The following is a 117875-nucleotide window of genomic DNA, read 5'->3' as shown; positions in this document are numbered from 1 at the left end:
ACAAACAACAAGGTGGTTTCAGAAGTGGAGGTCCAAACAATCATAATATCAAACTGATATCAGTGGAGTTTGTTTTCCATTTTCTGGCCAATCAGAAGAAGATACACCTATGAGATTTTGCTCTGTCATCCTGTTAATCACGATAAAACACCCTGTCCTTCCTCACGTGGGGTCTTTGACTAGTGAGGAGTCATTGGCCCCATTTATCAGCGACTGCTAGCCTAGCTAATAAATGGATCATGCTCTCAGATCTTTGGTGCCTCAGTCTACCTTCATTTCAGGCACGACACATGACCTTCCCTCTGCCTCAACCACACACTGTGATATTCATACAATTGATCTCATAAACATCCACACATGTTTGACCTGCATGATCCAGCAGTCTGATATTCCTCTCTTAGATTTTATCCTCCTTTCTCTCACTACTTCATTCCTCTTAAGCCTATTCTTTCTTACTGTGACCTCTATTCACTCTACCCTATCCTGGTTTCCCAGTCCATCAACCCATCTTTTGGCTTCACTGTCCTTCCTTCCCAATCTTGACTCTGTAGTTAATCAGTTCAACTTTATACAATTTGAATCCCTGACCCCCTTGTCCGATCACCATTCTTGACTTTCCAAATTCCAGCCCTTGGTTACCCAAACCATCTACCATTTCCACTCCTGCGCACATGCTGCTAAACACTGCAAGAGAAGTCACATAACAATACTAACTGTGTCCACTACAAATTAATTAAATCTATTTTCCACCAGATTCTCACTAGTGAATGGTAATACTTTTACTGTTCTCTGATCAACCTTACATCTCACTTCCTAATAGCAGTCATTTCAGACTTTCCTAAAGCCAATTATAACACCATACTTCTTGGCAAAAGACCTTCTCTTATATTTTACAGAGAACATAGAAGCCATCTTCCCAAATTTATACCTCTAACTGCCTCAACATCATTCCCGCCTTTCTACCCATATTCTCTTCTTTGCTCCAGAGTTGGGTGAAGAGATGGCCCTTCTTCTCGCTCAAGGCTAACCCCTCTACCTGCAGTCTTGATCTTCTCCATTTCCTCCAGGACCTTGCCCTTGGAGGCAAAAGAGAAGAAAGTCTGGAACAGACTCTTCACAGCCAAACTCACAGGGAAAAAGCTATCTATATCCATCACTCCCCCTTCCTCATCTTCCACTCACTTTCAGTATCTTATAATCTGTCTTCATTTGACTAAAACTGCTCTTTGAGGTTACCAGTCATGGCCTCTATGTAGCATGTGCTATTATTGTTCACCAAATTTTCCCCTGGACACTCTCTCCTCCTTGGAATTTTCATGACACTTTTCTCCTGGATCTCTTCCAGCCTGTCTGCCTCACCCCTTCTCAGATTCCTTTGCAGAATCATTATCTATGCCTACCTCCCAAGTCTGAGTGTACCTCAGGCCTCTGTTGGCCCTCTTCTCTTTTCTCTCTACACTCTTCCATTTGGTGACCTTATCAGCTCCCATAAGTTCGATTATTACCTTTATGTGGTTCTTGGCCCCAGTTTCCTCCTGGGACCCAATTTCCTCCTAAACTCATCCCTCTTCCAAACTTCCCTATCTCTATTGGGGGTGCCACTATCCTTTTAGTCATGCAGCTTCAAAACCTCAAAAGTTATTCTCTACTTTTCCCTCTTCCTCACTCCCCATATCTAATCAGTTGCCAAGTCTTACGAATTCTAGCTCCAAAACGTCTTTCACTTCTGACCCCTTCACTCCATTTACATGGCCAACAATCTTGTTCAGGACCTCATCAAATCTGGTTTCAACTACTGCAATAGCTTTCCAAGTGGTCTTCTTGATTATATTCTCTGCTCTTTCCAAACTACTCTATACAAGTGTCAAACGGATACTCCCAAAGGACATGTAACTCGTGCTTTATTTGGTGGAGCTATGAATTTGTCCAGCTATTCTGAAAAGCAACTTGGAATCATGCCCCAAAAGTTATTAAACTTGTTATTGACCCAGTGATACTAGATCTATAACCAAAAGAGATCAAAGAAAGAGAAAAAGGACCCATATATACAAAAATATTTATAGCAGCTCTTTGTTTTGGTGGCAAAGAAAGGGAAACCAAGGGGAGGTCCATTAATTGACTGAACAAATTATAGTTTGTGAATGTAAATAGAATACTATTAGGCTATAAGAAAGGATTAAGGGGACAACTGTGGAGAACTCTGGAAAGGCCTGTATGAACTGGTGCAATAACTCCTCAGCATAAATACCAAAATTACTGATTATATAATTCATTAACAATGTTATAAATCATAAAGTAAGGTCAAGTATTTAAAGTGTTTTTCACGTGACAAAAAATAACAACCAGAGTCCCCACAATCACTTTAATTTCTCCCTTCTCACTTCTGAAGCACATTCTTATCATTCAGTTCTCTTAGGATACTTAAAAATCTCTTCTCAAGAACTCTCTTCATCCTCTTTGAAAGACAAGGATTCAAACAATTCTCTCCAGAAAAGGAGCTTCATCATGAGTTCTCTGGAATTGTGGTCAGTCACTACATTTATCAAAGTTCTTAAGTCTTTCCAAGCTGTTTGTCTTTACAATGTTGTTGTTACTGTATAAATTGATTTCCTATTTCTGTTCACTAAGGCACCTAGCACAGTGCCTTAAACGTAGTAGATGTTAACAGTTCAAAACTACAAAAGTGTACCATAATGTACCATTAAATCAAAATCACACTATTAGATAATTTTGCTTACTTGTACTCAGAGAAATATGTTTTTCATAGGACTTTGGGTTTTTTTGTTGGGGGACGGGGTTAGGGGTGGGGAGTGGTACCTATCATGTTAAAACAAAACATCAGTAATTTTTTTTCTAATCAATTACTGAATTTTTGTCCTAAAGTCCCACCTAATCCATTAAAATACTAAGTAAATAAAAAATGCCTTCAGTGAAGCATATTGGGATATGAATGGAGTGGAGGTGGGGGATCGATAACAACAAAAATATTAGAGGAAGACAGGAAGGGATGGCCATATTTTTTACTTACTTAGCTAAAGTTCAACCTGCCGCACCTTATAAATCAAGAGCAATAAGTGACTTTTAATAAGAAGTGATCCTTGTTTTAATGTACTTGAGCATCAAAAAGGGGAATAATGACCTTTTTCAGTAAAGGGAAATATTTTGGTTTGCAAACTTACAGTAGGGAATCAGACTTTCTCCCTAGCACCTAAAATATTCCCACGGGCAAGACTTCGAAATTATAATCGCCAGGATGCCATCAGAGACTGGAGAGAGAGGTTCAGTAAATAGTTCACTGGATGAAGAATCTGGATAAATGAATTCTAGACCCCCTGCCCCTGAGCTGGCTGGGCGATTTAGGGTCAGTCATCTTGACTTTTCCAAGCCTGTTTCCTCACTAGCAAATTTGTGATGATAACGAGATGCTTTAAAAAGCATAAAGTACAGTGCAGAGTTAGTGGATGAACTCCATATGTAGAGATCATCATTTTTATAGCTAAGCAAGCTAAATCCCAGAAGCGTTCATTGATTTCTCCAATGTCACCCAGGCAATAAGAAACTGAACCAGGAATTAAAGATAAGTCTTACAACCCATTATTTTGGTTGTTAAGTTCTGTCTTATGAATCTTTCTTGTTCTCCATTACATTTTGTATGTAGGTTGGCTCAAAGTAAGAGATGCCTCATCACATATATATAATAAAGGCAGAAACAAAGGATTTGACAAGGAGAGTGTTATCCTCCCTGCCATTTACACGGGAAACCAAAAACTCTTGGTGAGTAGAGGAAAACCAAAGGACCTCAGACCCCATTGCTCCTCTTTGATAGATACCCCTGAAATTTGGGGACACAGAACCTCTATAAAGAATTAAACAGGAGTCAAAAGGCCTTTCTAACCCTAAATCAGATGATGACTTTGGACAGAGATATTGCTACTGGTGAAAAGAAGGGAGATATCTAAAGATGGACTAAAGGTCTGGTGCTGGGCTCTACACATCCGGATAGCTGTTTGGGGTTCCAAAAAAAGCTCTGTGCCTGGAGGCTACAATTCTTATTCTAGAGAGAAAAGTTACTTACAACCAAGACTTTGGTAACTCGCAGATTCTTCTTTTTTCCTAATGGAGAGTGGCGGCAGTTAAGAATCTCTGTAGTACATCCCATGTTGAAAGATCTGAAACTCGAGCTTCTAGTTGTTTTTTAAGTCGTGTCTAACTTTTTGTGACCTCATTTGGGGTTTTCTTAGCAAAGATAGTGGAGTGGTTTGTCATTTCCTTCTCTAGCTCACCTGACGTTGAGGAAACCAAAGCAAATAAGGTGAAGTGACTTACCCAGACTCACACAGCTAGTAAATGTCAAAAGTCAGATTTGAACTCAGGAAGATGAGTCTTGCTGATATCAGGCTGGGTGCTCTATCTACTGAACCACCTAGCTGCTCTCCAAGCCTCTAGCCAGGGGTGGGGAACCTGCAGCCTTAAAGCCACATGTGGCTCTCTAGGTCCTCAACTGCAGCCCTTTGACTGAATTCAAACTTCACACAGTAAATCCTTTTATTAAGGCGATTGAATCCAAATGGATTCAGTCAAAGGACCACACAATCTAAAGGCTACACATGGCCTCAAGGCCACAGGTTCCCCTCCCCTGACCTAGACATTCTGACCTGTAATGAGGTTAACTACAGGGAAACACTTCTGAACTGACCTGATTGATCTTGGGCGACACCAAAGTTATCCCAACGTTAAAACATTCTCCCCCACAAATCACTTAACAGCCTGTCTTTTACTTAACTTCCCAAATAAGGGAAGTGGTTGAGCAGCCTCCCTGAGAAGCTTTTGCTATCTTCCTTGCCTATGTGTGTGTGTGTGTGTGTGTGTGTGTGTGTGTGTGTGTGTGTGTCCCTGTTCTGATGAGTTGCTAGCCACTTGGCAACCGCCCATCAGCTGATACTAATTAGACTTTTTATCTTCCAGCCCTGCCTTCTGATTTATTGTCATTCAGTCATGTCTGACTCTGTAATCCTGTACAAGGTTTTCTTGGCAAAGATACTAGTGTGGTTTGCCATTTCCTTCTCCAGTAGATTAAGGCAAACAGAGCTTAAGTGACTTACCCAAGGTTACACAAGCAGTAGTAGTAAAGCCAAGAACGACGTCAGCTCTTAAGAGTCTTAATTCTACGTTCCATCCACTACGCCACTCTGCCATATATTATGACTTCTGGGCTGCTCGTTTGAGTTGAACAAAGTGGTATCTAAGTAGGAAGATTTTTGAGAGGTAGAAAGAAACTGAGTAGTCCTCCCTAGCTTCTCCTCCCACTGGGATGTGACTAAGAGAGACAGCAGGTAGGGGAGAGGTAGAGGTGGCTCTGGCAGTTTGTTATTGCTGTTTAGTTGTTTTTCAGTAGTGTCCGGCTCAACATCATACCATTTGGGGGGTTTTCTTGGCACAGATACTGGAGTGGTTTGCCATTTCCTTCTCCAGCTCACTTGACGGATGAGGAAACTGAGGCAAACAGGGTTAAGGGACTTGCCCAGAGTCACACAGCTAGTAAGTGTCTGAAGTCAGATTTGAACTCAGGGAGATGAGTCTTCCTGACTCCAGGCCCAGTGCTCTGTGCACTGAGCCAACTAGCTGACCTAGCTGGCAGTGCAGTGCAAAACAAAACACTCCAGAGGTGGCCCTATCAACTGGAGCTTTAAAAAACACCATAGGGCAGAGCCAAAATGGCAGAGTAGAGGAAGAGACTCACCTGAGCTCTCCACCAAACCCTTCCAAAGAGCTGTAAAAAATTACTCTGAACAAATTCTAGAGCAGCACAATCCACAAAAAGACAGAGTGAAACAAATTCCCAGCCCAAGACAACCTGAAAGGACAACAGAAAAGGTCTGCTGCACTAGGCTGACAGAGGATCCAGGGCAGGCCACGCCAGCAGAGACCCAGCCCCAGCGAACCCAGAGCAGGCCTCAGGGCACTGAATCACTGACAGCTATGGCAGTTTCCAGACTTCTCAACCCACAAATGGCAAAGACAATTTAGAAGGTCGGTAGGAAAGGACTGTCAGACCTGGGTGAGAAAGGAACACAGTCTGGCTCCCTGGCCCTGACCCCAACATAGCCCTGACCCCAGAAAACAAGGAGCAGGCCTTGGGGGTGACTGAATCAGCAGTGACAGCAGCAGCAGCTGCTTCCAGAGGTCTCAGCCCAGAGATGGGAAGGGAATGGAACTGGTCAAAAAGAGATTCAAAAAGAGATTACAGGAGTCTCTTTGCGGACACTGAGGAAAGACTCTGTTGCTTTGCCCATATTTCGATCTGGGTCGCAGTCCTGGGTGGTGGTCCTAGGATGAAGAGGAGCTCTGGTATAACACAGCTTGTGGCCACAGTGGAGGAGGGACATTCCTCATAGTTCCAGAGCAGAGAGGAATGCTTGTGGTCACTCAGACCAGAGCACAGGCCAGGAGAAGATTAAACGCCTCTTCTTTGGTCATACCACCTTGGCAGAACTGAAAACTTACAGGTCTCTAGAAATATCTCTGAAAACAGCTGCACAAAACCCCTGACTCTTGGAACAATGCACCATCCACACTGGAAGCAGAGGCCTACCTAAACAAGGAGTTAAAAAGTCAAGTAACAGGTTGGGAAAATGAGCAAACAACAGAAAAAACCTCAGACTATAAAAACTTACTCTGGTGACAAAGAAGATCAAAACATACACTCAGAAGAAGACAAGTCAAGGCTCCTATATCCAAAGTCTCCAAGAAAAATATGAGTTGGTCTCAGGCCATGGAAGTACTTAAAAAGGATTTTGAAAATCAAGTAACAGAAGTAGAGGAAAAATTGGGAAAAGAAATGAGAGTGATGCAAGAAAATCAGGGAAAAAATGAGTCAACAGCTTGCTAAAGGAGACCCCCAAAAATGCTGATGAAAATAACACCTTAAAAAATAGACTAACCCAAATGGCAAAAGAGCTCCAAAAAGCCAATGAGGAGAAGAGTGCCTTTTAGAGCAAAATTAGCCAAATGGAGAAGGAGGTCCAAAAGATCACTGAAGAAAATAATGCCTTAAAAATTAGAATGGAGCAAAAGGAAGCTAATGAATTTATGAGAAATTAAGAAATTATACAACAAAACCAAAAGAATGAAAAAATAGAAGACAATGTGAAATATCTCATTAGAACAACCACAAACCTGGAAAATAGATCCAGGAGAGATTTTAAAATTATCAGACTACCTGAAAGCCATGATCAAAAAAAGAGCCTAAACATCATCTTTCAAGAAATTATCAAGGAAAACTGTCTTGATATTCTAGAACTAGAGGGTAAAACAGAAATAGAAAGAATCCACACTAATCACCTCCTGAAAGAGATTCCCAAAAGGAAAACTCCTAGGAATACTGTAGCCAAATTCCAGAGTTCCCAGGTCAAGGAGAAAATATTGCAAGCAGCCAGAAAGAAATAATTCAAGTATTGTAGAAACACAATCAAGATAATACAAGATCTAGCAACTTCTACATTAAGGGATCAGAGGGCTTAGAATATGATATTCTAGAGGTCAAAGGAGCTAGGATTAAAACCAAGAATCACTTCCTGGAGGGAACATGGACATTCAATGACATAGAGGACTTTCAAGCATTCTTGTTGAAAAGACCAGAGCTGAACAGAAAATCTGACTCTCAAATACAAGAATCAAGAGAAGCATGAAAAGGTAAACAGGAATGAGAAATCATAAGGGACTTATTAAAGTTGAACTGTTTACATTTCTACATGGAAAGATGATATTTGTAACTCATGAGACCTTTCTCAGTATTACGGTGGTCGTACAGAATACATACACACACACATACACACACACACACACATACATACATACGTGTATATATAGACAGAGAGCACAGGGTGAGTTGTTCCTTCATTTTTGAAGAGAACCATGACATCAAGGAAATGATGACATGACTTGCAATTGACTTTGATTTAAGAGAGGGAGGGCTGGGTAAGGTAGCCAGCCTCACTTTCTTCTCCAGAGCTAGCTGGGTCCAGTGGCCAGATAGTCATCAGCATGACTGGAGAGGCCCAGGATGCCATGGGAGACTCTGGCCCTTTTAGGTGAAAGCCTTTTCAGGTTCTCACTTTGAATGAGGTAATGCCCATTCAGTGAATAGGCCTCTTAAAGAAGTGAGTCAATGATGGCCCCTTTAATTAAAAAAAATCACACTGGAAGGGGAAGACCCTCAGGGTTGCTGATCAAAAGAGAAACAGTTACTATTGTCATTCACTCAGAGCCAGGAGGGCCCAAAAGATAGCCATTAAGTGGTGCTTGGGTAGAGACCTATTGTGGTCCAATCTATGAGCTCCAGAGTGAGATAGGTTTAAGGTTTGGTCTTTGAGGTGAGAGAGAGAGAGAGAGAGAGAGAGATAGAGAGAGAGAGAAAGGGTGAGCTGAATATGAAGGGATGATATCTAAAAAATAAAATTAAGGGGTGAGAGAGGAATGTACTGGGAGAAGGAGAAAGGGAGAAGTAGAATGGAGTAAATTATCTCACATAAATAAGGCAAGAAAAAGCTTTTACAGTGGAGGGGAAGAGGGGGGAGGAGAGAAGGAATGAGTGAACCTTACTCTCATCGGAATTGGCTTAAGGAGGAATAACATACACACTCAATTGGATATGGAAATCTATCTTACCCTACAGGAAAGCAGGGAGGACGAGGAGGGGGGGGGGTGATAGAACGTCAGGCAGATTGGGGGAGGGGGTAATCAGAGGCAAACACTTTTGAGGAGGAACAAGGTCAAAGGAGAGAACAGAATAAACTGGGGGGGGTGGGATAGGATGGAGAGAAATATAGTCTTTCACAACATGACTATTATGGATGTGTTTTGTGTGACTCCACATGTATAATCTATATCAAATTGCTTGCCTTCTCAATTGGAATGGGTGGGGAAGTGTTTCAACAATCCAGCTAGCAGCTGCTGTGGGGGTGAAAAACCAACACAAGTCCAACAACAAGAACGCTGCCAGCAGAGGTTCTTTTGATCTGCTTTACTAAGGAAAGCAACCTTAAGGGGTTAACAAGCTTACTTTAATCCAGCATACAAATATCACTCACTTAGTTCAGGAGAAAGAGCCAGCACCCTGAACTTCAGAGCAAATAGAAACAAATTACAGACCAAATACAATTCATAGTTACCAAGAAAACCAAGTCCGGACATCTGGGCAAGCGGGAGGGCTCTTAACTCCAGTTGCCCGGAGTCTCCACATCAGCATGCCACCAAGAGTGAGAGCCCCGAGAAAACAGCTCTGTCTTCTCTTCTTATACGTTTTAGACGTCATCAAACGTCATCTGAATGACCAGAACTTAGGCTGCTATGATTGGCTCTGAAGTTAGCACCTCCCCTTAGGACCCTGGAAACTTCACGCCCACATAGGCTTAGCACCTAGTAATTAGGGGTTTGGGGCAAACTTAGGAGCAAAGATCTAATCAGGCCTCCCTTAGTTAGACCCACCTTGGGCCCCACCTTAGTTACCAATCCACACCCACATAGGTTTAGCAGCTAATAGAGGTTTGGTCCTGGGGCTTAGCACCTAGTAAGACTCAATGAAATACACTGAATTAATCAAAGGAAACAAAAGCCAAACTCTTCAAGGATCCCCAATACAGGAGGGAGGAAGGGAGAGAATTTGGAGCTCAAAGTTTTAAAAACAAATGTTAAAAATTATTTTTACATGTAACTGGGAAATAAGATACACAGGCAATGGGATATAGAAATCTATCTTACCCTACAGGAAAACAGAAGGGGAAGGGGATAAAAGAAGGGGGCGGTGATAGAAGGGAAGGCAGATTGGGGGAAGTGATAATCAGAAGCAAAACACTTGGAGAAGGACAGGGTGAAAAGAGAGAGAGAATAGAGTAAACAGGGGTAGGGGGATTAGGATGGAGGGAAATACAGTTAGCAATATGAAAAAAAATTTGAAGTAAGTTTTTCTGATAACATATAGAGAACTGTGTCAAATTTATAAAAATAAGAGCCATTCCTCAATTGATAAATGATCAAAAGATAAAATCAGTTTTCAGATGAAGTAATTAAAGCCATCTATAGCCATATGAAAAAGTATTCTAACTCACTATTGATTGGAGAAATGCAAGTTAAAACAATTCTGAAGTACTACCTCATACCTTTTAGATTAGATAATAGGGCAGAAAAGGTAAATGACAAATGTTGGAGGGGATGTGCAAAATATGAGACATTAATGTACTGTTATTGGAGTTGTGCATTGATTAAACCATTTTACAGAGCAATTTGGAACTATGCCCAAAGGGCTATAAAACCATGCAAATCCTTTGACATAGCAATACCACTACTAGGTCTGTAGCCTAAAAGAGATTTAAAAAAACAAAAAGGAAAAGGACCTATATGTACAGAATATGTGGATATATAGCAGCTCTTTTCTGGGGATAAAGAATTAGAAATTGAGGGAATGTACATCAATTGGGGAATGGCTGAACAAACCATCATATATGATTATAATGGAATACTATTGTACTATAAGAAATGATGAGCTGGATGCTCTCAGAGAAACCTAGAAAAACTTACATGGGCTGATGCAAAGCAAAATGTACTGGGTACTAAGTAACAGCAATATTGTAAGATGATCAGCTATGAATGACTTTGCTATTCTCAGCAATACAACGATTCATGACAACTCTGAAAAACTTAGGATAAAAAATGCTATCTGTCTCCAGAGAAAGAACTGACAGTGTCTGAATACAGACTGAAGCAATTTTGGGTTATTGTGTTTTTCATTTTATTTTTCTAGCATTTTTTGTCTGTTTTCTTTCACAACATGACTATTATGGATGTGTTTTGCATCACTATACATATAAAACCTTTATGGAATTGTTTGCTTTCTCAATGGGGGAGGTGAGGGGCAGGACGGGAGAGAATTTGGAACTCAAAGTTTTAAAAACGAATGTTAAAAATGGATTTTACATGTAACTGCGGAAAAATTAAATAACAGATATAAAGTGGTTGGGGAAAAAAACACCACAGACTTCTAGGCAGCCCATAAACCTTGAACTACCTATCACCAAGACATAGAAGAGGTAGGCGAGATTATCCCTCCTCTTTTTCACATATTCTCCAGAAGTCCCTTCAAGTCTGGTTTGCCCTCATGAGGTTGCCCTAAAACATTCATTTTAACCACTTCTCATTTAAAAGCCCCAAGCTGTAGCCTGGACCTTTCCCAACGGTTGGCTTCAAGGAGAAACCACATTGTATGGTCTCCTGCAGGAATTATTGGCTGGACTGAGGAGTGGACATATAATGTGGTTTGTCCCTGAAGCCAACCCTTGGGAAAGGTCCAGCCTATGGACTGGGACTTTTAAATGAAAGTAAATCACTCCTAAATCCTTAGCTTAAAAGTATCTTTAGGAATATGCATCCCCATTCTGATCAACACAATGATCCAAAACAATTCCAAAGGACTCATGATGAAAAATGCTATTCATCTGCATAACTTTCTCACTTTTTATTGTTGCTCTTTTTAATTTTTGCAACATGGCTAATATGGAAATATGATTTGCATGATTTCATATGTATCATTTTACTTGCCTTCTCAGTGGGTAAGGGAGGGACTGACAAGAGAGGGTAATTTGGAACTCAAAATTTAAAAAAAAAAAAAGACAAAATTTAATTAATTATTTTTTTAAAAAGAAGATGATCCAGCCCCTGGAGTGGAAGCTGTTGTCGTTTTGTTGTAGTACAGCCTTCTTTCTCAAAGAGGACCAATGACATCATGAGGGTGATGTCTTGATTCGGTGTGAATTGGATTTAAGTGAGGCGAGCTATGCAAAGTCTTCAGCCTAACTCTCTCCTCCAGAGTCAAGACAAAAGACAAGACAACTGGCAGTGGCGCCAGGATGCAGTGGGAGACCTTGGCCTTCCTAAGTTAAGGTCTTTCCCAAGCCTCCGTTTGTCTGAGGCAATGCCCATTCAGTGACTAAGGGCTAGGTAATAATTGAGACAAAAGACAGCTTAATTCACCAGCTCAAAAATATCAGACTGAGAGGGGAAAACCTCCAACTTTCTGGCCAGAACAGAAAACAATGGCTATTCACACTCATTCTAAGCCATAAAAACCTAAAGAATGGGCCACAGAGACTTGGACCAGGAACTTTTACTAGCCATTCAATAAAAGGTAGAGTGATTTGGGTTTAAAGGAATAGTCAAATAGATCCATTTGAAACACAATGGGCTTTTTTAAATCTTGTTTTTCAAGAGCTTTGTTGTCGTTGTGTGGTTTCAGTCATGTCCTACTTTCCATGATCCCATATGAATCTTCCCAACTCCAGGCCCAGCGCTCTGTGCACTATGGCACCACCTAGCGCCCCCAGAGCTATATTTCAAGAAATCGTAAATGAAAACTACACAGGACAAAAAGTAAATTGTCCCAACTTTTTGAAAAAAAAAATTCTTTTAATTAAAATAAAATAAATAAATAAATGATGAGGTCAAAACGGAGAAATAAGTCCCAGGGGCATTCCAGACATAAATTCCCCAGGTCCTCAGCTTTTTCTGAAGTAAAACACCTGGAAGTAGTTACTCATTTTCTCTTAGGTTCTCACAGTCTGATAGTGGGATCACAGGCTTTAAAGCTGGAAGTGGAGTTAAGGGTGATCTAGTCCTACCCCTTCTTTTTATGATTGAGGAAATAGAGGCCCGAAGGGATTAAGACATTGGCCTAAAATCATGTAGGTAGGTAGTGGCAAGACTGGTCTTTTGATCCCAAATCCAGTGTTCTTTCCACCACCGCAGGACAATACTCTTGTGGTTTATAATTTCATTGGCTGTTCAATTAGGAAGCTCCCGGTCCTCATTCGACTGCTTAACCAATAGAATATGAACTTTGGTCTTGACAGCAACAAGTGTCAAACCATGGATCAAAACATTTCACATATAGTAGCCTTAAGAGCTTAAAAAAGCTAAAAACAAAGCTCTATATGAAGCAAAGGGCAGCTAGGTGGCACAGTGAATAGAGTGCCAGGCCTGGAGTCAGGAAGACTCATACCTGGGGCAAGTCACTTACCCCTGTTTGCCTCAGTTTCCTCATCTGTAAAGTGAGCTGGAGAAGGAAATGGCAAACCATTCCAGTATCTTTGCCAAGGAAACCTCAAATGCGATCACAAAGAGCTGGACATGACTGAACAACAATAATACAAAACAAATGTCAGAAAAACTGAATGTTTTCAAAACACTCAGGGAATTGCCAGTGAAAAGACGTGGGCAGATGATCACCAGTTTTTTTAAAAGGTCTGAGTGGCCTCTCTGAGCCCTCTCATCTAAAGTCAGCAGCTATACTTCCTAAAGATATTACTCTTCTCTTCTTGAATCCAGTATGTCTAACGCCCCCTATCCCAGATCATAAGATCAGAGATAGAGAACTATAAAGATATAGAGCTATAAAGCTGAAAGGCCTCTGGAGGTCTAATCCAATCCATTTGTTTTACAGATGGAAAAACTGAGTCTCAAAGACTCACCTAAGATTCTCACAAAATCATAAGCATCAGAGGCAGGCTTCTAAACCCAATTAGTTGTTTGTTTTTTTTTTACTCCAGGGCCAATGTTCTGTCTACTACACCATGCTACCGAGAAGAGCATGAGTCTTAAAAGGAAATGGGTTCAAATGTGAACTCAAGCGCTCACTCAGGTTCCTCCCCTTTAGAAAGGAAATAATATTTACACTCTACCTCAGAGAGATGTTTATCAGAAAGAGACTTGTAATACCTCCAAGTATACAGAGAAACAGAAGCAATCTTTATTAATCTCATGAAGCAGCCAAGTGTCTTACTTCAAACCACTTCCCTTAATAATGAGAAATCAGCAATTTCATCAGCTCCTTCTGCTCTTGACAGACCCAACAATCCCAGAATCTCAGAGACCTCTTCTCTGCTGACTCCCGAATGATCCAATTCCTAATAGATGGCAAATGGAAAATTTGGCCATGGAGAAATGTGGCTGGTAAAATCTTATAATTCTTAAGGATTACCCAGCTTCTGTGTCCGAATGACCCTCCAGCAACTCAACAAAAGATATAAATAGTAATGATTTGACCCAAGGAATCAATTGAATAATTTAGGATTTAGATGAAGCACTAACCTCAAGCAGTGTCCCTTCGGTGACTACAGATGAGGAACTACCTTCTTTACTTACACTCTGTCCTCTAGCACAAGTCAAATCCAAGAAAGGCCTTTTGGGCTTTAACTTGTCCACTTTTAAGCAAAATACAAATTTCCCCTGGGAAAAATCCTCTGGAGCTTTCTGGGAAAACAGCATTTTGCTTTTAGAAGTCCACTCCCAACCTACCACAGTGATTATCGATTTAAAGTAGAAGGTGGAGCACATTATTGTAACCCTAAACAATTATCTCATTTTAAGTTTCATTTTCTAATCTTACAGGAATCTGAATTCTGAAATAAACAATCATTTTAAATAACTAATATTTTCAGTATGCATTCTTGAAGCCAGTTGTTACAGAAAGCTCCTGTAAGTGGATTTGGGGGAATTTCTGATACTGCCCACCCCCCAACAAACAGAAACTCTGCAGCATCCTTGTTTTTTCCAAATGACCAAGTAGAAAATGAGAAGAAAAATATAGTCAGAGTATAGATGACCCTGGAAATAGCTTAATAAATGTTAATAAGTATGATAATTAAATCTTTATGGAGAGTCAAGAGAATAATGAAGATTAAAGAAATACGTAATACGAGGTTTAAGGTGAGAGAGGTGAAGAACCCCAAAAGCACATGCAGAGAGACAGAGAGATGGTCTTGAACCTATGCTTAAGCATAATAAAACCTAGGTTTTAACCTCCTGAATTTCTGCATTGTGTTAGAGTTTTTCAGCAGCAGTTACCTATCACATGAACTCGGAGGAAAATCTTTTCCCTGTAACAATGGCAAGTTATTTTACATCCTCTCGGAACCTCAGTTTCGTCATATGTAAAATAGGAGTATTAGTGATACCTGTACTTCCTCCCCCCCAGAGCTCTTGTGAGGAAAGTACATGAAATTTTATCGGTGCTGCATATATTTTCACATGAACTTGTTGCCTCTTTCCTAGAAGAGTGCCTAGTATAGAGAAGACATTTAATAAATACTTACTGATTGAATACACAACTTAAAAGAGAATTATTATTTTAAGTGAAGTTTCAACATAATGCAGGCCACAGGACATCCATATTTTAAAAGAATTTTGTGAAACACAAATGAGAAACTGTGCTACAAGTCACATTTCTTTTACTCATGTCTGAATTCATTTCTTGGGAAAATCTTTGTTTAACTTTCTGTGTGCCTAGCACTACCATGATACACTCACATTATCTTACCTCAATAGAACCATCTCTACAAAACAGCTATAACTCTATTTATCTCATTTCTCTATCCTACTCCTCGTACCTTATACTTGATGTTCACAAATCCACCTTCATCCCTCTTTCAGTAGATTATTTATCCTCCTATAGACATCAAAGCCATATATCACAAGTTCCTTCATCGTTCATCCATCTTACCTCAAAACTTCCCTATATCTTCACCCAACATCTCCATCTTCTCTCTGGCCTCCAACTTAGAGAAGGTGATCCTCTTCTTTGCCAACCTCTCCTCTTCAGCCCTTGACCCTATCCTCTCCTTTCTCCTCCAAGATCTTGCTCTAGCAATCAATCGATAAGTATTTATTAAGCTTCTACATGCCAGGCACTGATGATCACTCCCACTCGTCTTCAGTCTCTACCTCTCTACTGCTTCCTTTTGTCTACAAACATACTTAGGTCTCCTCTATTCTCCTCAAAAACCCCTCAAAATCCCTTCCCTTGTCCCTCATATTCTTTAAATTATCATCCTATCTCTGTTCCTCTATTTATTGCTAAAAACAATAATCTATGCCTATCTCCTCTTCTTTACCACCTTGATCCCAGCAATCTGACTTCTGTTAATCTCACTCACCCATGATCTCTTGCCTGTCAAATATAATGGCATCTTTCCAGTCCTCATCTCCCTTAGCCTTTCTGAAGCACTGGACATTGTCGGCTACCCTTCCTTCTTGATACTTTCTGTACCTTGTCCTCTCCTGGCTCTCCTTCTGACTCTCTGACCAGTCATCAGTCTCCAATGGTACCTCTTCCTTTCCCCACCTGTTAAGTGTGGGCATCCCTCAAGTCTCTGTCTTTGGCTCTTCTCTCCACTCTCTAGGCAATCTCATCTACTTCTCTGGCAATAATTATCACATCTATTCAAATAACTTTCAATTATGTATCTCTGGTCCCCGCTTCCCACTGAGCTCCAATCTTGCATTTCCAACCACCTGACATACAACGTCCTGTCAACACCTCAAACTTAACATCTCCAAGGCCCAACTCATCAATTTTTTCCTAAATCCTTTTATATTAACTTCCCCATTTCTGTTGATGTTGATCCCAGTCATAGAAGCTCAAAATGTCGGTCATTCCTGATATTTCCCTTTCCATTCACCTTCCGCATCCAATCCGTAGTCACCTTGTCTGCTCTACTTACAAAATTTCACTCTCATCCACTCCTTTCCATTCCTACTGCCATTATCCCTAATTCAAAACTTCAGCATCTCTCACCTGCCCCTTCAAACTAGCCACCATTCCTCCAACACTCCCTTTTCTAATCCATCCTTTACAATACTGCCCAGGTGGTGTTCCCCAAGTCTTACCTTATCATTTACCTGCTCAAGAACCAACAGCAGCTCTCCATTAACTACAAACAAAATGCAAGGTTAGCCTGGCATTCTAAGGCCTCCCTCTGCAGTCTACCTGCAACCTACCTTTCCAGCCTTATTTTATGGTATTCTCCTTCATTAATTCTATACTCTAGACAAACTGGATAATTCTCCATTGCATGATCTCATCCTGCCTTCTCCTGTCTCCTTACCTTGGCAGAAGCCCTTTCCATGCTAAGAATGGGAATATCTTCCCACGTCTCCCATTGTGGCATATTGATATTCCGTCTTGAACGTCCAGCCCAAGTACCTTCTCAGTCATGATACTGTCACTGTTCTCCTCACTTCCACCAGGAAATGATTCCTTCCTCCTTGAATTTCTCAAGTTACTTTGTCCTCTTCTATGTACTAGTTGTTGTGTTCAGTTATTTCAGTCATGTCTGACTCTTCATAACTCCATTTGGGATTTTCTTAGCAAAGATACTGGAGTGGCTTGCCATTTTCTTCTTTAGCTCATTTTTACAGGTGAGGAAACTGAGGAAAACAGGGTTAAGTGACTGGCTCAAGGTCACAGAGTTACTGTCTGAGGCCACATTTGAACTCAGGTCTTCCTGACTCCAGGCCTGGTACTCTATCTACTGTTCCACCTGGCTACCAACGCCTACGTACTTAGTAATTTTCTAAGGTATATCTATTTGCATAATTGTCTTATTCTGCCCCCCTCCATACACACCAGTACAATGTAAGCTCTTTGTGGACAGAGGGCTATGTCATTTTCCATATTTGCATCCTTGGCACCTAACAAAGTTCTTTGTACATAATAGGCATTTAATTGGGCAGCTAAATGGTTCAATGGATAGTGTACCAGGCCTGGAGTCAGGCAGACTCCTCTCCCTGAGTTCAAATCAGGCCTCAGATGCTTACTAGCTGTGTGACGTTAGGCTTAACTTAACCCTATTTGCCTCAGTTTCCTCATCTGTAAAATGAGCTGGAGAAGAAAATGGCAAACCACTCCAGTATCTTTGCCAAGAAAACCCCAAATGGGGTCATGAAGAGTTGGACACAACTGAAACAACAGAACAAAGGCATTTAATTAATGTTTCCTATTTATTAACATTTCCACTGCAAAAGGAATTGAAGATGAAAATGGACCCCACCTCTCTGGAATCAATTAGAAAATGGAAAAAAGATGCTAAATCCTGTAAGAGAAGGGAGATATACGATATATGAATGAATCAGCAAATGGCAAAAAAAATTCTAAATCTCATAAGAGAAGGGAGATATGACATATGAATGAATCAGCAAATGGAAAAAAAGATTCTAAATCCTGTAAGCCTGGTTTTTAAAAGTCCCTGCATGTTGATAAGTATGATTGGCAGCAATACTTATCAACAAATCTTTGGATTTGCCAAAACAACATCAGGGCTTTACAATGCTATGGTGGGGTTCATTTATAATATATCAAAGATATTATATATATATATATATATATATAAAACATTAAAATTCAAACTATATTTTATTTCTAACATTTTACACATTAAATACATTATTTATAATATATAAAATTTGTAATAATTTATATACCAAAGACATTACTGTAAAAGGGAGTATGCAGTTGGTGGGGATGCCCACACTGTTTTATTACAATAGTTTGAGGATTTAGATGAATTGTTCTGATGGGATTGCCAAGGATAGAAGTGAAGGGAGGTAAATGAAATTGAAAGTCCCAGCTGTGAAATCTTTCCCTAGACTCAGTGCTGCTCCCTGTCCTTCTCCCTGACTGCAGATACAAAAAGCACACAGTCAGAGGCAGTATGAGACAGTGAAAAGCAGTGGCCTAGGGACCTGGCTTCCAGTCCTAATTCTGTCATTAACCTGTGTAATCCATGGGCTGAGGCCAAGGTTGCTGGTACAAGCAGCACACAATACTCCCAAGTACCCAGATTAAATTGTAATTAGAAAGGAGCAGTTGAATCCTGAGGGACAAAGGGAGGTGGCATTCCAGTAGAATGCTTAAAGGGGACATGTACTTACATTTGCAAGCATATTTTGTGATCGGCCCTGGAATCCTGTTATTCTCCAGCACTTCTGATCCAGTAGTTGGAAAAAAGAAAGACTTTGGGTGAATAGCGACAAGACATGGCTGTAATCATCATGGCGGTCAGTTGTTATCTTCCCATTGGCACTGTTGCTGCTTCGTGTACACTAACCTTCTGGGAAGGCACCCAATGGAACAACTGTTTCTCCCATTTCCCTTGAGATTGCCTTGTATGGATATGGTAGATATGCTACATTGGTGTGCTACATCGGAATCAGAGTCAACTATGCTACAAGAGTATCTGTGATTCATTTGTAGTTCACATCCAGTAGATGGCTGCTCATCTGATAGGGGTTTTCCACAAGCATTATGAAAACTATTCGGTCTCATCCAGTGACTACAAAGAAGCTAGTCCAATACACTCAAAGACTTAAAGGGTGGCTTCCCAAATTGGATGAAAGCTAAGGTCATATCATGACAAAATTGGCTCACCCATGTTGGCCACAATAAGACCTCAGTTGAATCACTTTCTGTTAGAAATGTAGTATTGTGGTGGGGTAAGATTAAGGCAATGTTTGTTTTAAGGGCACAGGAATTCATAAATGGGTCTACAATAGGCAGTAAGTCTGCATATGAGGATGGGGGAAGAGAAGTGAGTTGTGATGTGACTAGGAAAGAGAATATGTAGAACTCTGTGTCCAAAATTCCTCCCATGAAGAACATATACCAGCATGGAAAGCAAAGATGCATACTAAATCTGAATCAAGCCTTATCTGAATCAGGCATCTGAGCTTTTTATAAGCTGTTTAGGGAAGTCAGTGGATACTAGACTGGGTCTTGGAGAGGAACAAGGGAAACTAGAACACGGCATCTGTGGGACCACCCAGGATGCCTTCACGACGCCCTTGCCTGAGCCAACACAGTAAACATGCCCATCTTTTGGCAGCAAGGAAAGCATGCTTGCATTGCTTAGGCAGGTTGAACGAGAATTTGAGAACAAAACATCAAATAAAAGCACCAGTGGGTTTTGTTAGAGGGAAAATAATAGGAGCTACTCTTGATCAGTCAGTCCCTCTGATGGAGGGAAGAAGTCAATTGTTAAATTACTAGCATTTTAAGACAAGTTTCTACAGGTTTGGCACTCTTGACTTACCATCTGGCCTGATGGCTTTGGCAAGTCAGAAACTTCCAACTAAAGGCTCAGAAATGAAAGCTGATTGAGAATGTGGAAGGAATTTTCATTCAGGGTAGTAAGATTCTTCAAAAGTCAAGATAAAAGCAGGAAAAGAGTCATTGCCATGATCCATCTATGAGTCAAAGGCCTCCAAGACAGGCAGGCCTGAATAATGACTGATTCTGAATAAAAAAAGGAATTAATTTTATGATGTAAAATCTCAACTGGGCCTCACTTCTGCTAAAAAAAAAATCCTTCTATATAATTCTTATTTCCTATTCTATTCCATACAGTAATTATTCTAAATCTTTTTCTCTCTTCCAAAGATCCTAATAACTCTCCAACATTTATAACAGATGACCGCGGTTCTTATTTTACTGACCAAATTAAGGTCATCCAAAAGGAACTCCCTCAGTTCTACTCCTCAACTCCTCAAAGCTCAGCATTGCCCATTCTTTCCACATTCCCTTTAGCCTAAAGGAAAAAGAATCTCTATGTTCCTTGCTAAGGCAAGGTCCCAATATCACTCCCTCTCTCTTACATATCTTCAGCCTTTTGATCTCCACTAGCTTTTCCATCTGCCTGTAAACATCTTAATGTCATCTAATCTTAAAATATAAAAAAAATTTTAATCCTTCACTTCACCATTCTATCCCATTTCATCTTTCAACTAACCATCACTGACAAATTTCTTGAAAAAGTTACCATATCTGATGCCTCTACTTTCCTACCACTCACTCATTCCTTAATCACTGGCAACTCAGCTTCTGTCTTTGCCCCACCACTAAAACTGCTCTCTCAAAGGTCACCAATGACCTCCCAATCACCAAGACCAGTAGCCTTTTTCAGTTACCATCCTCCTTGATCTCTTTATAACATTTCACACTGGCAACCATTCTCTCTCTCTGAATACCCTCTCCTCCCTTACCTTCTGGCTGTTGTTTTTTTCCCATTCATAAAACTTTTATTCTCTTTACATCAACTTAAAGCAAATGTTCTAACAATTATGCTTAGATTGTTCATGAGAATTCCATAAGACATTAAACAAGGCTAACCATCATCTCAAATTATGTCTGCGTTAACCATCTTTACATCATATCATCTTAGGCAAATATCTAAAAAAAAAAATCACAAAAATAAAAATTTAAATACATTTGTTTGTTTTGTTGATGTGATTGACATACAGTGGTTTCATGAATATCAAGTAATTCATTTTTACTATAACTTTCCATATATATTTTCTTAGATCATCTAAATCCCAGGGGTAGGGAACCTGCAGCCTTAAGTCCATATGTGGCCCTCTAGGTCCTCAAGTGCAGCTCTTTGACTGAATCCAAACTTCACAGAACAAATCCCCTTAATAAAAGGATTTGTTCTGTAAAATCTGGGCTCAGTCAAAAGGCCACACCCAAGGACATAGAAGGCCACATATGGCTGCAGGTTACCCACCCCACCCTAAGCCACTTAAATACAAAGAAAATTAGTGTATCAAAAATAATTAAAATGGCTAGCGATGGTGGCACATGCCTGTAATCCCTGCTACCAGAGAAGCTGAGGCTGGTGGATCACTTGAACTCAGGACTTGTGAGCTGCAGTGGACTAAGTCAATTGGATGTCCGCATTCAGTCTAGCACTAATGCAGTGAGTCCCCACAAGTGGGAGCCACTAAGGAGGGAGTAACCAGCCCAGGTCAGAAGTGGAACAAGTCAAAGTTCCTGTATGACTGTGATGGAGCCCAGTAATGGCCACTATGTTTCCAGTCTGAGTGAGATAGGGAGACCCAATCTCAGCAGCAACAAAAACAAAAGCCACAATGAAAACAAACAGCAGATATCTATACAAATAACGGAATGTAAACCATTTCTGTCCTGCTTCAGAGTAAATTGACTGGGTCAACGCTTTGTCTTAAGAAACACTTTGATAACTGTAACCATACAGGTATACATCCTGAGATGCACACGGTGTGGCATGTAACACCAATATGGGACATCTGTTTCTAATACAGCCATGAATGTTTCAACCCTAAAGAACCCCAAATAACAACACTTACGGCTACAACCGATTATCCCCTTCCCCACCACAACAGGTCACTATGTAGACAGTTTTCTTTGCTTAGATAAGGAAGCTGTTTTAATACTGGCCTTGTGAAATCACAATAGACCAAAATTACTGTGCCAAACCTGTAGAATATTTATAAAAATTCCATATCCTCGTGTTGGCCACCTCAGATGAAAACAGAAAACTCCCACAAATGTTAACTGAATCTAAAACCACATAGGAAATACAGAAATCCAAATAGAAGTAAACATAAAACTGCCCTGAATCATAAAAATTATCCGTAGGGTAACGCGGAGGACAAATGGTCTATAGTGTCCATTTCTGAACCAGGAAGGAAAAAGTTCGAAAGGCTGGTTTCATCTCCTTGTGTCTCCACAACGTCAAGGTGTGTCTCAGTGTGCATTATTAGCATGCTACCTTTGTATCATTCTTTCCTTAACGTATCCAGTTTAGCAACGGTTTTGTCAACAGCTGTCTAAGGGAGTAAGCGTTTTCTTGAAAGGTCAGGATTTCGTAACAGAGCAGAGAAGTTTGGAGGCAAACACAATCTTATAAAATGTGTTGGTCTTCTCTTTGTTCTTTAAAATGCTTCTTGAAATATTTGTTATCGTAAATCCACTATTCCCTTATTGTCATCACCAGAAATACTCTTAAGTCAACTAAGGGCAGTAGTCTCCTTTCATTTTCAAATGGAAAATGGAGCTTTACGCCTGTGAAGCATCAGGGATCCAGAACGCTTCCAACAGAGACAGGACATTACTGCAGATACCTGGTAGCAGTTTTCTCTCCGTAGTCTCAGGCCATCTGCTGTCTCTTTCTCAGCACCTCAGTGCTTGAAATCAGCTACCAAGATGATCCCAGGGTACTTACTACACTTTTTTTTGGTAAATAACAGGAGAGAAAATTCCTCTTCTCTTTGGATAATCCAGCTCCTTGCTCAGTTAAAGCCTTCATGAAGCCGCCGTGTCATCACATCCCTCAGACTGCTCAGCCAATTTGCATTTCTGCACCAGCTCATTTTTATCCATGGCTAAGTATCCTGTGCTCAGAATTAAGGATGGTAGTATATAAACAGGCAGCATAGAGGTGGCATATATTTCAGTGGTTTTTGGGTGGTCCTCCTGATGCATTATATGATCCCACTTGTCTTCCTCCCTCTCTGCTCTTCACTAACTCTTTTCCCCATACCACCCCTCTTAAGGTGGGTATTTCCCAGGATTCTTTCCTCATCCCTCTTCTTTTCTATCTAAAATTTCTCCTTTGACAACCTCATTAACTCTCACAACTTTAATTATCACCTCTATCAGAGTCCCTGACCCACATTTCCAGTTGTCTATAGGACAGTTCTACCTACATTTTCCACATACATCTCCACTGAATATATCCAAAACCCATTTTGCCCCCCCCAAAAATCTGCTTATTTATTCTTCTGATTTCATTCAATATTCATAAACCTTTATGTGTGAAATTTTGATGTCATATTTTACTGTCCCTTCTTCTTCATCTCACTTAGCCAATTAACTAAAAGTTCCTATGGGGTCTACTTTTACGGCATCTCTCCTAAGAGGCAGCTTGGTGTAGGGGGAAGAGTACCAAAAGAGAATTAGAATTATGGCTGAAGATTTTGAGTAGCAAAGACACTGTTGCTGTGGAGGGCTCTGGAGTTCAAAATGGATACGGAATAGGATGAGTGAGTCTTTGTATGAGAATGGGGGAAAAGGACGGATTTGAGACTTGTTCAAGAAAAGAATGTCAGAGCGTAGACCCTGGCACTCTTGAGTAGCATATATGTTCATGTATGTAGCACGTTCGGCAAAGATGATCACCGCATTTGTATCAAGCCTTATCTGAATCAGGCATCTGAGCCCTTCCCAACTTGTCTGGAGAAGACACAGACAGCAGAGTCACTGTTTGGGTTCAGATCTCAGCTTACTAGCTATGTGACAAAGGAAAACACTTTGCAATCTTTAAAGTGATACATGAACGTGAGTTCTTATAATTTTCCCCTCCTGTATGTTTCTAGTGCAACCAACATAGTAAAGCCCTTTCATTACAAATGTCCTCTCTCCAGAACAAGACAGACTGGTCCCTGAAGGCAGGGGTGGTCTTGCAATAATAGTGTAATAGGGCTTCCTGCCTCTGCTCTCTTCTCCCTCCAAACGATTCTTCACATTACTACAAGCCTGACATCCCTTATCAGAGATCTTGTCATGTCACTCCAATGCTCAAGCTCTCTATTAACTACTGAATGAAGTTTGTACTTCTTTTGCCTATCATTCTAATCCAGCCACAGATTGGTTCCAACCCAGTAACAATAAGCCTTAAAAGGAGTTGAATGTGACTGAAAAAATTGATCAGCAACAACATCCTCAATTTCTCCTAATGTCGGGAAGGTTCCAGTAAACACTCTATTTGCCTGTCATCTTTTGTTCCTGCTGTTCCTAATACATGACTAATCTTCCAAGAAACCCATGAAACAAAGAAATGAAATTTAATAAACAAAATATTATACTTGGGTTTAAAAATCAACTCTGTATGATACAGTAGAAAAAGCTCCTAGAACCAGCAATTCTACCAGCAGACATATATTCCCAAGGTTAAAGTCAGAAAAGAAACAATACATACCAAAATACTGATCACAGCACTTTTTGTGGTAGTAAGTGACAGGAAACAAAATGAGTGTCCATCCATTGGGGAGTGGCTGAATAAACTGTGGTATATGAATATAATGTAATATTATTGTGCTGTAAGAAACGCCAAATATGAGAATTTCAGAGAAATGTGTAAAGATATGTATCAACTGATATAAAATAAAGTACACAAAACCAGATGAATAAAATTCATAATAACTATAATAATGAAAAGAACAATACTAAAAGGAAGCTAAACTCTGAGTTACTGTTATGTCCATTCTCAGTCCCAGAGAACAGATAATAGAATGTCTCCATCCTCTTGGACCAATGAGGATGGTACAGTTAGATAACGGTCCATGTGAAAAAGATCTGAACTCATAATGAAGAATGCTAGAGAGCTGATGGACTCAAGTGTAGATTGAAGCATAATTTTTTTAGACATGGTCAATGTGGGAATTTGTTTTCCTTGACTACAAATGTTTTGGGTTTTGTACTTTCTCAATGAGGGGGAAGGAAGAGAGAATGGAGACTTGGAAGTTATAAAAATTGAATTAAGAAAAAAAAACTTTTAAAAGACCCAAAGGTTTTAGTGTATTGCAAGCTCCAATAGTGTGACATGAGATACAAAAAAGGCTAATGCAGTCAATCTTAGGTTATTTTAATAGGAGCACAATATCCAAAAGGAAGGAGGTGAAAGTCATAGAATCCCAAGATAACAAATTCATAGCTGAAAGGGACCCTAGAGATCATCTAGTCAATACTTCCCTACTCATCACACACAGTTGTCAAAGTGATATTCCAAAAGTTCAGATCTGATTTTGCTCTGCTCTATTCCTCTGCTCAAAAAGCTTCAGTGGCTCCCTATGGCCTCTAGGATAAACTACAAAATCCTCTATTTGAAATTTAATGCTCTTGTATCGGTAATTAAGGTGGGACTTTTTTACTGTTTTCTCTTTTGGAGCACTTAGGTAATCAAGTGCCTTTGATGAGTCTGGCCTTTGTTTCTTTGATTAAATTGGGAGTGTTTGATGACCTGCTTACATCAAGGAAAAGCCTAATTCACATAGGTTTGAGTCACATGGTTGTGATGCCTGAAGAAGCATCACATGGTTTCAAGTCACATGGTTGTGGCACCCTTTTACCCTGAATGGGGTATATAAACTCAGAGGTTAGCTTTTTGCTTGGGGCTCTCACTCACTGGAAGAATGTCATGTGACTTGACTAGACAAGACTCTGCACAGCCTGGCTTGAAAACCCAGATGCTGGTGCTTCCCTGGTAACTATGCATTGCTATGGATATACTGGTCTGTGTTATTTGTTCTGTTTATATAATATATGTTTGTAATTTCTGTTTGTATTTGCTCTGAAGTTCAGGGTGCTGACTTTTCCCCCTGAACTAAGTGAATGATATATGTATGTTTAATTAAAGTGAGATTGTTAACCCTTTAAGGTTGCTTTCCTTAGAAAAGCAGATCAAAGGACCTGTGCTGGCAGCTTTCCTGTGTGCTCTTGCAGTTGGTCTTTCACCCCCATAGCAGCTCCTAACAACAGCTCTCTAAAATCTAGCTCAAATTTATCTTTCCATACTAATCATCCTCCCTTCCTCCCCCCGCCACCCCCACTACATACTTACTTTACATTATAGACAAAGTCATCCACTGGATATTTCCTAGTACACATGAGTTATTAAGCATCCATTATATGCTGGGTAGGCAGCTGGGTGGTACAGTGGATAGAGCGCTGGGCCTGGAGTCAGAAAGACTCATCTTCCTGAGTTCAAATCTGACCTCAGATACTTACTAGCTGTGGGACCCTGGGCAAGTCACTTAACAACCTTGTTTGCCTCAGTTTCCTCATCTGTAAAATAAGGTACAGAAGGAGATGGCAAACCACTCCAATATCTTTGCCAAGACCCTCAATGGGTTCACAAAGAGTTGGACACTGCTCAAAATGTGCTATGCACTATGCTAGGCACTTGAGGATCCAAATGCAAAAGGAAGACACTCCTTATCTTCAAAAAGCTTACATTTTGCATAAGGGAGGTGGTGCCAAGACAGACAACAAGTTCAAAGATCTTCAAGATATATAAACAACAACAAAAAATTTGAAGGCATGGGACAGTAACAACCAGGGGGATCAGCAAAGACTCCTTCAAGAAGATGGTACTTAAAGAGTGAAATTCTGAAGCCACAAAGTGAAACAATTCCAATGGGACACCGGGGAGGGTGGGGAATGGGGATGAACGGGAATTGTCTGAAAAAGCAGATGTTGGTGGTCGAGGAACTCACTAACATAGATTTTAAGAAGATATGGATGAAGGGCAGACAACAGGATGAATACACAAGTGTGGCACAATCCCATAAGAATGGCATCAGGACGAGCACAACATATTTGAAGTTGCATGTTGAATATATTATATGAGTGTGTGTGTGTGTGTGTGTGTGTGTGTGTGTGTGTGTGTGCATACTCAAAAGGGAAAGCAAGATGCATGTAACAGGGATCCATAGTTTCATGTATAATCCTTTCTATTTACATATATATGGAAATGCTCATTTTACTTGTTGAGTGTTAAATTCATAATAAAAAAAATTTAATAGTGTTATTTCTAAAGATCAGAGTGAGTTAAGTCTAGTGGCCAACAAAAAGTGTTTTGTTTGTGTTTTTCATCTAAATGGGGAGAAAAAAGAGAACCAAAGAAAAGATCAGACTGTGGCTTAGGTAAATGGGACAAGGAGAATTTATGAAAGAGAAGAAGCAGAGCGTCTCCATTCTTTTTCTGTCTGTTTTCTCTGCCAGGGAGAATGACCTTTGCATGAGGAAGAACAGAGCAAAATGGGTTAAACATGAGTCAATATCCACAATAAGTAAGGCTAAATAAGACAGAACCTTCTCGCCACTGATGAATTCAAGTCACCTTACCCCAGTGAACTAACATCTTTGTCAGATACAGACAGAATTGGTGGGAGTGACTGCGGAGCCATTGTCAGTGATATTTGAGAAATCATGGAAAACGAAAGCAGCATCTGCCATGGGCCTCAAGAAGGTCAAATGTCTTGACTTTTAAAAAAGGAAAAGGAATTTAGTCTTCCATGTATAGGTCAGGAGGGAGCCTGACTTTTATTCCCAGCAACATTCTAGGACCATTTATTAAAGAAATACCTAGAAACAGGCAGCGATGATCACAAAAAGCCAGTATGACTTCATTAAGAACGAAGCATGCGAAATTCATTTGCTTTTTGATTTAATTGGTGATTAAACTGGTAGATCATGGGAGTGCTATAGTTATCATTTATGTAAATTTTAGCAAAGCATTTAGTAATATGTATTATTTATTCTTGAGGTAAAGATGAAGAGTTGTGGGCTAGAAATTGTAACAATGCTATGTGATAGATTCAGAAAAGGCCAAAGAAATGTCTCAAAAAGTAGTCATTGCTAATCTCCTTATATATCTATGTTTGAACTAAACTACATGTGCCCCACAAAGCTTTTATACTGTAGTAGAAAATGGTGGGTTGAGGGTGGCAATGCTTGAACCTCACTCTCATCAGAACTGGTTCCAAGAGAGAAAATTTGTGTGTGTGTGTATCTATATATATACATGTGTATATATATGTACATATATATGTATACACACACACTCAGTTATGTATAGAAATTTAACTTACCCAATAGGGAAATAAGAGGGGAAGGGGATAAGAAAAATGTAGAGGAAGAGGGTGATAAAAAGGGAAGACAGATTAAGGGAGGTGGTAGTTAGAAGCAAAATAGACTTTTGAGAAAGCATAAAAAGAGAGAAAGAAGAAGAAAATGAGGTAGAGGGAAATATACAGTTAGTAATCATAACTGTAAATGTGAATGGGTTGAGTTCATCCATAAAACTAAAGCAGATAGCAGAATGGATCAGAAACCAGAATCCAACAATATATTGTTTACAAGAGACACACTTGAAACAGAAAGACACACACAGAATTAAAATAAAGGACTAGAGCATTATCCAATATGCTCCAGCTAAATTTTTAAAAAGGCAGAGGTAGCAATCACGATCTTGGACAAAGAAAAAACAAAAATATACCTAATTAAAAGGGGTAATAAGGGAAAGTACATTTTGCTAAAAGGTACCATAGACAATGAAGTAACATCAAAAAATTTATAGCAAGTTTCTCTGATAAAGGCCTCATTTCTCAAATATATACTAAGTATAGAACTGAGACAAATTTATAAAAATAAAAGCCATTCCCTAATTGATAAATGGTCAAAGGATATAAATAGGCAGTTTGCAGAAGAATAAATCAAAGCTATCTATAGTCATATGAAAAAATGTTCTAAATCACTATTGACTAGAAAAATGCAAATTAAAACAATTCTGAGGTACCACCTCACCCCTATCAGAAATGACCAATGCTGGAGCGGATAAGGGGAAAATAGGTACACTGATGAACTGTTGGTGGAATAGTGAATTGGTCCAATCATTCTGGACTCCAAAGGGCTATAAAACTATGCATACCCCTTGACCCAGTATTACCACTATTAGGTCTGTATCCCAAAGAGATCAAAGAGAAAGGAAAAAGACCTATAAGTACAAAAATTATTTGCAAACCACAAAGTGCTATATAAGTGAAATGAGAAGAACCAGATCAGTGTGCACAGTAACAGCGATGGTGTAATGATATGAAAGACTTGGCTATTCTGATCAATACAATGATCCAAGACAATTCCAAAGGATTCATGGTTCATGTTATCTACTTCCAGATAGGGAATTAATGAAATCTTAATGCAAATTAAATTATAATTTTCCCATTTTCTTCATTTTTCTTGCTTTTTAAAAATGATGGCTATTGTAGAAATATGTTTTGCATGACTTCATATGTATAATTGATATCATATTGTTTGCCTTCTCAGTGTCCTGTCATGTAACTCCAAGACATTGTTAAAGGACTTTTTGTGCACTGCTTATTCCTAGAATTTCTATCTTTGTCCCAGAGATTTGTACTTAACTTGTTAACTTCCTTTCTGGGGTGCTTCATTTAGCAACTCCAACAAAGGCACTCAAAGTTACACTCTGGTGCATCCTTTCAAATCAGAATCACTCCTGGAAGGGAAGATATGGAAACTTGAACAAAGAAAAGCCTCCCCCTCAGTAAAGCAAATGGATTAAAAGAAAGTAGTAAAATAGAAACAAATCATATTAGATTATCGCACATATCTATATATCTGAACCTCATTAAACAATGTTTAGCTATGTATAGTACACCAACATCTCTTCCTGAAATAATGAAACCTATCGAAGTCCTCCTTCCATTCCAGAGTACATTCCAGAGTGTGGATACCACAGGGAGCTGCAAAGATTCTGAACAAAAGCAAAAAGTAAAATAATTTTTCAGTATCCCAACTACCCAGGAAGGTTAATAGATAGCCTTCAAAAGGACAAAACTCATGAGTAGAAAAGTATTTATTTTATATTTTTACCAAGCCAAGACTGTTCTGAATTCACAGTGAATTTTGTATCAAGATTTCATGGATGGTGGGGTGGAGCCAAGATGGCAGCTGGAAAACAGGGACTTGCTTAAACTCTCCCCCAGGTCCCTCCAAAGACCTGTAAAAAATGGATCTGAACAAATTGTAGAGCTGCAGAACCCACAAAATAACAGAGGGAAGCAGGGCTCCAGCCCAGGAAAGCCTGGATGGTCGCTGGGAAGGGTCTATCACATGGAGCTGGGAGCTAAGTGGAGCACAGCCCAGCACAGGCCACACCAGGACCAACAAGACCGGGATCTGGGCAGAACAGGCCGTAGGGCCCTGAATCATTGAGCTGTGGCAGTTACCAGACTTCTCAACCCACAAACACCAAAGACAACAGAGAAGGTTAGTGGGAAAAACTGCTGGAATAGAATGAAAGGAGCTCACGGTCAGCCCCAGGCCCAAGGGTGTGGAACTGGTGCAGCTCTGGGGCTGCTTCCAGAGCTCCAGCTGCAGTTGCTTCTAGCCCCAGGACTACCTGGTGGGAGGAATTAAGTGGTGGATCAGAGGGGGAATGCAGAGACTGCTTGGATCTGAGTTGCAATCTGGGTTGGCAGTTCTTGGGGAGGAGAAGTGCTGGTGTAGCGGAGCTTGCTGTGTAGAAGTAGCTCTGAAAACAGCAGCACAGCCCCTCAAGCTTGTGACAAAGTATTCTCTACTCTACAAGCAGTCATACCTTTCCAAAAAGCTCAAGGATCAAGTAGTTGGCTGGGAACATGAAGAGGCAGTGAAAATGGACCCAGATTCAGAGTCAGACTTTGGAACTTTTTTTGGTGACAAAGAAGAGCCAAACATACAGTCAGAAGAAGTCAACAAAGTCAAAGAGCCTACATCAAAAGCCTCCAAGAAAAATATGAATTGGTCTCAGGCCATGGAAGAGCTCAAAAAGGATTTGGAAAAGCAAGTTAGAGAAGTAGAGGAAAAAGTGGGAAGAGAAATGAGAGTGATGAAAGAAAATCATGAAAAACAAGTCAACGACTTGCTAAAGGAGACCCAAAAAAATACTGAAGAAAATAACACCTTAAAAAATAGACTAACACAAACAGCAAAAGAGCTCCAAAAAGCCAATGAGGAGAAGAATGCCTTGAAAGGCAGAATTAGCCAAATGGAAAAGGAGGTCCAAAAGACCACTGAAGAAAATACCACCTTAAAAATCAGACTGGAACAAGTAGAAGCTAGTGACTTTATGAGAAATCAAGATATTATAAAACAGAACCAAAGGAATGAAAAAATGGAAGACCATGTGAAATATCTCATTGGAAAAACCACTGACCTGGAAAATAGATCCAGGAGAGACAGTTTTAAAATGATTGGACTACCTGAAAGTCATGATCAAAAAAAGAGCCTAGATAACATCTTTCAAAAAATTATCAAGGAGAACTGCCCTGATATTCTAGAGCCAGAGGGTAAATAAGAAATTGAAAGAATCCACTGATCACCTCTTGAAAAAGATCCCAAAAAGAAAACTCCTAGTAATATTGTCACCAAATTCCAGAGTTTCCAGGTCAAGGAGAAAATATTGCAAGCAGCCAGAAAGAAACAATTCGAATATTGTGGAAACACAATCAGAATAACACAAGATCTAGCAGCTTCTACATTAAGGGACTGAAGGACTTGGATTATGATATTCCGGAGGTCAAAGGAGCTAGGATTAAAACCAAGAATCACCTACCCAGCAAGACTGAGTATAATGCTCCAAGGCAAAATATGGATTTTCAATAAAATAGAGGACTTTCAAGCTTTCTCAGTGAAAAGGCCAGAGCTGAATAGAAAATTTGACTTTCAAATACAAAAATCAAGAGAAGCATGAAAAGGTAAACAAGAAAGAGAATTCATAAGGGACTTACTAAAGGTGAACTGTTTTGTTTACATTCCTACATGGAAAGATGATGTGTGTAATTCATGAGACCTTTCTCAGTATTAGGGTAGTTGAAGGGAATATACATATACATATATAGAAAGAGGAAACAGGGTGAGTTGAATATGAAGGGATGACATCTAAAAAAATAAAATAAATTTAAGGGGTGAGAAAGGAATATATTGAGAGAGGGAGAAAGGGAGAGATAGAATGGGGTAAATGATCTCACATAAAAGTGGCAAGAAAAAGCAGTTCATTGGAAGGGAAGAGGGGGCAGGTTGAGGTGAAATGAGTGAATCTTGCTCTCATCAGATTCAACTTGAGGAGGGAAATAACATGCACACTCAATTGAGTATCTTGCGCCACAGAAAAGTAAAGGGAAGGAGATAAAAAAGGCGGGGATGATAGAAGGGAGGGCAGATACTGGGAAGAAGTAATCAAAAGCAAACACTTTTGAAAAGGGACAAGGTCAAGGGAGAAATTCGAATAAAGGTTGAATAAAGGGGGACAGGATAGGAGGGAGGGAAATACAGTTGGTCTTTCACAACACGAATATTTATGGGAGTGTTTTGCATAATGATACATGTGTGGCCTATGTTGGATTGCTTGCCTTCTTAGGGAGAGTGGCAGAGAAGGGAAGAGGGGAGAGAATTTGGAACTCAAAGTTTTAAAAGCAGATGCTCAAAAATAAAGTTGGTTTTGTATGCAACTGGGAAATAAGATACACAGGCAAAGGGGCATAGAAATCTATCTTGCCCTACAAGAAAGTAAGGAGAAAAGGGATGTGGGGGAGGAAGAGGGGGTGATAGAAGGGAGGGCTGACTGGGGAATGGGGCAATCAGAATATATGCCATCTTGGAGTGAGGGGGAGAGTAGAAATGAGGAGAAAATTTGTAACTCAAAATCTTGTGGAAATCAATGCTGAAAACTAAAAATATCGAATAAGAAAAAATCATTCAAAAAAAGATTTCATGGATGAACTACACATCTCCACTCAACGTACAAATACAGGCCCTAATGTGCATATTGGGAAAATGATTACATTGATGTGATCAAGCCAATTCCTTATCTGTTAAGATATAAATGACTTTTAGTATATTTTTGTAGTTTAATAAAACCTCAACTTGGAAGTGGAGGAAAAATAATTTGGGTAAAACTTTGAGTTAGTGCAGAGGGTAAGTGAAGGTTTACCAGCAGGCCCATTTCACTTCAGCCTCTTCTTCAAATACATTCAGATTTTTGTGTTCTTAGAAAGTCCAGAATGCAGAGTACAATCCTTACTGGTCAGCCCATGATCCTGCAGGCCCTCAGAGTCACACTGCAAAACAGTGATTCTCAGTGTAGAATATTCAGTTTGGAAAGTGTAGGAGTTTGGACTGAGGTAGACTGAACCCAGGACTACATGAAAGTTGTTTTTGAAAGTAAATTCCTGGTATCAAAAAAAAATAATTTGCAAACCAGAAAGTGCTATATAAATGCTACTTTTGCTACTATTATTATTATTATCTATTATCTAACCACACTCTGGCAGAGTACTGTCCCTTCGTACAAAAACAATTAGAACTTAGATTTCCCACTTGAAGGATTATTTGGCTAGAATCTTTACAGCTTAATTTCAAATATGACTTGATCTGCAAGTTATCATGCTCTCTTTCCTGGACAGATTTATCAGAAATTTGTCTGGTGTAAACACTGACAATTCTCTATGGGCATCCAGTGTCTAATGCATTCCATCTGCTCTAGCAGAACACACTGAAAGCAATGATGGGGCAGCCCTGAAAGGAAAGAGTGAAATTCCCATCCTGCATAAACTGTGTTGTCATAACTTCTGCTAAGATCTCTTAGTCAACTGAGCGAGGTGCCATTTTCTATTTTGAGTCATCATGTCACTCTAGTTTCCCAACACTATGAAATGGGACAAAAGATCAACCAAGTGAACTCTCAAGCCCTCCCCAGGAAGCAATGATGCTGGCAAAACGGCAACTTCATGGCCCTCAATTTCTTCCTTGATAAAATAAGAAGGTTGCCAAGAAGACTCCTCAGTTCCCTTCAAGCTCTCAATCAATGATCCTATAAATTGGGAGTTGAGTGTTTCTGGGCTGAGAAGAATCATACACAAAAAGAGCAAGATGTTGTGTTTCAAGGGCCCTCACAACAGGTCCCTGAGGCCTCAAGTGAAGAACGAAAACAAATGCTAGTTATGTCCATAAAATATGAAGATAATCAGAGGAGGGCTCATTGGATAGATGTGGAAAGCATAGTCAAGAACCAGAATTCTGCACTCTCCCCTGAGCTCCAGTCCAAAATTACTAACTACCAATTAGACATTTAGTACTAGATATCCTGTAGGCATCTCAAATTCAACATATTTAAAAGAGAACTCATTAACTTTTCTCCAAAGCCTATTTCTCCTTGGAACTTTCCTAAGACTTTTGAGGGTACCAGTCAGGCAATCGCTCGACAAGAAGTTATTAAATCTTTACTCCAGCCAGGCACTGTTCTAAGCACTGGCAATACAAACAAAGGGAATAAACAAAAACAAAAACCCACCATCCCCAGTCTTCCAGCCTCACTGGCATCTTCATCTCCTCGCTTTTACTCACCCCACGTATCCAAGCATTGCAATCTCTACCTCCATAATCTCTCTCACATCCATGTCCTTTACTCCATTCCCACAGCAGCCACTCACGCTCAGACTCTCATTTCTTCTCATGGGACTATTGCTAGAACCTTCTTCTTGATCTCCCTGTCCCATGTTTCTCCTCACTCTCCTCCATTCTGCACACCAGTGGAGTCCAACTCCAATAGAAATGGGGGCCACTAAACCATACATGATATCTCTGCAGGCTGCGTATTGACTTAGAAAACCACATATTAACATGTGTTAATGTTAGTTAATAGAACTATATTCTATTGAATTTTTTATTTATTTTGTTGAATGGTTTCCTGATTATATTTTAATCTGCTTTGAGCTGCACTGGGGAGTATAGCCTGTAATTTTCTTAAAGTTCAAGTTCAGCCACGCCCTTTGTTGTTGCTGTTCATTTCAGTCATATACAAACTCTTCGTGACCCCATTTGGCAAAGATACTGGAGTGGTTTGCCATTTCTTTCTCCAGCTCATTTTATAGATGAGGAAACTGAGGCAAACAGGGTTAAGTAATTTGCCCAGGATTTGAACTCATAAGTATTCCTGACTCCAGGCCCAGTGTTCTAACCACTGTGTTACCTAGCCAAGCCCAGAGCTTCATTATCTGTAAGATGAACCATAAAGTCCATTTGGGATACTTAAAGCTCTTTAGAAGTTTGTCCCTCCCTAATCACCTCTCCTTCTTGAGATCTGTGGTTTTCTTTACAATTCAGCACGAGTAGCACCTTCCACAGGACTTTTCTGGTTCCTCTGGCTGCTATTGTTCTGTTACCTAGTAGGCATCCTGTGTGTGTTGCCTCCTCAGTGAGAATATAAGCTTCTTGAGAGCCCACAACACAGGCCCTACCACATAGTAAGAAGTTAATAAATCCCTGACGGTTAATCTCACTGCACACAACAACAGAGATCCAAAAGATGAAACGAATTATCTACACTTTCACAAATAGTAAGCAGAATCTCTGAGCTAAAAAGGAGCTCAAAGGCCATAGAGCGCCCCCCTACCCCCATATCTGAATAGGAATTCCCTCTTACAGCATGCCCAAGAGGTATGCTGGGCTAGTATTTGAGCCCAAATCCTCAGACTCTAAATCCAGTACTTTTTGCACTGGCCATATTGCCACCTTCCTACCCACTCCTCCCCTTCTGCCACCAGCTGCTTTCCCGCTAGGAGCTCAATTCAATTCACCAAGGATTTATTGAAGTCCAAATTTAATTCCATGGATGTTAAATACTTATGAATTGAACTGACAACAACTTGCCAAAGAAAGCTGTAAACCAGCTCCAGCCCTGGGGCCACTGTTGGAGTTTTAGGCTAATCATGATAGAAACCTGAGAGGTGGGTGTCAAAAGTATGTGATTTCCTGTTTTACAGAGGAAAAAACAGAGGTTCAGACAGCTTAACTAAGCTGGTCATAATCACTAACAAATGTCAGAGCCAGAACTCAAGCTCAGGGACCCCGGATTCATAACCATTTCTCCTTCTGCCCCACCTTGCTGTTTCACTTGGGTCCTTCCAGCACCAGCATCCAGGGACACAAGCAGGAACCTGTGTCAGTAACCTCCACCCCTCCCCATCGTGTGTGTATAGGTATAGGAATAGCTGTGTTATCTTTGTTATATGTATGCACATGTTTATATGTGTGTGTATATTACATTATATGTATGTTATATGTACGTATGCATGCATATACTATGATTGCAGGTGTATAGGTATTGGTTCAGGTTTTCATGTCTATTTTATGTATGCATGTATGTGTGTGTATGTTTATGTGTGTCATATATGTGCATTATATGTATGTGCATACGTATGGGTACAGGTTGTTAAATGTATATTCTATGGCTTTGTATCCCCGGCGCTTAGCCAAGTGCCTGCATTGCAGGCATTTAATGAATGCTTGTTGACTGACTAACGTATTCCCTCTTTTTTCTTGTTCTTCCCTTTTCTCCTATTCTTTTCCTGTTCTTATTTCTTTCCTTTTCCTATCCCTTTTCTTCCCTCTTTTCTTTCCTACCTCTCTTCCACCAACAACAACATCCCCAGGCATTGTTCAGCCTCCCTGGGTCTCTAGTTCAAGGGAATTCGTTGTCAATCTTATCTTTTTTCCCTTCCTAGTGAGTGATTTTAATTACAAAAGAGAGGTGGAATGACTTGGCAACTTTAGAGTGTTAAGAGTGTCTATAATTCAAAGGGGTGTCAATAAAGATGAATTTTTCATTTCTCCCTAGGCACCAGTTCAGAATTGAGTTTCTTGGCAATGGCAAATAAAGCACTAAAAACAGGAAAACCAGATTTCAAACTGTGCAAGAATTCTCTGCAAACAGAGGAGAGTAGTGCACTCAGGGCTTTGTAATCTGTAAGTGAGAAAATGCATTCATTTGAATTCTGGATGTCTGGTTACAAAGTATGGATCATTAGAGGGTGGCTCTCACATTAAACTTCTAAACCATTAAGGAATAGTTTTGTATAGTATGTATCCCTTTAGTCATGGGCCAGCTCCAAGAGCTCAGCCGGATGGACTATAGAAAGGAGGCAGGAAGGAGCCATCTTACTCAGACTTGACCCAACCTCTCCCATACAATGGAAAGGGCTCGGGTCCTAAAGCTAGGGGTCTTAGCTTCCAACCCTGATGCTAACACTTAATACTTATAGGACCCTTGGTGAGTCTCTTAAATTACTCAAATCCAGAAAAATCTAATCTGTAAAGTTATTCTATCAGTCAATTAGCATTTATTAAGAGTTTAATATGAGCCAGGCAATGTGCTAAATGTTTAAGACACAAAGAAAAGCCAAAAATAAGTCTCTTGCCTTTAAGGGGTTTACATTCAAATGCCTGAAATAACATGACTAGAAATTGATAGAGATAAGATACATCCAGCATGTGAAGGGAATTATGATTTTTATAACAGACAATATGATATGCATAATGAATATACCAAGAATTTAGAATTCTCAAGAATTGCCTTTTCCAGATTGTGAGTCAGAGCTCACAATACATCTTGAAACGATCAGACTTTAACAGCGCTCAAAACCATTGCCTGTGTACCTTAAGTGAAGCAAATCAAAGATAGGAGAACCTGTTCCTGGCACAGAACTCTGGTTCTGTGCCCTAGGGGAGGTGGTCACAAACCCCAAAGACTTGATTCCAGAATTGTTATATTGTGGGATTTGTGGGAAATCGCAAAACAATTGTTTGTAATCTACCTTTCCCCTTCCCTTCCCATTTGTGATTTATGTATATAATCTCTTTCTTCACTTCAGCAAGGTGGAATTCTGATCAGGACAACTCCTTATTTGCAAATCTGTTCCTCATAATGAAACTAATTAATTAAACCCTACCTGATCACTGGCACTTTGGCCGGCTATATTGTTTTTCTCCGGTTAGAGACTGGCTCAGTAAAGTGCTGTTAACAATCCCAAGTGGAAGGTAACCCTTGGGGTAGTCAGGAGACTATTGCAAAAGACCACTTGAGAGGTGATGAGGAACTGAACCAGTGCGGTGACGGCGTGAGAGGAGAAAAGTAGATTTATAGGAGACATGCCGTAAAGGTAGAATTGACAAGCATGGGAGACTGGTTGGAGATACAGGGTGGGTGAGAATGAGGTCTTGAGAATGGTAGTGCCCCGAACAGTAATGTGAATGTTCAGAAAAGGGGTGGGGTTAAGGGGAAAGATAATGAGTTCTGTTTTAGAGTTTGAAACACAGTACATCCAGTTCAAAATGTCCAATAGGCAGCTGGTGATTCGGGTCTAGGGCTGGATATGAAGATCTGAAGATTATTTCCACATAGATAACACTCGCTCAACCTATATCACAGGGTTGTTAGTGATCAGGAAAGAGCGTGGTGAACCTTAAAGCACTACGTAAATATGACCTACTGTTGTTGTCGATATTAGCAGTAGTATTTATCCAAGTCCCCTCCCTGACCAGCAATAGCTCAAAAAGTTGACTTTTGTGCTATTTAGCTTTTGTATAATAATAATATCATTTTAGTAATTCAGCTTAGTAATTCAGAAGCTATCCCTAAAAAGGCTTTCCCCATCATTGGCTGCACCAGTGGACCTGAAGCTTAGCTTGTGGACCACCACCAGTGGCATTCCTACTGGGCAGAACCACCAGCCTTGACCTCCAACATGTCCACTTTCTGCTTCCTTTACTCCTTCTGTACTCCTCCAAGTGTACCTTCTCCAAGAGTCCAGGCTGTGTAAGGATTCTTTACTTTTTCTGCATGTGTCATGAAACCCTTTGGCAGCTCGCTAAAGTGAATAATGTTTAAGTGAATTAAGTAAAATACATGGGATTACCAAAAAAACCCCAATTGTACTGAAATAAAGATATATTTTTCCCATGTAAGTTCACAGACCACTGAAATCTGTAGACCCCATAGTAAGAACTCCTCTTCTTGTGTGACTAGTAAATAAGTGGGGGAAGGAAAGTTGGTGAGCCCAATTGTGAAACTACAGAATGGATAATACCAAGGCACAGATACATAAACTATGGCTAGGCCAGTGAGCAGCTGGCTGATAGGGCCTTCATCTGAAGTCACACTTCTCAACCCAACATTGTCTCTCTATATCCTTTTCATGAATCATCAAGGTGTTGCAGTAAACATCATTAGATGATCGTCTTATATAATTTTTTCTTTTCCCCATCCCCAAATCTAGCCAAGAATCAACTAAACACCAAGTGGGGCAAGGAAGTTCTGCAGGAATTTTTATTTATATTCACAGCAGCACACTTTGCAGTAGTCAAAGAACCGGAAACAAAGAGGGTTTCCTTCGGTCGGAAAACTGCTGAAAAATTTATGGTACTATATTTTTATATAGTAAGAAATGAATGGCAAGTATGAGGAATTTAGAGAAACATGGGAAGATCTGCATGAACTGATACGGAGTAAAATAGGCAGAACCAAAAGAATACTATATACGACAACGATGTAAATAAAAAGAATATTAAAAGGAAGTTGAATTCTGAGTAATGAAAAAAACAATTACTAATGAAGGTCCTGGAAAAGAGATAATTAAATATACTTCCCATCTCACAGTGGGGCAGCTAGGTGGCACAGTAGAAGAGTGCCAGGCCTAGACTCAGAAAGACCTGAGTTCAAATCCAGCCTCAGATACCTAATAGCTGTGTGACCCTAGGGAAGTCACTTAACCCAGTTTGCCTCAATTTCCTCAAATATAAAATGAGTTGGAGAAGGAAATGGCAAACCACTCCAGTATCTTTGCCAAAAAAACCGTAAATGCAGTCACAAAGAGTTGGACATGACTCAATAATAACAACCACCACCTCCCTGACAGCTTATGATGAGTACACTGGAATTATAGACATCACCAGATAAAGTTTCTGTGTCAGATATTTTCTCTGTCACAGTGGGTATTTTATGTTGGGAGTGGAAGGAAATGATAGCTATATAAAGACCAAAGATATCAATTGGAGCATTTTTTTTAAAGAATCATAAGATTTCTCTATTTAGTTATAATAGATCATGGATTTAGAGGTAGAAAGAATATTAGCAATCACTGAGTCCAACACCCTCTTTTTTCTTTTCTTTTTGGAGGGGGGAGGGCCAGGCAATTGGGGTTAAGTGACTTGCCCAGGGTCACACAGCTAGTAAGTATGTCAAGTGTCTGAGGCCAGATTTGAATTCAGGTCCTCCTGATTCCAGGGCTGGTGCTCTATTCACTGCACCACCTAGCTGCCCCTCAACACCCCCTTTTTACAGAGGAGGAAACTGAAGTCTGGAGAAGTAAAGGAGGATCACCCACGTAATTAGTAGCTGAACAAGAATTTGAACTCAAGTCTTTTGACTCAAAATTCAGTGCATTTCATTCTACCAAATTATCTTTGATATGCTGGTATCAATAAATAAATATTGATTTTTTAAACTAGGGTTGGTAATTAACTTTTCTGCCTTTACATATTTACTATTAATTAATTATACTAATATATCCATATATTAATATTAATTATATATCAATAAAACATATTTTAATTTATTTACTAAAACAGATATCAACCTTAATCCATTCTACAAATGGCACGCGATTTGATAACGGTATACTACAAAGTCTATTTCAGACAAGTGCCAACTGTGACACCAAAATCTCCCCATTTTTTCAATAGCCACAACAAACTACAAGTCCCTATTACTGATAATCTTACTGAGACAAAACTTTTTCCTGACCCAAAGGATTGCTTAATTAGTAAGATACTTCAGCTAAAGAAAAAAACACATTGAAATTGTCAGGACATGTTACATTTCACTAGCAAGCACATGCTTGGATTATAATGTTTTGTTCTCCTTGGCCAGCAGTAGAAGAATAATTAAGTGAAATTGATGGATGAGTTATGGAGATGATAGAGGTTTTGCTATTCAAATAATAAGCATCATTTAGACCCTACAGCTGTAGATAACCCAGTGGGAAAATTTATAACAAAGGTTCATTCACCAGCTTGGGAATGCAGTCCCTGACATTTCCCAGAAATCAACAGACTTATTTGACATTGATTCATCAAACCAAAGATTATTATAACAACATAAGAGCCCCTCCATCCAAATAATATTGTACAGACTCTCATTTAAAAAGGTTTTTTTAATGAAGAGTCTTAATTTCATCTATTTCATTCCAAGATTTTCTTACCTCCCCCCTTGATTCTAGGAAACGGTTTCATACTCTTATATCCCCAGATATCCCAGCTTTATCCCCAGAACCAGTATTTTTGGGGTTCTGACCATGTATTTCATGGTTTAAATTAGTGCTCTATGACAAGAACCAGAAATTTCTGGACTCTGTGGTCTTGAATTTCCATCCCATTTCCAACAGCTCATGATTCTTAGCTAAAAGCTCTATTGCTTCATCAAATGAACAGGTGGGTGTGTTTTCTCCAGAGGACTTTGGTTCTCTGGGTTGGTGGTAGTCTTAGACTGGTAAACCCTGGTCATTACTAACCCCAAAGAACCCTTGCTATATAGGAATTAGGTGGAAGAGTGGGATTGGGGATGAGGGTAGAGAGATAGGGGAAATGGTTAGTGTGGATAGTATGGCCAGAAAAGATTAAGGTTACCCCCACCTATCCCTTAGTCTGAATCTAAGGTCTCGTTGGCAAAGATACTGCCTAAATCCAGAGTCCTGGCTAGCTATGAGGATGGAGGTCACAGGGGTTTCTCAGCTTCTGTTCACAGTTCCCAAGGGGGACAGCAGAAGACAATTTCACAGTAGAAGGCCAAGTTTTCTGAGGCTGTGTCTACTGTGTCGCCCGTTCAGATAGTGACTTGGGACTGGTGGTTGGCTAATCCTTCTCTTTAACAAATATCCAGAAATCTCTGTCGGTGACAGCCTGTGTGTCAATGGAAAAGGGCTTCACTGTTACTTCCCCAGCACTCTTTTCATCATCTTTGCCATCCCTGGAATTTGTCCCCATCTGGAATGTCCCACCATGCAGGAGAACCATGCTGTTATCTTGTCCTTCATCTGTCTCAGGGCACAGACCCAGAAGCTTGAGCCTTGGTGCAGCCACTGCTACAGAAACAGGGAGCCCCAGCACTACCTTTTTCAGAAGGTCTCCCCTGAGATGTGAAAATAGTAGCTCTTCCTCAGAGGATTCCAGTCACCACAACCCATTCCAGAAAATATCTAGCTAGCATTCTTACCTTATAGATAAGCAAACTGGGGGAGGAAAAAAAGATCAATTTAGGTATTGTAAGGAGTTAGTGCCAACCCCGGGGCTGCTTGGACCCTAGCGCTTGGCCTGTTTCCTGGGTTATACTAGACAGGCCTAGTAGGAGTTGGAACGGTAGGCACCTGGAGGAAAGACTTCCGTCCCTAGTAGCCCCCCTAACAGCACCCCTCTCCTGCTCTGATAGCCATCCTTTCTCATGCAGGCAGAGTCCATTCACCAAGGACTCACAAGCCCAGTAGGAGGAACCCAGCTGACCATTACCGAATGCTCTTGAACCAGTGCCTAACACAAACATGCTTTAATTAATGGGAACTTCTTTGATACTTTACAAGGGCATCCTACCCTGTGCTTCACATAGCTCATACAGTATTGATACCAGTTTGTATCCTGCCCGAGCCTTCCCATGCCTCTTTAGATACTGTAGAAACAGCACTCCTCTCCTGTTCCCAGCCTTCCCTGTTACTGTAGAACAGCACTCCCCTTCTGTTCCCATACTTCTACGGAAACCACCTTACCACAGCCCTAGTTTTCCCATATGCTTGTAGGCAACATAGTTTACAATAATCCAGATTCTTCCCACCAGATATCGCTACTCACATCTAATCTAGGTGCAACAATACATTACTGAAGCACATCTCTTTTCCCATGCTTTCATCCCCTTGAACACCTGCTTCTGCTTATGTAGTGCAAAAACCTATACATATGGATAATGGCTTCCAATAAATCAGAGTTATATTCATCTTGGCTCCCACCTCATCATTGCGTACTGAGATAGGGCAACTTGCTGGTCAAGACCCTAACAGATAGCACATGGCAAGTCAATAAATAATACTGGCAAAATTAATAATACCTATGATTGGTAATAGAATGTGAGTTCCTTGACAGCAAAGATTGTCTTGTCTTTTTTGTTTGTTTCTGTTTCCCAGCATTTTGCATAGTGACTTTCATGTAATTGAATTATGTATTTCAAATTCAAAAGGCTTCTTTTAAAAGACGACACCAGTCTCACCCATGTGTAATGTAATACAACATTAATTAATTAATTGTGTGCAAGGCACCATGTTGAGAATACAAGAATGAAAATCAACAAAATCCTCCTGCTCACAAGAAATTTATAGTGATCTAGGGGGGATTACAACATGGGCACAAGTAAGTATGATATGTGGCAGATGAGAGGAATAAAGCAACAGTGTTCTAGGAAAATGGGAGGAAATGGAAATCAGTCTGGATATTAGAGAAAGTTTCACTGCACCTCAGCAGACTTGAAAAGAAGAGAAAGATTTCAACATATAGAGAGAAGATCGCCAGATATGTGGCATGGGCTGCATGAATACACATTCGTAGAAGACACAAAGCCAAGATCAGCAAAGAGCCAGGAGTCCCATTTGGTTGTAATATAAAGTGAGTGAAAGTGAGTAATATTAAAATAAGGCTGACAAGGTAGATTAGAGCCAATCTGTGAATGGTCCTCAATGCCTCGCTAAGGAATTCACATTTTACACTAGAAAAGGAAATCAATGAATATTTTTCAGCAGAAGATTGATATCTTTGGACTTTTGCAATAGGAAGATGACTTTGGCAACTGTGTGAAGGATGGACTGGAGTAGACAGACATGATGTCAGGGACATCAGTTAAGAGGTTATCACAACCCTGAACTCAACAATCCTGCCTTTGAGGAGCAGATTTAAAAGGACAGTCTTAAGTGAGACAAGGCGAGCAGGCTGTGTTGCCTTTCATTCTGACCAACTTTTCTTCTGTGCTTGCCAAGAAAGCCCACTCTGTGAATCTCAGAATCTTGTAGTAGGTAGGGACCAAAACACCAGATAGGCTTAATTTTCTAAAGAAATGTAGCTGTGCTGTTTGCTCCAGCTAGATGAATAAGAATGAACAAGGAGACTTTTTCTTTTAGAATGTGCAACAATCAAAAGCCAAGAAAGCAATACACATGTTTTCTGCAAACAGAAAACAAGAGGACAGGATTTTTTTTTTCCTAGAGAGGAAAGGAAGTCAGCAACGGTGTAACTGCTGTGATTCTGTTGATTTGGTGTCTATAAAGTATCTTCATAAGCATCCTACTTCCCCATGACCAAACAAAAGAGGTAGGGCTGATCAGATGCCTTATTATACAAATAACAGGTAATCCTCCAAAGATGCTGTGAGTAGCAGATCTTTATTACATCTCATAATTACCAGATTTATGAGCCTAGTGAGTTTTATTTTGTACAGACTGTTTACATTTTGAGAATCACTAAAAAGAATTTCACTTCCAATCACAATCAGCTGCTTTAGAAAACTCACATTAATGTCTTTAACTGCTTAATACATGTTAAGAGAAGGGAACTCAATTGAAAAATATTTGCAAGGAAAGAAAACAAAATTGAAGCTCATTAGCCCCCTTTTCTGTCGCTCCCCTGTGCTAACCAATGACCTGTAGAAACCTCAAAATCCAGACTGCGGGCTGATGGAGAATGGGAGGATGAAGTGCCTTTGGAGAAGGGGTAGAGAGGAAATCTCTCAGGATGACTGTGGAGAAATGACTGATACATTCATTAACTCTTCTAAGTGTCCCACTTTGCAAGCCTGTAAATCGATTTCCAGTTATTAGCAAACTTGTCCACGGGCCACTAGAATTCGAATTTTGCCCCATCTGGACTTCCCGAACAGCAGGGAGTGGAATAAAAAGAATGCTGACCACCTCTGCGACCTTGGTAAAGTCACTCTCCCTCTCTGAGCCTCAGTTTCCTCATTTGTATCTGCCCTTAATTCATCCTAAAATACCCAAAATATTCTAAATATCCACTCCTGAAAACCTAAATTTCTAAATGCACAACACCTGGGCTCCTATGCGAAAACCAGGCAAGGAATCCCAAGGAGCCCGAGCTATCAAACCACCATCCCATCAAATCCAAACCACAGGATGATCCCACAAAACCACTTACCCCCTTGGCACCACCGGTTCTGTCATTATTTCTCTGACACTGACCCTGACCCTGACCCTCATTTAGCCTTCCCTTACATCCACTCTCACCCCGCCCCCTCCTGCGCTCTCCAGACACGCTCTCTTCTCCCCGCGGGTCCCCACCTCTCAATCGGCGCCCTGCCCGCCCCCCTTCCCCTGGAATTTGAAACCACTTTCCCAGGAATACCTCGGCCCTGCCCAGCAAGTCCGGACGCCTCCAGCCCCTCCCTGTTTTCTTTTCCAGGGAAAAGATCCTCCCTCCCGCCCAATGAAGAAAAGTTGCAGTGAAGTCTAATTCCGCGGGAAGAACTGGACTGGACGGCGCCTGGTCTGAGTATGTACTACTGGAGAAGCTGACGCCCTTGAAAGCCGGGAGGGGGTTGCAGGGTGCCGAAGTACTACTGGCCCGCAAATGCTCGGCTAGGGCTTGCGAGTTGCCCAGGGGCATCTACCACATCACCCAACCGCACTCCCCCCACCCCACCTCATCCCACGCCATCCCATCCCGTCCCCTCACCTGCCCAGCCCCACCCCACCCCATCCCAGGTCATCTCACTGGTATCTGATACTGAAAACCCTGACTTCGGGACTCACCCTCTGCGGCAACATCTGTTCTCACTCTAGCCAGAGACATCCAGCAACAGCCCCCTCCCACCCACCACCACGGGGCTGGGGAGCAAGCAAAGTATTCTGCATCTCCACAGACCGCTGGGCTTCTCACTGCTGAGAGGATGGGGCAGTAGAAGTGACAAGGGCCTAGATTTATAGGCAGAAGGAACCTCGGCTAACCAGTCAAAACCCATTTTACAGAGTAGGACTTATTTGGTTTTCAGTCGTGCCCCACTCTTCGTGACCCCATGAACCACAGGACACCAATACGATGCATGGGGTTTGATTGGCAAAGATACCTTTATCATTTCTTTCTCCAGTGGATAAAGGGAAACAGAGGTTAAGTGACTTGGCTAGGGTCACACAGCTAGTGAGTAACAGAGGTCTAATTTGAACTCAGGTCTTCCTGACTCCAGGCCCAGCACTGTCCACTGAGCCACCTAGCTGCCTGACAGAGGAGGACACTTGACATTTAAGGACCTGAGATGACAAACACTAGATCCCACAGGTAAGTAGAGAAGGTGGGATGTGAACCCTGGTTCTCTGACTCCCAATGCCTCTTCTCACCAGACCCCACTGCCTCTTTCCTCACACTTCTGAGTTCTGGGTTTAGAGAAATCACAATACACACTATGTATTGTGTAGGGAAACCTCCATATTAATTGGATCTAAGCAATTAATCTTAAATCATCTACTGTAGCAGAGGTTGACCTGCGGGCCAACTATGAGAAGCCAACTGGAAGTCAGAAGTCAGAAGATCTAAATTCTAATTCTGCCCCCTTACTTCACCTCTACCTCAGTTTCCTCCTTTGAAAAATGAATCCTTTTAAGGAAAGACATGATTATAACAATGAAAATAAAAGGAAAATGGAACATTTTTAATAAAGTTTTTTGTTTTGTTGACATTCTGAGTACATCTAAATAAATACAATGTTTATTAGTATTACTGTCCATAAAAATCATAAATTTTCAGGGCAGCTAGGTGGCACAGTGAGTAGAGCACCAGCCCTGGAGTCGAGAGGATCTGAGTTCAAATCCAGCCTCAAACACTTGAAATACTTACTAGCTGTCTGACCTTGGGCAAGTCACTGAACCCCAATTGCCCTGCCTTCCTCCCGCCAAAAAAAAGAAAAAAATCATGAATTTTCTTTGTTTCTATGGAAAATTGTTTCCATACAAATTATTACTCCATCACAAATCAGTAGGGTTGTACAGATCGAAGCTTTGTATTGGCTAGCTAGATGAGAAAACTAATAATTCACATGATTCCAAATGGGAATACCAAAGCAAAAATAAGCTTCCCCTCAAAAAAGAAAATTCATGATTTTTTTCTGTGATTTTTATGGACAATAATCATATTTTTCCCCCATCTATAATGCTGCCTTCTAATATTAGTGGGGCTCCTTTTATCTATAAAAATGATGTTAGCCCTCAGGGTACTTTAGCTTGCTGAGGAGCTAGAAGACCCCTTTAATTGGTAATTGCTACCAATAAATTGATCATGCTTGGAGCTTTGTTCCTTAGTCTCCCTTATTTTCAGTTATGACCCTTCTTTTCTGACTTTGAGGCTTGAGTCTCCAACTGTCTATCAGAAATATCAAACCGGATGTCTCAGAGGTATCTTAAATTAAAATATCCAAAACACAACTGACTATATTTATCCTCAAACTTTCTCCCTTCAAAATTTCCTACCATACTCCCAAATCCCTCACACTTACCACCTGTTTCTTCCTTGATGCCTCACTCTTACTCAACCTACTTATTTAATTTGTTTCACAGGCCTGTTGTTTCTACCTTTGCAACATCTGTCATATATGCCCTCTTCTCTCCTCTGGCACACCTGGCGCAAGCCCTCATCACCTTATTCCTGGACGATTTCAATAGTCTTTTGGTTGGTCTCCCAGCCTCAAGTCTCTCCCTGCTCTGGTCCATCTTCCACTCAGTTATCAAATTGGTCCTTCTAAAACAGAGGTCTGACCGTGTCACTCCCCTATTCAATAAACTCCAATGGCTCCCTATCACTGTTAGGGTCAAATATAAAATCCTTTGTTTGGCTTTTAAAGCCATTCACATCCTGGATGATTTCTGCCTTTCCTTCCTAACATTCCTTTTCTCAAACTTTAATCTGCTCCATATACTCTATAATCCAGCAACACTGGCCTTTTTGCTGCTTCTTGCATATGTCTCAACATTTCCTGCCTCCACACCTTTGCAACAACTGTTCCCCATACCTGGAATGCCTTCCTTCATCTCCACTTGCTAGCTTCCTCTGAGACTCAGGTCAAATCTCATCTTCTGCAAGAAGCTTTTCCTATTCCTCAATGCTAGTGCCATCCCTCTGAGATTACTTTAATTTTACCTTGTGTATATCTTGTACGTATGTAGTTGTTTGCAAGTTCTTCACATTCAACTGTGAGCAACTTGAGAGAAGTGACTGCTTTTGCTTACTAATCTTCAACCTCACCAAATCCTCCAATTACTCCACCCTTCCATGCTCCCCCAGGCCTCACTTCTTAATTTAATACTATATTTTACCATTTCAACTGCCCACTGTCCTCAGGTCTTGACTCCCTTGCCCCTTTGTCCTATCACTACTCAAGCTTTGCCAAACTGCATCCCAAGTTAACTCCCAAAATCACCCTTTCCTACATCTATTCACATACTGCACACTGGCACTGGAGAAAGTCACACAACTACATTATGTAATTTCAACTGGGCCCTCACTGCTGTACAGCATTCCTTGTTTTCTTCCCTAATTGACTGCCATGGTGTCTATCCACAATAGCTCTTTCAAACCTTTGCTCTCCTCAGGTCTCTCAAACTCTTTGTCTCCTCTCTCTCAGACTTCCAGGGGCTAATGCTGAGGGGTTTGGGTGATGGTTTCTCTATTTATTGCTCATGAGCCCCCATCCAGTATATTCTCCCCAATATTAATTATCAGTTAACATCTCCCCAATATCAATTGACCAGTTGATCCATCCTCAATATCAATTAAGATTAATTAGCTTTTACAAGAGGGTATTTACTAAGAAGATATAGCAAGAGCTGAAGTACAGAAATCTCTCAAATTGGAAGCCCATTTTCCTCTACCATCTCACCCCTAGGGAGAGTGGAATCAAAATTAAGTGTTGGCTACCAACATGTGTCCCACCAAGTTCACTTCTGAGTGTGGAATAGACAATGGACAAGTCTCTCCCTTGCTTGAGAAACAGTATCTCAGTTCCCAGATCAATTCACAGTTTGCCTGGGTCAACCAGCTCACTCCTCAGGTCTGGCTCCTCACCAGACTCAGCTGTTTCAGGTATTATGGATTCCAGTTGCTTGGACCACAAGTGGCTCTTTCAATCTTCTGAAGATCACAAGGTTAAAAAACCTGGTCCACTTGATCTCTGATACTCATTCATCAAAAACCATGAAATAGTCACAAAAGGGACAGAAAGAACACAGGCACCATTTGTTCGTGGCCACATAGCTGTGGTGCAGCTGGGGAGATGCGGAGCACCTATCACAAGTAATGGTTGGCATTACTTCATTGCCTATCCAGAGAGCCATAGCATTTCTTCCTATTCACTGGAAAGCTTACAGGAAGAAGTCCATTCTGTCCACTTAGCCTTTTGTATTCACATTCTATGCTGGCTTAGCAGTCAGTTAAAAGATTTTTTAGCACCATGCAGCGAGTCAACAGGACTGTCAGAAAATACCAGTGCATGGTCAAAAGCAGGTAACAGGCCCCTCCATTACACATATCTAGAACCAGACTCACCCAGCCTCCATGGGGATGCTCACAGACAAAGCCTATTTTACGTACTCTGGGTGCTTATTGGCCACTCCTCCTTCCTGCCCCCCAGCATCGCTTCTAAATATATCTTTTCCCACTTCCGTACACACTGAGCCATCCCTTGTAACAAAGATTAAGAAGAAAAATTAAGTTCAACAAAATTAATCAGTACAGTAATGTGGCTGGCCCTATGACATCCACATCTGTAGTCCCTCTTTTGGTCAGTGAGTCATTTTCTTAGCTTCTCTCCCAAGTATCCTAAACAGCTTCTGAAGACTTTGTTATATAGAAGATAGACGAAAATCTTAAGAGAATTTACTAGATATTTATCTAAGTAATGTTCCCTACCACCAATCCTCGTCTTTTGTATCTCCACACATAATCTTCAGAAGTCTAATACTTTGTATCTTCTGAATTCTTCCAGATTTTTGCTACTTGTCTCCAAATTCTAGTTATAATTTTCAGCTACATGACAACATTTATGACTTAACTATCATAAATTCTCTAAGTATACATTCCACAAACCAGCACACTATTAATTGGCACTTATAAGTAATTTATCTTTGGCTACAAGATATAGATAATTTCAAAAAATGGTCTTTGCTGGTAAGTTGAAATGCTTCCATATCTGTATCTTAAAATCTTGTTACACTTGGCTGAAGTATGTTGATTATGAGCTTCAGGAAACTACTTCAGAAAAGAGATATGCATCTAAGTTTGCAGGTGATGTATCATGTGCTAGAGGACAGAACAGTAGAGATTCATAATTTCATATATAGATTTTTTCCTATTCTTCCTTGCATGAGGAAATGTTTGCATGTCATTTTTTTCATGATCATAATGTGACCTGGATTCCAATGGAATAGTGGGGCATTTTACATGCAATTAATGTAGAATATTAACTCAGGATTGGTGGAGAGAATGCTAACATGGATGGCACGGTGAGTAGAGTTGATGCCAGAGCTTCCTATGAGAAAGATATGTGTGGTTCCATATTCTTTGAAATTTAAAAAAAAATTAGAAAGCTGCAGACATGTAGAGGAAGCCAGCTCCTTGACATGTCCCTAATTTCCAACTTGTTTCCCAAGATATTTCAGGGAACAAATTTCTTATAGCGCGAGATTGGGGCATCTTGGTTGAGCTGGGATCTTATTCCATCTAAAGGGCTCATTCCTTCACATATGTTCTAGGATATTCTAATCTATATAATTTCTGTTTGCTGTTTACTTGGATTTGCTTTACTCACTATTCTTTATTTGTGATGATCTTCTGTGTAACCAGCGTTTGGTGGAGAGTGCCAAGTCAGGGCATAAAGAGGTTTATGGGAGTGGTTTTTGTTGTATATCAAACCAGCATTACTGGGGGACAAGGGGAAGTGGTGGGGACAGGGTAGATAGACCTAACCTTTTCAAAACAGTCAAGGAAAGGATCAAGTGCCCAACCAGAGCCTTCTTCCAACTTCCCTCACAGTAGAAACTTAAGTCTTCCTTGGAGAAGATGGGCCAGATTCCAGCAATATCTATCCATGTCATCTGTCTGCTAACCGTATTTAGGAAACCCATGTGAACATTAATCTTACATAAGCACACAGATCTTGATAAAAAGAGGGGGGAAATTTAAAAATAAAACATATTGCTATAAAAATATTGTATCTCTCTCTCGACTACAGAAAAGACCATAGGAATTCAGTATTGACTGTTAGGAAAGTGACAAAACACACCACTGCTAAAGTGATATTCTTAAAACATACGTCTGACCATGCCATTCTACTCTTCAATGAGTTCCAATGGCTCCCTATTACTTCTACTGCAGGATCAAATGCAAACTACTTTAGTATTCACAACCTGGCTTTAATTTACCTTTCCAATCTTATTATGAGGTACTTCCCTTCATGCACTCTATATTCCATCCAATAGACTACTTACGGTTTCCACCGCATGATATTCCACTTACCGTCCATGCTTCAAAGGCTCTTCCCCATGTACAGAATGTTCTCCATCCTCACCATAGCCTCAAGGAAACCCTCACTCTCTCTGAGATGCAAACTAAGTGCCAGGTCTTACAGGTTTTTCCTGGTATCTCCAGGTGCTAGTGCCTCCCACATCCCCAAATTATGTAAATATATAAATGTGTATTACATGTTTTGTTTCATTTAAATTTTTTCAATTATCAAGCACTTATTTCTTTCTCCTTCCCATTTCATCAGAGGAAAAAAAAAAACATGTACATGCCCACAGCCACGCCATCATACATCACTTTCCTTTTTTGTATATATTCTATACAATAGAGCGCTGGCATTGGAGTCAGAGACTATGTGGGCAAATCATTTAACTTCCCTACAGAAAGAAGCAGTTGGAATAGATGGCCTTTGAGGCTCCTTAAAGCTCAAAGATTGTATGTGTACGTAGTATGTGTATATGGCAATATTCAACACTGGAAGGGTTATGGGAAGATAGGAACACTGGTGCATTTTTGGTGGAGTTGTAAATCAGCATAACCATTTTGGAAAGCAATTTGGAATTAAGCAAATAAAAGTGACTGAAATATCCATACCCTTTGACCTGGAGGTTCCATTACTAGGCATATACCCCAAGACCATTGATAGAAACAAAATCACCATAGGCACCAAAATATAGGAGCACTTTTATGATCACAAATAACTGGAAACAATGACGATGCCCATTGATTAGGGTGGCTAAACAAATTATGGTCATTTCTTACTGCAGAGCAACATCCCATTACATTCATGTACCCTAAGTAGTCAACAGCCTTTCTCTTGAAGGCCTGCAGTGGGGGAAGCTCACTGTCTCCCAAGTTCCAGTTCTGGATACACTAATTGCTAGAAAGTTTCTGGTATATCAAGCCAGTATTTGCTTCTTTGCAGCCTCCATCCATCACTCCTTATTCTGTCCACTGCGATGAAGCAGAATAAATCTAACCTTTCTTCCACTGAGATAGCCTTTCTAACACTTGGAAGCAACTATGATCCCCATCCACCAAGTCTTTTCCTCTTTAGGCTAAACATTCCCATTTGGTTCCCAAATCTCTACTCCCCTCTAACTTCCCAAACCAAAATACCCTTCCCCAGACACCACTCTCCTAAATGCACTTACTTTCCTTATTAGAACATAGGCTCTTGAAGGTAACTTTGTTTTTTCCCCCACATTCCATTAAGTCACCCTCATATGGCACAGGCTCAAGATCGTCTAGTCTACCTTCTGCTTTATTTTGCATGACTTCCATTCACATACTTTATGTCTAGCAAAACGAGAGCACTAGGTATCAATCAAAGAATTCCATCTTCTACCTCCTTGCCTTCACCTTGGCTGGTCCCAACGCCCTGAGTACTCTCCATCTCTCAGAATCCTTAGCTTACTTCATGTGCCACTTCTTTTATTAAAAAAAAAACCTTCCCTGCTTCTCCTACTCTTCTCTCCCTAAAATTGTCTACCATTTAACAAGTATAAAAATGTGTGCATACAATATGTACCACAATAGAATGCGAGGTCCTTCAAGTAGATTGTTATTGGTCTTTGCATCCCCAGGTCTTAATCTCTGAAGTGAATTAAAGGCTATGAATAAGCACCAACAGGGAAGTCCAAGCTACCTAGTTATAGGAAAAAATTCTCAACATCAGTATTGATTAGAGCAATTAAAATTCAAGGATCTCTGAGGTAGGCATCTACCAGACTGGTTAACATGACAGGAAAGGAAAATGATGAATGCTGCTGTGGGATGTGGAAAAATCAGCTACACCAATGTGCTGCTGGTGGAGTTGTGAATTGGTCCAACCCTTCTGGAGAACAATTTGGAACCGTGCCCATACTTCATGTGGTGGTGTTTGGCCTGAGTCTAGAAGGAGTCTATGATGCAAAGGTGAAGAGCTAGTAAATTCCAAGTATTAGAGACAACCAGTCCACCAACACACAGATGGAAGATGGAACAACATGTAAAGAAATACGGAGCATGGGCAGCGGGGAGGGAAGGGAATGGAATAAGCACTACAAGCACTGTGCTAAGGGCTTGACAAGTATCTTATTCAATCCTCACAACCACCGCCCTGCAAGGTAGGTAAGGTTACTACACTTGTTTTACAGTTGAGGATACAGGTTAAAGCTGGAGATTTGCATGGACAGTGTATTTAAGAATCCTATGCTAATGTTTCATTGTGGCACTGAAGTAACCCAGGGCCCAAGAAAGCTATGTCAGAAGTTCTGGCAAGTTCTACTAAACAGAATTAGGTAACATTATATAACATTATATAAAATCATAATTTGAATGCTAACAACTAGAAAAATATTCCACAAGGTGATACATTTGTTTCCATCCCAAGAAATTCACTTTATGCTCAGCAACAGCTATCAAAACAAGATAAACCTAACTCTTTGATCTTGCTCCGCTAAAGCAACCTACAAACCATTCATTTCAATTAAACAAACACTTAGGAGAAAACACAAAATATACAGAGGAAATCTCTTAGGGGAGAACACAAGCTAAGTGGGGAAGATAATTTAACAACAGAGCAAAGGTTCTACAGGGCACGAAAGGTGGCAGAAAGCTTGATGGAGACAGGACAGGATGGGTGGGGCTAATATGCATGGATAAGAGAGAACAGGGAATAGTGGACAGGGAAGGGAACTTCAGTCTAAACAGCCTATGACTGTCAAGAGGATTCTAAGGGAAGTTAAAGGGTGGTAGATTTTCATATCATCCATGATGTAACTGGTTTGTTAATAACATCAATCCCTGAGCAAGAAGTAGAAGGGCAGATTACAAGCCCCTGGTCCTGCTTGATGATCCAAGCAGTGGTTGGAGAGAGATCTGACCAGTTATAGAGAGGCAAGTCATATTTGAGGTACTCCTCCCTCAAACTTCAACCAGGTTGGCTTTGCCCCAGAACTCCAAAATTGAGTAATGTGCCTCCAAATTTCATTTATAATGAGATTATTAGTATAGTTTTGGTTCATTTATTTAAGTTGTCAAAGACTGTTCAAAAAGTTAATTTTCAGATATCGAGGGATAATATTTCTCTCGTGTTCATTCCCTAGCATTAAGTAGCAGATGCTCTCTAAACAGATGGTTATGTGGTAATATCATACAAAAAATGAGTGAATACAACTCATGCATTAACTTAGGTGTCCCATGGATTTACTTAGATACAGCATTAACAGCCAGCCCCATGTTGACGGGGGAAGTTGTACTCAACAGGACAGCCTCTTATCAAGAGCCTAAGAGAAATCTTCACATCTCCACACTGATGAGCTCCCATGCATGTGGAAAGCAGGCAGCACACATTAATGGCTCAATTTCTGAGCTTTTAATAACTTAGGAGATGCACCTTTGGGAATGATCGGCTTTCGGTCTTCTCAAGTCACCATGGTCTTAGGATGACTGGCTAAAAGAATATTTTCCACCACAACCCCACTCAAAATTTGAATATACTGGTCTTTCTTGAAATACTTAGTCTTAGTACCCTGAGTTAAGGACTACAAAATGCTTGTCTATATCCACCCAGATCATGAGGTGTCCCATTACCTGATTATAATTGTTGTTTATATTGTATAATATAAACTGTTATGTGCCCCTACAGAATTCATTATATATTTAACAAAATTTTGATAATGTCTTTCTGCTTAGCTAGACATTCTCAGAGATTAGAAAGAACTATCACCTAGTTCATTTTTAAAGGCTTTTCAGCTTCATGGGAGCTGACAGAGCTTCTGCTCTGTTGGCACAACCTTTGAGACCTGCCCTCCATTAGGAGGCATCATAGCATAACATTTGTATAAAATCTCCAAGGATACTATTTAACAATATCTCATGTTCTTTGAGATTTTAAGTAAAGCCTATGTAATAGGAATTATTAAAACATCATAAAAAGTCATTTTCAGTATGCCAGCACCAAATTACACCTATCTTTTTGGCAAAAATGATGATTACATTCATTAGAACACTAAGAATTTTCTAACATAGTTGATACAATAAAATTCTGACCTCTGTTATCTGATCTCTACCAGATATCTCTACCTTTTGGGAGAGGTAATGGTAATAATCTGGAGCTTAAGAGGCAAAGTCAGGCCAAAAGAGAGACAATTCCCAAACGGTCATTAATGACCCCCTTTTTCCTTTTATGATCACCTTCCTTTTAAGCCCTCTTCTTTTGGAATCAAGTATAATATGAAGATGGAAGTAGTAATCAGGGTCAATATGATCCAAGTTCCTTTCTCCTTCAACATTTCTTATAACTAATATCTCAAGTTTAAGCAATAAAACAGTCATCGAAGAACCTATGTTTGGACTTTTATTTAGTATGTTTACAAGGAAAGTTTAGAGACTACAAAAAGTAATAGCATTTGTCATGTCATTGGGTACAGAGATCACATTTCAAGTATTTAACAAACTTCACCATATATTTAATCATCTAAATCAAAATCACTGAATCTTACACTATTTGTTTTATGTAAATTATTTTATAATCACATGGTGACACTATTGCTTTAAAGGTTTCTTTTAAGAAAAAATAAAAAGGACCCAATAATTTTTAAATAAAAATGTTTCACATCTTCTTGCTTATTTTATAGGCTCAAAAAGCACTACTAATATTTTTAAAACTTAATATAGATATGAAACATGTCAAACTTCTAAATAATAAAATAGAGGTAAACATGACATTTAGAATGCTTAAATCTTTCCAGTAAACACCATTTGTATTCGTAACTGCAACATTTCAACATTTAGCATTTCACATAACCAGCCAGGAAAGAATTTTATTTTTTAAAAGGAGAGGGGGAAGATTACAGGATAGACAGGGAGTTACCAACAGAGTGTCATACTTCCTTTAAAACTCAAAATCATCTTCACTGCATCAAAACTGTATCTGGAACTTGAATAATTTTGGCTTTAATCCCATGACTCATCATCTACTGGATTTGGAGCTTGTGCAGAAGAAAACCCTACAATGTTCATGCTGCTCTTGCCTTGGTAACTCTACAAAATTGAAAAAGACACTTGTATAACTGTCACATTAGTTCAACCTCACTTTCAAAATAGCACCCTACTAATTCTAATTGGATACAGGTTCAATCTAAATTAGAAGATGAAATAACAATTAAAAACCTTAATTTTTAAAAATTCTAAACATTTTGGCCCTCGAGTATCTTCTTAAATGAACAGGTAACAATCCTTGTAATTAGCATGCCAAGTGCTTCTCAACACAAAGTAAATATTCTAAAACTATTGTCAAAAAACAAATAGCCTTCCCTATCACAGGATTTCAGAGTTGAAAGAGGTCTTAACACTATCAATGTTACTAAATTACATATTCCTTTTTCCTGACATCTAGCAGGTTGGCAAATTAGCATTGTAAAAACAAAAAAGCACAAACTCCTAAAAATTTAAATTCCCTGTGTAACTCAATCATAAATATTGTAGCTAATAATTTCTTGACTTGCCTGTAGTATAATTTCATTCTTCAAAAGGCAAAGAAAGCACAAAAGGGAAATTCAATTTCTATATATGATTCTCATAAAAAGAAACTGGTTGCTTTGGTGGAAATATGTGGTATAGGGGTGGGAAGAATGACCATATCTTAGGACAGAGAAAAGGAATTCTGAGCATAGTCTGACATATATCCCTAAACTCTGGAGAAAGCAAATTTCAGTGAAGTTACAGGAAGTATGGGTAAATATGTACTAATATATAAATAAATCTAGGTAATAATAGAAATAAACGTAGTAAAAATCTCACGTAGTAAAATGCTTCAGGGAAGTCTGACTGGAGGGATAACAGAGCACTAAAAGTCCTCCCAAAGCTTTCCTTTATAGAAGACCCAAACTTTCCAACTCACTCTCCATTTTCCATCTGCATTTGTGCTTGGTTTGAACTCCATAGAACAAGGTGCCCCCATACTAGGTACCCCAAGGTACACCCCTCTTGCTTTCCAGCTTCCTTTTGTCTTCCTCCATTAGATTATAAGCTCCTTGAAAGCAGGAACTGTCTTCTCTTATTTATATCCCCAGTGCCTGGGGACACAATGCCTTGCACATAGTAGGCATTTAATAAATGTTTCCTGAATTGAATTCAAAAGTCATCCTGGGAGAGGAGATGCTCAAGAACAAAATTCTGAAGACACAAAGGTGAAAACTTGCAATGACTATGTAAAAAATGGTGTTTGTCCAAAGAGATCCATGTGGATGCGCCCAGGAGACTCACCACCCAATTTAGATTTTTAAAAAGAAATGTATACAAGATGAAAGTACATAGAGTTAACAGAAGATGAACTTAGGAGTATTCACAGTCCTGTCATAGCAGTGTTAAGGATGCTAAAGGTCAGAATTAGCTGAAGTTCCCAAAGGAAGGTAAAGGAGAAAAATAACAACAAAAAAAATTTTCAAGTTATATTGAGAGAAAAACGACGACCAAAGAAGGAAAAGGACCTCTTCTTGGAGTGTAGAGAACAAAGATAAGTGACAACAGAGAAAAGATACAGCTGCCTAATCCTTGTTTGTTTGGTCTTTAAAGGGAGTTGACATCCAAGATAGGTATGGAGATATGAGAACACCTAGCTATCTCTGATGAATTCAAATCATTTGGGCCAGATAAAGTACATCAAGTCCTGAAAAAAGCTGATAGATGTGATTGCTAAGACACTATCAATGAGGCCTGAAAGATCAAAGGCAGCGCGGCAAGGTATTTCAGAAATTGAGAAAGGCATATGCTGTCTTGAACTCAAAAAGGAAAGACAACAAACTACAAACTGTAGACCCAGTGGGCTTAACTTGGATTCCTGGGAAAATTCTACAAAGGCTCATAAAAGAGATCATTGGTGAGTATCTAAAAAGGGAACCAGAGATTACAGAAAGCCAGCATGGTGACATCGAGAACATGTCATGCCAAATTAACTTCATTTACTTTGATGTAACAGGATTACCAAACTAATAATAGATGAATGAATGCTGTGAACAGAGTTAATTTCTAGATTTTGAATAGGCTTTTGATAAAATTTACCATACTACTATTGTGGAAAGGAAAGAAATGTGAATTTAAGGATAAAAAAATCAGGTAGATTCAGAATTCACTGGATGACTGAACTCAGGTAGTTGTTAACGGTCAAGGTCAATGTGGCAGGGCTTCTGTAAGCGTAGTATCCCAGAAACATGTACTTGGCTCTATCCTATTTAATGTTTTTTGTCAACTACCTGAATGAAGGGGATAGAACACTATGCTCATCAAATTTCCAACTGACACAAAACTGGGAAGGATACAGCTAACACATTGGATGACAAACTCAGGATCCAAAAGGATCTCGACAGGCTAGAGCACCGAGATAAGTCTAATAATGGGCATAAATACAGAGTCTTGCACTTGGTTACACCAAAAAATGGAGGGACTAGATAAGGCAATTGTTTTGAAAACGACTTGGGGGTTTCAGTGAACTGAAAGCTCAGTATGTGTCAGGAGACCGAAAGGCTAAGGAGTTTTGGGGTGCTTTTAGGAGGAGCATACCTTCCAGAAATAAAGGTCATAATCCTACTGTACTCTGTCTCTCCTTGTCAGAACTAACTTGAAATATTATACTCAATTCTAGGCACCATGGCTAAAAGTGTCCAGTGGAATGGTGGAGAGCCTTTAATTCATGGTGTATAAGGCTGGGGTGTAATGAAGGTTAAAAGTTGGAAGAAGAAGGTTAAGGTTGAAGAAAATGAGGCATATTAGCTTGTAGATCATAAGAATCAAGGAGAACCTGACAACTATATTGATGAAATGAAACATGAAGGGCTGTCACACAGAAAAGAGTTTAGACCTATTTTGTTTGGCCCAAAGAGCAATGGGTAGAAACTGAAGAAGCAAATTTAGGTTCTGACATCAGAAAATACTTTCTAACAAATTAGAGCTCCCCCAAAATAGAATGGCTTGTCTCAAGAGGTGGTAGGTTCCCCTTCTTTGGAGATCTTAAAGCACAGGTTGGAAGATCATTTCTCAGGTATGTTTTAATGGGGATTTCTTTGTATGTGTTGGACTAGATGGCTGTTGAGGTTCTTTACAATTCAAATTCTGTGACATGGTTAGAGAGCAGTTTTCCTAAAAAAAGATCTAGGGGTTTTAGCAGATTGCAGAAACTCAACATTAGTCAACAGTATTTTAATGGCAATCATAAAAGCTAATGTGATCATGGGCTGCATTAAAAGCAGTACAGCTTTGAAGAATAAGGAGATAAAGTCTCACTATGCTCTGCCGTGGTCAGAACACAACCAAAACATTGTGTTCTGTCCTGGGTACCATGGTTTAAGGAGGACATTGTTAAATAAGATGGATACTGTCCAGAAAGGAACTATGGGTGGTAATACACCTTGATTCCATGCCATGTAACTATTAGTTGGAAGGGAATGGAAATATTTAGTCTGGAGAAGAAAAGGATGGACAAGATAGTCTTTAAGTATCTGAAAAATTGTCATTTAGAGAAGAGACTAAATTTGTTCTTTTTTCCTGCCCAATGGCAGAACCAAGAACAGTGTGTAAAATTTAGAGAGAGAAAATTTTGGCTTGCCAGGAAAACTTCCTAATGATGAGATCTATCCAAATGTAAAATGTACTAACTTGGAAAAGAACAAGTTACCTCTTAACTCAGTCTTGAAGGGAGAGATTAGGTAACAACTTCTCTACATTGTAAAGAGGATTCTTTTTTCAAATAGACCCAATGACCTCAGAGATCTCTTTCAAAATCTCAAATTCTGTGATTTCATGAGTAGGAAGAATTTAAGAAGATATGTGTGTTTTAAAGTACTGTAAGACAATATTGATGTCATTATTATAACCAGAGTTTATCAATATCAAAACCCACAATTTTAACTAAATTAACCGAAAATATTTCTGAAATACAATTTTTTCTCCAACTAACCTTCCGAGTATCAACTGAGGCAAACACATTTCCCCTTGAAGTACCACCACTGAAGCCAGGGACATATGTACTGAAAGCAATTTCTTCTAACCATGCAGGGACATCCTGTTGAGCCTAAACAGAAACACACATCTTAAAACCAGCAATTACTACCCCATGTCCAAATCATAATATTGAAGTAATCAGAATAGATTACATTTCCTGGTTTTGCTTCATACATACTCAAAACTTAAACTTAACATTATTAGATGTGGAAAATTCCTTAAATGTTTAGGACAAAACTTACATCTGACAGTACTTTTACTAAAGGTTGTGCTAAATGGCTATCTGGTTCTGGATCAAAGAAAGAAATAGCTTTGCCAGTGTTCCCACAGCGACCAGTACGTCCAATTCGGTGAACATATTCATCGATGGTAGAAGGAAGGTCAAAATTAATAACATGTTGAACATTTTCAATATCTAGCCCTCTGGCAGCTACTGAAGTAGCAACAAGGACTGGACATTTTCCACATCGAAAATCCCCAAGAGCTTGCTCTCTCTCCCTCTGTTCCCGATCACTTAAAAAAAAAAAAAGATAGAGCATATATTAGGACAGCTTTTTCAAAAGACGTCCCCCCAACTCCAATAAAAAGCTCTTGCACCTAAGTAATCTGACCCCAAAGACGAGCTTGCTACAAATGAGATGACTAATACGTAACATAAATTATAACTAGTGACATAAGCTGTTACACTTTATTGGGTAATCTATTTCTTAGGGAACAGTTCTGAATTTTGGACTACAGATACAGAGTTAAAGGGACTTTAGAGGCCATACAGTGAAAAATGAGGGAACTAAGTGAAGTCTAGGGAAGTTAAAATACTTTACCTAAGGGTATACAGGTAGAAAACATTAGAGATTGGATTTGATCCTAGTTTCTCTAACTCAAGAATTGGTATTTCTTACACTGTACCAACACTGCCTCATGAATCTAATTTTAAGTATGAACAATTAATGGTCTGCTGCACTGACACAAGCTTGAGTACAGATCGTACAATTCTTTGTATTTATGTCAGCAGCACCTGGGAACAAAGTAGTCATTTAATGAATTCTTGACTGAATGATAAAAGGTGGATTAGTTTACTAGTTAACTGTAAAAACATTTTCAAGTCTTCTTATTATCAGAAGAGTTAAATTTAGCAGTAGAAAAGGTAGTGAAATAAAATACCACAGGATCAAAAGCTTATATTCAATGGAGAAACTACTCTTCATCAAAGACATTAGGATAGTGATTCTAGTTTACCTCTCAAAAAAATATCTTCCTCAACACAAACCTGACAAAAACTAGCTGTTATGATTCAAAGAGTAAGAACTAGTACAGTAAACATATCGCATCCATTCTGAATCCTAATTTCAGTTAAGCATCATAAACAATGGCATACTTCTTAATGCCACGTTGCTCAATTACAATTACTTACCGTCACAAGTACAAAAGCTTCCACTTACCCATGAATACTTGTTGTTGATATTTTTTCTTGACAAAGAAAGGTTGCAATAAAATCAGCTTTTTTCTTAGTTTCAACAAACACCATTGTTCTTTCCTCACCTGCAAAGCAACATGATAGGTCAAACAAAGACAAAGACTGAGAAAGGCCATTAGATTGGGTCATTTAAGGGATCATTAGTAACTTAGGAGAGAAGAGTTATTTTTCTTGTTAGAAGGTAAGCTCACTGAGGGTAATAACTAACGTGGTTTTTGCCTGTATATTCTGAGTCTAACACAGTTCTTGGCACATGATAAAGCACCTAAGATCACACCAAGTAATTGACAAATTTGTAAGTTAAGAAATTTGTAAATAATTTGGAAAAGAATCTAGTAACAAACAAAGCCAGTGCAACCAAGATTAGGAGGGAAAACAGAAATCTGGGAAAGAATTTTTATAACCAGTGTCTCTGATAAAGGCCTCCTTTCTAAAATATGTAGAGAATGGAGTCAAATTTATGAGAATATAGGTCATTCCCCAATTGATAAATGGTCAAAGGATATAAACAGGTAGTTTGCAGAGAAAAAAAATAATTTAAAAATGCTCTAAATAACTATTGATTAGAGAAATGCAAATCAAAACAACTCTTAGGTAGCAGACCACACCTATCAGTTTGGCTAATATGACAAGACAGGAAAATTATAAACACTAGAGAAGATGTGGGAAAATTGGAACACTAATTCATTGTTGGTGGAGTTGTGAACTGATCCAACCATTCTGGAGAGCAATTTGGAACTATGCCCAAAGGGCTATAAAAATGTGCATACCCTTTGACCCAGCAACACCACTTCTAGGGCTGTATCCCAAAGAGATCATAAAAATGGGAAAAGGGCCCACATGTACAAAAATAATTATAGCAAGTCTTTTTGTGGTGGCAAAGAACTGGAAACTGAGGGGATACCCATCAATTGGGGAATGGCTGATCAAGTTGTGATATATGATTGTGATGGAATACTATTGTGCTATAAGAAATGATGAGCAGGAGGTATTCAAAAAACCTGGAAAGACTTATATGAACTGATACTGAGTGAAATGAGCAGAACCAGGAGAACATTGTACACAGTAATAGCCACATTGTGCAGTGACTGACTTTAACAGAGTTGGCTCTTCTCAGCAATGCAAGGTCCTAAAACCCCAAAAGACTCATGATGGAAAATGCTATCCACATCCACAGAAAGAATTACAGAGTCTGAATGCAGATCAAAGCATACTATTTGCTCTGTTTTGTTTCTTCTTTCTCATGGTTCATTTCATTGCATGAATAATGTGAAAATATGTTTAATAAAAATATATATATATAGGGCCTTTATCAGATTGCATGCCATCTTGGGGAGGTGGAGAAAACTTAAAACTCAAAAGCTTGTGGAACTGAATGTTGTAAACTAAAATGAATTTTTGAAGGAAAAAAAAGGAGTTCAAAAAGTGGTGAGGACAGATAGAATGGTACAAGGTGAAGGAGAGATGAACACTGAGTGTGCAGTAAAAAATCTGGCAGATTAACCTGAATAGTAGAGGCGAATAAGTCCACTCCTGAACACAAAGAAAACCTATACATACTTTAAAGGGAAAAAAGGTAGGAGAAAGAGAGAATAAAAGGGCTAGAAAAGAGATAAAGTAGCAAGGGCCTTCATCTGGCAAAAAAAGGATTAGATTCAAAAGCATAAGCAAGATAGTAGCTTTTAATGAACAGGATATAGTTCAATACCAAGACATAGTTTAGAAAGTCCATTTTCAGGAATATTATTCCTCAGGGGAGAATGGCTCACAGATCAAAAGTCAAACTGGAAGAAATGGTATTAAAGGAACATGCAACTGCTCATGATAGCACAAACAAGTTCTGTATCATAAGTCTGAATTACCACACTTATCCAAAGATTTCTAAGCAATCTGAAAAATGAAAGCAGAAATTATCTGCATTTATCTTTAAAATATCCTTAGAGAAATATTATTTGGGAATCAAAATCCAAATACATTATTCTTAAAATTACATAACATGTTCTTGAAGTCAGTAAATTTTTAAAAACTAAATTCATTACAAAGAGTTAAGTATAGCAACAATACCTATGTTTCGTAGAATTTCAACAAGTTTTTCTCTTTTTGAGTACTGGCCAACTTGCAAAACAGTCTGTTGAACATCACTACAAGCTCCACCCACTTGTCCAACAGCAACAAACAAATAGTCAGTTTTTAAAAATTCTCCAGCCAATCTAGAAAGGAAAACAGTAATTATTTAATCTCCAAAACTTCCTCCCTACCCCATAATCATTTTTACTCTGATGTTCTTTTAGGATTAGTTAAAAATATACTAGCTAGCTGCTTCTAATTATTTCAATCACAAATAAACATGTTGATTAGCACATTTACCAAATACTATTTCAAAAGTTAATTATTAAATGAGTAAAACTTTGTAAAAACAAAAACTGGCAATGAAAGAATATGTCAAATTATGGTAATAATAATACAAAATAAATTTACTAGCTCAACAAGGCATTTGTCACTTTTACTGACATAAAATTAGCTTATATTCATCATAAAAATTAAGGTGAATCTAAATCAAGTTACAAAAAAGAAGCTGTATTAAATTGAGACTATAGTCTACGAGGCTAGCTCAGCTCATATTCTTTTAAGTTATTTAGTGTCAGACCTACTGTGGAAAGATTCATCAAAAGCTGTATGGATAAATATGGTTTTCTCCCATCTGGTTGAGAAAAATCTAAGTTTACTGTACACACAATGATGAAATCATGTTTGGTTTAAAAAAGAATACACAACAACAAATAAAAAACCCTAACAAGTGATTCACAGTGATGGTTTTCCAACATTCCCGAGACACCCATTGACTCAAGAGAGGGGAACATATATGAAAGCTATGAAGGCAGAAACAACATGTAGCCACAGATTGGATAAATGAAGTAAGAACAAGGACTACAAGATGACAATGAGACTGTTGCAAAATTTGTAAGAAACAATGGTTCGGGCTCTGTTTGAACATGGCAGCACCTCCCATGTGAAGGACGGATGAACACCAAGTATACAGTCAACATTTGGCAGGGTAACCTGAGTGGCAGATCCTATGTGAGATCTCCATGGGAAGCTGGAGATCTAACTGTGGTTCAGGAGACATTAGGGTTGGAGTTACCTAAATCTGGGTACCACCTGCACAGAAATAACTGCACCCATGGAGTGTCGGAGAACACATGTACTAGGAGCCATACACTACATTGGGTACTAGGGATGAAGACAGAAAAAAAGCCATTTGGTCCCAAGCCTCAAAGGCTTATATTCTAACCAAGATATGACATGCACGTATACAGGTATATATAAAACAGATACAAAGGACCCTTTGTGGGAGGCCCAGAAAAGTCCTCTTGTAAGAGAAAGCACTTGAACTGAGTTTTGAAGGAAAAGAGCGTCCAAGATGAGAAGAGAGAACATTGCCAGGCATCAGACACAAAGGCAAAGGCACAGAGACAGGAGATGTGAGGACAAGCAAGAAGACCAATACAGCTAATTCGCCAAATGAGCAGAAGAGAATAATGTGAGATAGAGCAGAAATATAGGAGATAGGTTATAAAGAGCTTTAAATGTCAAGGGGGTTGACATTTAAATGAGGGTGTTTTGTTCAACACTACAGAGAATAGGGAACCACTGGATTTTACTGAGTTCAAGAGTCAGACCTACACTTTTAAGAAAATCACTTTAAAAACTGTTCAGCACTATCTCTCCCTGTGTAAACACTACAGTAAGTGACTTATTTCTCCCTAGAACTATACACAAAGTCAGGCAAAATAATAACAGCAAAACCGCCCCCACCTCAGCTACTTTCAGAGTTACCAGAGATGGCCAAGGAAACAACAGCTTCCTAGGCTGTATCCACAGGCAACAAGAGCAGTGGTTCCCCTGAAAAATCCCCAGGGTGGTGAGAAAGCCCCAGGTTGGGGACCCTGGAAGGCTTAGGGTAACAATAGGCAACAGCCAGTGCAGTACCCAAGCATTTAAACTGGGACAGCCCAAAGCCAGGGACTCTGGGGTCCCTAAAACTCTGTCCTAACATGCCAGAAAGGATCTTGAAAATCCAGCATTCTTATCCTCAAGGATCCAGTAGGTTCAGGCAAGCACAGGAGTCCTAGGGATCCAAGGAGACACCACGCAGGCATAATCTTCCCCTCTCACCCAAAAGCAAAGCTGGAGGAAGAGACTGTCCTTGGCACAAGGCCCCAGTTCTGTAACTAAAGCTAGAGATGACTAAATCAAAGAAAACACCATCCAGTATCAAAAAATATTACAAATCTAACTCTATAATAACTGCAAGCAGAGAGTCAAAGAAAAAATGCATTTTCCACAAGGATTCCATAAATAACTAGAAGAAATTTTAAAGCTTAATAAATGGAATAAGCTTAAAAGAGAAAGTAGTAAACCCAAAATATGCAATTCCTTAAAAGTTAGAGAAAGCAGAAATTAATGATTCCATGTGACAGCAAGAAATATTAGAAAGAAATAAAAAAATTTAAATAGAAAATGTAAGTTACCTGATAGCAAAAAGAAATGACCTGGAAAACTAGTCAAGAAGAGTTAATTTAAGACTCATTGGACTCCTTAATTAAAAAAAGAAAAAGGACGAGACACTATAACATTACATTTCAAGAAACTTTAAAAGAAAATTGCCAAAATCTAGTAGAGTCAGAAAGCAAAGTAAGAAAAAAAGAAGTTATCAATCACCTCTTGAGAACAACTCGAAAAGGAAAAGCTCCAAGGTGGTCTTAGCCAAAATCCAGATCTTCCAAGTCTAAGAAAAAATACTGCCACCATCCAGAAAGAAGCATGAGACAAGGAACCAGAGTCAGAATCACAAAGATACGGTAGCTTCTACTGAACATAAGAGATCTTAGAATATAGTATTCCAAAAGGCAAAAGACGGACTCTTACAATCAATACTAACTTACCCTGCAAAGCTGAATGTTCCCCTACAGGGGAATAAAAAATCTTTAATGAAACAGAGAAATTTTCAAACATTTTTGCTTAAAAGACCAGAGCTGAATCAGAATTTTGGAATACAAACACAAGAACTCAGATAAACCTAGAAAAGCAAATTTATGTAAATAATAAAAATTATATGTCAGATGTCATGAGAACATACTAATAGGAAAAGAAGAAAAAGTATTTCTTCATAATCTTAATGTCTTTAAAGAGTTTTGAGTGATTTAAATAAAAAAGATACAAGTTCTGTTCCGAAAGTCTGAAGTGAGAAAAAGAAAGGGACAGAACTTGCTATTTCTCCTAATTGGGATGGATGAAAAGAATATTCACATGGAGGAAGAGATAGGTAGACTGGGCATCAAATGAATCTCACTCATCTTCAACAGACAAAAATGGGAGTTTGGTATATAACTAGATGAAATTCAAAATAAGATAAAATTCAAAAAATAAACAAGTGGAGATGGGAAAGGGGTGGTTAAGAGGAAGGACGATACTGGGAAGGGAATAGTTTAAAACAAAACATCCTTCCCGATCCTGAAAAGGACACTAAAATGGGAGTGGGAGAGAACTAGAATCTTAAAGAGGGGCCTTAGAATGCTTCAGACAGCTGAGAAATGACTCAACTATGATTTATAAACGTAGGGAATATTATCGTACCACATGAAATGACAAAGATGATTTCAGAGAATCTCAGTAGAATCAAGTGATACACTTCTAGAGGTATATCTCCTCAAAGAGATCATAAAGATAGGAAAAGGACCCACCTGTACAAAAAATATTTATAGCAGCTCTTTCTGCGGTGGCAAAGAATTGGAAATTGAGGGGACGCATCAACTGGGAATGGCTGAACAAGCCGTGGTATATGAATGCAATGGAATACTAGTGTGCTGTAAGAAATAATGAGCAGGGAGACTTCAGTAAAATCTGGAAAGGCCTGCATGAACCGATGCTGAGTGAAGTGACCTGAACCAGGAGAAAATCGTACATAGTAACAGCAACATTGTGCAATGCCTAGCTTTGATAAACTTAGCTCTTGCAATGCTAAGACAACTCCAAAAGACTAATGATGGAAAATGCTCTCTGCATCCAGAGAAAGAACTATAGCATCTGAATGCAGATCAAAGCATACTATTTGCTTTCTTTTTTTCTCGTGGTTCCTCCCATTGGTTCTAATTCTTCTTTACAACATAACTAATGTGAAACTATGTTTAATATGAATGTATATGTAGAGCCTACATCATATTGCACACTATCTTAGAACTCAAAATCCTATGGTAGTGAATGTTGAAAAGTAAAAATAAATTAATTTTTTAGGAAAGAATCATATGATACAGAGTGAGGTAAGCAGAATATAGTAAACAATTTACACAAGGACAACATTGTAAAGAAAAACAACTTTAAAAGGCCTACCTAATCAAAGTTTTGGTGGTTGTTTTCAAATTTTTTTTGTCTTTAAAAATGCTGTTATTATATAAGATGGCTATCTGGCAGGAAGAAGAGAGATGGATATTGAGAAAAATTTTGTGATGTAAGAAAAGAATTGATAAAAATTAATTTTAAAAAACTCTGATCAGATCAATAATCAACCATATATCTGGAGAACATATGGTGAGGCATGTTATGCACCTCCTCAGAGAGAAGTTCAAGGTGCAGACACATGCATTTTTGGACATGGCTACCATATGGATTTGTTTTGTTTGATTATGCTTGTTTGTTAAAAAAAATTTGGAGTTTTTCCCCTTCCTTTTGGTTAATTAGAGGGATGGGTAATGGGTTTGTCGATAGTGATGATCCAAAAAAAAAAAAAGAGGGCACTGTAACATTTTAAAAATGCACAGGAAAAAGTTCATAAGGAATTACCATCAGGACAGTTTTGAAAAGTACCAGTTAGAATTTATTATATACACTTTAGGAAAAAATGAGATGTGAAATTAAGATTTACAGTTCCACATAGAATTCTCTTTTTGCATTCAAGTTCAGAATAAAAAAATCAATTAAAAATTTTTTCAACATATTCATGATGGGGGTGGAGCCAAGATGGCTTGAAAACAGGGACTCGCTTAAGTTCTCCCCCAAATCCCTCCAAACAACAGTAAAAATGACTCTAAACAAATTCTAGAGCTACAGAACCCATGAAATAACAGAGGGAAACAAGTCTCCAGCCCAAGACGGCCCAGATGGTTGCTGAGAAGGGTCTATCACACTATGCTGGGAGCAGAGCGCTGCCCAGCATGGGCGCACAGGGACAGACCAGGCCAGGAGTAGACCAAGTGGAGCAGGCCTCAAGGCCCTGAATCACTGAGCTGTGGCAGTTATCAGACTTTTCAAACCACAAACGCCAAATATAACAGAGCAGGTTAGTGGAAAAACTGCTGGATCTGGGTGAGAGAAGTATGCGGTCCAGCCCCAGGGGCAGTGGGGGTAGCTACAGCGGCGGCGGCAGCAACAGGAAGCTCTGGTGGCTGTGGCCAGAGTTCCAGTGTCAGCTGCTTCCTGAGCTCCTGGCCCACACGGTGGGAGGAATCAAACAGCAGATCAGAGCTGGACTGCAGGGAGTGCTTTGCTGGCACAGAGGAGAGTTCTCCGGCTTTGCCCTGCTTGGATCTGGGTTGTGGTCCTGGTTGGCAGTTCCTGGAGGAGGAGGGGCACTGGTGTAGCAGAGCTTGTGGTGACCATGAAAAGGGAGTCTTCCTGGTAGTTACACAGCAGAAAGGAGTGCCTGCACTCACAGACCAGAGCAAAGACCAGGAGAAGAGCATCATACCACCTCATAACACAAGTAGCTCTGAAAATAGCAGCACAAAACCCCTGAAGCTTGGGACAAAGCACTCTCCACTCCAAAAGCAGTCATAACTTGACAAAAGGTTCAAAAGTCAAATAATTGGCTGGGAAGATGAACAAGCAGCGTAAAAGGACTCAAGACTATAGGATCCTTTTTTTGGTGACAAAGAATATCAAAACATATAGCCAGAAGAAGTCAACAAAGTCAAAGAACCTACATCAAAAGCCTCCAAGAAAAATATGAATTGGTCTCAAGCCATGGAAGAGCTCAAAAAGGATTTGGAAAAGCAAGTAGGAGAAGCAGAGAAAAAACTGGGAAGAGAATGAGAGTGATGCAAGAAAATCATGAAAAACAAGTCAATGACTTGCTAAAGGAGACCCAAAAAAATAACACCTTAAAAATAGACTAACCCAAATGGCAAAAAAGCTCCAAAAAGTCAATGAGGAGAAGAATGCCTTGAAAGGCAGAATCAGCCAAATGGAAAAGGAAGCTAAGACCACTGAAGAAAATACCACCTTAAAAATCAGACTGGAACAAGTGGAAGCTAGTGCCTTTATGAGAAGTCAAGAAATTATAAAACAGAACCAAAGGAATGAAAAAATGGAAGACAACGTGAAATATCTCATTGGAAAAACCAATGACCTAGAGAACAGATCTAGGAGAGATAATTTGAAAATGATTGAACTACCTGAAAGCCACAATCAAAACAAGAGCCTAGATACCATCTTTCAAGAAATTATCAAGGAGAACTGCCCTGATATTCTAGAACCACAGGGTAAAATAGAAATTGAAAGAATCTACCAATCACCTCTTGAAAAAGATCCCAAAAAGAAAACTAGGATTATTGTAGCCAAATTTCAGAACTCCCAGGTCAAGGAGAAAATATTGCAAGCAGTCAGAAGGAAACACAATCAGAATAACACAAGATCTAGCAGCTTCTATACTAAGGGAGTGAAGGGCTTGGAATTTGATATTCTGGAGGTCAAAGAAGCCAGGATTGAAACCAAGAATCACCTACCCAGCAAAACTGAACATAATATTCCAGGGCAAAATATCGACTTTCAATCAAATAGAGGACTTTCGAGCTTTCTCAATGAAAAGACCAGAGCTGAATAGAAAATGTGACTTTCAAATACAAGAATCAAGAGAAGGATGGAAAGGTAAACAAGAAAGAGAAATCATAAGGGACTTACTAAAGCTGAACCATTTTGTTTACATTCCTACGTGGAAAGGTGATACTTGTAACTCACAAGACCTTTCTCAGTATTAGGGTAGTTGAAAGGAATATACATATTTATATATATATACATACATACATAGATACATACATACATATATATATATATATATATATATATATAGAGAGAGAGAGAGAGAGAGAGAGAGAGAGAGAGACAGAGGGCACACGGTGAGTTGAATATGAAGGGGTGATATCTAAAAAAATAAAATTAAGGGGTGAAAGAGGAATATATTGCGAGGAAGAGAAAGGGAGAGACAGAATGGGGCAAATTATCTCACATAAAAGTGACAAGAAAAAGCCGTTATAGTGGAAGGGAAGAGCGGGCAGGTGAAAGGGAATGAGTAAATCTTTCTCTCATCAGACTTGACTTAAGGTGGGAATAACATACACATTCAATTGGGTATCTTACCCTAAAGAAAGTAGGGGGGAAGCGGATAAGGGGGGATGACAGAAGGAAGGGCAGATTTGGGTAAGAGGTAGTCAAAAGCAAACACTTTTGAAAAGAGACATGGTCAAGGGAGAAAACTGAATAAAGGGGGACAGGATAGGATAGAGGGAAATATAGTTAGCCTTTCATAACATGACTATTATGGAAGTGTTTTGCATAATGATACGTGTGTGGCCTATGTTGAGTTGCTTGCCTTCTCAAGAAGGATGGGTAGGGAGGGAAGAAGTGAGAGAATTTGGAACTCCAAGTTCTAAAAACAAATATTCAAAAAAAAAGTTTTAACATGCAACTGGGAAATTAGATATACAGGCAATGAGGTATAGAAATCTATCTTGCCCTACAAGAAAGTAAGGGGAAAGGGGATTGGGGATGGAGTGGGATGACAAAAGGGAGGGCAGACTGGGAAAAGGGGCAATCAGAATATATGCCATCTTGGGGTGTGGGAGGGTAGAAATGGGGAGAAAATTTGTAACTCAAAATCTTATGGAAATCAATGTTGAAAACTAAAAATACTAAAATAAAAAAGTATTAGGAAAAAAAGTATTCATGGCGACTATGAGTACTCTACAAGCCTTAGATAAATTTCCTTCCTTTCTTAATTCTGAATCATTTTCTAATACTTTTTATTCTTAGGCTTCCCAGTCTCCACCTTCAAGATGAAGCCAACACAAAAATTATCAGTACATATAATGACTCATTCTGGAGGATCTTGTCAAATTCTTCATAGAATTTTACTACGTCTTCATCCTTAAAAAAAAACAAAAACAAAAAAAACACTACATCTTCATCCTCTGCCAAGTGAAATTACCAAGAGTACCACTGGAATGATATTTCTTGTTGCCTTTGGGAACAATATGAAATTTACACTGGTGGTTTCTTTATTGGCTTCCCCAAGGAAAGCCTGCAAAAACCCTTAGGTTTTTAGGTGAAACTTCCTTTTCTTTTCTGGTTTGAACTGTGGCAAGAACTTCAATATTAACATGGCTGAGTTTCTCTAATAGTGTATCAAATCAGTCACTGGATGAAAAGTCTCATTTTTATTGTACTAAAAGTTAAATCAGTATTTACAAACCATCTAAAAACTGTGAGCACCATGTTTTTTCTACCACTCTGTCCCCACCACTGCAAAAAAAGAAGTCAAAAGGAGAGCCTGATGGAGAGATGGAGTAAAGCAATGAAGTATTTTATTTACACAAATACATCATAAAAGAATGCAGAACCAGGGCATTCATTTCACATACGCTTCTTAAGACTTATTTTTGGAATATTTACAAATTAGTTCTTAGATGCTTACATTTGATGAAAGCACCAGAAAGTCTCATACAAATCCAGGACATGCACAGGAAAAAGGCCTAGAACCAACGGAGCTCTGGTATAGGAAAAAGGATGAAGGATCTGGAATCCAACGACCTGACACTTGGTACTTAGGCACATCCCTTAAACCACTACACCTCTATTTCCTCATCTCTAAAATGGGAAAAATTATATACACTACTTATAATTCACAGGTTATGGTGAGACTTTTATACAAAATGTATCTTGTAAAACACTATATAAATGCCAGCTATTATCTTCAACTGTATTAAGTAACAGAAAGAGAAAGATAAAGAATAGATCTCCCAAATTATAAAAGAAGTTAACTATAAGAAAATTCACTTAAGTGTAACCTTTTCAGAAATGTGTTTGTTCTATAAATTAAAACTAAAGATGCGTTAAAACCTAAATTCAAAACAATAATTCTGCCAATTAAGACAAAGACACTACATGAATACCCATAAAAATATTGATGCATATATCAAAGCTATTTTTAAAACAAAAAAAATTTACCTTTGAATTTCCTCTGGAAAAGTGGCACTAAACATTAGGGTTTGGCGTTGCTCTTTTGATGGCATTCCTGGAAAGGAAATTAGCTTCTTCATTTCGGGACCAAAACCCATATCCAGCATTCGGTCAGCTTCATCCAATACCAAATATCTGATTTGCCCAAGACCAATCTGTTCCGAAGAGCAGAAAGAAAAATGTATATGACTGATTAAAACATTAACATAAAATTTTAGTCTACATCTGTTTAGGCTCTATATTAAAAATTAATTCCTGAATAAACAATGTTTATTTCTCCTTATCACATAACCCTAATAAGTATTTCATTCTCTCACCATTCAGGAACTACCAGGAACCTCACTCTTACAGAAGCCAGTGCAAAATGTTAAAAAAAAAAAAAAAACTAGAAGCATGTATCGCAATAATGGGGAAAGGAAGTAGATGTGTGGTTTCTTGCAGGTTAAATTTGATGAAAAGTTCAAAATGGCCTGGTGATATTGCTACAGAAAATGTCTGAAGAGATAGCTAGTTAGCTTCTTCACTAAACTGAATACTCTCAAGAAGTAACCTATGAAAAGAGAAAACTAAACTAATAAATGCAAGAAGCTACATGGGATGACACATAGATAATGCATGTTTCAAGTCAGATATTTTTCTGATTCTGTGATTCTCAGATGGTTAGTAAAAAAGGTGCTGAATTCCTTCTAAGTTATTGCATGTGTGGCAAAAATGTAATGAAGCTTGATTTAGATATTCAAAGTAGTCTGGGTACACAAACTAGTCTAGTACACTTGTCCTCCTAGGACTCATCTATAAAGACCCAATAATTTCTAAGCCTACATCACTGAGCACCATCTTCACATTTGGAAGGAGGTAAGTAAGAAGAAAGTAAGATACTGGGTTAAACACTGTGAGAGCTTTCTTCCAGCATAAAACCACAACAATATTCACTAGGAAACATATTTAGAATTTTTCCAATAAAGAAATTTTGTGATTATTCCCACATTCTTCTATCACCTTGCAGATCCTACCTTTTCTTTACCTATGATGTCCATTAGCCTTCCTGGGGTAGCACATAAAATGTTACAGCCTTGCATTATTTGGCGAATTGAATGTCCCAATTGTGTTCCCCCATAGATTACAACAGGTCTTACACAAGTCCTTAAAACAAAAAGAATATTGTCAGTTTTTATTTCTTAAAAAAATTAAGGTTCACTAAGCATTCATTATATGAATCACCATTAAAAGTAACACTTATATGTATATGGTATTAATGATGGTGAAACCAACCACACCCACTTTTTGGACAAATTTAAGAAGAACTGAAAAAGAGATTAAAATTAATTTTCTCTTCTCTTTTCTAATCTGAAACCAACTGAGAAATAACAAATGACCAAAGAGATGCAATAGTCATGCAAAACAAAAAAATTCCCAAAGACTAGTTAGTCAGCCTTTGGAATACATCAGTGAATTGATAACATAAGATAACATAATATCTATTCTTAGATCCATTCATCCCATGACAAGGAAAATATTTTTTTCAGAAACTATGAAAGGAAAAAAATGTTATAATGGGCACCTCAGACACACTTACCCAAATGAAAATTTCCTTGCTTCCAAAAAGATCTGGTTGATCAACTCTCTAGTTGGAGCAACAATAATACACTCTGGTTCCTGCTGATCTTTAAAACGACTGGCAGTTACTCCATCCCTCATCATATGAGCCAAAATTGGCAAAAGAAAAGCTGCCTAGAGGTTACATTGTAAAATTTACAACATTTTCTAATATAGTACATTTCTCTATGGAAAAAATTAAATATATTAACCAACCCAAATTTCTAAACAAGAGATAACATTTAAGGTCTCTACGCTCATCTTATGCAGGAGACATGAACTGTTGGTCTTTGATACATCAGCTGAAAATTTACTTCAGTCATTTATCAACTCATTATCTTCAATTCTTATTCCTATACACACAAAGATGGTCACACCCTGGATTTTCACCTTTACTCTCCCCATCCCACCAAGTATTCTAATTTCTTAATAAAAAAAATTCTGACATTCCTCTATCTGGCCATAACCTCTATAATTCCATCTCTCCCTATGCTTTACCCCTCCCAGACTTATATTCCACATTTTCAATCTCTCTATCCCCCTGGTACTTTATAGGAGCATTATCCCTGCCTCGATATCACTTTCCTCCCTTGCCAATCTCAATACTATAGCTGAGTGATTTAACCACAAACTGTTGTCTAATTCTGAATCCCTCTCCCCTTACCACGCCCCCATCATGGTTCATTCCCTTGCCAATCCTTGATTATTCCCACAATCAACATCCTTGACTCCTACAGCACAATACTCTAGTCTGGCAAGGCTATTATACTATCATCTGGTGTTTATATACCCTCCCCCAACTGTAGGTGTTCCCTGAGGTACTGTCCCGATCCCTCTTCTCTCTCATCTCATCAGCTCTTATATGTTTAATTATCATCTCTAAGCAAATTAAACTTCTATAGGTCTAGCCCCAATTTCTCCCCTAAGTTTCAGTTCCAGATCACCACATGGCTATTAGGTGTTTCAGAAACGTCTCAAACACAAACTTACCAAAACAGAATTAATTGTCTTTCTCTCAAATCCACCCCTCTCTTTACAAACTTTACAAACTTACAAACTTTGATACTTCTATCAAAAATATCACCAGGTATGTAATCTCAGTATTATCAACTCCTGCACATTCCCTTATTCCATCACAAATACCTCCCCTTTAGTTGTAAAGCTTGTCATTTCTCCCTATCCAATACATCCTTCACACAGCTGCCAAGCGGATTTCCTTGAGCACAGTTCTGATCATGTCATTCCCTAACTCAATACACTCTCTAATGACTCTAAAATTTTTCCCTGTTTAGCTTTTAAAGCCCTTAACAACCTGGCCCCAACATATCTGAACAGCTTCATTATACGGTACTCCCCCTCCCCATAGTCTAAGGGCCAGACAAACTGGCCTTGTTTTTGTTCTTTATATGTCATCTTATTTCCTATCCTCAAAACTTTGCCCTAGCTGTCTCCCCTGCCTGAAATGCACTCCCTTCTCATGAAATTGCTTTCTTCCCTCAAGACCCAATTCAAGTGGTGCCTTACCAATTAAACTAAAGATTACGTTACAGAGCTAGAAAATAACAATAATAATAAAAAATTCATCTGGAAGATCAAAAGATCAAGAACATAAAGGAACTGAAATATCAAGATCAAGAATATAAAAGGAAATGAAAAATGGGAAATTTGAAAAAGCAGTAACAGCTCAAACTATACATCAAGGCAGTAATCATCAAAACATTTGTACTGGTTAAGAAATAGGTTGATCAACTGAACAGATTAGCTACACAATATAGAGAAGAAAATAAGCGCCTGAGTATAGTTTTTGATAAAATCTAAACATCCCAGGCTTTGGTGCATGAATTCATTATGCAACAAAAATTGCTGGGGAAAACTGGAAAGCAGGCTAACAAAAACTAGGTATAAACAAAAATATCACATTGTATACCAAGATAACCTCCAAATGAGTGTATGTGTTAAAGACATAAAGAGTAACGTCATAAAAAATTAAAGCAGCAAGGAAAAAATGAGATATCAGATCTATGTGTAAAAAAGTATGTGATCATAAAATATAGAGATCACAAAAAGCAGAATGGACAATATTGATTAAATAAAATTTTAAAAATTTTGCACAAATAAAATCAACGCAGCTGAAGTTGAAAAAGGAACAGGTAAATAGGAAGGGAAATCTTTTCCACAAGTTTCTCTAGTAAAGGTCTCATTTCTAAAATATACTGGGAACTGATTCAAATTTATAAGAATAAGAGCCACTCCCCAATTATGGATATGAATAGGCAGTTTTCAGTGGAAAAAATCCAAACTATCAACAGTCATACAGAAAAATATTCTAAATCTCTATTAATTAAAGAAGTACAAATTAAAACTACTCTGAGGTTCTACCTCACGCTAATCAGGTTGACAATGCTGACAAAAAAGGAAAATGAAAAATTCCACAAGGCCTATGGAAAAACAGGTACATTAATGCACTGCCGATGGAACTGTGAACTTATCCAACCATTCTGGAATGCAATTTGGAACTACGACAAAAAAGCTACTAAAATCTGCATATCCTTTGGACCCAGTAATACCAATGCTAGCTCTATACCCCAAAGAAATCAAAGAAAGAAGAAAGGGAACCATATGTACAGAAATAGTTATAGCAGCTCTTTTGTGCTGGCAAAGAATTGGAAACTGAAAGGATGTCCATCACTTGGGGAATGGATGAACAAGTTATGGTATAACAATGTGATACTATTGGGCTCTAAGAAATGATGAAAAAGATAGTTTCAGAGATGCCTGTCAAGTTCTGTATGAACGGATAAGCAGAATTAGGCTAATAATTTATGTAATAACAGCAATATTATAAAGACAATATTATAAAGACAACTACTTAGAAAGATTTAGGAATTCTGATCAGCCCAGTGACCAACCACACACAAGTCTAGGGGACTCAAGTTGAAATATATTACTCATCTCCTGACAGTGATGGTCTCAAAGAGTACAGATTGAGACACATTATTTTTTGGACATGACCAATACACAAATTTGTTTTGCTCAACTATATACCTGTGCCAGGGTTTGGTTTTCCTTGCTTTCACATTTTGGTGAGAGAGAGAGAGCAAAAGAAGGATGAAGGGGAAGGGGAGAAATGTGGGTCTAAAAATAAAGTATAAATTAAATAACTTTGCAAAACATTAAAAAGGACTCAATTCAAGTATTACCTTCTTCTACACACAGCCTTTCCTGATTCCCCCTAAATTATTAATGCCCTCCCTTACCTAAATAACATTTATCTTCTCTTTATAATCAATCCATATATATATTTATGCATGTGCATATTGTCTCCCCCAATAGAAAATCAACATCTTGAGAATGGGGATTGTTCTTCTCTTTTAAATTTCATCCCCAAGGCCTAGCACTGTACCTGATATTTATTAAGTATCTACTATGTAGCTATTTGTTGGTTATGTGATATATTAGCTAGTCAGGAAGAAAGATGAAAATAAGGTTAACTATTCTTTAAAAAGACAGAAATATAATCTGAGGTTGATCATGATCACAGGATGTCTTTCAGCACACTCTTCTAAAATGCTACCTTTTAGGGTAATTATAAAACCATCACTCAGTATCCTCCTAAATAATCTCTCTCTAAGTTTTTGTGATAATGCTCTCTCTTGCTACTCCTCTTATATATATGGCTACTTCTTCATCTCCTTTGCTGGCTCCTCTTCCATATCAAACTACGTAACTTTGGCTGTACCTCGAAGCTATGTTTTGGGGCTTCTTCCATTTTCTCTCTATACTCTCTCACTTGGGGACTTCATCGTCTCCCACAGATTAATTATCATCTCTATGCAAATGATTCCCAGATCTACATTCCAGTTTCTGTCTCTCACCCAAGCTCTAGTCACACATCCCCAAGTGTTCACTGGTTATCTCAAATTGGATGTTCAATAACACATCTACAAACCTAACATATCCAAAGCAGAACTCATCCATTCTCAAACACTAGCATTTTAAACAATCCCCATTTCTATCAACGATCCCATCATCCTTTCATTCACTGAAGTTCATAACACTGGCCTTGTCTTTGCCTCCCTACCATCCCTCCTCATCCCACAGATACATGACAAAACTTGTGATCCCTTCTCCCTGCTCACACGCTCACAAATATAACTCAGGGTCTCATTACCTCCCACCATAACTACTGCAATGGCCTAACTGGTCTTCATACTGAGGTATAAAAATTGAGAAATGTTATTAGTCTCTCCCTCTCCAATACATCCTCTACACAAATGCCAAAATATTTTCCTTAATCAACGATCTGACCATTGCACTACCTGACTCAAGTGGAGGAAGTAGCTCCATGCAACAGGGAATCAAATAACGGGCCTAGAGTCAAGAAGATCTGAGTTCAAAACCAGACAGTCACTAGCTGTGAACCCTAGACAAGTGATTTCACTTATTTGCCTCAGTCTCCGCAAAACTATAAAAATGGGGATGATAATAGCACCTATCATACAGGGTTGTTGTAAGAACAAATGAGATATTTGTAAAAAGCACTTAGCATAGCGTCTGATACATAGGGGCTACATAAATGCTTATTTCTTTCCATTCTCCCTTCAAATGGAATCCTATTACCTCTGAGATCAAAGACAAGTTCTTTTGTTTAGCTTTTAAAATCTTTCATAACCTGGTCACATATTGTCTTTCCAATATTACTCATGACTCCCTTTATACACTTTACTGTACAGCCAACTGGTATTCTTGCTGCCCTCATAGATAATTTTCCATTGCTTATCTCAAGACCTTTGCACTGGTCGTCCTACGTTCCTGGAATGTATTTTCTACTTACCTCCATCCCTTAGAATCTTCCTTTATCTTTAAATGTCTCATCAAGTGACACCTTATGAATAAATTTTTTTCCCATTTCCCCCAAGCTGTCAGCATTCTCCCTCATTTATTTCATATATATTTATATATGTATATATTATATCATCCCCTCCAGCTCATCAAAATAAGCTCCTTGAGGGCAGGACTGCTTAATTTTTGTCTTTGTATTCTTAGCATCTAACACACTAGCTAGCACATAACAGGCTAAATACATAGAGACAGAGAGAGAAAGAGATAAGAGATCAAATTGTAAGACAAATATTCTAAACACAGAGCACTGAAGGATGAATTGATACATGAAGATTATCAACTATGTGACCTTTTCTTAAGACAAAATTCTGGGCTCCTATTTACTCAGTGAATCATATCACTACTACTCTTAATCACCTCACCTCTTTTCCTTCCAGTCATACCCTATAAGCCTGATGGAAGTGCAGAGAATGAGCTCCATAATCCAGATAATTTCTCCAGGACCCAAAGGGGCAGATCTGAACTTCTTATTCACCCCATCTCCCTACTTAGCTCCGAATGATACCAGGACTAACCTTGCTCCCTAGACTCCTTTAAACTAAGGTTAACCAGCTGCCCCTGAATCTGAGTAAGCGGGAACAATCCACAACAGATGTTCCCAACTTCCTACCTTTTTTGCCATATTTATAACAGATATGAGTTTCATGAGATTCTGTTTTCCAAATTCTTATATTTAAACTACAATATTGTGCTTTTAGATATTACCACCTTCTACAAATTAAACATTCCTTAAATAAAAATTACACCTGTAGATTGAAACAATCTTAGAAATAGTTTAATATAAGTATTCAGAGACTAATAAAATCAGGAATTAAAAAGCAAAGAAAGTTATGTAACAACATTTTTATATCACCCTTAAATCTACAGCAAGTCAATCTTCTCCCTTACAAACAAAACAGAATCGAGGTATCTATAAGCAACAAAATTCTTAAATCTACAACATTCAAATACAGTACAAGACACATATGAACGTTAACTTACAGTTTTCCCAGACCCTGTCTGAGCACAAGCCATCAGATCTCGCCCTGCCAGTATAATAGGAATACTATATTTTTGAACAGGAGTAAGTTTGGTATAACCAGCTTTAGTTATGTTGTTATTGAGTGTCTGACAGAGATCAGCTTCTTCAAAAGTCTAAGGAAAAAGTACAAAGGATGAAATTATAGATTATATTCCATAAATATGCTCTTAATCACATATCATTCTCATTTTCCTTAAAAACTTAGATGCATTTGAAATCCTAAAGTTATGCTACCAATTTTTCTTACTCTAAAGCCATGTTCAAGAATCTTACTGCTTGCCAAAATTTCTGAAACATCAACTAAAACCACGTTCTCCCTTGCTCTTGAAAGCAGTTAAGATTTTGGAATTCTTGGAGAATTCATGCTTTTGGCTTTCAGGAAACTTTTTAAAAGTTTTCCTATTTGAAAGAATATTTTGCTCATGTTACTATAATATAGTACACATTTCAGTTTTAACAGCTCATCTGTTCCTAAATTTCATACCTAGTACACATGATAGTAAGTCTGAAATCATTTTGAGAAATGTATTTTCAGATACTATTCATAAAAAGATACCAGAAAAAGGCTTGCTTTGTAGCAAGTTTACCAAGTATAAATATACTAACCAGTATTGCTGGTGGAGCATCATGCCCAGATACTTCCACAAGAATAGTATCATATTTGTCAAAGTTTATGCCAGTCTGGTAGTGTGCAAAGATAGCTTCTTCATTTTCAGGTGGAGGAGGTGGTATGTAGGTCACTTTTGGTCCTTGAATATAACATCCCAACAGTTATAAAACTGACAAGAGGAATTAACTATTGACTAAAAAATGTAAGGAATCAGAGATCTGTTTAAGCTATGGAAATATTAAAAGTTAAACAGATACTAAGTATTAAATGCTTCTTTGCTCCCCACCCTTTTATAAAGTCTTTAATGTTTAAGTAGAAAAAATTAACTGGTTTAGGAAAATAAGACATTGAATTTTAGATTTTACATTTCTGTCATAAGACTTTTAAAGAGTTACAGAACTCTATCCACAAAATGTTTGTACATTTATTGATTTAATCAATGTGTTCTTGAAAACATATCAAAGTTCTAAACATACTTTTAATATGTATAATGTAACTATAAATAAGGTGAATTAACATACCTTGAAAGTCACCACTTTCTCCTTCAGCCTCTGATTTCCAAGTGTCTTAGTAAGGGATCAAAAAGAAAGGAAAAAGAAAAAACATGTTTCACAAATTCAGGAAAGAAAAATTATCACAATAAAAATCAAACAAATGAAACCATTTGCATAAAGTTAAAGCTTACTTCTTCCAGAACCTGCCACTACTTCTTCATTGAATCCTTTGTAACCACCTATTAAAGCAGTTAACAGTAAAATGGTAAACGTACAAGAATACATACATTTGAGATTGCTCCTTATTTTTTCAATAGTCATTTGTTCTCAAAAAGTAGACAAGTATTTTTTAACCACACTATCATTCAACAAGTGTTTGAATTCAGTATTAAGAGTAGGAACCTACATATTACATCTGCTTAGTATCCAGAAATGTGTTGAATTTTGCATCCCTCCTGCTTGCACCAGGCCAAATATTCTTCTCTATTCCCTAAAGGCATACTCCAGAATTTGTTTTTCAACTGGAGGGAACCCCAGCAAAAGCAAAGAAAGTTTTGCTCTCAGGTATAGAACCACTCCACAGAACAACAGAAATAATCACAAAACAAAATACAGATTGGGATAGACCTAACAAATCCTCTAACTTGGTATTCTCAAAAGGGTGCAATCTAAGTAATCAGACACTGTAACACTAAGGCAAAAAGGCTTTGTGAACAGCATCACATAATGCACGCAAAGTTCTACTGGAAACTACCAAAATCGGTGTTATGTAGTTTTAACTGGTCTCTCACTAATTATTTCTGGAATGGAAAGCCCATTAAGTAGGGAAGAGCAGAAGGGAAACTATATTAGAAAGTCCATGAGACAAAGAATTAGAGAATCAAAATAGATGTTGCTCATTTTTCACAATAAAACAAGTCAAAACAAGCTCCTCCCAATCTGAAAGGCTTCAGCATTTTAAAAATTCCCTTATATGGCTTGCAACAATGTTTAGTATTTTGTCATGTAGAGCTATTTACTTCTTCTGCTACCTCCAGATCAAATGCCCCACCCTGCTAAGACCTACCACTTCCCCACAAGAAGTTAAGGCAGAAAAAGAAAATGAATGGATAGCTTTTATTTCAATTTTTATTACTGTTATCAAATTTTAAAGTAAGCACCGTCTCCCCCCAAACCTCACCTCTTCCACCAACACTTCTGCCTCGGAAACTGTCACCATTACCTGAAAAGTATTTGACAACAAGCTTAAAAAATTTTAATTCTCCTCAACCACACAAGCCAAAATGGAGATTTCTAGTTCATCACTGCTGGGCTGATAAAAAGAATTACTCTATTTCTTCTACCTAAACTGTCTTCTATTTATGCATCTAATTCAAATTATTGCATATATTTAAATCTCTCTACAACTATTATGCTCTTTTTTATTTACTCTCAAATCCTATCCATTCCTCCAATTTTCTTTTAATTTCATTCCCTTGAGGTCCATGAGACAGCAAATACTTTCATTTCCTCCCCTCCCCTCAATGATTTTAATCAACTTTAATTTATACCCTGAAATTAACTTGTAGGTAACAAATAACGCATAGTGCATAGATTTTAAAAAGCAACAAGTTTTCTTAAACCAAGTACACAAATACAAAAAGGCAATCAGCTACTCTTCTTTACACTTGACATCAGCCAAGATGATGGTTGGAAAGCAGGGATTTGCTTAAGCTCTCCCCCAGGTCCCTCCAAACACCTATAAAAAATGGTTCTGAACAAATTCTAGAGCTGCAGAACCCACAAAATAGCAAAGGGAAGCAGGGCTCCAGCGCAGGACAGCCTGGATGGTCGCTGAAAGGGTCTATCACACGGAGCTGGGAGCAGAGTGGAGCAGAGCTCAGTGTGGGCAGTGCCAGGACCAACCAGACCTGGAGCCAGGCGAAACAGGCCGTAAGGCCCTGAATCAGTGAGCTGTGGCAGTTACCAGACTTCTCAACCCGCAAACGCCAAAGACAACAGAGCCCGTTAGTGGGAAAAGCTGCTGGGACAGAGTGAAAGGAGTTCACAGTCGGCCACCGCCCCAGGGGCGGCGGTGGTGGCACAGCTTTGAGGCTGCTTCCAGAGCTACAGCTGCAGTTGCTTCTGGCCCCAGGCCTACCTGGTGGGAGGAATTAAGCGGTGGATTAGAGTGGGAGTACAAAGCCTGCTTTGGCCTGCCTGGATCTGGGCCACAATCCTGCTTGGAGGTCCTTGGGAGAGAAGGAGCGCTGGTATGGCAGAGCTTGCTGTGTAGAAGTAGCTCTGAAAACAGCAGCACAGCCCCTCAAGCTTGGGAGAAAGCACTCTCTACTCTACAAGCAGTCATACCCTGACAAAAAGCTCAAGGGTCAAGTAGTTAGCTGGGAACATGAACAGGCAGCGAAAACGCTCTCAGGTTCAGACTCAGACTTTGGAATCTTTTTTGGTTACAAAGAAGATCAAAACTTATACAGCCAGAAGAAGTCAACAAAGTCAAAGAGCCTACATCAAAAGCCTTCAAGAAAAAATATGAATTGGTCTCAGGCCATGGAAGAGCTCAAAAAAGGATTTGGAAAAGCAAGTAAGAGAAGTAGAGGAAAAACTGGGAAGAGAAATGAGAGCGATGCAGGAAAACCACGAAAAACAAGTCAATGACTTGCTAAAGGAGACTCAAAAAAATAGTGAAGAAAATAACACCTTAAAAAACAGACTAACCCAAGCGGCAAAAGAGCTCCAAAAAGCCAATGAGGAGAAGAATGCCTTGAAAGGCAGAATTAGCCAAATGGAAAAGGAGGTCCAAAAGACCACTGAAGAAAATACCACCTTAAAAATTAGACTGGAGCAACAAGTGGAAGCTAGTGACTTTATGAGAAATCAAGATATTATAAAACAGAAGCAAAGGAATGAAAAAAATGGAAGACGATGTGAAATTATCTCATTGGAAAAACTGCTGACCTGGAGAACATGTCCAGGAGAGAAAATTAAAAATTATTGGACTACCTGAAAGCCATGATCAAAAAAAAAAGAGCCTGGATACACTTGACATCAATACTTCAGCACAGCAAAAAAATAGAGAATGAAGGGGGATAGGGAAAGAGATTGTATATGTGTTTTACCATAGCATATGCACTATTTATTAAAACTAATCAAGAAATACACACAGACACACACACACACACACACACACAACTTTTATCAATAAATTCTAGATTCTTACCTGCTGGATCAACTAATCCTGTTCTTCTTGAACTAAAAAATCCACCAGGGCGTTGAGGCCCATCTTCACGTTCAGATTCACTATCTAAATTTCGTAGATATAAAGCACATTATATGCCTCAAGTATATTGTATTGTTTGATGTTTTTCAAATATTTTAAAATAACTTAATTGTATTTAAAATGATTCATGTTTAAAATCTGCCTGAAGGCAATCAGAGGCACATCCAATTAGCTGCTATATCTAGTCAATCCTACCTTTATAACAGCTCTCACTTACTTCTGCCCCCTTCTCTATACTCAAATCAACCATCTCTTCCATGGACTATGAGGGAGGTCTACCCCCTCACCGATCCACTTTCCACACAACAACCAGCATAACAAAAAACAGGTCTGACCATGTCATTCCCCAAGAAAAGAACCTCTAGTGAATCACTAGTGCCTCCAGAATAAAATTGAAACTCCTCACCCTCAGTATTTTAAGCCCTTCACAGCCTGGCTCCAGCCTAACTTTTCAGACTGATTTTACATTACACCAGCTTTGTACTCTCTACATTCTAGGAGAACTGGCCTACTGGCTTTTCCGACTAAGGCATTTCATTTCATGCCTCCATGCCCTTGCACAGCCTGTCCTGCAAGCCTGGACTGCAATCTCTGCTAACCTCTGCCTCTTAGAATCATACCACTTCTTCAAGGTCCAACACCTGAAGAAAGCCATTCCTGACCTACCAAACTGTCAGTGTTTCTCTCCCTGCTAAAATCTTCTTACATTAATATATCTTTATAAGTGGTAAGCACTACTCCACATCCCCCAACTGAAGAGATGCCACTGTAGGTCAGGGACTTGTCTTTCATTATGTCTTTGTATCTTTAGCATCTTGTACAGCATCACTGTCCTGCTCAGTGTTTAATAAAGGCTTACTACATGAATAACCTTTTCAATTTATGCAGACTAAGGAATAAGGTTCTCTCCCCAACAAATCTCAAAAAAGATTTTTCCACAAATTCTATAGGCTGAGAAAATTGTCTTCTGCAGTTAACTTAATTTCCCAGAGAAATAACTTTTCCCTTTTATAAAAACAAATTCCTTACTATGAGTTAGGACTGGTTACATGCAAAATCACTGAACAAACCAAGATCACACCTCTCACTATCTTCATGTTCTTCAGAATGTCCCCCTATGGCATCTCACTCTGGCTAGTTCTCCATCAAAGCAGTCCGTGCCCAAAACCCAACCCCACTACCCCTAAATTAAAAACACTTTATCGCCTTGGCCTCCAATGATCTCTCCTTCCAAAAATCACGTGTACTTGAGTGGTGACCTTCTGGACGCAATACCAAAGTGACCACTCAAGATCATTTTTAGCAATACAGCAGACAAATAGGACCTTGGAAGAATTCCTCAAATGATATCACATAAGAAAGTATTGGGTTGGCCTATCTTTGAAGATTCTGAAGACCTCATTCAGTTCCCAAATCCATTATAATTTTCAATCATTTCTGTGTATGCAAATTAAAAAAAAACTTAACAAGAAAGAGCTATCTGGGCAGGTAGGACACGGTAGTGGGTTTTCATAAATTTAAAGGGCTGTCACATAAAATCAGGATTACATTTTTTCTGTTTTACTTTAAGGGGAAAACAGGACCAATGAACAAAAATAAAATTTCAACTCAATCAGAATTACCCAGCAATTATAGTTTTTCAAACAGAAGAATTATGTAGTAAGCTTCCCACCAATTACAAGAGGGGTGGATTACTACTTGTTGAAATGTTTTAGAAGTGATTCATCAGAAAGGGGCTGAACTAAGCTCTAAAGTACCTTTCAACTCCAATTCTAGAAAGGTATCTTAGTAACATCAATATTAAATCAGAGGTGGCACACAATTCCCCACTCTACTAACTGTGAGTGAGGCCAAATCCTCCACGGCAACCTCGGAAACTGCCACGTCCACCTCTTCTTGATGACCCTGAAGCTTCTGAATCATTTCCATCTTGATAACCTACAAAGTTACAACAAAACAAGAACTTAATACTTTGATTCATGGAATTTAATTAGCATGTAAGTATATGACAAATATTGAAGAAATTATAAACTATTATGGAACTGTCCAATTTTAACCAGAGTGTACTCTCTACATTTACATTACTTTTCTTATACAACTTTTCATTAGTAACATGTTATAAGCCCACTCATGCACACTGTGCATATTACCACTGCCCTCTGAATGAATTGCAACTTTAATTCTTTGGAGACTGAGGAATTCTATAACATACACCATCAGAGGAAGAAAGATGATATGATTTCACTAATATCCTTTGTTTCAGGGAGAAGCTTGGAGTCATTAAAAGCAAAATTTTTATTAAGGTTAAAATGGATGGTTCCTATAAGCCTGGACACGAAGTCTCAGATAAGTCCTAATTTGCCATTGTAAACAGGAATTCATTTTAAATTTATTAGACATTAATATTCTGTTTGGGACAAAACCTAAAAAGGTCACAGAAAACAAGTGAACACAAATACCCAGGGATATTTTGGCATTGAAATTAGCCTTTTTAATGGCAGATTTTGCAAAAATCTACCTTGGAAATAGGCAGACCAACCAAAATGGACCGATACTTATATTGGTCCTTAATTAAAACCCATTACAGAACATTTACCAATTAACCACAAATCTCTAGTATGCTATAAAAATCTCTCTAGTTAAGTTCAGACATTTCCTTATTCTCATTTGACAGTGTCTAACTAGGGAGTGAAAAGGACAGATTACCATGACAGAAAGCAGGAGATTTACAATTTCTGTGTAAATAGATATACATGTGAAAGGGCATAATTCGCCCAAATGGCTGGCAAGCTAAGTGAGCAACATTCATAAGTGCCACAAATTGAAACGAGTTTAACTATAGGAGAGAAAAGCAGAGTTACTTCCTAAGCATATATGAATAAGTGCAATTCCTTTAAGTTAGAAAAGTTTCCCTTCTCCCTGAAAGGAATAGCAATAGATCTAGTTGCTTAACTTAGCACCTGCAGCAAACAGTTTAATTGTCACATGCTTCAAATCCTACAAGGCATAAATTGAGAGTTCTGGAACTTTGTCCAAAACTCATAGGATTACAGTAAATTCCATGGAAATTTTATGATGTCACTCTTAAGAGTTTCCAACAATATTTGATCTCAGTAAAGTAGCAGTACATAAAAGAAAATCACACCCTTTTTATATGACCAAGAAAACCCAGTAGAAGCAAACAGAAATTTTGTTTGAAACAATTACAGATTATGTAAAATATAGTTAATTTACCAAAAAATAAATGGAAACTGTATGTATACAATTACAAAATACTCTTTTTGAGCCTTAAAAGACATTAATTGCTCATGGTTGGGCCTTCTTAATATACTAAAAATGACATACCAAACTACCAAACATTTACTTTATATAACAAAGGTGAAACAATAACAATTCATCCTCTCTGGATGTTAAAGAATGTTAAAATGTTAAGAATTTCAAGGGAAATTATGGGGAAAAGGGGAGGTAGGAAAAGTCTTAGCAATTTAAGTTAATAGGGAAAAAAGTTGATCACTGGAACAAATCAGATTCCCAAGATTCAGGAGCAATCAGATCACTGGAACAAATCAGATTCCCAAGATTCAGGAGCAATCAAAACTGAATACTAATAATGTTCAATAAACCCAAAGATACCAACTACTGGTTAAGAACTCAGAATTTCTGAAAAAATGATAGGAAAAGTGAGAAATAGCACAGGAAAATAAAAAAGTTCATGCCATATACCATAATAAGCTTCAAATGGATATATAACCTAGATATAACAAAGTTAGGAGAAAAGAGATCTTTTATCCCGCAAAGAGAAAGTTCTTAACTAAAAAGATAATGAGATAACAAATGATAAAATGCACGATTTCAATTACATAAAGTTGAAAAGATTTTGCAGAACATCACCACTGCAGTTAAAATTAGAAGGGAAGTAGTCAACTGAGGAAGAAAAAGATTCATCAAGCTTCCATAATAAAGATCTGCTAGACAAGATATACAGGGAATTGATATAAATATGTAAGTTCTATTCCACAACAGATAATGGTCAAAGGAATAGCAGTTTCCATAAGAAATATAGCCTTCCAAAAACCACATGAATCCAATAAATATATGAAAAAATGAAAAAAATCAACAATAGCAAAAGAAGTATAAATTAAAACAATGTTCAGGGGCATTACCTCACCGTCGTCCCCCCCCCAACAAATTGGTAAAAAATACAAACAAAAGGACAATTCAGGAAAGGACTTGTAATTTTGGTGGCAAAATAAAAAGGTTCTACCTTTCTGGAAGGGAATTTAGAAGTATACCCTGAAAATTACTGAACTGCAGAGTCATACCACTGCTAGGCATGACTCCATGGGAATCAAAGACAGTAGTATTTTTTGTTATAGCAAAGAATTGGAAAAAAAAAGTTCCCATCAATTGAGAAGAAGCTGAACAAATTAAAGAATATGAATATAAAAGTATTGTGATACAGAAATGACAGAGGATAGAATCAGAAAAACTTGTATGAACTGATACAGAGTGAAATATGCAAAACCAAGAGAATATATACAGTGACTAACTACAACACTGTTAAGGTAAACAACTGTGACAAACTTAAACTCTGATTAATGCAGTAACTGGTCATGGCTGCAAAGACTGCTGATGAAGGATGCTTTCCACATCTTGGCAGACATATGGCATAAACTATAGGTACTGAAATAGACAAAGCATTTTCAAATACAACCAATGCATGAATTTGTTTTGTTTAACAAGTTATTTGTTACAAATGATTCTTTTGTTTCAGGGAAGAAGAATAAGAAGTAGGAAGTGAAAATGAGGTTAAAAAAAGGATATGAACAGGCAGTTTTCAGATGAAGAAATTTTCACAAAATTCACTTAAAAATGCATCTAGATATTAAGGTTTTTTCTGTTTGGTTCAATTTTTCTGAGATGAAGTTGTTTATATATTTCCAGTTATGATAATTTTTAGAATTTTTTTAGCATTTTGTTTAGGTTTTTACTTTTATCATATAATTTGGCATATTAATTTCTAATAACCACTTCTTGAGCATTAATTTTTCTCCTTATTTTTAAATTTAGTTTCACCTTTTTTAAAATCAACTTAAATAATGGTTAATTCATTTTACTACTGTTTAAAGTACCAGCTTCTTTACTATAGTCTCTTTATTTTCAATTCTGTTTCTCACATCTTTTAACTTTCCAGATTTCCTAATGTGAACGTTTTTTGGTTTGTTAAGTAGCTTGGTTTTTTACTCTTTAAAATGCATGCTCCAGCCACAGATATGTGGATTCTGTGAGGACCAACCCTGACATACTGCGCTTCTTTCAGCAACCTAAAGGGGCAAGGACAATTCCAGGGGACTCACGATGGAGAATGCTATCTTCATTCAGAGAAAGAACTGAGAAGTTTGAATACAGACTGAGGCACACTACATGCTCGCCTTTTCTGCTTCTCTTTTGTTTTTGTTTTTGGGGTTTTTTTTTTTCTTGTTTGTTTTTTTTTTTTTTTGGTTCTGTTTCTTCTTTCTCGTGATTCATTCCATTGGTCAAAATTCTTCTCCACGACTTGACTAGAGCATAAATTAATTCAATGCGAAGTTATACATGACAGTTATATGAGACTTCATGCCGTCTTGGGGAGGGAGGGGGGAGGGAGGGGAGAAAAACTGGAACTCAAAACTATGTAGAACCGTGTGTGGTAAACTAAAAATAAATAAAACACCTTTAAAAAATAAAATAAAATGCATGCTCAATTCATGATCTTTTTTTGTTAAGTATTCAGGGATTTAAATTTTCCTATAAAGACTTCTTTATCAATATCTCAACTCTTGATATATTCTCTATTTTTTTTGTTTCTATGATCTAGTCTCTAATATCATTTTTTTAGATTTCATTAAGGTCTATACTTCTTGTTCTTTTACCATTTCCTTTATTGATTAAAATTTTATTTTGGCTTCTAAAGGAGATTTTTAACATTCCTGCCTTTCTGCCCTGCCCAAATAGTTAATTCTAGCTAATCACCCATGGGACCCCGAAAAATACATACTAAGATTTCCACAAGTTTCCATCCACTGACCAGTTTTTTCCAACGTTTTGGGCAAAACTGTAATTTCCTCTTTGTTTATCTTTCTTTTGGATTCATTAAGCTTTGCCAGAAAAACATGAAAGTAGCCTGGAATTAGTTTTATAATCTGGGCCATTTTAATATGTTGGCTTTTTCTTTAATAAAATGGCTGCTATATTTGCCATTTTGTGCATGTAAGTTTATTAATAGTATCCTTTATCTTCAACACCTCTATTTATAATGTAGTTTTCCCACTTGTCTTTAGCACTGTTATCTGTTATGCCTTATTGGAAAAAAATACTGTTAATTTTCTTGGATTTAGCTAAAGCATAAAGCCCTTGTGCTACTCTATATATCAGCTCTTCTAGCCATTCACTTGAAATGTGCATCAATCCCTATGCTTTAAATGGATGTACTCTAAGCATCAAATCAATAAAGTATCAACAAATGGGTTTGGATTCCTAATCCATCTTACCACTTTTTTTCCTTTTTATTGGAGAATTCGGCCTATACCCAAACCTCTTTGTATCAGTTATTTTGTTTTATTAATCCACCATTATTTCCTGCATTAACACATCACACATCTGCCCTCACCAAACACAGAAATAACTTTCACTTTTAAAAAATTACAAAACTACTTAGTCAGAAATGTTATCTTTCCCTCATATCCTGTATCTTAGTTTGATTAACCTTTACTTTCATTATTCCATTTCTAGAATTCACCTTTTCTCTATCCTTTCTGTCCTTCAAAGATTCCACTTCCATCTGTTCCCTTCTCAAAAGATTACTCCCCAAATTCTTAGTGTCTACTTCTGCGCTCACCCTTCTACAAGGTGTGAGAAAATCTAGAATAGATTTATCGCCTCCTTACAGCACACTGGGTCATCCATTACTTCTTACTTGCATTCAATTCCAGACTACTCAACAGCTTCAATTGCTTAGTCAATGTGCACATCAAAGGCTCTTCCTTCCCTGTTCTAGAATTCACAACAGCAATAAATTAAATTTTCAGTTCACTGAAGAGCCATCCATTCTCATGATTGATCACTATGCTTGGTTATACAAGACAGGTAATTTTGGTGTATATCTCAATTTCTCTTAAATCACATTCCAGCCTCTTATATTCCTTGTCCTTGTCGATTAGTCTCACACAAGTTGAACTGGTGTTCTTATGTAAACTGCCTCCTCCTGGCTGCCTGCATGATTCCTTGATCAGAAGCTTTAAAATTTAGTCACATTTCTAGGTGAGTTAAATTTCAGATTCCTTTCTATATCTGTGCTGTCAAATCTACTGACTTGTATTCTTACCTTAATTTATCATGCTTTTGGACAGTATTTTTTTTTAAGTTTCCTGAAAATTGGTGGAACATCCCCTCCAGGATTACTTCACAACTGTGCAACTCCTTTTCCCTCTTCCCAAACATAGAATTACTAATGTTATCTCTATTTCTTTTTTATCTCTAAACGAATACCTACAATATCCTCTGATATCAATCTCAATACTATCTAATTAAATCCAGCTAATTCAGATTGTAGTTTCTTCTCTAGTTTAAGCTTTTAAAAAGAAAACACTATTTCAAAGCACATAAAGCCCAAGCTCCAAGCTTCACAGTGCTCTGAATATAGTTGTTAGTGGTAACATTAAACCAAAGATATTCGTATTAAGAAAATTTTTACCTTTTCCCCCTCATTTCTAAATATTCTACAAAAAGCACAGACAAGGAGGTAGGTCAAAGGTAAGGAGATTTGCTGGAAAACCTGGTGACCACAAAAGTGGCTCTTGTTGTTCTCCAAATTCAGGGTTTCTAATTATGTTGGACGCCGAGATTATTTGGCATTGATTCTGAGATGAAAAATTCCCAGTTGTCCTTGCTTTAGTAGTGTGATCCAAAACCACAGTGCCTAGAGAAGTGGTGACAACTAGGCTTGTACCTACATCTACATACTTCCTGGCAGTTCTTCTCGGTACTACCTTCATTCATATAGTATCTACATTCTGCTATGAAAAGGAAGACCACAGGAAGTGAAAGTAAAGATACACTTTTGGAAAAGGGCATAAATAAGCACAGTACCAACTGTCAATCACCAGATATCATCAGCCAAAGTCTGCATTATGTTCCAGTTCCAGTTTGACATACATATCATCACTACAGGTCTGCTTTTCTTCAAACCAGTCAAGTTACAGAATATGGATCATATTTCCTACAGCTAAGACTAATGCAGAGTCATTGCACATTATACATAATAACAGCAATAATAATAATTTAACAGTTAGTGCTCTTATAGCACTGTGGGGCAGGCACTGTGCTAAGTGCTTTACAATTATTTTCTCATTTGATTGTCACAACCCTGGGAGGTAGGTGCTCACATTATTCCCATTTATAGATGAGGGAAGCGAGGCAAACGGAAATTAAGTGATTTGCCCAAGGTCACAGTTAGTAAGTGTGTGAGGCTGGATTTGAATTCGAGTCTTCCAACATTAGAGGTCTCAGTTTCTATGGCACCTATATTCAAAACAAATGGACATTCAAGACTACTGATTCTAAGTTGCTTCCAGTGAGAATGTACCAGTGTCCTTCACAGTTCCAAAAATCAAGAGCTCTACTAAAACGATAGGCTAGAAGTGAAGAGCATCTTTATCCACAGGCCATATTCCATGTTTCACAAAGGAAAGCTCTGTGCATCTGAGTTATCTTCAGGATACTTAAGGACCCAAGTGCTGGCAATACTCAAAAGAAGCTGCTATTAAACTACTGGGCAAACATGAAGACAAGAAATGTGAAGAATCACTGCTTTTAGAGAAGACAAAGGTTCAAATCTAAGCTTAGATACTTAGTAGCTGTATACACCTGGAAAAGGAATTTTAAAACCCCATATAAATATTACGGAAGCTATCAATACAGCTTGCATAAAGACACAGTAATTCTACATAAAGTCTTTCTTCAGTATCAATACTAAAAAAATCTGAGTGGTTGAACATGGTAAGAGACTGCTGATCATCAGCAGAAAATAACTTGTTATCATCCATCCTCAGAGGCAAAGTCAACTTGGGCTCATCTGAAGAAGACTCAGAGGATTTGAAGCCTACAGTTGGTAAAAATACTGCAAACATCTAAAAAGTAAAGTTCCAGTAAATTCAGAAGCAGAAGTGGGCCTGCTAAACATGGTTAAAGGCATATTGTTTTCTTGCAAAGGTTGTCTTCACCACTAAAACTCATTACCACTCTGTTCTTCAAGAATCAAAGTTTTGCTACAATACATCTACCTAAGGGTTTGGGGTGGGGGGGAGGTTGTATATGAAAAGTAAAGCTTCTCTCACCTAGAATGAATTCAGTGGTATACCACCACAATTCATAAAAATATAACTAAATATAAAATATACTTACCTCCTCTCCTGGCCAATCCTCTGCTCCTTGTCTGATTATCTTCATAGTCATTAGATTCTTAAATGACAAATGAACATATCATATTTAAGCAATATACCTGAAAGAAATCATAACTTTCAAAGAGAACTGTTATTCCATTGTTTGTGACCTAGTCCCACTGCAGTCTTAATGTGTTCAAATGGTCATGTCTACACTTCTCTAGTATTAATTTTTTCTAAATTTTTAAGAAACATTGCCATGGTGTCTCAAAATCTATGCTAATTTTCCCAATAATTCTTTAGAACAGGGGAAAGGATTAGGCAACAGAAATAGATGGCACAGATGATCCTTAGGGTGTTTTGTTCACCCCTCCATATATAGTTACAACATAAGTTGAGATCAATCAGTTTAAAGCTCAAATACTTTCTTTTCACAACATCCTTTTCGCAATTTAAAGCAAAATATAATTTATTTAATTTTGTTTCATTACTGCAAAGAATCCTTAGCTGTTAGGGCTAACAAGAAGGATATAAGATCTTGCTGCTGATTCCTGCTAGGGTTTTTCATAAGTAAATAGTGCCCCCCAAAAGGATCCAGAAGATGTAATCCAATGGAATGACAATTCACTACTAGCAGGGAGTAAACATTGGATGAAATTAGGGAATAGTGGTTAGATTGGAGCAAAAGAAAAAGAACTCTAAAGAACTCTAACAGAGATTAAGAAAGTAGGTAGCAACTAAGGGGGTGGAGCCAAGATGGTGGCTGGAAAGCAGGGACTGGCTTAAGTTCTCCCCCACATCCCTCCATACACCTGTAAAAAATGGCTCTGAACAAATTCTAGAGCTGCAGAACCCACTAAATAGCACAGGGGAAATAGGTCTCCAGCCTAGAAGAGCCTAGATGGTCGCCAGGAAGGGTCTATCCCACGATGCTGGGAACAGAGTGCAGCCCAGCAGTGGGCCATGCCAGGACAGATCAGACTGGGAGTGAGCCAGCCAGAACCGGCCTTTGGGCCATGAATCATTGAGCTGTGGCAGTTACCAGACTTCTCAACCCACAAACACCAAAGAGCAGGTTAGTGGGAAACTGCAGGATGGAGGTGAGAGCAGTCCTGCCCCATTCCTGGGAGTGGCAGAGGTGGTGCGGTGGTGGCAGAGGCAGCAGCAGGAAGCTCTTGAGGCTGCTTCCAGAGCTCCAGAATCAGCTGCTTCCCAAGTCCCTGGCTCACATGGTGGGAGGAATCTAGCAGCAGATCAGAGCACTTTATCTTGCTGTGCCCTGCTTGGATCTGGATTGTGGTCTTGGTTGGTGGTTCGTGGGGGAGGAGGAGCACTGCTGTAAGAGAACCTGCAGTGACGGTGGAGTAGAAGTAGCTCTGAAAACAGCAGCACTTGGACCCTAAAGCTTGGGACAAAGTACTCTCTACTCTACAAGCAGTCATACCCTGACAAAAAGTTCAAGGGTCAAGTAGTTGGCTGGGAACATGAAAAGGCAGTGAAAACGGACTCAGATTCAGATTCAGACTCATACTCAAACCCTAGATTCCTTTTTTGGTGACAAATAAGATCAAAACATACAGCCAGAAAAAGTCAACAAAGTCAAAGAGTCTACATCAAAGGCCTCCAAGAAAAATATGAATTGGGCTCAGGCCATGGAAGAGCTCAAAAAGGATTTAGAAAAAGCAAGTAAGAGAAGTAGAGGAAAAATTGGGAAGAGAAATTAAAGTGATGCAAGAAAACCACGAAAAACAAGTCAATGACTTGCTAAAGGAGACCCAAAAAAATACTGAAGAAAGTAACACTTTAAAGAATAGACTAACCCAAACAGCAAAAGAGCTCCAAAAAGCCAATGAGGAGAAGAATGCCTTGAAAGGCAGAATTAGCCAAATGGGAAAGGAGGTCCAAAAGACCACTGTAGAAAATACTACCTTAAACATTAGATTGGAACAAGTGGAAGCTAGTGCCTTTATGAGAAATCAAGAAATTATAAAACAGAACCAAAGAAAGGAAAAAACGGAAGACAATGTGAAACACCTCACTGGAAAAACCACTGACCTGGAATATAGATCCAGGAGAGATGATTTAAAAATTATTGGACTACCTGAAAGCCATGATCAAAAAAAGAGCCTAGACATCATCTTTCAAGAAATTATGAAGGAAAACTACCCTGATATTCTAGAGACAAAGGGTAAAACAGAAATTAAAGAATCCACTGATCGCCTCTCAAAAAAGATCCCAAGAAGAAAACTCCTAGGAATATTGTCCCCAAATTCCAGAGCTCCCAGATCAAGGAGAAAATACAGCAAGTGGCCAGAAAGAAACAATCTGAATATTGTGGAAATACAATCAGAATAACACAAGATCTAGCAGCTTCTACATTAAGGGATCAAAGGACATGGAATATGATATTCTGGAGGTCAAAGGAGCTAGGATTAAAACCAAGAATCACCTACCCAGCAAAACTGAGTATAATGCTCCAAGGCAAAATTTGGACTTTCAGTAAAATACAGGACTTTCAAGCTTTCTCAGTGAAAAGACCAGAGCTGAATAGAAAATTTGACTTTCAAACACAAGAATCAAGAGAAGCATGAAAAGGTAAACAAGAAAAAGAAATCATAAGGGACTAAAAGTTGAATTGTTTTGTTTACATTCCTACATGGAAATTTGATGTGTGTAATTCATGAGACCCTTCTCAGTATTAGGGTAGTTGAAGGGAATATACATATACATAGACAGAGGGCACAGGATGAGTTGAATATGAAGGGACAATATCTTAAAAAATAAAATAAAATTAAGGAGAGAGGAATATATTGAGAGAGGGAGAAAGGGAGATATAGAATGGGGTAAATTATCTCACATAAAAGTGGCAAGAAAAAGCAGTTCTGTAGGAAGGAAAAAGGGGGCAGGTAAGGAGGAATGAGTGAATCTTGCTCTAATAAGATTTGACCTGAGGAGGGAATAACATACACACTCAATTGGCTATCTTACACTACAGGAAAGTAAGGGGAAAGGAATAAAAAAGGGGGGATGATAGAAGGGAGGACAGATAGGGGGAAGAGGTAATCAAAAACAAACACTTTTGAAAAGGGACAGGGTCAAAGGAGAAAACTGAATAAAGGGAGACAGGATAGGATGGAAGGAATTATAGTTAGCCTTTCACAGCATGAGTACTGTGGAAGTGTTTTACATAATGATACATGACGACCTATGCTGAACTGCTTGCCTTCCTAGGGAGGGTGGGTGGGAAGGGAAGAGGGGAGAGAATTTGGAACTCAAAGTTTTAAAAGCAGATGCTCAAAAAAAAAGTTGTTTTGCATGCAGCTAGGAAACAAGATATAGAAGGAATGGGGCATAGAAAGCTATCCTGCCCTACAAGAAAGTAAGGGGAAAGAGGATGAGGGAGAGTGGGGTGACAGAAGGGAGGGCTGACTGGGTAATCAGAATATATACCATCTTGGAATGGGGGGGAGGGTACAAATTGGGAGAAAATTTGTAATTCAAAATCTTGTGGAAATCAGTGTTGAAAACTAAAATATTAAATAAAAATGATAAAATTCCAAAAAAAAATAGAAAGTAGGTAAAGTAACTCTTGCAACTGTCCATGATCAGCATGGTTTAAACCAAACAATTAGATCCACAGGAAAAAAAAATCTCCTAACCTGAAACCTAACCCTCTCCTCAATAGCATGCCACAAAGAATCAAGACAATTCTAACCAGACATTTAATTTATGATTAGAGGATTGGGAGGGAAACAAAAGGAAGAAAAGAAGATATGGTCTTAGGTTGTTTCCATATTAATCATTTAAGAACATATGAATCATGGAAAATCATGCTTATCTATAAAAGTTACCAATCAGCATTTGTATGTGTGTATACACACACACACACACACACACACCTATTTATACACATTTATACATACATACATACACATGCACATATACACACACATATCCCTTAGGCCAAGATAGTGGGAAAACTCAAATTTCTGCAAAAAGTGGCTCAGGAAGCATAAGGAAATAAATGAGTAGAAATGTGGCATCATAGATAGCTTAAGGAATAGAGATTAGCAGAGTGTCTAAAGAATAAAAGAAAAAATCATTAAAATTCTCCCCCAAGGCCCAAATGTCAATTCTCTGTTGTTGTTGTTGTTGTTGTTTAGTCATTTTCAGTGGTATTCTTGACCCAATTTGCGGGGAGTGGTTTGCCATTTCCTTCTAGCCCATTTTACAGATGAGGAAACTGAGACAAACAGGGTTAAATGACTTGCCCAGGGTCACACATCTAGTAAGTTTCTGAGGCCAGATATGAACTCAGGAAGATGAATCTTGCTCACTCCAGCCTTGGCACTCTATCTACCACACCACCTAGCTGCTCCAATTCTCTATTACAAATAACACTATTTTTATATACATTGCCATGGGCATAGAAAGATGAGATCTCAACACTGCTCACTCGATTCTCGAGGTCACCCATCTATGATCATTCTTCCATCAATTCCTCCCTTTTTCAAGCTCATTTTACACACCAACTCCCAAAACTTGGGTACGGTAAAAGTGTCTTTGGAATTAATTACAATTGGACAAAATCAAGGGGCTGGGGGCAGAGCCAAGATGGCAGCTGGAAAGCAGGGACTAGTGTGAGCTCCCCACTGAGACCCTCCAAAAACCTATAAAAAATGGCTCTGAACCAATTCTAGAACTGCAGAACGCAGAAAATAGCAGAGGGAAGCAGGGCTACAGCCCAGGAGAGCCTGGATGGTCTCTGGGTGAGGTCTATCCCGCACAGAGCTGGGAATGGAGCGGAGCGGAGCAGAGCCCAGCGTGGACGGCGCAGACCAACCAGACCAGGAGCCAGGCGGAGCGGGCCCTAGCGCCCTGAATCAGTGAGCTGCAGCAGTTACCAGACTTCTCAACCCACAAACACCAAAGACAACAAAGAAGGTTAGTGGGAAAAGTTGCTGGGGACAGTTATAAAGGAGTTCGTGGTTCAGCCACTGCCCTGGGGACAGAGGAGGTGGGGCAGCTACAGAACTACAGCTGCAGTTGCTTCTGGCCCCAGGCCCACCTGGTGGGAGAAATTAAGAGGCAGATCAGAGCAGGAGTGAAGAGCCTGATGAAGATCTAAGTCCAGTCCAGGTTGGGGGTTCTTGGGGAATGAGGAGTGCTGGTGTGGCAGAGCTGGTGCATCCCCCCAGGCTTGGAACATAGTTCTCTTAACTCTACAAGCAGTCGTACCCTACTGAAAAACTCAAGGGTCAAGTCAGTTGGCTGGGAATATGGCCAGGCAGCGAAAACACACCCAGATTCAGTCTCAGACTCTGGAATCTTTCTTTGGTGACAAAGAAGACCAAAATGTACAGCCAGAAGAAGTCAACAAAGTCAAAGAGCCTACAACAAAAGTCTCCAAGAAAAACATGAATTGGTCTCAGGCCATGGAAGAGCTCAAAAAGGATTTGGAAAAGCAAGTTAGAGAAGTAGAGGAAAATTGGGAAGAGAAATGAGAAGGATGTGAGAAAACCATGAAAAACAAGTCAATGACTTGCTAAAGGAGACCCAAAAATATACTGAAAAATATACTGAAGAAAACAACACCTTAAAAAATAGACTAACTCAAATGACAAAAGAGCTCCAAAAAGCCAATGAGGAGAAGAATGCCTTGAAAGGCAGAATTAGCCAAATGGAAAAGGAGGTCCAAAAGACCACTGAAGAAAATACTACCTTAAAAATTAGACTGCAGCAAGTGGAAGCCAGTGACTTTGTGAGAAATCAAGATATTATCAAACAGAACCAAAGGAATGAAAAAGTGGAAGACAATGTGAAACGTCTCATTGGAATTAATTACAATCTTACAGACAGTGATGATTTCCCATGATCTATATGCTCTTCAATGATTAGCATAAGGCCAATCTGAAACCAAAAGATTTCTAAACATCAAAGTTAGATTTTTATTTTTGAATCTGTAGTCTCATTTTGGTAATACAACATATTGAAAGGGTTGTATCCACAGATCAGTTTTATGATCACAAATTTAGAAGGGATGCAGGGAGTTATCTCATCAACCTCCTCATTTTATAGATAAGGAAGCCCAGAAAAATGATTAACTGACATTTAAAATAGCACTTTTAGTTTGTAAAGCCTATTTACAAACATGACTTCATTTCAATCTCACAACTATCCTTTGATAGAGGTGACAAAGGTAGTATCTTTAATAGATTAAAAAACAGATGCTAATTGACTTGTTCACAGGCACACTATTAAGTAACAGAGGTAGAATGTGAAATCAGATCTTCCTCATTTCAAATCCAACACACTATTCACTAACCCAAACTGCCCTACCTATACAGACTGATCTTTTACAACACATAATCATAAATCTTTTCCAGAATAGTATTCCTGAGTTTCCACTGAGAGGAAAACAAAGTCATTTCAATATCAACTTTTTAAATCATCTCAGCAAAGGTAAACTGCAGACAGAAAAACTTAGCTAACTCTTAATTTCTCTTCAACATATAACCTAAATTTCAAACAACGGGAATTATTCACAATCATAAGATTTAAGTTACCTCTCCAAAAGCTAGAGCTATCACCTTCTTCAAATTTGTTACTTGAAAAACCTAGGGAAAAATACAAAAAGATACAAATTATTAGAAGTTATTTGGTCTGTTGTTCTGTTAATAAGTAGTCAAAACACAGTACTTTTGGGGATAATAAGCACTATCATATCTCTTTCCAACTATATGAGTCACAGGTAAAAATATTCATGTGGCAGTGATGTAAGTATATGTTTTATGTAATTCACATATGAAAACTTCTAAGTGCTTCCAAAGTTTCATTTTTAGGCAAATAAACAAGTGCTTTCTCTCTAAACAAGCTTTTTTGTAGGAAAAATGAAGATAATTATAACAAAATAAATCATTAGTGCAATCTGAACTTATTCAACATTTACTTATGGGGCACCTCTCTCTGTCTCTCTCTCTCTCTCTCTCTCTCTCTCGAAAATGTGGATTTGTTCCAATGAAATTGATATATTAGAGAATGATTTGAGCTTAACATGAATTTTTTTCTGCTTATTTTCAATTTTGTCTTCAAGAAACATCAAGCAAACTCAGAAAACTGTACTACTTCACAATAACTGACAAAACACCACCTTTCTAATACCCATTTCCACAAGCAAACTTTGGTCTTTTTCAATATAAAGTGCCATATTTATTGTATATCTTCTAGAAAACTACGAGTTGCGGACTGAAGTTGTCTAATCTACTTCCTTACCCCACTTTCCACAATTACTGAGGCCCAGATCAGTTTCAGCCCACAAAAGCCCTACCCCCACCCAAAGGAATTCAACTTTGCCAATCGGCATTTGAGGCCCTCTAGGAACCCCAGTGGTTGAGCAGTAGTAGCCCAAGTCTGCTGACACTATCACTACTTATTGTAGTATTTGTGTATTTCTTAATAATGTAAAATGCATAAACTGTGCTGTTTTTATTGGGTTCCTACCTTTTTATGTGTCACTGATGAAGTTTTTGAGTGTTGCACTCAGAAACCCCACTTTCCCCCATGTTCTGTAGGTTTTATTGGACTTTGTATAACACATTTTTAGGAACTTATTATTTTATTATAGAACTTACTGTACACAAAAAGAAACTATTACACTGCAACCTTCTATCTCTACTATCTATGCATTAATAAAATTTGGGGGTAACTATCATATATGCCTAGCAAGTAAGTATTCCTGACTAGGTCATTACCTCTGTTTCCAAAACCCTTTCCAGGTCCAAAGCCACCCATTGTGGATAGATTTTCTCTCTTAGAAGACTGATCACTGGCATCTGCAGAAGTTCAGACAGAATTAAATCCATAATACGTTTTTTTAAAAAATCTCTTATAAATGATCAGCCAAAAGGCAAGCATTCTACTAACTCTGCAAAGTAAAACAAAAGGCTCAGGAGCAAACCTGAATTTAAAATAGTATTAAACCTATTGCTACTTTATAAAAAAAAAATCCACATATGAGCTCTATAAATACCAATGTCACTATACAAAAAGAGCTGGAAGAAATCTCAAAAGTCATCTAATCCAACTTCTTCCCCAGCATGCCAATCCTTCTACAAATAATTCCCCAACAAGTTAAAGATAACCAGTGACAGAAGACACTTCAAAGAAGACAATCTCACTTCTTCTGTATAACTATCAGTTTTCCTCAAACTGAGCCAAAATCTGCCTCCATATCAATTCTACTTATTTGTCCCAGTTTTGCATTCCAAGACCAAAGTAAATTAAGTCTGATTCCTCTTTCATGAGAAACTCTTTAAACATGTGAAGGTTATTTATTCGGGTTAAATATATTAAGCTCCTTCAACCAATTTTCATAATGCACAGATTTGAGTCCGCTCATCACCTTGGTCACCTCTTTTTGAACATGCTTCCAAATCAAAAATATCAAAAAGGATTAAGGAAAAACAGATTAGATTGCTTAACGCCAAAAACAGAAGACAAGCTGAAGATGTATACTAACTATAAAAATGCAGTAGTTAAAGGGACAGAAGGAATCAATCAAGGACTTTGTTGCAAATTACAGGGATGAATGACATTGACCAGAAGTTTAATTATGCTAATTCAAGCTAGGACATCTGAGAAAAGCTTTCTTTTAAAGGTCCACCTATCTGAATCTTCACTGATCAATATTCCCGTATCTACACTAGGAAGCTATGGTTAATTTAGCTCATTCTGAGTTGGGCAAATTTTCAGTTACACATTTTCTTTTCCTATATAAATGTTTTACAACTTTACAAAATTCATGCTAGCAATTTCCCTGAGCTGTGTTACCAAAAATATTATTTAGTACTCCTACTCTTTGGGTGAAAGTAGGAAGGGTGAAATGTAACTTTAGTAAGTTTACAGACTTAGGAATCAATGTGTTTGACTGTGGCGCTTTATTAAAAAAAAAAACTTACACTTGTGATGATTTTGATTAAAAAAATGAACAGCATAACTTAAAAGTGAATTATTTCCTCTATTAGTCTGAGGACTAGTTCTAAAAAAAAAAAAAACACACCACAACTCCATTCTTAGTTGATTACGCCTCTAAAAAAACTCCTATTCTTTTGAAATGCCATACAAAAAGGTACACAATCTTCCCTAGGTTTCCAAAAATATAAGAATTCTCAGAAAAGTCTTTATATAGATAGAAAGCATTTCAAACCACACGCCAATTATATCATATCAAATGTTCCACAGTAAATGACACAAAAAATATTAGGGAATACTAAGTGTTCCCATTGCCTTTCATTTAATTATAACAGCATTTACTTTATATTCTCTATGTTTTAAAGTATTTTAAAAATAAAATTATATTTGAAGTTTTTGGTGTTTCTTTGTGTCAATATTATTCCTTAATACTTACAATCATAAAATAGCATAATATTTTATTGTCTTCTGTCAAAACAATCACTATTACAAAAAGAATAAATAAAAACTCTTATGAAAAATACTCTTTCAAGGTACTAAACAGAAATCCCTTTTATTAGTCTAGGGTAAATACAATATTCTTTCTTTAAATAACACAAAGCTGACATTCTTAGTTGGGGTATTTAAGTCAATTTCATAAATTCAAGAAAGATGAAAAACTAATGGTTTGATAATACCAATCATCGTGGCATACAACACAAAAAGAAATGCTTGGGCAAATACAATAAAATGTAAAAATTAATAACACTTCTCATTTATATTGCAATTTATAGTTTATGAAATATTTTCATTTTCGTTAATTTATTTTATCCTCACAACAACCCTATGAGGTAGGAAGGTAAACACCTAGACCTTTTCTAGTATGTCTTCCACTAAACATTTAGTAATTTTATTAATATTTTCCTTTAACTAAAAGAAAAAACAGTAATTATACAAAAAATCAATGTCATATAGAGTTTATCATCAACAAAAAACCACCCCACCAAAAAAAAAACCAGAAGAGCAATGTACTCACTATCACTCCCTCTACTACCTACTTGTTCAGCAGTCATGCAAACATTTAATACATACCTCTGTTTCCCAAACTCCGTCCAGAAGCAAATCCACTTCTCATGAATTGATCTCTTCGGGTAGGTGCATCACTGATTTCTAATACAATTCACATTTGAAGTAAATTTAGAAAAAAAAATCAGTATCTTCCATTAGATGTAGATGTCATATATGTATACTTATTTCAACAACTTTTGTAAAATTTAAGTACCAGTTAATATTTAGAAAGTACTGCTTAATAACAAAAAGTTTAAAAGTATCCAAAATTGAATTGGCTATATAACATATTTATAACCACAGATAATCCGTCAGACAGGATGTCAAAAATTAGACAAGAAAATTATGGTTTTAAATCAAATTTCCTTTATGAAGTCATATATACGTGTATATATATATATACATATATATTGTTTAGCACAGCAAAGGGGAATTCTGAAAGCTAAAATTTCTGGGAAATGTTTATTTCAAGTATTCATCACCTATGCTCCCTCCCTATGGTGGTTCCAAGTCCTTTCATCAGAATCCACATCAGTGTATTTCTTTCTTTATCTTACTAGACATATTTGGGTATTCTGTGGCTGTAATTATTGTGTGGGGAAGCAATCAATCAAAAAAAATTTCAGTGCCAACTATGAAAAAGGCATTGTGCCAGGCATAAAGACAAAAGTGAAAGAGCAAGTTCCTTCGATGAGTTTAGATTTTATCAGAAGGGAGAACATTCTAGGTATGGAGAAATGCCAATACAAAAGCACAGGGTCAAGAGATGAGAATGACGTGTACAAATAATAGTTAAGAAGGCAGTTTGACTAGACCACAGAATACATGAAGGGAAGTAATGAATAAAGCTCAAAAGGTAGGCTGTGGTCAGGTTATGAAGGACTTTAAATGAGAGAGGAATTTATATTTGATCCTAGAGGTAAGAGGGAACTCTCACCTCTCCTAAACCTAGGCTTCATACTTACTGTAATCTCTGGTCATGTTATCCATCCCCGCTCTGACCTCACTCTCCACTACTTATAATTGACTGTAGCATTAACCAGTTTAATTGTCTTCTTCACTTCAGTCCCTTGTCCATTTGTTCTAAATAACACTCACACCTTAACAAACTCCAACACTGAGTTGCCTTATCATCTGTCTCCTCTCCTTCTAGCATGCTGCTAAATACATCCAAAGGAAATCTCACACAATCATGCCATCAGTTGCACTACAAATTTATGTTATTTTCAACTAGGCCCTTACTACTATAAAGCAGTCATTTATTCTTGTTTGACTGAATGACATATTTCCCCACAATTGTTCCAAACCTTCCCTTCCTTCCCCAAACCTCCCACGCCAGTCCTGCACCATCACCCTGCCTTTATTTTCTAAGGACCTCTTATCATACCTTACCGATAAATCAGAGGATATCCATCATGAGCTCCTTTTTCTCCCCTCAAGACCTCCTGACATCATCCCCCATTTTTCTCTTCCTTTGCTAGACTCTGAGGAAGAGATTACTCTTCTTGCCAAGGACAACTCCTCTACTTCTGCACTTGTTCCCATCCTTTCCCTTCTCCTTTAAGAGTCTGCCTCTTTGAACACCCCTCCCTTTATCTTCTTTACTTGTTTCCTTCTCTATTACCTAAAATTTTGCTCAAGTCTCTTCCACCCTTATCTTCCAATTGATCATCACCTTCTCAAGCTATTGTCCTGATTTTCATCACTTCCACAACCCAATTCCTAGGAAAATTATCCATACCTGTTCTATAGATAGACTACAGACACTTCCTAAACTTCCAATCACTTCTCTAAACCTTGTAATCTAGTTTCTAATACAACCACTTAACTGAAACTACTTTCTTCAAAGTTACCAAAGATCTCCACTTAACATGCTGGTCTTTTCTCAGTCTTCTCCAGCTTGACACTTTACTATCCATTCCCTCCTGAACACACTCTTCTTTGCCATGTTTAAGTACATTGTTCTCCCCTGGTCTTCCTGATTCTTCCACTTCAATATCGATTGCAATATCATTATTAATAGTTTATCCCCCATCATTCTTCTCTCTATATATACTTTCAATGATCTTATCAGAGGTTCAATTAACATTTCTATGCAGATAACTCTGAAATATGTATATCCAGCTCTCCTTCCTGAGTTCAGATATCCCCAATTGCCTGCTGGCATCTATACCTGGAGGTTCTATCAGCACCTCAAATTCATCATGTGCAAGACGGTGTTTATCTTCTTCCCTAAATCCCTCACTCCTATGTAAGGCTTTCTTTTGTTAAGTATACTACCAATCTTCCACAGTTTCACAGTCATCCTTGACTCTTCCCCTCTGGCCATGTCTTATGGATTATACCTCCATGATAGCTTTCAAATGCTTTCTCTCCACTCAAATGATTACCACACTTTTTAGGCTCTTATCATCTCAGACTATTAGTAACAAAAGCCTTTAAACTGAAGGCCCAGCTTCCAGTCTTTTCTCTAATATATCCTCCGCATAGCTGCCCAAATAATTTTCCTAAAGCACAAGTCTTACCATGTCATTTCCTAGCTCAAAAATGTTCAGTGGCTTCCTATTGCCTCTAGGACAAACTGTAACTCTTCAGCTTGGTTCTGAAATTCAGAATCTTCCCAATGTGGCTCTTATCTTTCTATACTTTTCTTACATTACTCCTTTGGCATGGCAGCCAAACTGGACTACTTGCTGCTCCCCAGAATTCAGGATCCTATCACTGACTTTCCGGCATGCCTGAAATGTCATCCCTTCACATCTCAGTTTCTTAGTAACTTAGTCTACTTGAAGGCTCAACCCAGATGCTATGTCTTAAAAGAGGGCTTTCCTTATTCTTCCCAGTTATTTACCTATCTCTATAAATACTTTATTCGCCCTAGTAGAAGATAAGTTCCAGAATGACAGGGAACTCTTTTCTAGATTATCTTTAAATTCCCCACAGATGGCAAAGTACCTTCAACATAGTAGACACTTACTAAGTATTTGTTAAATTTAAACAATCAGAGCTGTGTAACTTCAATGTATTTCTACCTATAAGAAATAATATTAGCTTAGATCATAGAATCCTACAGGTCAAGGCCATTCATTCAATTCTCTAGGAGCAAGCAAATAAGTACTTGGTGCTATTTTATAAATTTACATTTAAAATAAAATGAAAGTACAATTTTACTTTAGTCTATTTGTTACATTCATTAAAAAGTGGACAGAAAATACTTATACATCTGTTCCTCATAGTACTCCATCTTCCATCTCCATTTCTTTGCAAAGGCCATCCTCCATGTCTCATTAGTCCAATAAGGACTTATGACAAACTGAAAATACTTTAAATATAGCTTGTCTGATCAAACAGAAAAGTATAGTGCTGAATGACCTCGGGAAGATCTTTAAAGAATTTTTTTTGCAACTCAGTTCCTTGAGTTCTTATACTGAATTCACTATAGTACCCAATTTATTTTTGAATCCCAAACTCAATTAGATTCAAAATTTGCCAAGACAATTACTCTAAATATGAGCTAGAGATGTTTTCTCTTGCTTGGGAAGATTGACTTCCTTATTAAAATACCCAGATTATAATTATCAGAATAATGTGCATGAATACAGATTCCACTAAAGCTAAATCTCCACTCAGTTTTACATGATAGATTTAACGTGCACCATATCCATTAAAGCATGCAACATGTGGTTGCATATTTTCAGAACAAAACACCTACCTCAAAACAAAATGAAAGCAATAAAGTATATGAAGCATCAGTATCATAAGTGACCCAATCTTTAAAAAATTCAATACATGCAAACTGCTGAGATAAATGATCCCCAGTGCGTAAGTCAAAAACAAACACACTCCCCTTATGGCACAAACTTCAGTGCACTAGTCAAAGGCACCAAAGCATTTCCCAATGTGCTCTCTTCCCTTATATATTTTCTTAGCTTTCTTTTTTCTCCTCTCAACGTTAAGACCTTTTTAAAAATCTGTATCTTAGGTCTTTCAAAGGGTTCATTGACACAGTTTAATCCCTTTGTGCTTAAGACTAATAAAAAAAAGTCTTACTGGTTTCCCCGTCCTCATAGTAGCACCAGACTAAGAGTAGTTGGCAAAAATAGGCGAATTTCAAATGTTACCTATCAATACAAGGATTCAAATATAAGCACGTGATGTAATGCAACAAATACTGGCCTTTAAGTTAGTAGAACTCTAGGTTCAAATAAGGCTAGATATGTCACAACTCCAGTCTTGACTTCCTCATGTATAAAACAGGAGTAATACTTTTACTACCTAAGAGAGTTGTGAAAAGATTTTTACATAAATGAAAGCTACACAGATGAACAAAATACATAGCAACATACAAAAGACTTCAGATTCTTACAACCCTATTATCCTTTTCTGTGCCACAGAAGAGTAAAATCCAGAATGAAGGAAGGAGATAGGCGTAAAATAATGACCAATATTTATGTAAGACTTTCTAAAAATCTGCTAAGTGATTTCTTCACAACCCTGTGAAGACAGGGAAAAGCCATGTAGTTTCCCAATTATTTCTAATGAGGAAACAAAGTCTAACAAGTTAACTTACTTGCCCATGAGTAGATAGATTTCAGATTGTGGATAATGCATTCAGTTTAAACAGAGCTTTGTTTTAAAATGTATTTTAGATGTCCAAAAGAAAAAAAGTATTTTTTTCCTTTAAAAAAAAATACAAATAAGCTAACCCAAGAAGAAATCTGTGAGTAGTTACAGATAGCTCTTAAGTTGTCTATTCAAATTAGCATTTAGACCAGTTTCAAAGGAGGGCTGAAGGGAAAAAATTCTCATGACTGAAAAGAAACCAATACCAATTTGACTGAGCACCAGGGAATAGTACTTTAGCATAGTTGTTTGGCTGATTTTGTGACAAGTTGAGAGGGAAAAAAAGAACAGTAATTAGAAGTACAAATGTGGCTTTTTCCTTTGAGATATCAAAATGGAAGAGTACCACACATGAATACCAAGGTTTGCCAAATATCCTTCATCACTGAACTATTCTGAAACCCATATGCCCCAGGCAGAGGGCATGGTTCAGCAGAAAGCACACTAGCCTTTTTCAGAAGACACAGGCAAGTCCCAAAGATCCACCATTCCTTAGCTGTACGATTCTTAGGTAAATCATTTGACAATGACATAAATGTAAGCTGATGTTACTGACATCTTAGTCCCATTTCCTTCATCTGTAAAACAAGGGTGATACCTACACTACCTACCTTACACAAGTATTGCAAGGGAACCATTTTCAAACGTTTTTTGCTCATGATACAACTTTCTTTGCCAGTTTATGACACTGCACAACACTGAACATTTTACTACAAAAAAGGGTTGAGCCTTCTATTACTCATGTTTAGGAATTCCTCCCCACCTCTTTTTCCTCTTCCCCACTATCTTCTTCCTTTACTTCACCAGGACAGAGGAGGAAGCAGCTTTGCACCTTTGAGGCTAGAAATGCTATTTTGGCCCTCCGAGCCACCAATGAGGAATGAACAGAAAACAAACTGTAGCTGGAGGTGGGAAAAGCACTACAGATATTAGTTATTATAACTAAGAAGGCATGTGACTAAAAATTGGTTCAGGATGAATTGTTTTTTATGGACCTTGCACCCAGGCCCAGAGTTGGATTAGACTAAGCAGTTACTGTTAATACTCCAGATTTAATAAAGAAGGCAACAAAATATATCTGGGTATTTATACTTATAGGAAATATTACTCATTTATTATTCTCTATATTATTCTTTAAATATTAAAATGTTAGTACTTAGTGACTAAATTAATAAGTATTAAGTACTTAGTATTTTAGTGAACTCGAAAACTCCTGATTTTAGAAAACTGCCGTCTAGAGAGGCGGTGATAATACTTCTGAGTTAACAACAGAGCTGGAGTTACTTTAATAATGCAAAAAGACAATTAGCAAAAATCATTTATTCAAAAGTTTATCAAGCATCTACTACAGGGATACAAAAAATTTTCAAATGATAATAATTGTTGTGCTTGAGATTATATTTTGCTAGAATTGGAAGGAAAGGGAACATAATAAAAATTGAGGAATCATGAGGAAAAGAAGATCTATCAAGAAAATGCTCTTAAAATTTTGAATTGAATGAGAACATCATCAAGGGGGAGGGGAAAATTAAAGAGATCATAAATGGGAGCTAAAAGAGTTCAATTTCCTCACAAATGAGGAAACAGATCCAGGAAGATTAAGTAGTTAAGTGGCAGAGCCAGCTTTTGAATCCAAATTTTCTCCTTTCAAATCTACTCAATTTATGTGTTATTCATGAATTTCTTCTATAAGTAGTCACCTAGACTCTACTTAAAGATTTCTAATAATGGTAAATTCATTTCTCAAGGCAGTCCATTCTACTTTTGAACAGTTATATTAACAAGTGTCTCCTTACAAAGAGCTGAAAACTCTGCAACTCCCACCCACTGTTCCTATTTCTGTCTTATGTAGCCAAGCAATTGTTGATCCATTATTCACATGAGAACTCTCCTTGCATTCCAAAGAACACTATCTTCAATTCCCACTAATCTTCTTGTCCAAGGTAAGCATCCCCAAACCCTCCAATGAATCTTTACATGGCACAGTTTCAAGTTCCTTCACCATCCTAGAAACAATCCATTTTATCTTGTCCTTCCTAAAATGTAGTAACCAGAACTGAAATATTCCCGCCTTAAAATCTAGTTGAAAAGACTCATCAAATGAATCATGACCATAAAAAGAATAAGCTAATTTGTATATAGTTAGTTAATTCAATCACATTATTATGCAGATATATCTTCTTTACAAAATGAAACAGTATTTTCTGGCTGTAATTTGGTCAGTGTAGAAAGCTCACACTGAAGAAATTTCCAATACCAGGACTGTTTAGCAACTGTTCTGTAACTTACAATCTTAAAAGAATTACCTGAGAGGTTAAATGATTTGCCAAGGGTCAAACAACCAATATGTTATCAAAAGGAGGATTTGGGTTAACTTGTCAACTGTCTGCTGATGAGAGGCCCTTGAGATTAAAGTGCTTTAATTGCCTGACAGGTCCAACAATAATTCTGTAGCTTAGATGGTTCTCTTCCTCAGAGGTCACAATCTTGCAAGATCTTTTAGCCCCCCAAGTTCTGAATTCTGTGCCCTATTCTCAATAGGAGCCCTTCGGCTTTGACTCAGAAGCCAAACATGCTCCAAATCAGAACAAATTCAGATTGAGTCCAAAAAAATTTCAGACTACTCTACCTAATTTAGGTGTCCTGTATGGGACACACATCTCTGCCGCAACACATACCTGATGAATCTGAAGCCCTATTAAAAGCATCTCCATTGGCTCCTGAAGAAAAAGAATCCTACGAAAAGAAAATAGATTAAACTCAATTATTCACTTCAAATTATAGTCAGGACCTGCAACTACCAAAAAAAAGAGTACATCCAAAGGGCTATCTTAATTCTTAAATGTAGTCCCTTACTGAATTTCAGACAAAGTACTACACCAGCTGGCCATGGCAGCAGTAATAGTTTAAAAAAAATACTGCAAAACTCCCTTGAGTCTGAAATTCAACAAAAGGTGAAAGATTTGTTTTTGCTCCTATATCAGTAGCAAAATATTATTTCAAAAACATGAGGTTGCCCTAAAAATGAGGGGAGAAAAGTGAACAGATTCTGTAGTTCAAACATAATATGGTATAGTGGGAGGAGTGCTAGATTATCTATCACAACACCCAAGTTCTTGCTCAAAGTCACACAGCTAATAAGCAGTCATCACTCCCTATATAGAACCACATCTTCAGTTAATCATAAGCACTTTACCAAGGTTTGGAAAGCTGCCTCGCCACAAGCAGAAAAGTCAGATTTTCTTTTAAACAAAACAATTCTCTTACACAAAACCGAAACCAAATATCACATAGCTGAATTATAATTTTAAAATTCATGACAATCTCTTTAAGGGGACCCAGGACCAATATCTAATGAAGACCATACATAGACTCTTTTTGATTGGCTAACCTTTCTCAATTTTTGTTTTAGCACAAAACTTTGCACAATTACTTTGTGGAAACTCAAGGAGGGAGGGAATCAATTTCCACAAAAGAAATAGCCATTTCAGTCGTTCCTATGCCAAGTGAACATAAGTGAGTATAAATCTATTTCCTGTTCCAAAACCTGTATAATGTACTAAATTGCCTGTTAAAAAATAAAAAAGAAATTGTAGGGATAACACTGGCTTCATCACTTTAGGATACCTTGTCGTTGTTATTTTCCCATTTCATACGGTATCATAAAATATAATAATAATTCCAGTTATCACTCTAAAACATGTCTTAGGCCTAAAAATGCATCATTTAAACTCCCCAGTGCACTATTTTAACACACATAATAAACTTTAAGCAGAGCACCTTGTCAAATGCAGGGGCAAAAGACGGCATGTGAGGTTTGAGGATTTCTGTGTCCCAATCTTCATCACCCATGGTGGCCACAAGTCCTACTTAAACAAAAACACAACTATGTATATCTGGCCACAGAACCATAAGCCTATTAATTACAAAAGCCCAATTTCACATAGGGACTTTAAACATTACTCATTTTTAACCCCTGAAAGGGCTGTATAGTTGAACTGTTTTCATCAGTATTTTGCATCAATACTGCAATAATCCCTACAAGGGGAGCTTGGTTCATCTCATACTCAAATTCACCTCCACCCCCGCCCAATCTCCCATGGACTGCAGGCTCACCCTTTCCAAAATAACAGCAATTCGCTTAGGAACCACTAACAAAACTAAAAGGGGGGGTGGGGGGAGAGGAAAGGAGGCCGGGGGGGGGGGGGGGGGCTCTAGGTCTCCTTTCCGGGACTCTCCGAGTTTCCTTCCCAAGGACAGCTTGGGCTCCTTGCTATACGGTAAAGGGGGAGGGAAGACAGGTGGGGGTACCCGATAGGTGACACAAGGGGACCCACCCCGCCCGCCCCCATCCCCTCAGTCCCCGATAACGGGCTTTGGCGCCGCCCCGGCCTCACCCAGGTCCCCCAGGCGGCGAGGCCTGGGCCCGCTGGCCCCCCGCGATCCCCTACTCGATGCCGGGCAATGAGGGGCCCCCACCCCGGCCTTCCCTCTTTCCCTTCCCTCCATTGCTGCCATTCGACCATGAAGAAGGGTGAGAGGCAGCGGCGAGGCGCGGTGTCCGCCCCGGCCGGACGGTCTGGGGGCCCCTGGTCCCATTTCCTGGGCTGCCTCCTCACCTCCCGAGACCACAGCCAGCCACCTCTTCACTGAGCGGTCCCGCCCAAACGCGGTCGGCGCTTAAACCGCCGCACGTGCCGGCGCCCCGGCGGCGTCACGTGCCACGTCCAAACAACAAATCGCACCGGGCGACGGGCTCCCGCAGCCAATCAGCGCTCGGGCGAGCTTCAACTCTCTTGCCGCCAATGCCTCGCCCGCCCCACCGGCGCATTCGAATCCCACGCCCTCGAAGCAAGAGTTGCCCTGGCTTATCTTCGCTCAGTCCTCCGGAGGGGGCGGGGCTCGCACAAGTAGGGATGGCGAGCGGTTTCCCGCTGGGGCCGTGTGCAAAGGGTCCAACTTGTATACAAGCCCAGGAAGGTCTCTTTTGAGAGCCTTCGACCCAAAACCCGTGTGTGCATCCGCACCGGGTGCCTATGCGTGGCCATCGTTAACAGAGCAACTCCGATGTCGGAGAGACGCGCTTGTAGAGGAGAGGAAGCTGGGCTTGGAGTTTAAGAGCTTCTGGCCAAGTCATTTAACCTCTTGAGAGCCTCAGCTAACCCCCAGAACTTGGACGCTAGGCCTAAAATAGGTTGATAGAAAGGCCCTACTTTACAAAGTGTAATTAACGCGAAACTTGACAAACTCAAGTCAATATCTTCTTGGGTATCTGAATATGTTTCGTAGGAATTTAAGCCTCATAGAACAAAATTCGTTCGCTCAAGAGTTCTGTTCAGAGAGCTGAGACTGTAGAGATTCTCTAGTCCAAACCTCTTGTTTTACAAGTGAGGAAACTGAGGCCCACGCTTACCATGATAATTAAAAGTGAAGAGAGATTTAGGAGGGAGGGGTTTAGTGAAATAAGAAATGTGCTAGTGGTGTGAGGCAATTAGAGCTCTGAGGAGGAAATCAAAGGGGAAAAGTAAATGAAGAGAATGAGTGCTAGGAATTTAAGTTATGTCGTCTACAATCTTCTGGTAATTAGACAGTTTCAAGACTTAGCTAAGATTGTGGCCCATCAATTACACTATGTAAAGTAGACCCCGATGACTTTTGTTGTTGACTCATTTTAGTCGTGTCTGCTTCTTACTGACCTTCACCAGCTTGTTTTACAGATGAGGAAACTGAGGCAAATAGGGTTAAATGACATGCCCAGGGTCACACAGCTAAGTATCTGAGGCTACATTGGAACTCATAAAGGAGAGGTCTTCTCTATTCACTGTGCCACCTAGATGTCCCTGTAGCCAAACACCGATCTACATAGATGTGAAGTTTCTTTTTGGTTTCTTTTCTATACTAAGCCATATTTTCCAATGTATTTTTTTTGTCACTTCCCTCTCCAATGTCCTCTTTGTAGCGAAGCCACCCAGTGCTAAAATATTTCACAGATTGAATTCAGAGGGTTTTATCTGGTTCTTTGTGGAACTTCTCTTCTTCCTTGTCCTCTGCCATAAATTAAATTTTCTGCAATAAGTTAAATTTTGATTAAATTAAATCACAATTGAAATAAGTGTGTTTTTTTCCCTTTTCTTCCAGTTTTTATATATTTGAAGCAGCAATTGAAACTTTGATGTTTTAAGGATCTAGATTCATTTCTCACTACATTGTTCCCCATTGTGTCCAACTATTTTTAATAAATTATCCCTTCCCCCAACATTTATAATCTTGATTTATGTTTTAATATAAATAAATTTAGGTTATCTGGATCTCTATTGGTGGGGAAGTTCAATACATTTGCATTTGTTAAAATCGCTAAATTTTACATCTACCATTCCTTGTAAAATTAATTTTTTAAAGGGAATGAAATGTTTTTATACTGTTTGTTTTTCTAAAGTAAACAACAAGTGCGGTTTAGCATAGGGGGATGAGCACTTAATATAGAATTAAAAGAGAACCATAATGGGTGTACCTACAACCCACAACCATTAGTAACCTCCTCACCATGAACAAGTTACTAAACCTTTGAATGTTCCTTTCTTCATCTATAAAATGGGGATGATAAAAGCAATGTATGTGAAGTGTTTTGTAAACCTCAAAGTTTGTAATGTCACATATTAAAATAACAATGCTAAGCAGAGTTCCTATATATAATAATCTGAAAGTATCTAAAACTCAACAACTCCCCACTCTGTCAAAGATCAGCAGCCACCCTCTTCATCCCCTCTTCAGTCTTTTTCTTTTCTTGGTTTGTCTTATCAGTACTACAGACGATGATGTTGCTTAGTTTAAGGGTGTCGTGTCACCAAACTTCATTGTTTTGTGAGGCAATACTGATCATAATTTCCGATTATCTTTAAAATCTCAAAAACATGTCTACAAACAACATTGCCTTTGGCTATATCTTTCTGTTGGAAAGGAGATTAAATGTTTGTTGGCTGAGCTGGAGATCATTCCATTTTGGTCTACAAATATAGCAATTTACATAAATGCTCTAAAGTAAAGTAATAATCTACGTAAAACGTCTGTTGTTTGAAAGCTATTCTATTTGGCAGCACGGATAGCTGGGTAACAGAGGTCAGCCTAGAATTGTCTCAATTAATTCTTGTGTCTCCTCATTTTTGTTCTCCTAGTTTGAGACTGATTTGATGTTCGCTCTAACAAGTTGAGTCTATATACACATACAACTATATATACAGACAACCGACTGGAAATAACTCCTGAGTCAGAAATCCGTTGTTTTTCTGTCTGTTAAAATAAATTCAATTTCATTTTTTATAACATTGCACAGTGCTTGCCATATCCAGAGCTACACAACTCTCTCCTTGAAGAAATTATTTATGATATTCTGTACAATCTTTAATCATTTGACTTCTCTAATTTCATATTCCTGCATATATTGTTCATCGTTCTCCCTGTGCTCACCTTTGCATTTCCCAACTCCTCCTGCCCCAGCTCCCAAATCCCCCATAGGGATTTATCTTCCCAGGCTACCTCTCTCTCCAACTACTGGGGCCATTTTAGTGAATGACCCATTTCGAAGTCCCCACCTCTATCTTCTCTTAGAGGGTAGAGAAAGCTGGAAGGCCCCTTTGTTCAATGTGACTGGAAAGCTGGGAGATAAGAGATTAGCTCAAGTTTTTTTTTTTTTTAGCCCAGGGCAAGGGTCTCAGTTCCTCTTGGTTTCTTTTCTCTACAGTTAAATATTTTTTAAATTGTTCATTTGTTCTGACTCTTCGTGACCCCATTTGAGGTTTTCTTGGCAGAGATACTGGAGTGGTTTGCCATTTCCTTCTCCAACTCATTTTACAGATGAGGAAACTGAGGCAAACAGGGCTAAGTGATTTGCCCAGGGTCACACAGCTATCCAAGGCCAGATTTGAATTCAAGTCTTTCTGACAACACTCCCTGGCACTCTATCCACTGTGATACCCAGCTGCTCAAAATACAGATTATTAATAAAATTCATAAAATGCTCTGAACCCTGAAGCAATCTTGATTATCATGTCAGGAAGGTGTAATTCCAGCAGGTTGGATATTGTGCCAAGTATTCACAGCTTTCTCACTTCTTGGTGATGTCTGTAACCATCTTGGGGCTGGTAAAATCTGTTTCTTACTAGCTCTAGAGTTTACCACCTGAAAGGAGACCAAGCCTAGCTCTTTGATGAGTACCCTGAACCAAGGTAAAATGTGAAATGCTTCATTAGTAATATTACACAACAGTGTTATGCTCTGATGAAACTTCAAATATAAGCCTTTAAACTGATTGTGACTGTAGGTATAAATTAAGTTACCAAATGGGGTGTGCAATTGTTCTAAATTTAAGATTACTTTCTTTTTTTTCTTTCTTTTTTTAATTTTTTTGGAGGGTGGAAGGCAGGGCAATTGGGGCTAAGTAATTTACCCAAGGTCACACAGTTAGTAAGTATGTCAAGTGTCTGAGGCTACATTTGAACTCAGGTCCTCCTGATTCCAGGGCCAGTGCCCTACTT

General features: G+C 38.5%; 1 protein-coding gene across 6 annotated transcripts; it reads right to left on the bottom strand.

Annotated features, from left to right (window-relative positions):
- Nucleotides 1-55969: 55969 nt before the first annotated feature.
- Nucleotides 55970-113943, bottom strand: DDX4 (DEAD-box helicase 4). 6 transcript variants are annotated; one of them, XM_036768323.1, is made up of 22 exons: nt 113796-113943; nt 113125-113210; nt 112023-112080; nt 104746-104823; nt 102456-102536; nt 101271-101321; nt 94727-94783; nt 87125-87223; nt 85226-85309; nt 83189-83230; nt 82200-82247; nt 82036-82080; nt 81511-81653; nt 80865-81017; nt 74962-75116; nt 74399-74528; nt 73374-73540; nt 64161-64306; nt 62062-62161; nt 60865-61135; nt 60579-60692; nt 55970-56668 (listed from the first exon to the last, which is right to left on the bottom strand). In XM_036768323.1, exons 1-22 carry the CDS (start codon nt 113941-113943, stop codon nt 56582-56584), a joined length of 2343 nt encoding a protein of 780 aa, XP_036624218.1. In that variant the 3' UTR covers nt 55970-56581. The 6 variants fall into 6 exon arrangements, with proteins under 6 accessions (XP_036624218.1, XP_036624221.1, XP_036624227.1 ...); XM_036768326.1 differs by lacking the exon at nt 113796-113943 and having other exon boundaries at nt 102456-102529; nt 104742-104823; nt 113125-113196; XM_036768332.1 differs by lacking the exons at nt 104746-104823; nt 113796-113943 and having other exon boundaries at nt 102456-102529; nt 112019-112080; nt 113125-113196.
- Between the last annotated feature and the right edge of the window lie 3932 nt (nt 113944-117875).

The sequence above is a fragment of the Trichosurus vulpecula genome, chromosome 1 (genome assembly GCF_011100635.1).
Source record: "Trichosurus vulpecula isolate mTriVul1 chromosome 1, mTriVul1.pri, whole genome shotgun sequence".
NCBI lineage: Eukaryota > Metazoa > Chordata > Mammalia > Diprotodontia > Phalangeridae > Trichosurus > Trichosurus vulpecula.
This window is presented reverse-complemented; position numbering and strand designations above follow the sequence as displayed.

Excerpts from the sequence above, each read along its gene's own strand:
- DDX4 (XM_036768323.1), bottom strand. The coding sequence starts at position 113,943 with ATGGGACCAGGGGCCCCCAGACCGTCCGGCCGGGGCGGACACCGCGCC. Across the intron at positions 113,211-113,795 it reads CCCTCATTGCCCGGCATCGA|GACTTGTGGCCACCATGGGT; the intron begins GTAGGGGATCGC and ends TTGTTTAAGTAG. Across the intron at positions 85,310-87,124 it reads AGGATTTGGCCTCACTCACA|ATAGTGAATCTGAACGTGAA; the intron begins GTTAGTAGAGTG and ends TACGAAATTTAG.